The sequence below is a fragment of the Pseudonaja textilis genome, chromosome 3, assembly GCF_049901715.1.
Source record: "Pseudonaja textilis isolate UNSWEBS1 chromosome 3, rPseTex1.2, whole genome shotgun sequence".
In the NCBI taxonomy this organism is placed as follows: domain Eukaryota; kingdom Metazoa; phylum Chordata; class Lepidosauria; order Squamata; family Elapidae; genus Pseudonaja; species Pseudonaja textilis.
This window is the reverse complement of record NC_141992.1, coordinates 161,748,094-161,865,097: the sequence shown is the minus strand read 5'-3', so window position 1 is coordinate 161,865,097 and position 117,004 is coordinate 161,748,094. Positions and strand designations below refer to the sequence as shown.

The 117,004-nt window shown below is 35.8% G+C and overlaps 2 protein-coding genes across 6 annotated transcripts; one reads left to right on the top strand and one right to left on the bottom strand.

Moving 5' to 3' along the window:
- The first annotated feature begins 10,791 nt into the window (after positions 1-10,791).
- LOC113435627 (DGAT1/2-independent enzyme synthesizing storage lipids-like) lies at positions 10,792-25,501 on the top strand. 5 transcript variants are annotated; one of them, XM_087931256.1, is made up of 7 exons: positions 10,792-10,882; positions 12,571-12,894; positions 16,086-16,250; positions 18,442-18,635; positions 19,285-19,348; positions 21,382-21,521; positions 23,653-25,501. In XM_087931256.1, exons 2-7 carry the CDS (start codon positions 12,576-12,578, stop codon positions 23,758-23,760), a joined length of 990 nt encoding a protein of 329 aa, XP_087787382.1. In that variant the 5' UTR covers positions 10,792-10,882; positions 12,571-12,575; the 3' UTR covers positions 23,761-25,501. The 5 variants fall into 5 exon arrangements, with proteins under 5 accessions (XP_087787382.1, XP_087787384.1, XP_087787383.1 ...); XM_087931258.1 differs by having other exon boundaries at positions 10,792-11,105; positions 12,571-12,729; XM_087931257.1 differs by having other exon boundaries at positions 10,792-11,105; positions 21,448-21,521.
- A 1,650-nt stretch (positions 25,502-27,151) lies between these two features.
- XKR4 (XK related 4) lies at positions 27,152-115,877 on the bottom strand. Its single transcript, XM_026699189.2, has 3 exons — positions 114,900-115,877; positions 60,748-60,947; positions 27,152-36,128 (listed from the first exon to the last, which is right to left on the bottom strand). The coding sequence occupies exons 1-3, from the start codon at positions 115,772-115,774 to the stop codon at positions 35,182-35,184; spliced, it is 2,022 nt and encodes a 673-aa protein (XP_026554974.1). The 5' UTR covers positions 115,775-115,877; the 3' UTR covers positions 27,152-35,181.
- Positions 115,878-117,004: the final 1,127 nt, after the last annotated feature.

Below are 117,004 nucleotides of genomic sequence, written 5' to 3'. Positions count from 1 at the left end.
TAACTAAATATGCAAAAATTTATCTCATTCCATAAGGCCTAGCAGATTGTGAAGCCTTTAAAATATTATCCCTAGAAGCGAAGGCTGAGGCCTGGTGCAAGTGCTGCTAAGTGTGCGTATGTGTTTATCTTATAACTTAGTGCCCATGTGATTGGGCAGGGAGACTTACACCACAGAGTTAAGGGGAGTATGTGGGGGTCAGAGGTGATTCCAACCAGTTCTGGAGAACCGGTAGCGGGAATTTTGAGTAGTTTGGAGAACCGGCAAATACCACCTCTAACTGGTCCCACCCCCATTGATACTCTGCTTCCTGAGTCCAAGCTGATTGGCTGGGTCTTCTTTTGTTGCCTTGCATAGGAGAACAGAGCTGGAAAAGAGGTTAGTGGGGTGGGGAGGGAATGGGATTTTGCAGTAACCTTCACTTGCCACACCCACCAAACCACACCCACCAAGCCATGCCCACAAAACCAGTAGTAAAAAATTTTGAATCCCACCACAGGTAGGGGTGCTCTGGGAGGAATATTCAGGGATCTTATACTCTGTAATAGGGTACAATTTCTTGATAGAGAAAAAAATTGATAGCATAAATAATTTATAGAAGCAATTTGTAACAGATTCTTAAAATGTTTAGGATACATCATCATCTCCCTTCAAACCTCAACTCATGCTTTCCATCTTTTTACCACATTTCTCCACATCAACAGCCTTCCAGTTTCTTCCCTTGCTTTCTTTTTCAACTTTTTCACTTCCATACATATGTCACAATAATTGCTGGTCTCTACTGACATCTTGGTTCTCCATTTTTCTTCACTTAACAGATGGTAATTAGCGCAGTTTCCTGCTTTTCCATATGATCTCAGTTATATAATATTTAATATATATTTAATATATAATATTTAATATATAATAGCTATATAATATTGTCTAATCTAATTGTCAGTTTTTTGAGGAACACCTGCAAAATTGTGGTCCACCCTCTTCTTAAGAAGCTATCACTGGATTCCACCCAGTTGGAAAATTTCCGACCTGTCTCCAATCTTCCTTTTTGGGGAAGGCTGCGCAAGCAGCTCCAAAGGTTTCCAGATGAAACGGATTATCTCAACCCCTATCAGTCAGGATTCAGGCCTGGATTTGGGACAGAAATGGCATTAGTCGCACTTTTGGATGATCTTTGGCTGGAGCGGGATGGGAGTACTGCATCCATCCTTGCTCTACTTGATCTCTCACGGCTTTTGATACCAATGACCATGGGATTTTCCTGGGGCGGCTTCAGGGGATTGGAGTGGAAGGCCTTGTGCTGTCTTAGTTCACTTCCTTCCTCTGCGGCCGCTCTCAGTCAGTGTTGATAGGAGGGGAGAGATCCAGCCCTCACCCACTGCTTTACGGGATTCTGTAGGGCTCAGTACTCTCTCTGCTCCTGTTCAACATTTATATGAAGCTGCTGAGAGAGATCATCCATCACCATGGACTGAGGTATCACCAATACGCTGATGATACTCAGCCTGTGGTAAGTTAAGTGTTGCTGTGTTGTTCTTCCTCTTACAGTGCCTGGAGGCTGTTAGGGGCTGGATGGAGAGCAATGAGTTGAAACTAATCCCTTGCAAGACTGAGTGGCTCTGGGTTTGGGGTTTGTTGGCTCAGGGAGAATTGCCACCTTTGGTCTTGGATGGAGTGGCACTACCCAAACAGACCCTGTGCGTAATCTAGGGGTTTTCTTGGACTCACGACTCCGGCTCGAAGAGCAGGTGGCAGTCGTGGCCAGGAGGGCCTTTGCACAACTGCGGTTGTGCACCAGTTACGCCCTTTCCTGGACCAACAGTCCCTACTCACTGTCACTCATGCCCTGGTCACTTCCTCTCTTGATTATTGCAACATGCTCTGCATGGGGCTGTCCTTGAAGAGCATCCGGAAGCTCCAGTTGGTGCAAAATGCAGCAGCCCACAGGGTTTTGTGCAGACCCCAATGTGCACATGTGTCACCTCTCCTGCAGGAGCTGCATTGGGTGCCAATTTTCTTCTGGCTGCAATTCAAGGTGCTGGTTGTCACCTTTAAAGCCCTTCATGGCTTGGGACTGGGTTATCTGAGGCAACGTCTCTTGCCGGTCACATCTACCCGACCCATTAGAATGGGGAGGCAGGGAATGTTGCAGGTCCCATCCCTGAGAGAGAGACACTTGGTGGGACCCAGAAGAAGGGCCTTCTCCATGGTGGCTTCCTCTTTCTGGAATATCATTCCGCCAGAGATTGGAATGGCCCCTACTCTAGCACTCTTTCGAAAGACACCTAAGACCTGGTTTTGCCAGCGGGCCTGGGGAACCCAGAGTGGGATAGAGCTCATCAAATGGCTAGTGTGATTTGCTGTCATTGGGGCAGGGGGTGGGAGTTGGGGGGTGATTTTTTTTCCAGATTTTGTTCTATTGTACTTTATTAATTTGATTCTTTTTGTTAAAGTTTTTATTTTTTTATTTTTTTGTTTTAAATAAGGTTTTACATTGTGTAAGCTGCCTTGAGTCACCATGGGTGAATAGGCGGCAATATAAATTAAATAAATAAATAAATAAATAAATAAATAAATAAAAAAAAAAAAAACCCAGGTTTTATGGTAGGGTGGGATTAATGGTAGGGTGTGCAATGATTTTAATTGAAGAGTTGAGCAGAAATGTCTCTGAAATTTCTGAAAAATGATTGGCAAAGAAACCACAATTACACATTCCCTAAATAAATTGCAGAATTTTTCTTATATTTTTTCACAGAAAAGAAATTCTGTAGCAGTTTCTCAAAAGCAGACCTCCCCTTTAACGTGGATAAGAGAATCATGTTAAAGTCTTTTCTTGTAATTTAACTGAAGAATGGAAAGCAGAGAAACTGTGGACCAATTGAGATTTTATTTATTTATGAAATATAGAAATTGTCCATCTCCCTCAGAGGGAGTTTGAGCAATGCACAAATAAAATATTAAAACATAAATCTATAAAAATACAGACATGCACACACGTTATGATAGAATTATATATATATATATATATATATATATATATATATATATATATATATATATATATATATATATATACACACACACATACATACATACATACATACACATAAAATTTTAATTACCAGACAAGGATAGTTAAAATCCAACATTAAGTGTTAATTAAAAGGTGGGAGGAGAGCTTTCACAGTGCTAACCATCCCCACAGCTGTGTGCTCCCCCTATGCCCCCAGAGCAAGATAATAGTGTCATTTCCCAAAAACTATGGGCCCTATGAGTCTATGGGCCCATCCCATCCCTCACGTCACCCAAAGGAGAGGTACAAGAGTAGAGAAGGCTTTCTTTCTGGACTCCACAAATCAGTATTCTTTAACTTCCGCGATATACATTCCTGGCATTGACCAGGTGGGAGGTGCATATATAATGAAGTGAAGACACTTCTGTAGGTAATCTGGTTCCATGCCATGTAGGGCTTTAAAGGTCTTGCCAATACCTTGAATTGGATGCAGAAGCAAACCCCACCCAATGCAGGTTGCACAGCAGAGGTGTTACATGTGTTCTTTGGGTGCACAAGATTGCTCACATGGCCACATTCTATACCAACTGAAGCATCCAGATACTTTTCAAGGGTAGCCCTGATACAGCATATTGCAATAATAGAACTCCTCCTAATCCTTTTCCCAACAGCCAACGTATCCAGTTGTGCAAAAGCTCTTCTGAATTAATGCTATTGATTGGCATTCTCTCTGGGAAGTTTTTGTTTTGTGATTGAGTAATAACTTTCAAAATAACACTATATCACATAATCAGATGTGATAATTTAGGGCTAGGTAATTATAATTTAAGGTAGACAATTTAAGATAGATAATTATATTATAAACAAACATGGTAATAACACACTGCTACATCTACACTGCAATAAGGCTTCTTTGTTCAAAGGTACAAAGTTTATTTCTTTGTTTTTTAAGAGTAAGAACATTTGGAACAAAATTGTTTAGTGATGTTTCTGTTTTTGAATATTTTGTTTATCATGGGTAAAAATAAATATATGAACTGATTAAATATGCACCAATACACAGTATGTTTATAGATACAGAGAGAGAGAGAGAAAGACTGATTGGTTACTTTCATATATCACTATAATCAAAAAGGACACCCAGTAGTAGTTAATATCAAGAATGATATTAAAATATCATTTTAATACATAGTACCACAATTTATTAAACCCTAATGATGCCTTTTGAATGTTCTCTGAAAGATTCCCCTTTTAGTTCTTAAAGTGGTCAGGTTAACTATCAACCAGGATTTGAAGTGGAGGCTAAATATAAAGCAGGGTCCACATTATTTACCATCCCTTCCAACCGCCCCAATGAGGACCACACATAATTTCTCCTAGCATAAATCACCTTACATGTGTGTTGGATGGCATAAAAAAATTAATATAAATAAATAAATCTTCAAATAGATCAATTCCTCTGACAGTCCTGAGGATAAGTGGGAGTAAAGTCACATCGGAGGGTTTTTTTAATTGTTGTTGAAACCAGCAGTTGTATAAACAGAGACATAGAATCAAAATCAAGTGAAGTACTAGTATCACTCTATAAAACCCTAGTAAGACTACACCTGGAATACTGCATCCAGTTTTAGTTACCACACCACAAAAAGGATATTGAAACTTTGGAAAAAGTGCAGAGAAGAGCAACTAAGATGATTAAAGGCCTGGAGGCTAAAACATATGAAGAACAGTTGCAGCATGTGAGTTTGACTAGTCTAGAGAAAAGTTGGATTGGGGGTGACATGAAAGCAATATTCCAGTATTTGAGGGACTGCCACAAAGAAGAGGGGGTCAAATTATTTTCCAAAGCACCAGAGGGCAGGACAAAAAACAATGGATGGAAACTAATGAAGGAGACATGCAACCTGGAATTAAGGAAAAACTTCCTTACCGTGAGGAAAATTAACCAGTAGAATAGCTTCTCTTCTCTTCTCTTCTCTTCTCTTCTCTTCTCTTCTCTTCTCTTCTCTTCTCTCCTCTCCTCTCTTCTCTTCTCTTCTCTTCTCCTCTCCTCTCCTCTCCTCTCCTCTCCTCTCGATTGCATTCCATTCCATTTATCAGTGTGTTGCACATTCCCTAGATTTCCATCCCCATCTCAGTTTTAACCTTAATACTTACAATGATGAAAAGTATAGGTTTTGTCTGGAGCAACGTTATAAAACTCAGCAATTTTGGAAAGCCATTCATTACAAAGTTCTTGTTTTTCTTTTCCACCATTGTTCTCTGAATACTAAACATCATATTCCCACTAGTATGTCAAACGGGCTAACTTACAGAACGTTTCCAAAATGTGGGATCCTTGATTCCTGAAAAGAAATTTTCAAGGCAGATTATCTCCAAATATTTCCCTGAATTTTTAAGAACTTTTCAAACACATTAGAAGTTCTGTCAATATTAAAGGCATTGAGGAAAATAGTAAAGAAATATCTCTGAAATGATTACACCACATATACTCATATAAAAAGAGAGCTGCTGAACAGAACACATCCCAAAATTTACCAATCATATTCAAGCACCCCTTCTTCACCCCATATTCCAACGTATATTTAACAAGGAATGCATGAATCTCATGGAATGCACATGATGAGGCCATCTCAGCATGTGACATATATGTATTTATCTCATTATTTATTCCATTGTATCCTGTCAAAAAATACAAAATGCAAAAACTTATAATGAAAAAAAATACAAAAATTTCCATCTCAGAGAACATTTGGTATTAGCCCTCAAACCACTTACATCTTCAGCTTCTTCTGGGAGGTAGAGTTGGAGGTCCATATTTATGGGTCAGTTTGAATTGTGTTACATGGAAACTACCCGATACCTATAGAAGGCACTAACTTAGTTACATCTTCTAAAGTGTATCTTGTCACACTATAGAATACCATGATTCCCATTTATTTGGCTCTGGTTATATTTTCAGATTCTGTTACACCTTAGATTACATGCTTGGTTTGATGTAAAAATCAAACTGATAATTTTTGAATTTCATTTTTTTTACAATAAATATATTCCATTCTATATTTATTCAGATTTACTCTATTTTTATTACATATTCAAGAGTTTCTTATGCAAATACTAATATGTAAAAAAATTGCAATGTGCACCTGACAATCTTCCTATTCTTAGAATTAGATGTGGTGATATCCATTTATTACAATGGTTAAATGGTGATATTATGAAAACTATTTTTTTACTCTTCCTGTGTTGAACAGAATCTTGAATAATTGTAATTAGATCAAGTCACATATTAACATATATCAGATAAAACTGATTTTAAATGCTAAGTGTGATATACGTGCTGTACTAAAACTTTAGCACTTTATAACTTTGTAACTAGCAGCTGATCCACATGGTAAGATTTCTGTGTTTTAAATAGGCCTAATTAATGTGTCCATAAGAGTCATAAATCATTGCTCTGCAGAATATCTACTGGAAAAACTCTAGAAATAATAAAAGATAATATTTCTATGCTGGATATCTGGTTAATTCTCAGATATTATCTAGGTATCTAGATTTCTTACAATGACAGTTGGTTAGGAAATCTCAAGGTACTTAATTCAATAAGTGATTATTCAAAATCACTGAAGGAAGCCTATGTCAGCAAGCAAGTCATATTAAGAAACCATGATATAAAATTTAAAAGTTATATTGGTGAATTATAAAGAATACTTTAAAAAGAAACATAAAGCATGTCTCATTGAAGCCAGTCTATTTGCCTCTGCAACTCATATTACAATTTTAGAAGTTCTTGAAATATATTAAATCATATATAATCCATGTAATTAGCTTCTAAAAATCAAATTTAGCAGCAATAATTTTATATAATACCCTCCCTTTGCTCCCAGCCTTGTGGTACACAGAATAAAAGAATGGGCCTAGATCAGGGGTGGGCAAACTTTTTGGCTTGGGGGCCTCTTGACTTTTAAAATTTGACAGACGGGCTGCCACCTGGTGTCGAAATGCCTGTCATTACAAGTCAAAATCAAATGAATGCAATCATTCAATCATTCACATCAAACCTTAATTCTGTACCAATCTTTGGCGGGCCGGATTAAAAAGACCAACGGGCTGGAGGTGGCCCGCGGGCCGTAGTTTGCCCACCCCTGGCCTAGATATTAGTTGAATTTGAAAATACAAGGATGTCATTTTTATTAAACGTATCATTTGTTCTACCAATAAACTCTTCATTGCCAACATTGTGATGTTGTTGTTATTATTGTTGTTGTTGTTGTTGTGATGTCTTCCTTTTTTTAACTTTTATTTTCAGACCAAAATTGCACTCCAATAAATAATTAGAAAGTATCAGCAAATTCCTGGAAGCATCTATTATGCTTTTATAGAAAGATTTCAGAAGAAAAGAAAAAGGAGTAAATAGGTCAAATGTTATGATTAGGTCAAGTGAGGTAGCACATTGTTACTTATGATTTTTGGAATCAAAAAAGGACATCAAAATTAATTTCTAATTTAGTATTATACTTTTTCTGGCTATGAAAGAATAAAGTATTATGCAATTTTTCATTTGCATGCAAAAAAGTATTTAAGTGGCTTTTCACAAGGCTTTTAAGACATGGTGTATTCCCAGATTGGAATGTTAGTCAGAGACTTTGATGTAGTCACAGGTAGGTCATGACTAGTGAGCATCTGAATGCTAAAATGTTCAACTTAGTGTGAATTGTAATTTGATATGAGGTTGCATTATATATATAGGTCAGTTAATGAGAGGCTTCGGGTATGCAGCTGTGATTGTGGTTTTAGACACTGCTCATCTTCAAGTATACAAAATGGAGATAAGATAGATTCTATCACAGGAAGTTTAATTACAAATAAATTATAAATTATAAAATAAAAGTTTAATTAAAGTAAATATTTGATGTAGGTGAACAAAATGAACCCAAGTCATAGCAATGCTAAAATAGGATGAGGTGATTGAATATCCAAATTTAAGGAAGGGTTTTTTTTGTGTTGTTTTTATTTTGCTTTCTACAGCTTCTCTATGATTTTATTAAACATATGAATTTGAATAATGAAACCATTACATTGGGTTCATTAATCACACTAATCAAACCTACATATAATAGCTGTTTTAGACTGGTTTGATTCTTTAGCTGATGTTTATATTGTACACTGCGTTATTGTATTGTTTGTAAACATCATAAGCCATACAGAGTCACTATTGTGAGATGGGCAGCTATATAAATCATATTTGTACAAAAATATTAAAAGACATATTGAATAAGGTGACACTTGTGTTGTGCCTCACTGCAATATGTAGTGGAGTGGGTCTGCCAGCACAAGAAGGATTTTATAAAACAATAAATCCTTAATTTACAGTCATTCAGTGACTGTTCAAAATTATGAAGGTGTTGAACAAAGGGACATGATCGTGCATGAACCTACAGACGTTACACTTCCATGGTCATGTGATTGTGATCTGGTCGCAATCCATTCATATTTACAATGGGGTTGCCAAGCCCTCCACAATCATGTGATCATTATTTTCAATCTTCTCTGCTGCTTCCTCAGAAAGTCAACAGGGAAGCTGACTGGGCATGTGGCAAGCTGCTGTTGTAGTTCTCCCTCTGGTTCCTAGGAATTTCCTGAAAAAAGATCCACCAGGAGACATTTTGGAAAGGACCTTATTCAGCCAGCCTTTTTTGAATGCAGAAGGGTTGCCTGCCTAATTGATTTTGCCCTGTAAAACAGCACAGCTGCCTTCAAAGATGCCCGTTGAAAAGTCCATAGTAAAAGCCAAGAGAGTTAGTCTGGGTTTCTTGCAGCATAGAATTTTGAAATTAGGCTGGGTTCAAAAATCCCATCCTTCAAGAGTCTCATGCTAAAATCCTGCTTAGCTTTTATTATGGACTTTTCCATCATGTAGTTGAGAGCAACAGGGCTACCTACCAAATGGATTTTACTCCATGCAAGGTAGCAGTAATCCTGAAGCAATCCTGTTGGCTTTCAAAGAAGCTGGCTGGAACAAGCCCTTTCCCCCTTTCTAAAAGATCACATTTGCTGACTTTTTAGCCAAAAAACTGGTGAATGCAGAATAGAATAGAAGCTGAAAGTGACCTTGGAGGTCTTCTAATCCAACTCTCCTGCTCAGGGGGGAGAACCTATACCATTTCAGATAAGCAGCTGTCCACTCTTTTCTTAAAAATCTCCAGTGATGAAGCACCCACGATTTCTGAAGACAAGCCGTTCCACTGGTTAATTGTCCTCATTTTTGGAAGTTTCTCCTTAACTCCAGGTTGCTTCTCTCTTTGATTAGTTTGATTAGTTTCCAGCCATTGTTTCTTGTCCTGCCCTCTAATGCTTTGAAAAAACTATTGGGGTTTTGTGAAGCAGGGAATCTTTGACTATCTTGAAGCAATATTTTACCAAAAATTAAATTTTTATGGTGCTGTAAAGAAGTGGAAAGAAATTTTAGAAATTCAAAATGATGATCTGTCTGGATAAGCATGTAGAGCATGAGATATGGCCTTAATTCATCCATGTGTGGCCTCTGTTTTTCTTTAATAATAAAAAATAAATTCATCACCAGGAAGGATCTGCCACCATTACCACAAAATCACACTGCCTCCAACACCTCTAGGCCTCACTAATTCTGCTATTTCCACCTGATTGGCAGGTCATCTATTTCTTTGCAGACAACCTATATTTTTTAATTTATTAATGTGGCCCCTTTCCATCTACAACTTGCAGAGTCTCCATGTAGCAGACTGCGCAAATAGTCTTCAGATTAAATTTAAGCAGACATTTTGAATAATAAATGAACAAAGGTAAAATAAATACAAGATAATTGTGTGAAAAGAGGTGGTTCAATGTTTCAATGAAAATTAAAGTTGGACTTTGTAAGAGAATATATATTTTATCCTGTCTTTTGGTTCACTTGCTGAATATAAAGACAGATAGATAACTCTACAAATTCTTCCATACAAAGTTTCTTTTATTGGATTATATTAGGTATCCTCAAGGTAACTCACAGTTATGTCGAGATGCATCTAATGTCGAATTCTTTGCATAGTTGAAATTGTAGTGTAAATTATAGTAATCTTTCTATCCCATATTTCATCCCATAGTCGTAGAGGCAGTGGGTAGAGCTGCTACCACGAGGCTTATATGTTCAGGCAAGAGTGAAACAAACCTCCCCCAACCCACCAAGGGTCAATTCAGTGACCAATCAGGGTTACAGATGTCACCACATGACATGTACTACATTTCCCAGGATATCTTAACTACATTTACCATGATGCATTCCCTTAAGGGACAGCTCTCAATTCCTAACTATCCCAAATCCCATTAACTCTAAACTGTCTGGACAGCACATATTTTACGGATGCTTCTTTTTTCCCCCCTGCAAGCTTCCAACAAGCTAAGTCAGTGGGGGAACAGGTAGGAAGTAGAAAATACCTCTCTACTTATTTTGCTCTCCCACGTTATTCTATAGACCCGTTTAGAGTAAAAACGTCTTAAACGATGACCCAACGAAACTGAAATTAGGATGGCAACGTGATTTGATTATGGAATTACAGTTAACACATTGGCTGAGTGAGGCTGCGATCGCACAACTCTTTTAGCTAAAATAGGCCGGCTGATTCAAAGTCTTGTGCACAAGGCGATTACAGATCAGGCAAAATACTTAATTCGTTAATCGCAGTTCGAGTTCACGGATTGGCGGGTTCAGGCAACACGATTTGGCATGCTGTCATTTCATCTGTGAACTAACGGGGCGGCGCCAACAACTTTGCAGAAACAAACAACCAGAATGAGGAAAACCGGTATGCTGCTGGAGAAAGGCGAGATATCAGGGTTATTCGTTCATTTAATTAGGTCAGACTTAAGGCTGCTTTCACTCCGCCCCCGCCCCGCTTTGTAGAAAAACAATAAGTTTCTTACGTTCTGCTTATGGTGGTGAAGCGAAGCCTTGGAGGCGCTATAGGGTAAGAGGCGTGAGGAAGAGAAGCTCGGGTCTTTCGGAGGGCGAAACGTTTGCGGCCTTTGAAAGAGAGCGAGGGACTCGGACGGGCCAGTCTTCCTGGATGGACTGGACCAGGTTAGTGAATGCCGGCCGGTGTGGGGGACAGCACTGGCGTTGGGTTGTTTTCGGCTGACCGGCGGCGGCTCTGTGACCAAAGCCTTTTCCACACCCTCTTGATTCCCGCGGAGCTCCGGACCTTTCCCTGTCCGTCTGTCCTGAAGCTCTTCTCTGTGGTTCCCTACTCCCCGGTCAGAAGAAAATCCTGCCGATACAACCTGACGGGAGGCGGCTCTGCTTCTTGAAGGCTCCCAGGAAAATTCGTTGTAAAGGCGAGAGTCCCGGGGGTGTTCTTCCCCTGCCTCTGGCAGAGTAATCCTTCGGATGCCGGTGTGAAGAAACGGTCATTTTCAAAGCTTTCCAGGCCTTACTTTTGGTAGGATCAAAGGAAAAACAATAGAAGCCCCTTCTCCTTTTCAGCTCATCCCGGCTTTAATATTAAAATGTGAATCTACTCCTTTTCAGGACAGATAAAGCTGGGGAAAAATTAGTACCGGATAGGTTTTTGAAGGAGAAGCTACACCTGATCATCTTTCTTTCTCGAAATTAAGCATATTCATAAACCAGCTGTTACCCTCCTGATATGTTGCCAGATTACTTTTTCCCAGTGAGCAGGACCAGCCAGTAATCTCAGATGTTCTGGTGGACCTTTGAATCAGTCATGACTCCTCCTAATTGCATCTATCAGAAGGAATCTTATAGCTTCCTGCTCCATGCAAAAATTCCTCAAAGAATTCCTGACAGGTAGCAATCCAGCCTCTGTCCAAACACATGCCAACCATAAACAAAGGTGTTATTTATAGTTTTCTGCAGATCATAACCGACCTTGTCTGATGTTGCCTCTGATAGACTGTAGCCCACAAAAAATTATATGGTAATTGGAAATTAAGGTGCCTCAGGTTTTTTTGTGGTTTTGCTGCAAAGCGGCAACCTTAACAATATATCACCAATTCAGTCTCCTTTTGAGTGGTTTACAGCTTTGCCTTGCGTGAATTGAAGTTTTGCATGCATACATGCATTTTTTTAAAAGCGATGTTCTTACCTTTGTAGGGGTATGGAGTTTACTTTTTATATAGTATTCTGGATGTTACAAGAAAGCTTTACACAAAATATTTTAGAAAACTTTGTACTCTACTCAGTAGCACATGAAATTAGAATCAAGAGCTAAGCAAATATGTCAAAATCCCAAATTAATTTTTTTCTCAGGTAAGAATAGCTTGGCAATGACTGCAATTAATATTGCAGTTGTTTACAATGGAAGACAGCAATTCTATATTCACTTGCCTGGAATTTTTTTTATTAAATTGTATTATATTTAATCTAGCTCAGTTTTCAAGCTATGTACATAGGTTTGCCCTATTGTGTTCTCACTCGTGAAAAATGTCTGACGGTTCAAATGAAGAGTTGAAAATGAAATTAACAGAGCAAGTATATGGCAGTCAAAAATTTTAAATTTCTTTATGTTTTTATTTTCTTTTTAAAGAGAACATGATAATCCAAAAAGAATTCCGTGATGCAGAGCAGATATCAACATCCTATTTAGGATGCCTGCTTTATTTATTAGAAGAATGGACTGGAGTAGAACGATTGGAAGAATACCTGAATTACCTGATCACATGCCTCCTTGTACTACTACTTATAGGTTTTCTACTTCCATTGGTTATTTTCCTTTTCTTTTTTATTGGTGCTATTTTAGTCTATATTTACAAAATAAAGACATACCTAAATGAAGGTTTGAATGATTTCCCAAATGATATAAGACAATTGTTGGCAACTGCATGGTATGTTCATGCAAGAATATGGAATGGTAAGCATCCTACCATTCTTCTTATGCATGAGAGTTGTGAACTAAATTATCCTCACACTTAAGGGCAAATATTAAGTCAATGGGTAATTTAATTGTGCTTATTTCCATTTTCCTGGAATTTTGAAAGTATTGCTTTTAGTGTCATATTATTTTATATTGTTCTGAATTTTAATGTTTGGGGAATGCTTACTTTGTATATAATATAGACTTACCGTTTCTCAATATTATCCTTCAGTTAATTGGTTCTACAGTTCTCATCAGTGTAATTAGCTGGGATGAATAGGAATTCTTAAACATGATATATTCTTAAACATGATTATATTCTTAAACCTTCCTTTTTTTTATTTTCACCACTTGTACATTATTCAATTAACAATGTTCCATAAGGTTAATAATGCAAAGTTAAAAATGTGCTTTATCTCTATGTTGATTAATGGATGATATTTCTGAATTCCAAGTTTCCAGGGATTCTGTGGTGTTTTTGTATTTGGCTTCTTCTGGCATGGTCATAATTTTCCAGTTGAAATTATGGTTGAGCCTGCCCATGTGTTATGGGATTAAGGAATTTTCATCACAACTTCTGATTGCTGGTTGTTCGTGGATATGCTCTGTGAGTTTCCTGCCTTCTGTCTTACATAGTGGCTGTTACAATCTTCCTACTGTATGTTGCGGGTTCCTGATTTTTCTTCTTGGGTACTGGGTCTTTGATTTGCCTGAGATGTTTTCAGAGCTTTAGTTTAGTTTAGTTTACTTTATTGTCATTGCACATCGTACAATGAAACCAAACACCATCTTCAGTGTACATCATGACCATGAAAATAAACACAAACACACATCCTTCACCCTTCACACATTGAACCAGAAACCCCCAACACTGCACTATACGGCATAATTCAAAAGAGCTACTGCCCTGGGATAGAAGCTGTTTTTCAGCCTATTTATCCTTCTTTTTATTATTGTGTACCGTCTGCCAGATGGTAATAGTTCAAAAAAAGGGTTCCCAGTATGAGATGGATCTTTGAGAATGTTTTGAACTTTCTTAAGGCAGCGGGAGCTATAAAGCTCTTCCAAAGAGGGGAGAGGTCAACCAATGATCTTCTGGGCAATGACATTAACCCTCTGGAGTGCTGTCCTATCTGCCACTGTGCAATTGGCAAACCATACAGAGGTACAGTAAGTTAAAATGCTCTCTGTGGTGCAGCGGTAGAAGGTCACCGGCAGTTTCTCATTCAGTTGTTTTCTGAGAAGTCTCAGGTAGTATAATCTCTTCCGGGCCCTTTTGACCAGGGCTGCAATGTGGGCACCCCAGGTCAGGTCCTCTTTTAGGGTAACACCCAGAAACTTAAAACTGACCACTTGCTCCACTCAGTTTCCATTGATAAGCAAGGCCTGGATGTATGATCTGTTCCTTCTATAATCCACTATAAGCTCCTTGGTCTTATTAGTGTTGAGGACCAAGTTATTGTCTCCACACCACAAAAGCAACTGGTCCACCTCATCTTGGTAGGCAGACTCATCCCCCCTGGAGATAAGTCCCACCACTGTTGTATCATCTGCAAATTTAGCAATAGTTTTACTAGCATGAGTGGGAATGCAGTCATGCAAATAAAGGCTATAGAGTAAGGGACTCAACATGCAACCCTGTGGTGTACTAGTGTTAAGAATAAGGGCTGATTTAGTTGGCTTGTATGCTATAGTGATACCATTTTGTACAATAATCGGTTGGCTGTGTATCAGATAGTTATCTATATGGTAGATTTATCCTTTTGATAGTTTGTGCTAATTGTGCTGCAAAAGTTTGAGTGGCCAGGCAGTTTTTGATGAAGTTATGTGGGTATCCATTTTGTTGCAAAACACTGTATAGGTGGTCTGCTTTCTTTTTTGGGGGGTCTTCTGAGTTGCTGCAATGCATTTACACTCATGTGAATAATGTTTTTATGAAGCTTAGCTTGTGGGAAGTTGAGTTGTTTAATAATGGAACACTTGTTGAGTGCAGGTTGTTTCTAGGTTGATTTTTATTTCTAATTTGCCTCTGCTGTTGAGGATATGCAGAAAGGATAGTACGGTTGTTTTTTGTGAATTGTATTCCTTTAAAAGTGTGGTTGATTGTTTCACGTGACTTCCCTAATTGTTACTTTTTTATTATGACAAAGGTGTCATACTGTTCTTCTTTTGTGATTTGACCTTTCTTATTTAAGTATCTGGGAAGATACTGGAAAAGATAATTAAAAAACAATCTGCCAACCTCTAGAAACAAGTAAAGTAATAACTAGCAGTCAGCACGGGTTTATTAAAAACAGATCATGCCAAACCAATCTTATTTCATTCTTCAACACAGTTACTAAATTACTAGACCAGCAAAATACTGTGGACATTATATATTTAGATTTCAGCAAGGCATTCGACAAAGTAGACCACAACCTACTTCTTAGTAAGCTAGAAAAAAGTGGAATAGATAGCACCACCACTAGATGGACTCACAACTGGCTGATAAACCATACTCAACAAGTAGTCCTTAATGGGTCTAGGTCTACATGGAGGGAAGTAAGCAGTGGGGTGCCACAAGGTTCTGTCTTAGGCCCAGCACTCTTCAATATCTTCATTAACGACTTAGATGAGGGAATAGAAGGGGAACTTACCAAATTTGCAGATGATACTAAGCTGGCAGGAATAGCTAACACCCAAGAAGATCGGCTGAAGATCCAGATGGATCTTGACAGACTAGAACACTGGACTAAATGACCTACAAGGTCCCTTCCAACTCTGATTATCTGCTATCTGTTAAGTCATTGATTATTCTCTTGACTGCATTGTCTAGTTTCTGTATTGGGTTGGTGCTTACTAAAATGTAGGGTTTTTTTTTTGTCCTCCACTAATTCCTTGGCTCTTTGTATATATTGTGTTCTGTCCACAATAACCATGATTCAGCATTTGTGTGCTGTGAGAATGGTAATGGTTTGGTCCTGCTTTAGTTTTTTAATTTTTAGGGCTGCCTTCTGCTTTCAGTTGGTTCTGATTCTGGATTCTTTGTTTTCTGGTCTATGGTATGATTGTATGTTTTATATTTTCTTGGGTCTCTGTGGCAATTCCTAGAGTTTTAAATGTACCTGTAATCATGTGATTCATAATTTTAATATCTGAATAATTTTTGTTATTCAAATACTAGTCTTAAATGTTTCTGTCCATAATAGGTTATGAGATGCATGGCCTGGAAAAATTACCAGATGGACCAGCACTGATTATTCATTATCATGGACCAACTTTCTTAGACATCTTGTACTTGTCGGTCTTTATTTTTATCAGGAAGAAAAAACTCATCCACATAGTTGCTGATCATTCTATCTTTTCAATCCCAGGTAATTGTTTTGAAAAAATGAACATAATTATTTGTACATCTTATTTAATGTGTAGGTAAGGATGAATAGATAGGTATTGAGATATATATTGAAAAACTCCAGTAAACTAAATTGTTTTCTTCTTTTCAATAACAATGCATTCTGCTATTAATTAGTCAAGTATTCTGGTACATTAAACTTAATTTCTTATCTTGAAGCCTTATTTAGCTGCACTATATTAAAAAGAAAAGTGGATTTCTGTGTAACTTAATGTATACCATTGTACTGGCTTTTTGACTGTCACAATATAAAAAATGGTGTTGAGACAAAGAAAAGTGTAAAGGATAAAAAGATGACTAGGGGACTGAAGGGTAAAACATACAAAGAACAATTGCAGGAATAAGATATGTCTGAAAAAAAGGACTAAGAGGTGACAAGATTTGAGGGCTGTCACAAGGGGATCAATCTATTCTCCAGAGTACCTGAAGACATGACAAAAAGCAATATAAGGGAACTAATCAAGGATAGAAACAACTTAGAACTAAGAAGAAATTTCCTGACAATTAGAACAATTAATCAGTGTAACGACTTGCTTTCAGTAGTTGTGAGTATTCTAACACTGGAGGTTTTTAAGAAGAGATTGGACAACCATTTGTCTGAAACTGTATAGGTTTTCCTGCTTGAGTGAGAGTTTGGACTAGAAGACCTGCAACTTCCCTTCCAACTCTGTTATTCTGTTATTGTATTTCAACTTATGTGGTGGTCTCTCATGGAAAAGATGAGACACAAGCGAGTGTTCTCGGGATGAGAGCCCAGAGCAAATTCTCCCAAAAGTGCTCCCTTTTATTGAGATTTTTAGCATAGCAAGTATAGTCACAATGTGGATTACAATAATTAGATATAGTACAGACTTGTTTACAGTTGTCTGAGCTGCTTGATTGTTTATAGTGTTTGTTCTTAATTTCCTTATACTATCTCAGTGACCTTTAAGCAAGCATGTATGTATAAGGTCTTAGACTAATCATTACCCAATTCCCAAGTCAAAGTTTATTTCCACAAACTTACTTATCACACAGTCTTTTGCAGCTACAGTCTAGTTAAATTTTTTCCAATGTAGTAAAGCAGTTGTAAAGAACAACGTCTCTTGACCACATCACTTAGCAAGAGCAATCCAGTCAGTCATGATTATTGTTCTAACCCCAAGGTATGAACATCATTAAGTGGGAAATGGGGGGAGTTGAAACTAAGCAGCACAGGGCTCTTGCAGGAGTGATATAAGATGGGAGTGGGTGCAGTGCTATGCCAGCATAGGCCATGCAAGATTTGGGGGAGGGGGACAGACTGCAGTGTGATTGAGCTCTGGTCTGCCAGGGAGAGGGCATGAAATGTATGTGTACGAGTCCAGGAAGGTTGAGAAAAGATGTGGGATATGTGTTCCATGTGTTCAACTGCAGGAAAGCTAAGAAAAGAGCACATGATTGTGTTTATGCAAGCGCCAGACTAAGAAAAGAGCACATGATGTGTTTATGCAAACGCCAGGAGTTGTAAGAAAGAGGGGTGTATAGGAAAGAGAGTGTGGGGTACATGTCAATGCACACTGGCCAGAGAAAAGGTGTTTTGTGTGTGTGTGTGTGTGAGTGTGTGTGAGCACGGGGGTGGGGCTGGAACGGAGGACATTGGAGATTGCAAGTGACAAAAGGAAAAGTAAGGTGTGGTCCGTGCAACTTTCGCTGCCAGCTTTCCATTGACTTTGCTCCTGGGAAGTCATGAAAATGTTGGACATCACATAAGCCAGGGATGTCTGTGTAAATTCTCAGTCATCTAGGTTCCACATAACCATGGGATAAACTTGGGATGGTGCAACTGGTCATCAGTGCTAGCTAGCTGCCAAGTGCCTGAATTTTATTTTGGTGACACTGCAACAGCCAGAAATTTGAAGACCTATTGTACATTAATTCTTTTGGTGCCATCATAACTTCAAATAACTACTGAACAAATGGTGTAGCTCAAGGTATACTGTAATGGAAAGTATAAGTATAGAATTGATAATTTGCTACAAATATGGGAAAATGTAGTTTTCTTGTGGGTTTCTCATTATTTACATCTACTTTGTTATTCACTGTTTGCTCCATGTTTCTCTGGCTATAATGACTATGGAGAGATCATAATTTTATACCAATGTAATCTTACAATGGTTTCTAATGAATTTCAGGTGTAAAATTAATATCTGATGTATTACAATTTATGCCTGGATCTCAAGAAGAATGTAGAAAAGTATTAGAGAATGGAGAATTGTTGATGATTTCACCAGGGGGAGTACGGGAAGCACTATTCAGTGATGAAAATTACACTATTATATGGAGAAATCGTAAAGGATTTGCTCAAGTGGCCATTGATGCGAAAGTGGTAAATATTGTATTGGTATAATAGGATAATGTTATAACTATTTTTGTGTGCTATGCTTAGAAATATAGTCTATGACTAATGGAGCCTGCCCATCATGGTCATAAATCCTGATGGCCGTAAAATAAGTCAGCCACATGACCCACCTGATTTTGTTACCTTTTTTGAGGCAATTTTAAGTTACCTGTAAAGTGACTGCCACAGCTATTAAGTGAACACAATGGCTGTTAAGTGAACCAGTAGTTCACTATTGGTGTAGAGGAGAAAAATATGCAAGTCTCAGACTATAGTCTTTTTCTGCTTTAAAAAATCTGGGATATCAGGTTTCACTTTTATTCTTTTTAAAAACAATTCCCATGAATTTTCAGAAACTGCAATGAAACATGTTTCTTGAACACATTAATTTCTTTCTTGATTTGGCATGCTTTTTTACCTAAACAATTTTAATTTACATTTTAATCACTTAATGCATGATTTAAAAAAGAAACAAAAACAGTTCATGTCATTTTTCAAAAGTTTTTCTGAAATGTTCTCCAACTTTTATGTATGATACTTCTGCAGGCCACAAAAAGCAGATACTTCTGAGGGAAGTAAATTAAGGGAAATACCGTAAATTCTTAATGTATATTTTGATCACTCTTGTTTTTTTCAGCCCATCATTCCTATATTCACACAGAATATTCGGGAAAATATTAGAATAATTGGAGGACAAATAAGTAAGCAACTTCATATTAAATCATCTTTGATTACATTTTGTTCCTTCTGATCAGAGCTTGTTTTGGCTACATTTCTTGCCGGTACTGGTGGACATGATTTTTATTAACATATTCTAATATATAAATAAATTGGTCTGTTCTATAAAAGAAACCATTATTTCTTTTATATTTTATCTTTGTCTCACAGCTCAAAGCAACATACCTGGATTTCCTCTGTTTTTATTTCCAGATTAATAGTATTGTGGAATATAAGAATCTATCTCAATCCAGAGTTGCCAGCAATCTACATGAAAGACAGACCTAAATTTAAGTACTCCAGATGAATTAAATTCATCTCATTAACCTGCACTACATTACAGTGTGGGCATGTAGAATTTTTAACATTTTTTTTGAGGTTTGATATTTCTCCTTTGAGAGATTATTGTTTGAAAAAAAAACATTGAAAACTCAAAGCCAGGTTAGTATAGTAAAGGTGCTTAACTAGAATCTGGGACATTATGAGATGTAGTATTCTCTTCTTTTCATCCTTACAACTGATTATGGGGATGCTGCAGTGTCCCCCCTTTCTCCCCCTCTAGAATGTGTTCTAGAGATACCAAGAGAGGAACAGCTTGCTCTCAATCTATGGAGCTTCCACAAGTGGCTTATGGTAAAAGGTAATAGCAATGAATGTGGGAAGAACATGTGGAATCCCAAGGGGTGACTCAGGGTTGGAGAAGGCCTTGGGGATGCCCAAAGTAGGTGGGCCTGTACCTGCATTGTACCTTCAATCTCTCCCAACCCTGATGCACCCCAGTCTCCACTTCAAAACCCATACATTCATTTAAGGAATGACATACATTCATTTAATTCATTTAAGGGATGACTTGTCATTTACTTGAGGCAGTTCATTTAACATTTATATTGATATCTGGCCCTAATTGTCAAACTCCATTGCATTCATAACTCAAGAATTAGTTGACTTATCTTTACATTATTCCATTTCTTTAGCTTCATTTGTGACTTTTGCTTCCTTATTTGTTCAGTATCATGAACCAGTCCTTTTAGGTTAAACTAGAGATGATGTCTTCCATGAAGACCACTTTCAAAATTGTTTCAGACCATTCCACATCAATATAATAATTAATTACAAGCACTGCTTCTCATTGCAGTTACTTCTGTTCTGATCTCTACCCATTTCACTAGTTTTTTAGCTTATTATCTTTTAGCTTGGCATCTGTTCTGACCCAAACCTTGTTCCAAGGAAACAAACATGAAACAGAGGTAACAGACAAACCTTTTAATGATTCTTTATGAATTCCATTCCTTCACGGTTAAAAGGCTGTTTCAAATTATCTCTGATAAGAACGAGCCTTGCCAAGGATATGCAAGGCTGCCAAGAATATTAGATAAAGTTACTAAAAAATATTTCAAACACAAAGGCAAACACAAACACCAACCAAGATCTTCTGAACGTCCACAAGGCTTGAGTGCAAAAACTTTTTTTCTTCCTGCAAATAACTCTGGTTTCTCAGCTGGCTTTTATCTCTTAAGGGAGGGGCCATTACCTTGCAGCTTTACTCCCGAGTCGCCCGTGCTGCTGCAGCTGTAGCTGCTCTTTCCTGTGAGCAGCCCTGTGTGTATGCACACTGGGCACAGGCTCCTCGGGGACCTCTTCATCACTGCTGCCAGCCTCCGCAATCTCCGAAGGCAGCATTCCACTCCCTGATGGTCCTGGCTCCATCCCTGCATCACATGCAGGCCCCTAATCTGAGTCCTCACTCTCTGAGACCTCAGTCATCCACACCTGCTGCTGGTGAACCACAACAGGATCCTTTAACAGTTTTTCTAATCTGCCATGCAACTTTAAATTCCTAATGCAGAACTGAAGATGACACTGGAAGCACGCAAATAATTCCGAGGTGTTCAGATTTGTGTCAGGAAATAACTTTATACAAATTTGTGAATGCTCAGATTGTTTAAAATGAATAAGTGAGTTAAAATACATAATTGTACTTGCTATCCTATTAACCCCTCTTTTTTCAATTAATCAGAATTATTAAGACTGATATATGAGTATCTTCGTTTTCCAATATTTCCTTTGTATGGAAACTTTCCAGTTAAACTGCAGGCATATTTTGGAGATCCTATTCCATATGATCCAAACATAACAGCAGAAGAATTGGCCAAAAAAGTAAGATTTTCCTTTCAAAGTATTAATAGATTGATCTATTAATTGGGCTAAGATAAAGACTCCTGGATGAATTGCTGAGATACTTTCAGTGGTATATTATATCAATGGATGTTCAGAGAACATTTTTGTGACTTAAATTATGGATCAAAACATGCAAATTGTGATTGGCATAAACAGTACCAAAATGATGGAATTGATTGAAAATGAAGCTGAATGAAAGATTAGAGAATTTCTGTCAATATCAACTGATTGGTTTTCTGGGTAAAGTTCCCAAATTACAAGACATTCTTGTGTTTTATTCACTATTTATGTTGCAGCAGTATTTTCCAGTCCTTTTTAATTTCCGCATGCAGTTGTTTTTTAAATGCTTGATACACATCTCTTTTTAGTATAAATATTTAGATACTGAGTTTAAACATTCTTTAATGAATTGATTCTGAACTATTTGGAATTATTTTTGTTTTGGAAGGTAGCATACAAATTAAAAAGTACAAAACAAACATATAGTATATTTTACAGTTCAGTCATATAAAAACCAAAGATACACTAAGATGGTTTACATAGCAGAAAAAATCTTTCTATAGGCCAAAGAATAAAGTATCAGTTATCAACAGCATGATAATGAAACTCAGCAGTTAAGTGTCATTCAAAAGATATAGAATATAGAAGATAGAATAAAAGGATTGGAAGTGAATTTGCAGGTCTTCTAGTCCAGAGGTCTCCAACCTTGGCAACTTTAAGACTTGTGGACTTCAACTCCTAGCTGGCTGAGGAATTCTGGGAGTTGAAGTCCACAAGTCTTAAAGTTGCCAAAGTTGGAGACTCCTGTTCTAGTCCAACCTCCTGCTGAACAGGAAAATCTTTGCCATTTTGGACAAATGGCTGTACAGTCTCTTTCTGAAAACTTCCAGTGATGGAGCACACGTAATTGCCAAAGGTAAGCCATTCCATTGATTAATTTTTCTCACAGTCAGGAAATTTGACCTTGGTTCTAAGTTTGTTCTTTCTTCAATCATATTATATGTTTCTGCAAACTGTTTTTAAAAAATACAAGTGACACAGAGAGCTGCACATCATTAGGGAAACAATTCAGTGATATTGGAACCATTACAAAAAAGATTCTGTCCCTAATTAATATGACCCTATGGTCATATTAATCTGAAAGTCTCAGAAACTTTCTGATGGACTAGAAGTGAAAGGTCCCACCCTGCTTATAGTTTACTTTTATTGATTTTTTTTTTTGCTAGATTATTGTGTGTCTTTGGTCATTAACACTTTTTTCAGTGAAAATGTGGGAGAGAGTATGAAACTATATGAAGTCTTCTAAAATTAACTGGTTATCTTTCATAGATAAATAACTTGTTATTTTTATCAAGCATGTAAGGTTTAATAGAGAATCATGGGCTAAGAATAGTTTGATCCTAAAGATTTTGCATTGCTCAGTGGAGCTTGGAGTTTCAGAATTCCTTGCCGTTCAGCAAAGGGCAGAGATTCCTTTTTAACAAGCACAAAATCAGACCAGTCCAGGATCAGCATGGCTGAAGCATAGTCCTTCTGTTATTTGATTTTGATTTTGTACTTGATTTATTATTTGATTTTTATATTGACTGTTTCCTAGTATGATTTGATTGTTGATTGTACCCTATGACTATCATTAAGTGTTGTACATTATGATTCTTGATTCTTAATGAATGTATCTTTTCTTTATACTGAGAGTATTTACACCAAGACAAATTCCTTGTGTGTCCAATCACACTTGGCCAATACAGCTCTTCTCTTCTCTTCTCTTCTCTTCTCTTCTCTTCTCTTCTCTTCTCTTCTCTTCTCTTCTCTTCTCTCCTCTCCTCTCCTCTCCTCTCCTCTTTTCTATTCTCTTTTCTCTTCTCTTCTCTTCTCTTCTAGTGCTTAAAGAATTGGTTGTAGGATGAAAACTAATTTTCATACACAGAGTTCTGTATATTTTGAATTTGTGTGGATTTGGTAATTTCAGGGTTAAATTATTGAATGTCTGGTTAATATTATACTGTAGTTTGAAAATAATTCATTATTGCTTTTGATTTTAAATGTAATTTACCATTGGATGATGGAATCATAATGGATTTTTATTTCTTACCCCTTGTTCTCGTCACAGACGAAGAATGCACTACAGTGTTTAATAGATAAGCATCAGAAAATACCAGGAAATGTATGGAGAGCTTTAATGGAACGAGTTGCAACAGAGAAACAAGACAATGAATAACTTTGGCAAATCATTGTGAAGAATTTTTGAATGATATTTTAATTGTAATGTATTATTTATGAATTGCTATAATACTTTTTTATTTCCTGTACAAATGTATAATTTTATTAAAAGGTAGGCTTTAAAAACCATTGTTACATGTATGACTCAGGAAAGTACAAGTAGTCCTTGACTTATAACAATTGTGCTCAAAATTTCCATTGCTAATCAAGGGAGTTATTAAGTGAGTTTTGCTCTATTTTAGTATCTTTTTGCCAGATTTGTTAACTCAATCACTGCAGTTGTTAAGTAAATCACATGATCCTGTTGACTTTCCTTGTTGGAACCTGGCTGGAAAGGTTACAATAGTGATCACATGATTCCAGGGCACTGCAATTTTCATAAATTTCATGCCAGTTGCTATGCAACCAAATTTTGATCACGTGACTATGATCATAAGTGTGAAAAATGGTCATGTTACTTTTTATGTGCTTCTATAACTTTGAACATTCACTAAAAGAATTATTGCAAGCTATGGATTACCTGTAAATCTTTTAATATAGGTACAACTGTTTTTTACAAACATAAAACTATAGTTTAAAAAGCACAATCCTGATTTGGAATAAGATATAAAATTTATTTTTTAGGATTTTTGAAAGTGTATGAAATTTATAGCTTATTTCTAGTATGTAAGCTTTAACTGTTTCATACTAAATTTGATATTTTTCTTAAAATTTGGATTTCTTTTCTGTTCCATGCATTCTCCAATGTAGTAGAGGTTGTCTTTGATTTCTCTATCAAATCAAGCTTATATTATTTTTTTTATGAAAAGTACTTAAATTGGATTAATTGGATTGTACTTAGAAGGAAGTTTGGGTAGACTTATCATTTTAATTCACGATATACCTGGACTCTGTAATCCCTTGGTTTGGCGTAGGGTTAAGGCAACTGAATCAAGCTGAGCATTTATTGCCCAGATGCCCTTTGTAATGCCTACATGGAGTATGCAGCATATATTTTCTCTTTGAGCCCTGATAGAGAAACATCTGTCACTGCCTAGAATTGAACTCCCAACCTTCCAGGTGGCAGACGAGGGTCCTCACTTTTAGGCGATCACATAGCCCTTTTTAAATATCTTTTTAATGTGTTTAATTGCCCTTTAAGACATTAAAAGGAAATTGTACAAAGCAAATTGGTATTGTGATCTTTTGATAATTATCATGGCAAACTGTACCCAGGAAATAGTCACTATTGTAATGATTTGTGCAAAGTGTTAAAAAGATAGAGCAGAAATCCAACAGGTAAAGAAGAGACCAATACTTACATTTAGGAAAACAGTTTCTGTTCATTTAAATTAATAGCTTTTTTAACGTTATGTTATTGCAAAATGTATGGCTTTACATTAAAGTTATTTTTAATTTCATTTGTTGTTTATTTTCCTTCATGATGATTAGTCAATGTTTAGATTATTAAAAAGTAAAGTATTTGTAAGGCACTTCCAGGAGTGAACTAGGAAACTGACAAATATCTTGAGATCAGGGTTATGGTTACTGCTGGATATTTTTTTCTGAGTAACACTTTTAAATCACTTAAATTATAGTAACACTGAAATGTTGTTTTATTTTTTGTTTTATTTACAAATATATTTTAATTGCATTATTTCATATTGTTTTCTTTAGTTCTATATCATGTGATGTAAAATATCTATTGAATAAAACTGAAGTAACAACTAGAAAATATCTCCTACATATTAAATTAGTAATTAAATTACTTTGTGCTTTCTATTGTTCTTAGTGGTTTTTTTTCTTGAATACCATGTTCATTGAAGAAAAAGACCATACAGATAAAACTATCAAATGGAAGCAAGCAAGAGTCACTTGAAACAAGATAGACGATAAATGAAATAAATAAACAGAAACAATAATATACAGAATTTATATGTTTTCAGTAGTATTAAATACTAGGACTTGAGCCTCCAAAAGACACTTTAGCAATAGTGAGATGTCACTTCTAAATGTAAAGACATTAAAAAGTCACATTTTCTGAAAACTTCAAATGGCTGCTTTAAAAGCTTTTTCCAATTGTCTCTGTGTGCCAGAGGAAGTTTTTTTGGGGGTGGATAAAAGTTTGAAAGATTCGCACCATATCTTCTGGAAGACATTGCTCCTTCAGTGCTTTAATGGATAGAACAATAATACTTTAGTAGAAACTATGACTATCTAAACCTTGCCAGAACTTATAAAAGTGATGGGAAATGTCAGAGCTATCAGAGCCATCACACAGAACAAAGTACCATGCTTCCCACTTTGATTCTAGCCAGGCCAGGTATATTTTGAGTGGGGTCTGAGTGAATGTGTGAGAGAGACTGTAAAGCCTCTCTCACACTGAATGTTGAACACTGAATGTTGTAATCTGCATTTGCTTTGTATTCTGAATTTCTAGATAATAAGAACAAAAAGAACTAATAGCACAGAGGCTTTAAGAACCTTCTTCATCTTTTTTTCCATGTGGCACATGGACAGCAGGGATAGACTAAACCTGCTGCAAACCTTATAAGAACATTACTTTGTTATTTGGTCATGGACACAAGAACAGGCAGCATCATTTATTAGTTTAGTCACTGCCGTGTCTATGGTATAAGTGTAAGCACAGTTTGGGCAGACTGACACCTCAAAGAACAATGTATCTCGCCAACAAAATAGCAGTAAAATGTATGTTATTGGAATGTTACAGCTTAAAAGTGGAATTACCAAATAGTATTTCAGGATGTAATTAAGTCTGCCATACTTTCTTATCCAGATATTCTTTCACAGATTGTAACAATGGGAAAGATGCATTTCATCATCTCTATTTTGAAGAATTCCTTTGGCAGAAAATGTGTCCCTAAGCCAATAAAAAATGAGCGCCAGGTGCAGCCAGAACTTTGCTTGAAAGAGTCTCATGTATCCCAAAGAGAACAAAGTTATGAGGACTCCCCTAGTGTGGAGTGACCTAAAGATCAAAATACAATATGCACATTGTTGTAAATATTGCACTCATATACAGGTCCTTGGTTATCAAATATATATATATATATATATATATATTTGTTTTCTGAGGTTCTCGCGGGTATTTGTATGTGGATCTTTGGTTGTTCGGGTTTTTCTTACGCGGGAGAAAACCCGAACAACCAAAGATAGATAGATAGATGGATATATATATATATATACACACACACACACACACACACACACACACACACACATACATATACATACATACACATACACACACACACACACACACTGTATTTATTATTGCATATTTAACTAAAATGAGGCATTTGTCATGGTACCACAAGAGGTGGTTGGAAGTTCCTAGAACGAAAAAAGTTATCTAGTTGTCCCCGTTAGGAGCTAGGAAAATCTGCCTACCAAGAGCTAAAGTGTGTGGTGAGGTAAATATATTCACGCAATCAAAACTGCTGATGCAATCAATTATGTATAAATAAATGTGAGGGGACACAGCGAGTGCTTGTTTTGAGACTTTAACCTCAGAGCTGATTTCTTTACTTCTGCACAGAAATAAACATTTTTATATGTTCCCATCCACCTTTGTGTGATTATTGGCTAACTCGTACCAGGTGAAATGAACCAACCAGCTTTGGGCTGGGCCAACGTTGTGGTAAAAAGACTCCATAGTGTCAGTAAAATGACCACAGTGTACTTTATTTAATGATTTGGTACTTCTTGTTGCAATAAAATAAAAAAAATCTACAAAATCCAAATATATAAAATTTTTCAAGTTTTCTTTTAAAGTTTTACAAGAAAAATCAAGTTGTATTCAAAGAAATGTTTAAGTATGAATTTCATTTCATCACAAATTGTAACTTACTTAACAGACCAAAAGAACTATGGTACTGTAGTACACCAAATACTTCACACACTGTGTTCTTTACTATAGCACATTTAACCACTGTCAGTGAAAGGCAATGGTCTCTAGCCAATCAAGACACTCTTCACAATCAGGACTCAAAAGGAATGTTTGTATACATGGAGTCTTGAATATAGGTATTTACAGGAAGGATTTCTGTTCCATTATCTATTTGAGTCTTCATTTCAAACGAAATACCAAGTACATTTGTACAATGTTTACAGGTCATAGCACAAGCACTGTCATGAATATCATTCAACTCAAGTCACTGTGCTTGAGGGAAATATATCTACATGGTTCCCATAAACATAAAGATGATCTGATAATGGTAACTATTGAGTAAAAGCACAGTTACAATTAGCACAATCTGCTTAAAATGCAACAGTTTACAACAGGAGCTGAGAAATTATTGGTCATTTTCTACTCTGCAAAGGGTAACTTTTCATTACTTTTTCCTGGTATTTCTTATAAATAGATTACTGATACGGGATAAACAAAGTGAGGGGAAAACCTTAATTTATAAATAGGAAAAATACAACTCTTAAGACAAAGTAAGCATATACAAGCAGCTTATATGAGTTGGTTCCTTGATATTTCAACTGCATGTCATAGACTCACACTCCTAAATCAGCTATATGGATACTGAGCTGGACATCAAAATCTAGTAATCCAGATGGAGGACACAGTGAATTCTGATACCAGCATATTCCTGTTATTTTTTAAAAAGGGAGAAAAGCTGTATGCTTCTGCCACCAAGTGGATGAAAGGTGGTATGATTTTGGGTTTTGCTCAAGTTTTCACTTCAGACCCAGCAATTAGATGCAACCAGTATTTTCTTTCTTATAAAAGATATAAAATAAATACAGAAACTGGTCTGCCTGCAAACATCATCATAAATGCTTCATGGTGAGGAAGAGTATTCCATATTCCTTAATGATCTAGGGTAGGTATTTTCCCTCCTCCAGATTATTCTTTCTAAATACTAATTGGCATAATTTTGAAAAAACATTTTGTTTTCCAAATGTCATAAATTGTAAAAAGAATGAAAATTAAAGCTTACTGAGGTAGTCTACTGTAAAAAAATGCAGATTTTAAACATAGCCAGACAAATAGTGGTATAAGTTTCCAACTCTTGGAAATGTAATTATAAAATGGCTTTGCATTATTAGAACTTCACAAGTAAGCAAAATTAATATATTAAGCCCTGTCTGTTTTCTGCATCTCAAATGTTTTTAACATTTCATAAGAGCCCATCAAGGTCTTGTCGATTTTTCACGTTTCTTGGATGATGCCCTATGCAAACATTTACTATAGATATATTATATTGTTATGGTCCCAAAAGATGTTGTGGTACATGATGCATGTTTTTACAGATATTTTATATCAGTAAAATGCATTATGCCTTTTCAGGTTCTGCCTTGGTTACAGAATCCATAGTTAATGGGAACAGTGACCATACAGATTGAAATTCTAAAGTCTGAAGTTCAATCTATCTAGAAGGCATCATGCCAAACATTGAAATACAAGGTAACAAAAACACAGTACTAGAATAGTGGTTAACATATCAAAATGACACTTCCATTTGAACCAGCAATTGCAAGATAATGCCCATTAAGTAGAGTTTTGGCAGAAATTCCTACACATTTTCCAGAAAAAAAAATATGTGTATGTAATTTACATAGACTTTTACAAGATTACTAATTTTCAGAACAACTCTGTTTCAAAGTGTATTTTGCATTTTTTTCTATCCCTTTCACTCATTAGAATCACTAGGACAAATATTGGGGAGCACTGCATAGGGAGGATGAAGTTTTTTTTTTTCTTTTCAGAAAAAAATAAATTCAGTTTTTCTTGTTGAAACAAAACAAAACAAAACAAACTTTCAGTTCATTTTCCATCTTACTGCATTTTCCTTAATTTCTTCCATTCTATATTCTGGACTTGGTAGTGGTCAGCTTCAGCTCTTGTCTTTGAGGATTCTGCTATGTCTCCCCTCATATTAGCCCTTGACTGTTAGGAACGCCAACATAGATAAGCCATTAAGCAGCAATAGCAGTGCCATGCATCCCATCAACTCTGAGTAGCAAAGATACTGTCCTTACAAGTTCACACTGCAAAATCATAGCTTCTACCAACTGAAAGCAGCTCTATCACCATGGCCATGCAAAGAACAAGTATGATAATAATGGGCCTATTTGTACTAGAGGATCCAGGAGGGTAATGTAAGCAGTCCTACAAAGTTTATTTATTCATTTATTTTGTTTTAGTTTTTATTATACGTATATACTACTTTTGCTTTAGGAACCTCAAGCCCTTTAGTTTTATTGTCACAATAACTGAGCCCCAAAATCATGAAGAAAGCACAACTAGGTTATGATTCTTATTGTATTTTAACTGGAAGCTTGGGATAAGGGGAACTAATGTCTAAGCAACTTCATGGAAAGCTGCAGTCTATGGTAAACAAACAAACAAAAAACACTTTTGACTTTTGCATACTCTGAAACCTGCTGTAAAAATCCTGGAAACAGAGGCCACCATCACTGTTGGAGAGCAAATGTGGCTTGTTGGTCCTCCATGTGTCTCTGTATATGTTGCATGTAGCAAACTTCAGGTGAGGGACACAGAGGTAGTTCTTGCCAGTGTTTAGTGACAATGCAAAGGGCTGGAGATTAAAGGTCTTAAAGGTTTGCCACTGCCTGCTATCCTTTCACATAGCAGCCAAATAGTGGAAAAGAGCAAACAAATTTCCAAAGATAGCAGAGCAGTCAGATAATGCAACTACTTCTTTGTCAGAGTATTTCAGGAGATAATGCTACCTTCAGGACTAGGACTGAGGTTTTTATGTGTCAATGGAGCCAGAGGTAGATGTGTTAAAGAAAAGAAATGGAGCTGAGGAAGCAAACTGGATGTTGAACCGGCTTGATTTGGAAGGAGCATTTCTGACAAAACCACATTGATGTAGTGATTTGTCTGTAAGAAACGGTACAATTGTACAACTGGATATATACTAAGTAATACAAATAACAGATAGCAGGAAGGCATTGGTCAAATAATGACTGGTTTCCTATCTTCTGCAAACATAGTAAGAAGCCTTTAATTTTATTATTACTTTTAAAAAAAATAATTAAGAAAAATAACCAAAACAAAAATAATTGGTGAAGTGAGATCAGAACTATTGCTGATGCAGGGGGGAATTTAGACAACTTGCCCTTTCATGTAGTTACTGTACCACATGTAAATAGTAGAATGAATGAAAAGATGATATTTTTCTGAAGCTCTAATTAGATAATACCATTTAATGACTACCTTTCTAAGACAGAAAGAAAGAATTACATTTCTATTCATCCCTTTATACTTGTTCATATGATGTAGCAAACTGGGGAAAGTTAAGTTCGCCCCAAACCATTTTAGCATTGGCAGAACAAAAAAGCACCCCAAGGTTGACTCCATGCAAGATGTTAACATCCCTGTCCCAGTCTAGTTAAACAGATTATACAAACAGGACCACTGTATGTCAACATGGTGGCAGCCCAGGAAGGCATATTAGAGTTATGAAACATCCTTTGGCTTGTGGGTCTGCTATTGAGAGCTACTCTCCAAAAGTGGGTGAGGCCAGGATGCAAAATGAACCTTCCTTAGAGGAAGGGGTGGAAGCAAGTAGTCATTTTGCCTCTTTAAAACCCACTAGCCCAAAGTTTAGTCCACTTTGGGAATGGGAAAAAAATGGTAGCAAATTGCATTCTAAGGATAAGGTAATAGGAAAAGTTTGGTCATTTTTCTTTTCTTACTTGTCGGTGGAAAAGAAGGAGGTGCAGGAAGCAGTAAGCCATTGGCTGAGCCTTACATGTTAAAAGATTGCTTAGAATGCACCAGAATTAGTTTTGTGAAAGTTTATATTGCCATTGGTTCCCTTGAAATGAAATAGGAAACATGAAAACGGTAGAATAATAACATTATTCCTGTAAAATTACACCAATTAAATAAGTTCAAGGACATCATGTAAAATAATTATACATCATCATAACACTGAAGCAGAAAAACTGAATCCTGTTTTCAAGAGAGAAGAGTATGTCATGGACTGTATTGTCTACTGTACTGACTCTGCACAGTATTACAACAGAATTATGTATATTAGAATCAAAAAATCAGGTAGGCAACTCCAGCCATATCAAGATAGAATTAATTAAACATTGTGGTATATCAAGAAGGGCCATTCTGTGAATATAAAGGCTCCTTCCTAGCTAAAGAAGAGAAGAGATTGTCTTCATGGAACTCTGAAAATTGTCCATAATGGGGGTAAATTACATTGTAATGAATTATACCTCTGAATTGAAAAATTGTCTTTTACTGTATAAGATAGCTATGACTAAAACATGCAAATATATCTTATGCAGGATCCATTCGTTCAATCTTAAGACATGGAAGACCTCACAAATAAAAACAAAATGTTCATATTCTTTACTATAAAAAACCCAATGAGAAACAAGCATCCTGCTTTTCTATCCAAACATGATGTTCATTACTTTTGAACAAACTTTGCAAAACTCAAACCTCCTCTTCTCTTATACTGTATCTTGTTTCACACATTATAATGGCAGATGCAAAAGACATGCTATGAAAAGAATCACAAATGCAAGACTGTTGATGGAGAGGAGCTTTGCTGAGATTCATGCAGCACATACAGATGAGGTGATCTTTGTGCTGTTAAAGGCTGTCCTCCTTTCACAAAAATATCTTGGAGAACTTTGGTAAAGCTGAAACAATGGATGTCAGGGGCAGGCAAGAGTGTGAGATGACACATTTCATCTTTTCCCCTCCTCTCGCTGTTTTGCACATGCTGCCTCTCCTTTACCCCTAAGCAGCAAGTTTTCAGGAAAAGGATGGACCATTCTTGTCAGATGTTTTCATTTTTGAAACCAGACTGAGGGCCACTTGAAATTAGTAATGGACCAGTATTGCCCAGCCATACGTGTTGAATTTGTATTGAAAGCTTATTGATCCCACAATTTCAACTCGTATGACTATTGAAATAACGAGATGAGTTTTGCCAATATAATTGCATCATGGCTTGAAACAGTGCAAATTCAACATGCCATAATATTAAATAGTTAATTAAATTGAAGTAGGAAATTTTCAATTGGAAGGGAGTACAGGCATATTTACGTAGAGTTATTTTTTGGAGGGAAAGTTGTTTTCAGTCAATACAACTGTACAAAAATCTGTTTCACTATCCGCTTGTTGAAGCTGCTTATATTCATAAACAACTTGCTGACATTTGCAATAGGCGATTATACCGCTGCCTAAGAATAACACAATGAACCATCTCACTTTTTGAAGTTTCTAATATACTGCAGAAACATTATGAAAATAGAGCCTGCCACTATCCAGAGATTAACTGAAGTAAAACGAACAAACTATAATCTCACTAATGAATCTACAAAATTGCACGCTAAACCTAATTATAAATTGGCTTGTTCCAATCTGCAATTCTCCACTGCTGTGGCTTCACCTTCTGAAGTTGTGTTCCCAACAACATTGGAGAATTCCAGATTGGAAAATGCTGATTCATTGTTTAGAGTTCAGCAGAATTCATTATAAAGCATCCACTGTACACACTGCATTAAATCTGAAGCGCTTAACTGAAGTTTTTCATTGTTTTGAAATATTCTGAAGGTAGCAATGGATATTTTCATATTGCATGATATTGTGAAACAAACTAATACAGCATCAAGACTATGCAGTTATATTAATTTACAAAGGACTAGCAGATATAATTATGGACTAATTTTGAAATTTTAAGTTAATAAAGAGAATTACAGGTGAAAAGATTCTGCCTATAAAAGTAACAACTTGCGTACTGAGTTTTTGCTTTACAAAAATATTGACATAATCCATGAGTTATTCCAGTTTGCACCAATTTTTGTTAAAAAAAATACTATCAAATTTTGACTTGCACCTTTAATGCAACCAAAAGCACCATAAGGATACTTTTAACATAAGAAAAGATATTTCTTGGAATCATACCCAGATACCTATTTGCAAAACTAATTTTTGACAGTTAGCTGGTTTGGATATAAGGCTAAAGTGTAGTTTAGCTGTACAAAAGTGAGCCACAGTAAACCTTGGATTTATGTATTTTCCTTCTTTTAATTTACCTATGATGGGAGTACTGAACTTTTAGATTATTTCTGAGTGCATTTTTTATGCATCTTTTGCTTTTCTTTGCTTTTGGTTTATTTTCTTCCTTACTTTTTATTAGCTTGTGTTAACTTTTAACTTGTTTTACAAAATACTAAAATGAAATTTATGTTAATTTTAGTTTTTCTAGCTAATCAAAGACTAGTTTAATGTTATTAATCAGAAATATGTGTAGTTGGAAAAACATTGAACATTAAGCTACACATGAAAATCATTTGTTTTAACTAACCTTAACATGGCAAGTGAAATAGCGCTTCAGCTAGAATAGAAATGGACACTTTTGATCTTATTAGATGTCGTGTCAGTTGACAAGATGGTGGAGTCGCATTAAATCCAAGGCTCACTGAAACACAATTTTGTGAAACTGAAACACATTGTTGTATTATGTCCAAGTACAATGAAAGTGGTTTTATCTCCTTCAAGAAAAACTTGTGCATAAGGTACATTACTGTAGATTACAGTATTTATAAAGTATATACTGTAGTTTATATGCTTACAAACCAGGGAATATTTTTTTGCTTAAACACCATTGACTGTATTTATAGAAAGTACAATGTATTATTTCCTACTTCTTTAGGACATGTCACACATTATCGCTTCTTCAAACCATAATATTATATTAATTTTGTAATTACATGATATTTGGCACTAAAAAGTTATAGCATTCTGTGATGTTTTACTCATATGTAGTAGATTAAAACACCTATTCTCTTTTACTGCTGTTTTGAATGTAATCTTCACAGAAAATTATTAATGCCTTGTTCAGTGTCTCTCATTTGAAAATGTTTCATGATTTACCTATGCAAGATAATTACATTAATTTCTTACATAGAAACTAGAATTCATATAACAGTAACATTGCCTTGTATGAATTTAGTTATTCTGACAATTTTTTCTAAACTGCTGCTTTATTTTGTAAATAAGTATGCAAACATACTCAGCTTAAAATATATGTAGGGATTTATCTAAAAAGGAAAAAAGAAAAGAAAACCCCACTCACTAGTGTTTTGGATGTCACTCATTCAACCCTTCCTGCCTTATTTTTAAATTCTGTATAATGCACTTTAAAATCAGAATAATCAGACTAAGTCTATTTCTCAGTCAAAAATAATGATTCTTTGAGGTTTTTGCATGCTGCTTCTTTTAGGCTTACTGAGATAGACTGTGGTACAGTGGATCAAATGATAATCATGATGGTAGTCAGACTAAGGACACTGCTATAGCTTCCTGATCTGCTGTAGAATGAAATTAAGTTATTGCCACGGCCCTATTATTACCCTTTTATTTGGATGCATCAGAGCCGTTGCACTGAGTTTTCTTTATTCGTTGTATTTATAGTGTTGTTTCATATTCCAATCGCTCCTGTATAAGGGCGTCATCTTTATACTGTAGTCGTGGGGGAGCAGGAGAACATTCAAAAGCTAAAATGGCCTTTCTGAGGCTCCTGTCCAATACATGTCTTTCCCATGCTGGATACCTATTCCTGAACAAATCAATTTTAATGACGGATTCTTCAATCCTTGGTGGTCGGGATGAAGGGGTTGAAGGTGCAGTTGGCCTCACTTGAAAGACAGGTACACACCCATCTCTCTCAGCAAATTTTTGATCCCGGTCACTTGTGACACTCCGATTATTAGAAATAGACCTTAAAGTACTTGATGCTACTTCAGCAGGAAGAGTGAAGGCAGCTACAGTATCCTCACAAGCACAGCTTGGTGACTGCCCAAAGCGTGGTCCATTAGGATGAAAGAAGGCATAGTACATCAGCATAAAAACAATGCCAGTTAAAAAGCTGCTGAACACCACACATAGTGCCGGTATGGCAAATGCATCAGAAATCATAGGAGCCTTGTAAAGATACCAAAGAGCACTCAAGGCGGTGTTTTCCAAAAGGATCACAAAATAGTAAATGAAAAGCCTACAACGTGTTCTTCCCTCCTTGACGTTGAACCAACTAAAGATGTAAATAATTCCAACAACCATGTCAAACACAATCTCTTCCCACTTTGTAATGCAGAATTCTGTTTCACAATGGACAATCCAGAAAGTCATGATACACCAATGAAGGACTATGAAGATCCCAAAGTACAGTTGAAAAACAGAGGCAAAGAGAGCAAAAGTAATCACCCTGGCTGCGATTGTGAAAAAATGCCAACAGAATTGAATAATTACAGCCATGTAGCTGATAGGCTTCTTGTCATCCCGGGAGTCACGAAGAGCTTTTTGATATGAAGCTAGTGCCCATGCCAAGGATACTAGAGATGCTGCTGCAGTAAGACCTACAGGAAAAGGAAGGACAATAAATACAGGACATGCCATTAATGAAGATGGACACTTTTGAAAAAAACATGCATAATCTCATTACACTTCTACTAGAAAGGCCCACATTATGTGCAATCCTGTGTATGTTTTCTTCCAATGGATCTATCAAACCAAGAATTATGCTAGAATATTGCAATATGATAAATAACTTTTTGTAACAGGCATCTAAAGATTCAAGGGAACTTTTAACTATTGAAAATATTTATTTAACAAACATAACTGTAATGAACTGATTAAAACTTACAAGACAAAAAATTATCCTACAGGCAGAAACTGTAGTGGTATATTAGCAGTAAGATAAGACAACAATATTATATAACAGCTTGAAATACACACACAAACACACACACACCTACCTCAATCCCCAAAGACTCAGAATTCAATTAAAGACACACTATGTGCTACCCTTCAACAGATGAATTGTGGGAGAACTAGAACATTTTATGGAAAAAATCTGAAGATTAAGATGAAAATTTGTTTAAAACATTCATATTTCAACATGGGCATAAATTTAGCTAAATTCCCAATTTTGATGGCCTTATTATGACGGTGTTATTAGATTCGATCCATATTCCTTGTTTGCCTACTTGTGCAAGTGAAAAATGCTTTATCTTATAAATTCAAATCCAGTGTCCTAGTGATTCTGGACAATATATTTAATATTTGGTTAATATTTATAAAATCAAAATAATAATGGACTGATATACATATAAAATATATACTGAACACGAACAAACACTTGGAAAGATCTAGTCCAACTTTCTGCTCAATGCAGGAATTCAAGGTAAACAGCCTAATAAATGGTATTTGCCACTTTTCAGGATTGGTGGTTCTACTATTCCTACTGTTGAAGAGTTTTTTCTAATATTCATAGTCATAATCTGCCTTCTTATAACCATTATTTCATGTTATGACTCCCCTTCGAAATTCAACAAACAAAACGGAAAGCAGTCGCTTCACAACTAAATCAAACGTGAAAAAGTCTTAATAAATAACGGCTGACAGAAACCACAGCATAAGTCTTACTCTGTCCGGCAAACCAGTCCTGGCAATAAATCCTCAACCTCAGAGCTCTTTGCTGTAACGTCCTCACTCAAATAGACATTTTGTTCCTGGCGAAAATGCGCCAGCCCAGCTGTGTCCTTTTATACCCATTAAGGCAACGTGCTAATTTACTGACTTGCTCTTCTCATTTGCTTCAGCTGATTTTGCCTTTTCAACCGTTTTCTATTTTTTACATTTAACCACAAATTTTCCAAGTTCTCATCTCCACTAGAAGACTCTCTCAAAACTTCCCTGTCAGCCATTCCCGGCTATTGATCAGATAAAGAACCAGAGGAGATCAAAGGTCCTGACAATTCTAATACATCAGGTCTGTCGTCCTTTGTCACGTCCACCTCCTCATCCTGGTTATCAGTCCAATCAGAAAGCCAGGCTGGTTCAAATTGTTCTGACATAACCTCTTCACTTGAACTCATATCAATCACAGGAGCTGAATCCAAGCCCGGAGCCACAACAATTTCATATTCTCTATTCTTCAATGTATAAGAACAGATTTTATCTTTCTTCTAGAGCATCTTTTCAGGTTTTTGAAGAAAGCATCATTTTGACACCCTCAGCGAGCTTTTTTCAAGGCTAAAACATAAAACCCTTCAGTCTCTTTTTATAGAACTTTGTTTTTAGTATTGATCATTGTTATTTACCATCTCTGAGACTGTTACAATTTCTCTCATTTCCCCTGAAAGTAAAGTACATGAAACCTAACATTACATCCCAGACCAAATCAAAGCAGAATAAGTTAGAATTGTTTGGGAATTATGTTTATCTTTATGACACCTGAATTTGCCTTTTTTTAACAGCCATGTAGTTCATTGGATCATATTCGTGATCAACTACCATTCTTGCACCTTTTTCTATGATCAGATTGATTATAACTGTGTCTTTATTAAGTCATTTTAAGGAACTCTTACTCATCTTGAGTGCCAGTGATAATTATATTTATTATTGTTTGCTTGTTTGCCTAGGTTTCCTTTAAACTCAAGATTTTCAGCTTTAACAATTACTTTTTCTCAGTGCTCTTTGCCTTGATTCTTTTCAGTATCAGGAGGATATACTAGAATTCTTTTGATACAGTCTATAATAACCAAATATTTTTATCTGTACCACTATTTGCAAGAATTATATGGAATGTTTCCCTTTTTAATGTCCTTTTGAATTAATTTTATGGTCAAACAGGCTGAATATAAGACACTTCTGTTGAAATATTGTATTATTCTGTTAAACCATATAGCAAGACAGTTCTGATTAAATACAAAGAAGAGCAAGAAAATTGGTCAGGTTGTGAGTTTCCTCAAAAATAACTGAAGGGTTTTTATTTTTCTCTTCCTTCATCCCCAATCCCACCACAATCCCAAATAATTACAATTTTCCCAGAGAAAGGAAAGTACTGTTATCCAAAAATCTTGGAAGAATGCACTAAAACGTGACATGGCAAAGCAGTTTAAATTAATGTTGCTATTGTGTTTTTTTAAAATTAAAATTCAAACAACCATGCAGATGCTGAAGTACTAAAAATATGCATGAGTATTTTGCTAATAAAAGGACTGTTTTTGCTAACGTAGGGTATATATCACTTACATGTAATTTGTTAAAATAGAAAAAACTATATTCATACAATTCACAATATATATAGTCCATTAGGTGGCACTGCAGCACAATTTAATGATTTTTTTTGGTCTGTTTTGCTTTTGGCTGTAACAGGCCTACATGAATAGGACATGATAGTAGAGATTAAGTGTCTTTGAAATTGTGAAAACAACTTGTTATGTTTTCTTAGTTAAATTCTTGTATGTAGAATGCATACATGTGGTTGAGAAAGTGGTCGCAGAGCAGGTGTGCGGGGCCTTGAAAAGAGAAGATTATCTGGATCTTTTCAGTAGGTACGAAGACTTAAATATGGGACAAAAACAGCACGGGTCACACTTTGGGATGAACTCTAGTGAGGGTGGGATTGGGCTGTGCACCATCCTTGTCCTACTTGACCTCTCTGCAGCTTTCAATATTATTGATCATGTTAGCCTTTTGGATTGACTCAGAGGATTGGGGATGGGTAGCACAGTGTTGTGTGGTTGGTATCCTTTTTCCAGTGTTTATCCAGTTATTATTGCTTTTTTGGGGGGGGGGTCCCATCTTTGGCCCCTGCTATGTTGAGTACTGCAAAGTTTGGTGCACTCTCCTATTCCACATCTAATGTGAGGTGGGTGAGCTTATTTGCCTCCATGGTGAGGTTTCATCAGTACGTTAATGATACCCAGCTATACATGGCTGCCCGTGATAACTTAAACAATGCTGTGAATATCGTATCCTGGTGTGTGGAGTCTTTGAGGGTCTGGATGGGAAACAACAGATTGAACCTGAGTGATAAGGAGGTTTTGTCTGCCACTTCTAGGCTATGCCATCTTTGGTGCTGGATGGGTTTGCAATGTCCAGACAGACCCAATGAAAAATCTGGGGAACCTTCTGAAAGAGCAGGTGGCAGTTGGACCTTTTGCATATCTTTGTATTGTGTACGATTATGTCCCTTCCCAGATCAGGGGGCTCTTTTCACAGTCACACATGTTCTAGTCACCTCCCAATTCTACCAATATAAATGTGCTTCACACAGAGTGCCCTGGCAGAGAATCTGGAAGCTTCCTCTGATGCAGAATGTAGCGGTGCAGGCAGGTATGTGTACTTCTAGAACAGAAGGTGATATACTTCTCCTACGCAAGATGCATTGGTTGCCAATTTGCTTCCAGGTCAAATTCATTGTGCTGATTTGCCCCCCAATAATTTTATTAAAGATTATATTAAACAAGTAAACTTATACAACTACACAATAAAGAAATATATTAAAAAGAGGAAAAAAAAGTTGTTAGTTTTAAGCTTTAAAGCCCTTCATGGCATTGGGCCAGGTTATCTGTTGGCCACCTCTCCTCGATTATATCTGCCCATCCCATCAGATCTGGTAGAGGAGGCATGTTGCTGGTGCTGTTTAATATGTGTATTCTACACTTTCTAATCCATGTAGAATTGCTTAAATAGGTAACATTTTAGTCAAATACAGTCAAAGCAATCAAATAATTGGAAGAAGCAGTCAATATAGTATTGGGACCTTAAAGAATAAACCTGAGGATGCAATTGAGAAATAAATGTCAACTATACAGCTTTCTAGTAATAGCTAGATATGGCCATAGAAATTAACATTTCTTTTTCATTTCACAAGAGTTTTGCAATTCTTTTATTTTCCACCACTTGTTTAAGCAAATTAAAATGGTTACCTACTTGTGATAGAGCCTTGTAACAGACCATTCAATTATTCATATTTTCTTGTTTTCATTGTAATAATTGTTCACTGCTGAAAAACTTAATTCATAAAGTATGTCAAGTATTATTGGAAAGCCATATGCAGCAAATAGACTTTACAGTTAGTCTTTTTAAAAAAAAATGGAAGGGACATTATTTAGCATTTAAAATATAAAGATATTTTTGTGCCTATTCCTAAAGTTCACCTGTGATTCTTTCTCTCAGAAATAAGGATTTATTTTAATATATTATTATATTTTTATCTCATTGAAATACCCCAAATTTATCTTGACCTGAAGATAAGATAAGCCTGAAGTAAAGCATTCTCATTTCAAAATTTCACTGAACGTAAGTCAGGATATTAACAAGGTTTTATAGTCTAAACAATAAAGGTCAAAGTACATGCAACATCAGATGTATTACTTTTTCAGTTTTATGATTCAATGCTATATAAATTTTGGAAATATCATAGCACACATTTACATGTTTGTTTGCACAAGAATATCACAGCAGATAGTGAGCAGAAAGCTTCGCTGTGCATATCCCAAGGTTGTGAATCCCAAGGCTTTCTCCTTTTGTTATGCCATATTGGGGGTCTTTTTGTGTTCATCGTCACTGTTTTCCTTTCCAGTAAAAGACAAATCTATCTTTACTATTATTCTGAAAGTTAATTCAAAGAAAATTCAAAAGAATTACTTAAAACCAATCTGAATTTATACAAGCATTTTGAAAGGTACTGGTTTAAAATTATCATTATTACTTTTAGAAATAAAATCTGGGGCAAGCAATTTTCCAAGCATTAGTATACTTCTTTGTGTTTGCTTTTCGACATCTGCTTGGAAGCAAGAGCTCAGTACCTATAAATTAATTAAGGTCAGAAATTGATTAAATAAATTATATTTGCCAGTTGTGGCAAATTTGTTTCTAGTGCATCCAAAGCATAAGAGATGATTCTAGCTGGTATTCTCATCCAAATAAATAAAAATGAGTGGTAAAATGCAATTCACATTATAAGTGGTTTAAGAAAGAGAGTGGGAAGGGAAAGAAAAAAATGATGATTGTTAAAAATGAAGATAATGACAATGAAGATGATTAGATTTTTATTCTGCTTATTTATTTGGTCAACTCATAGGTAGAGAGCACAGCCAGGGGTGGGATTCTACCAGTTCACATCTATTTGCCAGAACCAGTTGTTAACATTCTAAGTAGTTCAGAGAACCGGTTGTTAGAAGAAATTACTGGCCTAATCCTGTAAGGAAGGCAGGAAGGAAACATTCTGGTGTTGCTTACAGAAACTGCCTCTGTTAACCCTTATTACATTCTTGGCAGGACTAGACTTTCTGTCTCAGGAACTTCTCTGGAGGTTTTTTTCCCTCCTTTGCTGGTACTTTGCTTGTGTGGAGTGACCATTTAAAGTTACAATGGCACTGAAAAAAGTGACTTATGACCATTTTTCACACTTATGACTGTTGCAGCATCACCACAGTAATGAGAAGCCAGGCGAGGAGATGCATGCCTCGATGTGAGTGATATTGAGTTGGCCACACCCAGCCAATAACATGACCACCAAGCCATGTCCACCCAGTCACATGACCACCAAGCCACGCCCACCACCTAAGCCACGTCCACAGAACCGGTTGTTAAAATTTTTTGAATCCCACTCCTGAGCACAGCTAATTTTCCCTACAACAATAACCCTCTGAGGTGAGTTGGATTGAGAGAGAGTGACTGTCTCAATGTCACCCAACTGGCCTTCGTGGCGAAGGAACCTACTTCCTGCTGGTTTTTAGGCCAATGCTTTTGCACTACACCCAATGAAATGTAAGAGAATAGGATTTCTTTCCCTAATATTTACTGAAATACTTACTGAAACGTTATAAAAACATGCATCCTAGGGAGTATTTGACATCAACCCCCAAACATCTTCTATTTTCAACTTCTTCTGGAAGTGTCTAGACTTGGGATCCAAAGTTATGGATCAGTGTCAATTGCCTTACATGGAAACTTTCCAATAACTCCAGATAGCACTAATTTTGCTAAGTCTTCTAAAGCAGGGGTCTCCAACTCCCCAGGCCAAAGCCCACTACCAGGCCATGGCCTATTCAGAAATGGGTTACATGAGTGGTTGGCTGGTAAGTGTCCATGCATGCAAGCTCTACTTGCTGAAGAAGTGAGCCGGTGACCACTCGCATGTGTGCGTGCCAGCCTACTGCTCATACAGGTTGAACTGCCTGTGTGCATGCTAGCCTGCCACTTGTGCATGGGTTGCATGTGTACGCACATGCACGTACTAGCCCGCCATTTGCGTGGCCCAGTTCCCCTCTCCCCAGATGAGCCACCAAGCTGCAAAGGTTGGGGACTGCTGTTCTTAAATGTGGCCTTATCATCAGAGGTGGTATTCAGCAGGTTCTGACCAGTTCTGGAGAACCAGTAGCAGAAATTTTGAGTAGTTTGGAGAACTGGCAAATACCACCTCTGAGTGGAGATTTTACAGTATCCTTCCCCTGCCATGCCCACAGAACCAGTAGTAAAAAAAAAATGAATCACACCACTGCTTATCATCCTGTATAATTCTAAAATTTCCATTTAATTCCCCTTTGGCTTTGGAAAGATAGATTTATATATTCAAGTTCTGATGTACCTTAAAATTACACACTTGATTTGATGTAAAACTCAAGCTGACTATATTTGAACTACTTTTTGACAATAAATATAGTTAGCTGCATGTTTACTGAAATTTACTCAATATTTAAAACATACTCAAGAGCTGTTTAAAATATATTTCAGTGTGTATCTGGCAATATTTTCTATTCTTATTGTTAAATATAGAAATGACCATTTAATACATGGATAAATAGTGGTGGTTATAAAGTTTATTTCATGCTCTTCAATGTTGAATAGAATCTGGCATATAGAATGAATACAATTAGATCAAGTCATTTTAACACATAGCAAATAAATCTTTTTTGGAATGCTAAATGTGATGCAGGTGCTATACTACAGCTAAAACTGATTTCTCACTTTGTAACATTACCAGGAGCTAATTCACATAGGAACATAGTTTTTGGTGCTAATGAGAATATATATAAGTCATAGTGACTAATGACTCAGTATTAAATAGTCAATTCTCACCATATGTTAGAATGAAGTGTCATAACGTGTAAAGGTAAAGTTACAAAAATTCTGACTTCTGGCAACCAGACACTAAGATAATGTATTATGTTAATAAGAACAGTTAAAAAAGAAGTGAAAAGTTGTCCTTTAAAAAAATTGAACATTTCACATTATTTTTAACATTTAACATAGATTTTAAAGTGATTTTAATCTCATAATAAAATAGCTTGCCATATATGGCACAAATTAAAAGATTCATTTTGATTAACATAAAGACACCATGATAATGATCTTGTGTATTAATATTTAATACAGTTTATCTCCTGAAATAGCCATTGGGATGGTGGGATGGTTGTGCAAAATATAATCTGCCTAAAATAATCCAGTCTAATTCCAAAAATATGTAATGTAACATTTTTCATTTTGTGCATAATTCTTACTTGAACCATTTCATTACCTTAGAACAGCTAAGTATAGATGTTAGTTGTTCAGAAAATGATGAATGATAGCTAGCAGATATGCCAACTTACTGTAAAATGACATACAATCATTTTCTAAAGTCCTCCCCTTCTTAAATTCCATTTCTACCCTATTGGAATTTTAAAATTTATATCTAGTGAGTCACTTGGCTTCTTTTCCTAGTAGGCTGTAATGCATAATGTCAACTACTACATCACACATGTCTCATATTTAAACATCATTTAGTGCCAGCTTTTACATATAGACAGAGACATGAAGAATTCACCAAATATGGTTATTTACAATGTAATAAAAATAAAGACAGTATTTTGATTTGCTACATTATTTATGGAATAAATAATATTCTGGATAAGAAGCCAAGTTTTAACTTGAATTCTACTTGCTTGTCTGATTCAATATACCACCACCATAACCACAATTAGTGTTTCAAGTCAGTTTTGACATGTGGCAGCTGCTCTCTGAAGCTTTTGTGACAGAAATTTTTGGAAGTGGCTTCTAGTCTTCCTGAGACAGAAAGAGGGTGATGGGCCCAAAGTCACCCAGCTGGCTTCATGGCTAAGGCAAGACTAAAACTCAGTCTCTGGATTTCCAACCTGATGTCTTAACTAGAACAACAATTGGCCTCTGTAATATATATGTAAATCAGATTAAATCAAGGAAAACTAGAAGGGCTTCTATCATAGCGCAAGTACCCCAAAATATAATTACTCCTATTCCTAATATGAATGAGCAATTCTTTAGGGCAACAAAGATTGCTGCTGTTAAATGTTTTATTTGAAGAGTTATTTGCAATTGATGGGTATTGCTTCATGGCCAGATATTTAATGGTGACATTTGAGGCTGATAAAGATTTCGCTCAGAAGTTGGAATTGCCCTCATTTCTCTGTAACAAACTATGAATCATAAAAAGACAAAACAGGAACTCAAAGCAGAAATCAGAAGCCTGGAAAGTTTTCCATTTGGATGAAGCCACGGTAGGGGAATGTCTTCTAAATTTGACCTTATCTCACCAGCTATATTACTTAAGTTTCCTTCCAAAAAGCTGTATCTCATAACATGCCATTTAACTCATTTCACTGACACATCAGAAGCAATCTGATCTTCTGGCCTGTCTTGGAACATTTTTTCAGATTACAAATATATTCTCATGTGCAATGACTAAGTGAGGATCTCTGAAATTTTAGGATGAATAATGAAATTAACTAAGCAAAGATCAAGTGGATAAAACTGGCAGATGTCTTTTTCAGACTTTTATGAAAAATAGCTAGAAATACAATACAGGATAGAGAACAAATTACATCAGCATATGTTGAAAGAGCGTACAAATAATACTTCTTCTCCACAACACATAAACACACACAGAGAGAGACAGACAGACAGTCTTGCAGGTTTAATATATTCAGAAATATCTGTCATTTATTGATATTATGTACAACTAGTCCTATTTGAAAGCCAATCCAACCAGCCTCAGCTGGTACAGAATGTGGCTGCACAAACCATATTAGATGTCCAAAGAAAGGCACATATAACACCTTTGTTCTTCAAACTGCACTGGGTGCCAGTTTGGTTCTGGATGAAGTTTAATGTATTGGTCATAATCTATAAATCCCTACATGGCATAGGGTCAGTTACCTATAGAACCAGCTTCACCCCATATTATCAGCCCATCCTATTTATTCAGGCAAAATATGCTGCAGACCCTGTTGGTCAAAGAATATCAACTGGTGGGGTCTAGGAAGAGGGCCTTCTCTGCTGCTAGCTCTGTCCTTAGAGATGAGGAAAGCCCCCAATCTCTTGGTCTTTCACAAAGGGATCAGAACTTGGCTGTGCAGCTTTGCCTGAGCAACACACTGGCCCACACAACTGTGGGGCTAGCCAGCCCCTATGAGAACCTGCACTGGTATTAACAACTGCTAATCCCCCATCTCGAAATTTTTCACCTTTTGAATTTTTATAATGTTATTTTTATAATTGTAAAACTTTTAAATATTAAATTAATACTAATTTTAATATTAATTTTATTGATTAAATACATGTATTTGCTTTACATCTTAGAACTGCTTTTGTTCATTTTTGTGTAATGAAATATATCCCTCTTTTTTTACATGCACAAAAGGGAAAATATGTCAGTTTTGCTCTTGAAGAACATATTTGTCATTTCTGTAGACATTATTTCTTATTGATTTATTGCATATCATAAGTATAATATCAAGTTTCTTCATGGGATTTGCTTAACTATTTTAGCTTTCCTCTTTGAATGACACGATTTTAGTATAAATGATATACAGCCTGGTGGTTGGGAAAAATGATGTAGGAACAATAGTTTTAATTTCCTCCTTCCTTTTCTTTTCAATGTATGAAATTAAAATATAGAAGTCTAAGCTTCAGACCCTCTGTTTCCTTTATCTCTATTAAGAAGACATTTCTAAACATCCCAAACAAACAGATGCTAGATGTGACTGAACACTAACTAGGAATTAAAATGCTGACAAACCCATACTTTTGGCAGCACTTAGCAGAGCTTGTTGTCTGCAATCAGCTTTGCATTGTAAGGTTCTGGCTGTCATTTCTTTGATTTTTAAGCTAACAAATGTTTTGATATCAGTTCAGTTCTTTCCATTATATGTCCTCTGAACTCCCATCTGGAATCAATGAATGGAAAGCCAATAAAGATTTTTCTCCATTCACTTACATAATAGAAATCTGAAGCAATGCCACTCTGTTAAAGACATCATCTTCAGCAGGTGCACAGAGATGTAAAGAATATGGCTACACATGGCTCAAAATCTTTATTGACATTTTCTTCCATAGCTTTCCTTACGGTGCAAGATTCTGGTGAAAATAAAATTAAAACCACATTTTCAAAGAAAGGACCAAGCTCTTTCTTTAGTTCTGCTGGATCTTTGTTACAGAGACAGATCTCTGTAAAAATAGAATGTAAATGGAAAACAAAATTGTTTCTTACAGAACAGAAAAAAGGATAGTGTTTTTTTTTTTAAAGTAAGAAATTAAGCATTGTTAGTTTAAACAAAACATTGATGACTAAAAGATTTGGAATCTGATTCTGAATGTAACTTAAAGAGGCTTATCTTAAATGGTATCAATCTTATGTCTTATTATTATTATCTTGTGTACCAACTACTGCAGTTTGCTCTATATAGGACTGCTCTTTAAAACCACTTGGAAGCTTCATCTGGTCCAATATGCAATAACTAACAGTTGGCAAAATTTGCTCATGTAAATTAAGGTGGCTCTTATGGCTACCAGTTAGCTTCCAGCTTCATTTCAAGGGAGAAAGTGGTTAAAGTCATATGTATTGTAGATCAGGATCTAGATAGCTCTGCTATTTGAAAGAGAAGCGATAGACAGTTTATTGTATCTGTTTTACATGTATATTCCTTGGCCAGCAAAAATTACAGACATTAGTAACACAAAAGTTAATCACATCAGAAATCAAAATCTGCTCACAGCTAAGTAGTTTTTCTGCTTTTGTATTGCACTGAAGGAATCTTCAATTTCTCAACGTATTGATTTTTGAATCTGAAATAAAACTGCATGGATTCCCCTTACTATATAACTGGAACCCCTTTTTATCAGGTCTATAGTACCTGAAAATTAATCCAAAGAAAACTAGATGGTTCTTTTATACTTGCACTTCATGTAATATATACTCTCTTGTTGACAATATATACTTGTCCCAGAAGACAATAATGTTTTTGAAGGTGGATCTCATTAATAGAGAGAGATATGGCATTCAGAAATGTATGCATATTTTAAGCCAAGCAACTTCTAAAATCAGTTATTAAATTAAAAAAAAAAAACAGTTCCAATTTACCACCCTTACAAATATAACTGACAAATATTTCCTAATTGTCTTTTGGAACAGGCTTTCCAGGACTTCGAAGACTAAAGTGGCATCTTGAAGACAATACCTTGAAGATGTTTAGGGATTTCTGGATAAAAAAATAGCTGGTACAGATGCAGGTGACCAAGGAAGAAGATTTTATTTCAAAGAGTCCTCCTGGAAAGGAAAGGATTCCTGCCTTTGCATTGAAGAAGCAGTGATGGGTGATGCTGATCAGAGACCACCCTGAGAGGAATTCAAATAGCAATTCTTAATCCACACAGCCTTTCTAGAGAAGCCTTTCTGGGGAACACATTTTTTAAAGTGATGGAGAGAGATTCCAATGATAGTTTAAGCCTATTGGCAGATATCCCTTTCTGTTCATCCATGTGGAAATGAATGCTCCAAGCATACATAGTCTGGAAAATACTGCAAGGGACTATAAAGAATTGGGCAGGGGTGAAAGCACTGACAGTACCTGTAGAACATTTAGCACATGTTCTCTTTTTTCTGTTGAAAGCTGCACTCCATGAAGAAAGAAGAAAAATAATAAAAATAATAAAATAACGGCATTGGACAACAGATTACACAGATGGTGCAGTTTAGATGCAACAAATGCCAAAAATAATTTTAAAAAGTTTTTAACATATTAAGAAGCAAAGAAAAAAAAAATCAGGCAAATGATCAGTCCACTAATGGGATGAGTTGATGGGTAGAAGGGGGAAAGTGGAACTGCTTGATTCATTGTTTGCATCTATCTTTATACAAAAGGAAAAAAAACTGTTCAATCTATCAATACCGTACTACTAGGCGTACAAGTCAAAATAGGCAATCAATCAATCAATCAATAAATAAGAGAACACCTATCAACTCTAGGCCAAGATCTGAGATCAGGGACTACTGGAAAGAGATAGACTGCCTCTCATGACAACTAGAAAAATATATTCATGTAGTTCTGGACCTTGTATGGAAGGAAGAAAAGAATGTAGAAATGATATGGTACCAAATATAAAGATTTGGGTGAGAAGGAGTGTACAGAATGTGGAGATCCAACCACTGGAATGTAAATACAGGAAAGATAGATCATATTATGAGATCCAAGAATTCAATCTCTTTGTACAAATACATATACTATGGGGATAAACAGGAGAAAGAACAAGACTGAATGAAGGATATCAACTCTGATTTAGCAAAAACTACTAGTATATTGGGATAAAACTAATGAATGTTGCAATTGAAAAACATAATTTATTCCAATGAAAACATACAAGGAATAATATGTGAACAAAGGGTACACTAGTATGGAGATTCAAAAATCTAAGTATGAAGGTTCACTCAAGAATATGTGGATATAAATACAAGGAATATTATTGTGAAGATGTTCTATAAATTGATAAGGTTATCCTAAGATTTGGATAATGCCTTCTTGGGCATTACAAGTTATTGGAAAAGAGACAAAAGTAATAATAGAATAGATTAACTACTTAAGACATTGGTTGAAAAACCAATGTATCCGGAATCTTCATTGCATTGTTGAGTGTTCCATTTGCAGAAGAGACAAGGGGGTCTAGCTAGGCTCACCTAGGCTTTCAAGGAAGACCAACAATAATCAAAAGAGCTTCTTTGGCTAGCTCAAAAGAAAAAGAAGGATAAAGAAAGGAAAGTATGAGCCAATGGCAGGGGTTTTTGGGAAGAAGACAGAGATTGTTAATTCCTACTTTGCTTTGTCTCCTCTCTCACAGGAGAATGCGTTTGGATGAACCTACGATTAATACACTGAAAAAAGAAAAAGTGGAATCCAAAGTTAGGGAATCAGGTATCAAGTATTATTTGCCTATCATGCATTAAGACTCTGATCCAGCATCCAAGAGTTATGAAAGAACTTATGCTTATTCTCTTGGAGCCTCTTTTTATGATCTTTGAGAAATCAAGTAGAATGGGCATAATACCAGAACTTGGGAGAAAAATAAATGTTATTCCTATAGTCAATAAGGAAAACAAGAAGACCAAGTTATTACAGATTACGAGCTTGGCTTCAATACCATGCAAAACTCTGAAGAAGATTAACAAATAGTAAGTATGGGTATAAAAGAGTGACAAGAGCCACTATGGGCTTATGAAAAATAAACCACGTTGAACCAATTTGATCTTTTGCATAGAAAGACCAACTGATCTTGCTATGGGAAAATGATGAACATGGTGTACCTCACGTTCAGCAAAGCATTCAACAAATTATTCCATGGGATTCTATTAGAGAAGATGACAAATTATGGATTGGCCTATGCTGCCATTAGATGGATACAAAGCTCTGCCATTCCCAGCAGTGGTGGAATTCAAATTTTTTTACTACCAGTTCTGTGGCCGTGGCTTATTTGGGGGGGCGTGGCTTGGTGGTCATGTGACTGGGTGGGCATGGCTTGGTAGTCATGTGACTGGGTGGGCATGGCCAATTCAATGTCACTCACACCAAGGGGTGCCTCACCTGGCCCCTCCCCTCCCAGCCATTCCTTGTCACCCAGCCTCAATTTATGTTCTGTAAAAATTCAAGTTCTGCAAAAATGTTGTTCACCTTTTTTGACTTTATTATCTGCATACTATAGATGTACTTTCATGGACCACTGAAAGGAGGAAATGGCTCACATGCTTTGCCCAAGGGTGTGATAGGCAACAGGCTTTTAAGGGGCTGCCACAAAGAAAGGGGGACAATGTATTTTCCAAAGAAGCAGAATGCAAACAAGAAGCAATGGATAGAAACTGAACAGAGAGAAGCAACCTAAAAACTTCCTGACAGTGAGATCAATTAACCAGTGGAACTGCCTGTCTCCAGAAGTTCTGGGTGCTCAATCACTGGAAGTTTTTAAGAAAAGACTGGACAGCCATTTCTCTGAAATGGTATAGGGTTCACCCCAAGGTCCCTTCTAAGTATTATTTTGACATCTTTCCCAGGATTTCTACTCAGACTTTGGCATCCTCAGTTTTCTTGCCTGAGCCGGGGGTTGGACTAGGAGACCTCCAAGGTCTCTTTCAACTCTTGTTAAACACATGTGTATTTTATGCTCTGGACTATTGACATTGAATGCATGTAAACCCTGAAAAATATGTGGTAGCCCCAGGCAAAAGAAAGGCAGAAAAATCACTCTAGGTCTAGGGACAGTGTAATATATTAACACACGATAAATAATGGAGCAATTAAAAATCTCTCTCTCTCTTCCTCTTTTTTTCTTTTTTTCTCTCCCTTCCCCTTCCTTCCTCCCTCCCTCCCTCCCTCCCTCCCTCTCATACACACACACACACACACACACACACACACACCACTTAACAGACAAGCATTTTGGAAGCAGCTCCTTTAAATTTCTCCAAGGCTGGAGTGGATTCCCCCACCTCCTCTGTCAGACTGCACTCCTTCTCACTCCAGACTTGCAGCGTCCATGGGGAATCCTTGGAGAAGTTTTTAAAGGACCTGCTTCCAAAATGCATTTCTTTTACGTTGTAAAAGTGCTCCAAGGCTCGATTCAGCCCACCCCCTCTGTCAGACCGCACTCTTTCTCACTCCAGGCACTTTACTCACATACTTGCAGCATCCATGCCTTTCTTACTTTCCCCCAGGGAGAAAGAGGACGTGGGGAATGAAAAGCTGGGAGAGCAATTGCAAGTGAGTGACCAGGCGACCGGGTTGGGGGCATGGCCAGCCAGGGTTCGCCACTGGTTCGGTGACCCATGCCAAATAACCACTACCGGTTCGCCTGATTAGGTGTGAACTAGTGGAGTACCACCTCTGATTCCCAGTAAATGTACATCACTCAACATCAAGCTATATGAAATTTTATGTGGCGCACTGTGGCGTACTGTGAAATTGATTTACACCTGTGCTGTTCAATGAGAAATTATACAATATGATTAACAAATTTTCAGATGACACAAAAGATAGTCATTCTATCAAAAAATTAAGAAGAAAATATCAACATGAGCCAGAAAATTGGTAAAAAACCAAGATAAAATTCAAAGGGGACAAATACAATATCCTGCATCTGAATAGTAGAAATAATAGGAATGAATGAAGATTAGTGAAAAAATTATCTGAGACTCTTGATTACAAGATGAAATGAGCCAGCAGTATAATGCAACTTTTGAGAGATAGTTGGAGGCACTGAATAATTTCAGCTTGAAGAATGAAAGACAGTGAAGAGAAATGATAGAAGTCTTCTAATATTCAAATGGCTCACATAGAAAAAAAATGAAGAAAGATTGCTCTGAATTCTTCCAGGGGAAAGAGATTTTGACTGAGTGCTAGGAAACTTTTTGTCAGAGTAATAGCTGTTTAACAATGAAAACACTATGGCAGTAGATGTTAGAGTCAATGTGTGTGAATTGGGTCACCATATAAATATATTAAATAAATAAATAAGAGTGTCCTTTGTTGAATATTTTTACGTAGAGACTGAAGGAGAGATTCTTGGAGATTTAGTGGTAATGAATTTCCTGCACTGGGTAAGTTCAATGGATTGCACTTGTGCCAGATCAAACCAGAGATAGAAAAACTCACTATTTAATGAGAAAGATATTCAGTATTATAAAAGATGTTATTTACTGCACTAAATATAAATCGATGTCACTCAATTTCCAAAGGCTATGAGCAACTTATATTCACAAATAATACATTAAAATAAAAAGACAATGAATTTCAGCAACAAAAGAAAAAGTAATAAAAAGCATAATATATGTCCAAATATTCTTCTGAAGAACCATGTATTTATAGTCTTTCAGAAGTGCAATAATAAGAGTGAGATTTGGATAATTGGAGCAAGCTTCTGCAAAAAGGGGTGCTATTGTAGGAAGGATCAACCTTAGCTACTCAATCCTTTGTAGATGGCAGTAATTCAAGAAAACCATCTCTTCTAGATCTCACCAGATTACATGGTTGGAAAAAGCAGTAAATATGTAGAAATTTACTACATAAAAGAAATTATTTGATTTTAGAAATTATTTCAAAAAAAAAAAAAAGGCTTGAATGAGATTAATAAAATGTACAATATTCAGAAGCATGATTTATTTGACATCTCCTGGGTAGAAGATATCACCAATATTTTTGTGTGGTTTGGTTTTTCCAAATTGCACTGGTGACCCCGTGAAAAGCCAGTCTTCACGCCTATAATACTACTTCTGAAGAGGAATGGAAATATTGCAGACAATAGCACTGTGTGTGAGGAAATGGCTCTTCGTTGGCATCTTCAGATAGTAGATCTGAATGGAGAAAGAACTCTTGAATATTGAATTGTATCCATTATTCTGCCTAGTAAAATCTAACAGATAGTGTTCTCTTCATTGTAAAGGATCTAACTGATGTTCATTGTTTCATAAATACATTTATGTAAGATAAATTAGGTTCTGGGGCTCTGACACAGATTATCTTTTTGATGACTAGTCTTCTCAACAGAAGAAAACAACTTGCTGAATAATAATTCTAATGCCACAATCCTCTGAAAACATTGAAAAGGATGTGTATTGATCATTGAACAATTGGCACAGCAATTGGCCTTTTCTTCTGAGGCTGCATTTAGCAAAAAAGAGAATGAAAAGGCATTGCTTTTGTATTTAAAAATAAAATCTGCTGCAACAGGGCACAGCTGTGAAAAATTAAGCTTCATTTATAAAGTTGTATAGTGTTTCAGTCTCTTAAAATATTACATTATCTGAAGATCTACAGTAAATTGTTATGTTCAATTCTTGAGTAAAAGATTGCCCTTTCTAAAGGATAAAATAAAATCACAACACTTGTTAGTTAAAAGTTAGTTTAAAAATGTCTAGAGATGACAAAATTAAAGATCAAACTCAATCCAGAGATCTTTTTATTGGGAATATCAGAACTGTCATGGAGTAAAAAAACAACAGCATCTAATACTACACTTCATCACAGCAGCAAGAATAGCCTTTGCCCAAAATTGGAAATTAACAATGGTACCCACAGATCTAGCAGTAATCAACAAAATTTACCAATGCAGAGAAATGATTAGATTAACTATAATATTAAAAAACAAGGAAGAGGGAGAATTTTTTACAACATGGAATACATGGTACAAATGGTTAAATGAAAAGGAAATAAAGATGTATATTGAAAATGATTAAAGAGATATTATGGAACAACAGAAATAAGGATAAATGTATAGCTATGTATATATGTATAGTATAGCTATGTATATAGGTGTAGTAGTGTAGTAACATAGAAAACAATGAACAATGTATCACGACGTATTAATAACATAGATAAGTAAGAAATTAGGAATTAGATTTAAGATACTATTGTAGTAAATTATTTCAATTAAATCTAAATCTAAATCGAGATGTACACTGTTATGAAAACACTGTAAAATGTGAGAAAGTGATTCTCTTTTTAAAATATTTTTTTCTTGAATAAAAACTTAATTAAAAAAAAAATAAAGTCTAGTGCTTAACTTCCCTAGAAATGTGAATTCTTTTTTCCTCTATTTATATATTAATATGTCAGGATATTATTATTCATCTTTACCAACCTATTTTTTACCTTCATATCCTATTTGTTTGTTTTTGGGGTGCATTCAGGGTTGCATTTATTCCATAATTTTTCCTCCCTCAAAAAAACTCTGGGTTGAGGGAAAGTGTTGTCTATCACTCAATTAGTTTCTATCGCTTAACAGGACTCAAATGTGAGTTTTTAGTATTAGAGGTTATTAGTATTAGAAGGTTTTGATCTCCAACTTGGCTGGCACGCCTTCATGTGGGATGGAAAGTCTAAACAACATTTATATTTCCAAAGGCACCATGTAAGAAATGTGTTGTTCAATATCTGGGGAAAGATTAAAAAAAAACACTACCCAAAGGTTCCACTGTGGCTATCTACATTGGAAGCAGTCACATATCCAAATCTATTGGATTATGAAAATACTGTCAGGTATAAAGATTTACTATATGATACTGGAGAGCTTAAAAATAGGAACCAAATACAAATTCAAGGAAAGGAGATCGCATGGTGGCCCTTTGCACAAATACAAACCCATTATTAAAAAGATAGAGAACTATTTGGCTTTAATATGATCCCACAAAAATTAGATAAAATATGGCTAGGAGAGGAAAAGAAAACAATTAGTAAAACATATAAATATCTTTTGGATTACAAATTAAAAGAAGAAACAGTCACAGAATCTATGATAATTTGGGCTAAAAATGTAGGTCATAGTATTGAATTAGATAAGTGGGAACACATCTGGCAAACAAATTACAAATTAACCATGTCAGTCTCATATAAAGAAAACCTATATAAAATGGTTCATCGCTGGCACCTACCTCCTGTGAGACTGGCTAACCTACCACCCAACTGTTGGAAATGTAACTATGCACAAGGAACATATTTTCACATGTGGTGGACTTGCCCATGTGCTCAGAAGTTTTGGAGAAATATTAGAAATTGGATTTTAAATATAACAAAACAAAATTTAAAACTTTAAAACGAAACCTTTCTGCTAAGTATGATAGATTTAAACATGGAGAAAAAATATCAATATTTAATTTTGCACATCATAACTACGGCCAGAATAACCTACGCACAAAACAGAAAAAAAATTTAACCATTGCTCAATATACGCTGTAAATGTGTATGTGTGTGTGTGTGTGTGTGTGTATTGATTTGTCTGTTTAAATGTATGTCAAATAAATGTTTAATAAAAAAAAAAGAACTCTGGGTTGAGGGATAGTGTTGTCTATCACTCAATTAGTTTCTATGGCTTAACAGGACTTGAATGTGAGTTTTCCCAGTCTTACTTCAATGGCTAAAGCATTAAACAATGCTAGCAACTTTGAGAAAATCACTTAAGTATGTTTCTAAAATTTTAAGTAATTTGTTAACAATAGCTACTATGCTAAGTTAAATGTTATGCAGTTGTGAATTATCCAAAATGGATTTATACAGCTTTATATTCTAACACGAGAAGTTCCACTGCATGTTAATCTAATCTATTGTTCTGAGGAAATGTCAGCTCTTTCATCCCTTAAAATTGATTTGATATGGTAGAAAGATAGTATGCAACCCAAAGCAACTTCCTGAGTTGTGAGTGTTTAACACAAAACACTGCATCTAAGGGGAGCAAGAGACTATCAAAATAGTGGACTATTATCATTCCCAGGTTGGTTTATGAGGAAAGAAAGTGAAACCAGGAGTTTAGCAGACATTTCAGCCCTGCAGTTCTTTATTATTAAGAATTTTCCATCCTATTTAAGTCAGTAGGGGAGATATTATATTGGTTATGCAGGCCCTAATTAGATATAGTAAAAGACCATTACTGTGAACCATCAGGAGAAGAATGAGCTTTCGCTTCAAAGATTCATTCTACATCAATTCTGCAACTCCCAGTTTTGGGGGGCAACCACCAGAAACTTCTGACAAAGATGTTCCTCTCCACTACTTAATGGAATCCCTCTTTGCCATTGAGTAATGTGGTAGCTGTCCAATTGTAACTATTATTTTTTATTCTCAGTGTAATAAAAATATCCGTTTTAATTTGATAATTAATAGGGAAGAAAAGAGTTGCTTCATTATTATCTATAGAAAATCACCTGTGTAAGATTTGCCTGCCATTTATTGCAAATCTGCAGGTAGGGTAGTGTCTAAAAATTGACATTAAGTGTCTAAATGACATTAAAAACTTTGAGAAAAATGTCAATAGACACGACATGATTCCTCTACCCACCCTCTCCAAAATGAAATAGAATATAGCTAGTTTGATGAAGTGGTTAAGGTATCAGTCTAGAAACAAGAGACCTGGCTATGTTCCTTCTGGCTTCTATTGCTCTGCTATCAGCCCAGTGCCAAAGAAACCTTCCATAAAGGAACTGAATGTCTTCAGGCTGGTTGTTCTAACATCTGTAGTTATGAAAACCTTTGAAAGGCTAGTGCTGTCCCACCTGAAAACCATCACGGATCCGCTGCTAGACCCCCTGCAATTTACCTATCAAGCAAATTGATTTGACAGATGATGCTGTTAACATGGCTCTGCATTACATCCTACAACACCTTGAATCTCCAAATACCTACGCAAGAATCCTCTTTGTAGACTTTAGTTCAGCATTCAATACCATCATTCCAGATATTCTTATAACTAAACTAAACCAGCTAGCTGTACCTGATCACACTTGTAAATGGATCATAAACTTCCTAACAGACAGAAAGCAACAGGTGAAACTAGGCAAAATCACATCAGATACCTGTACAATTAGCACAGAAGCCCCCCAGGGCTGTGTGCTCTCTCCACTTCTGTTCTCACTATATACCAATGACTGCATCTCAAAAGATCTCTCTGTTAAAGTGCTGGAGTTTGCAGATGATACACAGTGATTGGTCTCATTTGAGACAATGATGAATCTGCATACAGATGGAAGGTTGAACAACTAACCTTCTGGTGCAACCAGAACAATCTTGAACTAAATACACTCAAAACCGTAGAAATGGTGGTAGATTTTAGGAGAAACCCTCCTATACCACCACTTCTTACAATAATAGATAACACAGTATCTATCAACAGTAGAGACCTTCAAGTTTCTAGGTTCTATCATATCTCAAGACTTAAAGTGAACATTTAACATAAAAAACATCATTAAACAAGCACAACAAAGAATGATTTTTCTGCACCAACTCAGAAAGTTCAAACTGCCCAAAGAGCTGCTGATACAGTTCTACAGAGGAATTATTGAGTCTGAAATTTGCACCTCTATAACTGCCTGGTTTGGCTCTGCAACAACAACAACAACAACAAAGACAAACACAAACTTCAAGTGATAATTAGAACTGCAGAAAAAACAATTGCTACCAAACTGCCTTCTATTGAGGACATGTATACAGCACAAGTTAAAAAGAGGGCTGTGAAAATATCTACAGACCCCTCACATCCTGGATACAAATTGTTTTGACTTCTACCCTCAAAACAATGCTATAGGGCACTGCACACCAGAACAACTAGACACAAAGACAGTTTTTCCCCGAATGCCACCACTCTGCTAAACAACTAATTCTCACAACACTGTCAAACTACTTAGTAAGACTATATTACTATTGTTCTTCTTATACTTCCTATTACTTATCTCTTCCCATTTATAACTATAACCATGCTGCTTGTATCTTTACAATTTATATTGTTTTATTTGTTTCCTAGTATGTTTTGATTGCTTATTAGTAACCTATGACTATCACTAAGTGTTACCTTATGATTCTTGATGAATGTATTTTATTTTTTTTCTTATGTACACTGAGAGCATATGCACCAAAGACAAATTCCTTGTGGGTCCAATCACACTTGGCCAATAAAGAACTCTATTCTATTCCATTGCCACCTTAAGCATAAAGGCTGACCTTCAGCAAGTCACTCCCTCTCAGCCCCAGAAGGGAGGCAATGACAAACCATTTATTTAAAAAATCTTGTTAAGAAAACTGCAGGGACTTAACCAGGCAGCCTTGAAGAATTGAACATGATTGAACAGAAGACAAAGTATGGAAAACATGCACCCATTTTTTAAAATACTTTTCAATCCGTTTATCAATCTTAAGAGCCATGGATACCTGAACAGATGACAAATGAAATGTGTGTTGTTAAATCAGACTTAAACCACGAGATTCAAATATTTGTGTACAATATCAGGGCAGAAACAAGAAAGGCTATAGAATATGCATGTGGCATTTTAATATACATGTCATTACCCTTTGATCATTACATTTCACATTGGATTCCTATGATAGAAGGGTCAGAATTTTCATCTTGATTTGTATGTACCTTGTCACCATAAACTAATCAGGTGTTTGCACATTTGTTGCCTGTGTGTCTATGCTGCTGTATGGATATAACATTTTTAGATGTGCTTTTGCTTACCCCTATTGGAGCATCTGAATGAGTTTGAGTGTACGCATGCACAGGGTAGTGCAGGTGGGCTGCATATGCTCTGTTCCTAATCTGGGTCATGTGGTTGAGAGGGAGGGCAGTTGGAATGGAACAATGAGCAACTTTCTGGACAACTATCTAACTATTCCTCCATAGAGATGCAGTGGGGAATTTTTTCCTGGTTATGTCTTTTCTGTAGCCCTTGAGCTGATCTAGCCATTTTTCAAACTCAACCTTTGTTTTCTTCTCCAATCACATCAAATTTGGTCCCATCTTGTTTTCAGAGAACCATTCTGGTAGTAAATAGACAGACAGTGTCCTGAGCCTCATTGCATAAATTCTGTTAGTTAGAAAAAATTAAAGTGTTCCAACCTAGTGTGCCAGAATAACAAAAGAAGAGATCAATATTTAAGAATAACTTGGTCTTAAAAATAGTATACTATCTCACATATTAGTATTTTATTTTACAAAGGTATAATTTGCAGCACCAGCATATATGTAACTATATCCATTTGAAAAAAGATAACACAGATTTTAAAGGTAACAAGGTAAAAAATAACATTAAAGCAAAGGAACTGAATTTTGATAGAACTATCATGACTATAAAAACATATTTTTTATTGTAATGATATCTGCTGGAACATTTGAAAATGCTAGAATAAATGTCCATTCTTAATTGATCCAACAGCAGAATAGATGATTTAAGAAACGGTATTCCATTTATTTATGCTTTCTTATTTGCATGCAAAGTATTATATATAGAGAAAAATAATTGACATTACCAGATTAATCATTAAAGGCAAGATTTAGCAATAGAATACAAACTTATATACCAGCAGACATGCACACATGTAAAACTGTCTACTTATTCCAATCAAAGGCCACCCTCTCAAGATACAGTTCTTAAAATCAGAACATTTCAAATGTCAAGTCTGATTTCAGACACTATTCTATGCAAATGGGAGGTGGGTGGAATGTCTTCATTCAATTTATGCACATGTATTAGATAGAATGTTCCTGTGTATTATGTACATAAAAATGTGAATGGAGCCTTTGTGATCAGTTGTCTTGCTTTTCTGAAGAAGATTTATCATTCAAAGAGTAACTTGGAAGGGAAAATAATCATCACTTTATCAAAAAGCTGATTTTCCCCAAAATTTATTATAAATCCTTGCTCTTATCGAATTACAAGGGTTCTATGTTACTGCAATTTACTTAATGTTCATTGTTACTGCATGGCTATGGTGTTTCTGTACAAATTTCAACTTGATGTTTGTGTCATTATCCTAGATCTTAGTTGTTTGTATTTTGAGGAGCTTAAGGGAGCATATGGATTAATAGAATATAAAGGTGAATATATATTTTAGATACCTGCCTCCTTGGAAAGCAAGGGCTTGGGGTTTGAAATATTTAATTAATTTAGAATACTTGTAATAGAATACAGCAGCTGTAGTTCATACCAGTTCATTTGTTTGATAATGGCATTAGCAGGCATTGTTGTGAGAAATCTGTTTGCAGAACTCTGTTTATGTTTATAGAGAGAAAAGGAGGGTAAGAGAAAGCGGGAAGTGGAGGGAGGGAGAGAGAAACTTGACATGCCAACTTTGCTCTTTCAAGAATTTTATGGGGTTGCACATGGCTTATGAACTTAAGATTGTTCATTTATGTTTTAGACTTTGTACAGAAGATAATTAGATCTGTAAATAGGTTAAACTCACCTATATTCTGTCTTTTAGAAAACTGATATAACCGTATCTTTAGAAAATATTCTAAAGATCTTTAATTTGACTGCAATCTGTTAAAGCAGTGTTATTCTCCGTGAAATTGAACTGTGAATCTAACCCAGGTTCTTTTATACATAGATATAAATCTAGAAAAAAGGAATAGGGAAATCCTTACCTTGAAGGGCCTGAAGGGTGCGCGTCTGTACAACAATGCAGAGTTGGAGGACCAATTGTGGGGCACTTTCCAAAAATGTAGCAAGCAAATGCAGCATACTCACATCTGCATACTCATGGACCATTTTCCAATAAAAGCGCCACCTGTCATTCTCTCCACTCTGTCTACTCCGAATGCCCAAATATATAGTATGGAAATATCTAAAAAGAAAGTTTGAGAATAAGTCTAAAATTGTAATATAGTGTAAATATTGTTAAGTTTAATACTCTACTTTTCTACAGATATGATAAATGGAAATGATTAAAAATATATTAATTAAACAGAATACATTAACTACATCTATAATGATGGGTATTTACTGTTCAGCAAATGGATAGTTAGCAAATACTCTGACTACATAAATCAAGAAGTTCCACAAAAGGAAACAGAGGTGACTTCTGAAAGGAGTTTAAAAAGTTGAGATGGTAGTCCTACCTCTTTTTTCACATGGCATGATCTATGTGAAAAAAGGACATGGTGGTGGCCTTGACTTTTTTGTTCCAAACCAGTTTTTGTGGGCAGCCAGAAGGAAGCACTGAGCACTGACTGATGTAGGTAAAAAGTCACCTAAATAGATTGATTAAACAAATGTGCAATTAAACAGTGTCTATCAAGAAGCAGCAAGGGAAGTAGAAAACAACAACACATTAACATTCTTGAAGATCAACAGAGACTGCAATAGCAAACTAGAAACACAAATCTATTGAAAAATCAGCCACCCCAACCAAGAGCTACACTAGAAAACTAGCAATCCATCATCCCATAATAGAAGCTGTATAAGAACACTGTTCAGACAAGCACAAACACAATGCAGCGATTTTGAACATCCAAAAAAGTAAAGAAGTCATCTATACAACATCTTCCAACACAATGGATATCCATGCAACTTCATCAAAAAGTGTTTGACCACTGAACTCAATATAGCACCAACAACACAAGCTGTGAAAAGGGTAACACTGCCATATACCAAAAACATTACAGAAACCACCAACAGACTATTGCAAGCACATGGCATCAACATACCACCCACACTAATTAAAGGCCTCCAAAACATTCTAAGTAAACCAAAAGACACAGCAACTTCAGAAGAAAAAAAACAGGAGTCATCTACAATGTCCAGTATAAGAATTACACTGCAATTAGACAAGACAAACAGGCAGAAGACTAGCAGAAAAAGTCATGATGAAAATATTCTTAATTTCACAACAAATGAACAGACTTAACCATAGTTTCAACTTGGAAACTGTAACAATTCTAGACCATGGCAAGCCTAGAAAATTCTTGGAAGCTGGCAGTCTGACAAATTGGTTATCTAAAGAAACATGGAGATAAACAACATATTGTGCAAAAGAAAGTATTAACTAACCAAAAAGAGAACAAAAAGATCAAATATATACTCACAAACAATCAACACCCAGATGAGCAGAGATTAATTCCAATATTGACATTAGACACAACAGTCAAGATGCAAACAATGCCCCAATCAAGAAATGGCCAAATAAGCTAACCCTAAACAGGCCAACCAAAGAATCACCAAGACAACTCCCACCAACACTGACAGAGCAAGCCACTAGATAGAATATAAAATAAGAGCAAACCCCATTCCTCACTAACACTGATGATGTTTCCCAGTTTGAGTAATGAAACATCTGCAAGAAAACAACCAAATTCAGAGAGCACCTCAGAAGCAATATATTAGAACTGGTTGGATATTTATTGTATTTATTATTATATTTTTATGCTGCTTGCTTATCTCCCTTATAAGGTGGCTCTAGATGGCATGATTTGATTTGTAGCCAATGATATAACATCAAATGATGTTGAATTCACAAATGAACATTTTAAAAGTTTTTTTTTTTTTAGGGAACACGTGTTATAAAAGTATAGATTTTAATTTAAACTGAGAAAAAAAGAACAGTTTGGCAGGGGATACAGTTGATCACTGCATTTATTTAAGCAGAGCCTAGATACTCATATGTCTCAGGTGCTATAATTTGGATTTCTGCATTGAGCAGGGGATTGACCCTACCTAAATAATGCCTTTCAACTCTGTTTTATATCTATAAAACTTGGGAGAATTTTTTAAAATAAGATTCATGATTTCAAGTAAGAATGCCATTCAGAATCACATGCAAGTCAGACAGGTAACAAAATAAATCCAATAAACAAACCCTACTATGGAAGTAATTTTCATTCCAATTCTAAATTCTAATTCTAAAATTACCACTATTACTATTTCTTTAACAGCAGTTCCACATAGAAAGTTCTAGGGGCATGCTGAAAATCTTCCAATTTAGTGAGGATTGACAGACATTACTTTAAATTAATATTGTAACTTTTACCGTAATGAGTGGTCTTGTCAGCAAGCATGACTGCAGCCTTAATCATTCTATATATACAAAGAAAATTTCTATCACCAGTCAAGACTGAAATATTTATATAACTATTGACAGAGTATATTAGATTGGGGGTTATTCAAACTGTGCCTTGAGGAATCTTTAGGTTTTGTGGCATTCCATGAAAAAGAGGGATAACCCCCCCCCTTTAAATGAACCAATCTTCTACAACTAGAGCTTTGATCAGAAATTTCAGAATTTTGCTTTTTTATTTACAGCTAGCAAATTCTGCTTCCTGAAAAAATTTGAGATTTCTCTAGAAGATGAAACATGTCCCACTTTTCAAATCAAGATTCACAACTGTCTTCTGAATTATTTGCTGGGAATATTCCAAAAGTCAATGAGGAGGGAAAAAAAAGAAATGGATGGGAATGAGATGAAAACATTAGAAGTTAATTGAATATAGCAGGTATCTTATCATTTTCCATTGTTCCATTGTCATATCAAATTATACATAGCGAAGGCAGAAAAAGTCTACCTTGTCTTTTAGTTAAGTAAAATAAGCAGCACATAAGAATAAAATATATATTCTATGAAGATAAATAAGATAGGAGCAATATTTGAATTGCTTAGCATAAACGAAAAATGCTGATTTCATGCCTTTTACATTTTGATACATATGCAAGTTACCTAAGTGTGCCATTTGGTATATTATATTTAAACATTTATAAAAAGTTAAGGGATAAAAAGCTAATGACTGATTACAGATAAAGGAGAGATTGTCTGATCTGCTTTCTGTATCAAATAATACATTAAGCAATTTAGCTAAACAATAAACAGACACTCTTTGTGTCATCTTTAAAGAACAGAGAATAAAAATCTGTATAGTTAGGATTTAGAAATAACATAAAACAAACTGCAATTCAGGTAAGTGACTTTTTTCTTGTTGCCTAGTTACCAGAAAAATTCACTATATTTTTAGCTCAACAGAAGTTATTGTTTATACAAACATTTATGGAACTATTTTTTCTCTGAAATGTTTGCTTATCAGTTTTAACCATATATAAAAGTGTGGGTGAACATTATTTTTTTTATGAACATTAGTTTGTTTTTCTATTAGGAATATATGACATTTTGTTCCAAACTTGGATATCCATTAAAATATTTTTATTAGATACCCAAATTTCATGAGCATATCAGGTTTGCTATTATAAAGTTTAATCTAAATTGATTTTATTATAAAATTGCAATTTTAAAGCTCAGTTCTTTCAAATATGTTGGAGTTTGATGATTTTTAAAATAAATGGGACACTGAATATGTTCTGAAACAAAGAATAATATAAAATTTGAGTATCTAGAAAGCAAACAGCAAAGTGTCTAACTAAATTATCATATATACTGATGTGTAACCCAAATTACCATGTATACTCATGGATAAACTGACCTTTGAATTTTTAAACCAAATACTATGGGCCCATTTGTTGGTCCTGAGAAGGCAATGCGTGCTGCCCCCCCATGCCCCTGCACATGTGTGCGCGAAACCCCCGTGCAACATGCATCTCTGCACATGCATGACCCCTCCCCCGCATGCAGAACCCTGATAATCAGCTGTCGGGTGGTGGCGTGCATGCGCATGCACAGTGGGGCTCTTCTGGGTGACTTCTCACATGCCGGCAGAAGTGGCTCTGGGTGCCACTTCCGGCACACATACCATAGGTCCACCAACATGTGTATAGGATTTCCTGCAGGGGGTTGGACTAGAAGACCTAGAAGGTCCCTTCCAATTCTGTTTTGTTATTCTTTGTGAAAATGGATATCTTTGATGGCTAATTTATGACATGGAATCCTATGTAAAATAAAAGGAAGCATACTTTATAAGTAGCTGAGATTTTGCTTACGCATGTGCAATCAAGATAGAAAACCTTGAATTACGCCGTCTTCAATCTGATCTAAGTATGGTATATAAAATCATACATTGCAATGACTTACCTGTCAATGAATACTTCAGCTTCAACCATAACAACACAAGAGCACACAATAGATACAAACTCAAGGTTAACCGCACCAAACTTGATTGCAGGAAATACGACTTCAGCAACAGAGTGGTCAATGTCTGGAATACTCTACCTGACTCTGTGGTTTCTTCCCCAAACCCCCAAAACTTTAACCTTAGACTGTCTACTATTGACCTCACGCCTTCCCTAAGAGGTCTCTGTAAGGGGCGTGCATAAGCGCACCAACGTGCCTACAGTCCCTGTCCTATTGTTTCTTTTATTTTTCTTATATGTACCCATTTCATGTATTCATAACTATGTATATACGTATACCTATTATCTTGTAAGCGATTGACAAATCAAACAAATGAATAAAATAAAATAAATAAATAAAATAATATTAATATAGGAACAAAAGATCAGTTCCTAATTTAAAAGATGATTGTGGAAAATTGCAAGAGAAAGAAAACTAACTTGAATGTACTTGGATTGATTGCAAGAACACATTCAACTTCCTGTTACATGATTGGATAATTAAGTACCTAGAAGTAACAGGAATCAGTAGAAATATCACCTTTGTGCAAAGATCAATAGCACAATGGATGACGTGGTTGCTGGTCAATAGTGACAGACTGGGAGAGTGAAATAACAAAAGAGGAGTTTTTCTAGGAAATTCACTACTATAACTGCGGTTTGTCATTGTATTGATTCCTTTGCCAACAAAAATAAAATAAACAAAAATAAACAAAAATAAACCAGTCAGGCCATGGCTATCAAACATAAAAAACATCTGTCAGGCTATCTCACTTCCTTTACATGCATGATCTGATGTTGTATAGAAAAACACATTTGAAATAGAATCGCTGCTCAACACTGTCCACATATTCACCCAAAATATTGCAATGGAGTTTGAATTAGACAAATGTGCCACCCCGTCCTCCAGAGGAAAAATAATGAAAAGGGCCCTATAGAAATAACATTGAGGGTCTAGATGAAGACAATACCTACAAATACCTATGCATTCTTTAAGCTGGCAACATCAAGTACATGTGAAGTCAAGAAGAAACTTAGAAGTGAATACATCACAAGAGTGAAGAAGGTTTTAAAGGCCAAGTTCAGTAGAAGAAATACCAACAACTGGACAATTTCAGTATTATATATACAGATGGAATAGTGGACTGGACTGAAACAGAACTAAAAGACCTGAATAAAAAGATAAAAAAATAATGAAAATTAATCATGTCCTTCATCCATGTAGTGACATTGATAGATACTTATCAAGGAGCATGAAATATTACAAATACATCGGATGGTTGGGGAAGAAAAAGGGCATTGGAAGAATATCCGAAGGGCAGTGAAACTAATATACCATGAAGGCTTACTGAATACCAGCAAGACAAAACTGACCTGTAAAGAAAAACCAAATAAAGAATAGAAAAGAGACATGGCAAGGCAAAGAATTACATGGCCAATGCAAAGTAAACTTCCTTGCAAATGTTTTGTAGTATCTTCTAAAAATTAATCCAATAAACTTTCTACTTTATTTCCCATTCAATGATCCATAAATTTTCTATAAAAGTAATCAAGTCTGTGAAAAATAAATAAATATTGCACAAATGAATATTATAATAAAAGGAAGTAAAATCCAGTAGACTAAGGTTCTGTGTATTTATACATTCCTCAGAGAATAATAGGAGTCAGTAATCCAAGCAGGAAATTACCTGGAGATTGAAAATCATGTCATCGTCTATATAATCAGCCTACATGTATTTGTTTATTTTTTAAAAATTCATATTTTACCTTCTGTCATGAAGAACAGTATGGAGCCAGAGACTATTTCACATCAAGTCTTGTATAAAATATGCATCTTCTGTAACGGTTTAAAAGAATCCCACCTAACAAGTTCAGATGAATGGGTTGTTGAACAGCAAATCCTCCTTCTAGGGAATTTACATTTATTGCATTCACTCAGGGGACTGTTCCTATTAAGAGAACATTCAAACATCTCTCAATACTATTTAGTGAAAGATTTGTCTGCTAGGCAGAGGGTTTAGTACTTAGCTCTTAAAAGTCTGGATTTACAAGCAAATATCTCCTCCTCCCCCTCGACAGAGACTTGCATTTTAAGAACTACATGGCAGAGAGACCTAGCCTTAACTTTAACTTGCAGGGAAGAATTTGGCCATCTGAATTTGTGAAGTACTTAATTGTTAATATTATATTTTAGCTTAATTTAATCTACCTTCTTAAAAAGATAAAGTCTGCCAATTTATTTATAAATAAGACAAGAAAGTATAATGTTAACAATAAATCAAATATGGGTGAACACATGTTTATTCAGAAGATGTGCAATAGCCTTCCCAAACATTTGCAATTAATTCACAATAATTTAATATGTAATATAAACAGTACTTTAGTTTTTTGTGGGGCTCTTTTGAAATAGTCTAGTCCAGTGGTTCTTAACCTGTCATCCACCAATGGCTGGGGGGACACAATATTTTCACAGGGCGTCTGCAAAGGCTTGAAGAAATGTTAAATCTTGAGTTAAATCTTGGTGGTCCATGGCACAAAAGGTATTTAAAGGGGGGACATGGTGAAGAAAAGGTTGAGAACTACTGTTCTAAGCAATATGGTCTAGTGGTTAAGACACAAGGCTAGAAATTGGAAAACAGAGTTAGGCAATGAAACCTGGCAGTCACAATCTCTTAGCCCAACTCTCTTCAAATGGCTGTGATGCAAGAATGAAGCAGTATTAGGGATTGTTACAATTTTATATTGCCTCAGTCTAGCACTTCCAGTGCTAGAAGAATAAATAATTTAATAAGAATTGAAACATCCACAGCACAATTTGAAACAAATAACAAAGACAAGATACACACAATAACAAACATTTTAAAAAGAAAAAAGTGATGCAATACTTAATTTAAGAGAAAGCCCTTTGAAATAATCCCCTTTTTAATAGTTTCTTGAAAATCAACAAAGAGGGAAGGGGAGAAAGAGTTTGATCTTAAAGAAAGGCCACTCCAAACCATCAGTGTTGCCACAAAGAAAATAAACAAAAGTAAACAAGTGTCTTCAAGCCATGACTCTCCTCATTTTTTAAGAAGTGTGGGAGTAAAAGCAATTGTTCCCTAAAAGTTCTAATGGGTTGGACCAATTACGATTGAAGCAAACAGTCCTGCAAGTACGAAGGTGCCAAGCCATGAATGTTTTCATAGATCAATACTATCACCTTGTACCTAGAAACCAATAGACTATTAGCACAGGACTCAGAAAATTAATTTTATGTGCTCTCATTGCCAGCTCTTAAATATGTTGACTGTTGCATCCTAGATCAGCTGCAGTTTTTTTAATTGTTCTCCTTTAAGAGACCTTTTATAAATTGATTGCAGCAATCCATTGTGGTCTATGAGAACTTATAGCCATTTCATTATATATCATTACAGTTGTGATTGTTGCAGTAGATGAAGGTGGGTAACCCCAAACCATGAACAAAATTCTTCATATGTATTCACTGGACTAGCTAGTCCAGTGACCAGCCACTGCCTCCAGTACTTTTCCAACAGCAGCCATGTGTAGAGAACCCAAATCATGAACTAGTATTGCCTGTCCTCAGAGGCAGGCATTGGCACTGAGAGACAACACCTATATAGAAACAGGAACTGTGTTCTACTTGGGTTTACCCTGTTCTCTTCCATCCAAATCCTGCCACCTACCAGGCAATGGGAATGGACATCAGCAATATTCTTCAGGGTAGTGATGAAAAAGTGGGTATCATCAGCATAGTGATGATACTGCACACAAATTATTGTATGACCTTACCCAAGGGCTTCATATATATTGTAAAGAGCAAGGGACAGATAAAAGACTTCTGCAGTATTTCACATATCAGAGTCTATCAGGCTAATTTATTATCTCCCTCTACTCACTGACAGAAATTGCCTGCTAAGGAAGGAGCAGAACCACTTCAAACCATGTCTCTAATTTCCAGTCCATGTAGATAGCAGTTGGTTGACATAATACAAAAATGCAAAAAGTCCAGAAGAATGAGGAGGAATACACTATTATCATTTAGCTCCCAATGAGAGAGTAACCAATGCTATCTCTGTGCTATATCTGAGATGGAAACCTGACTAAAAGGAGTCCAAATAATCCAGTTCAACTAGGGCACTATGAAATTGTTCAACCACCACTGTCACAAGTGCATAGACTAAAAGGGAGAGATTGGGGATCAAATTAAAATTAATCAAATCCTTGGATCCAGGTATGGCGTCATCAGCAATGGACACATCGTGGTCTGTTTTAACATTGCTGGGAACTCTCCGTCCGACAAGAAGACATTGCCAAACTCCTGAATCTGATTATTTATCAACCCTAATGTGTAGTCAGATCAGGAAATTAACTCCTTAGAAGACTAAAGCTATATTTATTGAGGTTGGCTGTAATAACATAATCTTACAAATTTGATTGTGCTGTATGTCCTTTCTCTTCTTATACTCCAGTGAATCAGGGAGTCATCTGCCTGAGCCAATTTTGAGTAACATCTTGTTTCTCAAATCTTTTTCTCTAGGTAAAGTTCTTGCATATTTTGTCCAAGTCATCTTTCTTACTCTTTATATTACTTCTCCACCAATTCTGTGAAGCATCATGAAGATGATAACCTAAACACCAATTTATCTTCTTCCTCACAAGTCACAATGTTGGTGCTCCAGTACCTATCAAGGACTCGGCAAAGTCAAGGCTTCAGCAAATCAGAGCAGCTTTATTATTGAAATACTATGTAAATTGATCCTTGGAATCACTGGGTGATCTCCATGTGGCCTGCTGACACAATAAGGGAGAAGTAAGTATGTTTTTCCGGCTTTATCATACTCAGTCTGATTTGCTTCTTCTCTTCTTTTTTTTTGAAGGGTCTCAGAAGACCAAGTATTAATTAGAATTGGCACCAAGAAAAAGCTGCTCAAGAACAGTACTGTCCATTGTTCAATACATTTCCTGTTCCAGTTGTGCACCAGGCACCAGATAGCAGTGTTTCTAGGTGGTGCCTGATTGAGACTGTAAATTTCACAAGGATCCTTTGGATGCTAGTTACATTTACTAGGTGTCCAGATAAACTATCCAGAAGGATGTTGCTACCTTAAGGAGGTCACAAGTAGTTCTCAATCATAACTGGTTCAGGAGATGATCTGACAATGACAGCAGTGTGATAAAAATGATCTCCATCTCCAGATCACCAACCATCTGTTCAAAAGCAAAGATAGTCCAAGGTAAGGTAAAGACAAAATGGTCCATGTTCTCCATGAAGAGCATTAATTTCCTAGTAAAATAATATATGTTTATTTCAGAAGCAAATATTCTGATCCAGAAGTTTATTGCTATCGTGAATAGGAGCTATAAACAGAAGAATTCTGGATGATTTGGACACCCGAGTTATTGTATTACTTTAGGCAGAATGTCCCGATGCTCCATGTATTTCATGCCAACTGAACTGGCACTTATCACTGATACGATGTGACAATCTCTGTAACACTTGAGGGAGTAAGGTGGTTAATTGATTACAACATAACTATATTCTTTGATAATGCTGAGTTGTTGCTTTCAAACATTTGCTGCCTAACAGTTACCCCAGTTGCCTAATGACAAAGAACCATCAGTTTCCCAAAAGTCACACACCTGTAAGTTATTGTAATTTTATTCATGTACATTTCCTTGTACATTTTTAAGATAAACACTCTAGTTTTATTATTTATATCCTCACCTTTTTATTAGTAAGTTCATCTTTGAAGCATTATGCTACTTTCTAAGCATATGTAATGAGACAAAATTATAAAATCTGTTATCTCCCTCCCCAATATAAGGTTGTGCTGCATCAGGATCCCAGAAAAAAGATGCAGCTGCTTTAAAGAGTTGCAAACAAGTATTACAGCTGAATTTTGGGAACAAAATCTAAAATGTTCTTTGCTCATCTTTTTAAGGGAAGTACTGTAAGACAGGTCATGTTGAAATCAATGGTTTTGATGCAGCAGCAGTGTTTGACCTCAGTCTGCTATACTGTGTAGTGTAGATGCTTAAGAATCTTCTTTTCTCCCATGCAGAATCATTATAATATAATGCAGTGGGCCCAGAATGATCAGCTTACTACCATGATCCTGGGAATATACTACATGAGCCAGAAAGGGGGCTGTGAAAATATATACAGACATTGCATCCTAGACATAAACTGTTTCAATTTCTACCCTCAAAATGACACTATAGGATACTGCACATAAGAACAACTAGACTCAAGGACACATTTTGGAATATAAGTCACCTAACAGGTATTTGGGTTAGAAATATATAAATCAGGATAAACATTTTAATACTATGTCTTTAAGAGATTGCAAAAACTGCAATTGGGTGTGGTTTTTGAAACGGCCATAAGATGGAGCCAGAAACCTGGTTAGTCTGAGTCTCAGAAGAGAGTGTATCTCTGTTTCCTTCTGTTGGAAAATATTGCCGTTGATCCATTTCTTCTAATTGACTGATATTACTGGATTTAATGTAAGTCTGATACTGAACTGTTTTTGACACTGGACTTTGATATTTGGATTATCCCTGGATGAAAACTGACTGATTTTACCCGTGAATGACTTTGGACTGCCTATTTTGGACTTTGCTTAAACCTTTCTGGAAGTAAAAACCTACATTTACTGTACAGTGTATCTGTGTGCTCTGTGTGTATTATTCCAACGCTACTCTCAAATACGTCTCCCTGTATGCGCTCATTCTCCTAACGGGGAATTACCTCAACAACACCCATGTCGTCATTCTGCTAAATAACTAATTCCCACAACACTAGAAATTACCATCATTATTCTCATCTTCCCTGTTACTTATCTCCTTATCTTCTCATGACTATAACTTTGTTGCTTGTATCTTATGATTTATTTTGTTTACTTAGTATCCTAGTATGATTTATGTTGATTGCTTATTTAGTATCCATGACTATCACTGTGTTGCATCTAATGTTTTATGATGAATGTATTTTTATAATGACTATGATAACGATCTATCATTATTGTATGTACACTGAGAGCTTGTGCACTGGAAACAAATTTCTTGTGTGTCTAATCACACTTGGCCAATAAATAATTGTATATTGAGGCTAGGAAAATATCAGGATTTTTCTCAATTATGATATGCATGCTTATTCTTTATTTTACTAATCTATTTTTTCAAATAATTTCCACATATTTATACTCTGCTTTTCAGATAAATGTTTAAAGGAGAAATAACTAAGGCAATGTTAGCCTCCATCCTACTCCCAAAGCAGTATTTGTTTCCAGAGATGTACATGATACTCACTGAATTCAAAATTTGCCATCAGAAATTTTATTTTCTTAGACTAAAAGGTCAGCATTATTTTATCAGCTTTTTATTTTCTGTGTTTAAAATGTCATCCAACATAGCTAGCCTCAACATTTGTGCTTGCAACATTCTCTTTTCTGTTTCTTATTTTTGATAAGGTCTTTTATGCATAAAGAATTCGAATAAAGCTTTACTTCCCTATGTAAATATATAGCCCAGATGCTGTATTGCTACCTGGAATAGATTTGAAAAGTGCATAATTGAACATCGAAATACTGTACATACCAAATACATACATTTAAGGGTAAGTTTGACTTAAAACTGTTTATTACCCAACATTTTCAGATACAGGAGCCCTGTAATTTTCCTTTTGTATTTATCCCAAGTCCTTTCCCTTCTCCTTGCTCTTGCTATCTGCTGCCCTATCTCCTGAGCTCTAGTTATGGTACAGTATACTAGAATGATGGTGGCTTAGTGGCTAAGACACTGAGCTTGTTGATTAGAAAGGTTGGCAGTTTGGCGGCTCGAATCCCTAGCCCCGCATAACAGTGTGAGTTCCCATTACTTGTCCCAGCTTCTGCCAACCTAGCAGTTCGAAAGCATGTAAAAAATGCAAGTAAAAAAATAGGGACCACTTTGGTGGGAAGGTCGCAGCATTCTGTGCGCCTTCGGCATTCAGTCACACTGGTTACATGACCATGGAGACGTCTTCATACAACGCTGGCTCTTCAGCCTTGTAACGGAGATGAGCACTGCCCCCTAGAGCCAGAAACAACTAGCATGTATGTGCGAGAGGAACCTTTACCTTTATACTGGATTTCCAAGAATATTGTCCAAAACCGATGGAAATAAGCTAATAAATATTAAGAAATAATAAGTTAGGAAAAGTCATAAAGCAAAGCAGCTTAAGGAAAACTAAATGAAACACATACTGTAGGTATCTGCATAGTTATAAAATACAGATTTATAAACTGAGACTTAAAATATAATAATTTGATCTGAGGCATGGAAGATTTCTGTTAATATCTATTTATAAATTTTGCCTCTGAGGCCTTGGATATGTGAAGGGATATTCAACTAGAAAAATGTGTCAATTGATTAATCAAGCCAGTTAAATCTATTGGAATTCCATTTATCCTCAAAATGTCCTAGGTTTGTTGAAGCTAAAGTAATTATCTCCAATCAGTTGTATCATTCCAAATTATTGACTGAGAGTTCACTACCTTCCATGATAAGTACAAAATTGTGGAAACCTTTGAAGCAAGATTTCTCTTGATTGAAACAATATTTTTCTCGCCATTTCAGTTTTCAAGTACCAAGACCATACTGATGAGTGAAAAAGGATTAGCAAATCTGGATGGATTTGAGTGTCACCCCAACCTTATCTGCAGTGATACCATCCAGACTGTGCCATTGATGAATTGAAGTATGATAGAATAGCCTAGAATAGAATTCTTTATTGGCCAAGTGTGATTGGACACACAAGGAATTTGTCTTGGTGCACCACTACTATTTTATCAACAGTGGAAGTTGGCCAGTGAGCTTGATGAATGGCTATGAATTTGAATATAAATATATCAATCTGAAATTACCTTTTACAGCAATCTACTGATGTTCTACCTTAATAATGCTATGGTCCACAATATATTTGATATTTTAAACAACTTTGCCCATCAAGTCCAAGTGTTTGAAAATAGGAATGGGTTGTTCCCTGCTGTAGAATTATTAGGCCCTTGCAGGTAAAGATGGTCCCCAATCTTATGAAACTTCAAAAAAACAAAACAAAACAAACAAAAAACATAAGATTGGTGTGGACATTGAATCAATCATTTTGGAAGCCAACATTTTTGTAAAAAAAAAAATTATGCAAGGTAACAAGGGTAAATATCCTGTGACTTTTAAGGTAAATGTGAATATAAATTATTATATCTGCGCTGCAACAGATGGAACCAAAAATACATATCTATTTTCTTGCAGAAATTATTTTTTCTATATTCTTTGCAAACATCTAGGATTATTTTTATATAATTCCTTATATATTTTATAAGGAATTTCTTCAAGATTTTCATTGCATCTATTACAATTGTTTGCTGGAAAGTTGTGTTTAATTTTTCTTTTAACATTATTACTGGGTGTTTATTCAAACAGTATTTTAGTAATGACTTAGAAGATGTAGAGAGAATGTTTATCAAACTAATATTTCAAAAAAAGATCCTTGTTTTTTCAAATATCAATTATAATTCCTTCACTTAAATCCATTATTTAGTGAAATTAGATATTTCATAACATTATTGTTTTTTTTACTATCTTAAGCTTGTGATCTTTAAAGTTAGAAAAACAAGGGACTGAGGTTTGTGCCCCAAAGTGAGCAAGATGTGAAAGTTTATGATCAGGACAGGAACCAAAATTTGTAACGCAGACTTTAAAAGCAGTATTGTCTTTTCTCTTGAGAGTTAAGGATTCTCTTCCTTAACCCACAACAACTATCTATGAAATATACCTCCATGGAAGAGAATGATGAGCCCAAATTCATCAAGAGAATACTGCAGTTCAATAGGGACTTGAACTGAGTCTTCCCCATCAAGGTACAACAATTAAAACATTTTGACTGCATGAGTCAAAAAGAGGGCTGTGAAATATTTAGACCTCTCATATTCTGGACATAAACTATTTCAACTCCTACCTCAAAATGATGCTATAGAGCACTGCACACCAGAACAACTAGATACAAGAACAGTTTTTTCCCCGAATGCCATCGCTCTGCTAAACAAATAGTTCTTTCAAATACTGTCCAGCTATTTACTAAGTCTGCATTACTATTACTATTAATTTCATTGTTCCTATCATCCATCCCCTCCTACTTGTGATTGCTATGACTGTAATTTTGTTGCTTGTATCCTTATGATCTATATTGACTGTTTCCTAGTATGATTCGATTGCTTATTGTACCCTATATTATTAAGTGCTGTACCTGATGATTCTTAACTCATGATGAATATATCTTTTCTTTTATGTACACTGAGAACTTTTGCACCAAGACAAATTCCTTGTGTGTCCAATCAAACTTGGCCTATAAAGAATTCTACTATGCTATATTACACAACCCATAAGAGTCATTGTAAAATTAGTATAGCCTATGTGTGTGTGAGAGAAAGAGAGGACAGAAATAAAAGCATTTGAACTTTTTCTTTGTGTTTGGATAAATATTGTGCAAATATATTTTTGTCTGTTATATTTTAATAGAGAGAAAGTTTGTTTTCCTATTAAACCTGGATGCTGTTTTAACAAACTGGTCCCCAGGATTTTCCTATGCACAGTGACTATTAATCTTTTCAAGATAGACAGCTGAGCTTAGAGAGAAAGTCAGGTATCAGTCCATTCCTAGCCAGACCTCCAACTTTCTCCTAAAAAGTTAAGTCTTTGGCGGTGGCATATGGCTCATGCAGTCAGAATTCAGTAACCACATAGCTAGCATTAAAAGGCATGTGTTCTTGAAGCTTTCAGGCAGGCAGGCAGCAAAAGTGTGCAGGGAAAGTAGGTGATGAGAGGGCCTAACAGAAATTTCAAAAATACTGAAAAAGTAGCAATGGTTGCCAGATAATAAGTTACTGGTGGAAGGAAATCCCAGGCTACGCTTTTTGTAATCTGAAAGTAATCAGAAAGTTGTGTTTCAATTGTCAGTGACAGAGAGAGAAACAAGAAATTTGACAATTATGTTCCTCTTGGCTTCTAGGTGCTCACTAAGAAAGGATTTTTCGAAATGACCATCAGAGCATTAGTATTTCGTATATTATTATTAACACACACTGATGCTAAGGAGTTCTACTTCCCCTCCACACTTGAAAAGAAATATGTTCCAAATTCAAAACACAAGCAGAGGAGGGGAGTTTCAGTTTTAGTTTCACAGCACCAAGCAGATTTAGTACAGAACAGTTGAGCTAAACCATGCCCAGGCTCCTTGCTGTCTCCTTGTTCACGCAGCAAATACTGCTTCAGTTTCCCTCACAGACCTCAACTCTCTCACACACTGACAGGATGCTAGCCAGATGAATACCGATGGATTCTGGTAGGCAGAGACAGAATTTCCCCCTTATTTGCCTCCCCAAAAACTAAGCCCGATCACATAGTTTCATAGAGAAGCACAGATATAGAGCTAGTATTTATATAACCTGTTTCTATTTTTTATTTAAAAATATACTTAAAAAACTAAATTTCTCATTGTTCCACATAGCTCTCTTCCAATCAGCCCAAAACACTCTTATTTTTAATCTGTTTTAATCTGTTTTGCAAATTTCATATCTACAATTTGCATTGTTCATATGGACATTTTTGTATTAGTAAATACTTAAATGAAAAAGGTATTTCAGCAAGTTATATAATACTCTCTTTTTCAGTCTGTATTTCTTTTTACAAAAATCACTTCAAATAAATCCTCTTATGTCCAATAGAGACAATCAAGTACTTGTCTCAATAATGAGAAGATACTTAAAACCTTCTTACTGATGTAAAGGAATCAGCACCTGCAACAAAATGGATGTTTTGTGGAAAAACTGAGAGGAATGTCATTGATATCTTCTAAAATTCATATGGGAAGATATCTTAAATGACAGATGAAATTAATTCAGCTGAACAAAGAATGTCTTGTACCAGGTGCTCTGGACAGAAATAACTGACACAAAAATAGAATAATATTTCAAGCTGAAAAACCAAGATACAACAATGACATTCTTGGAACAGGCAAGCTTCATTTTCCTGGTACAATTTAATTAGACTTTAAAAGCCTTTGTGTTTTTTGAGATGAAATGAAAACTAGCATGCATGTGACTACAGGTATATATGGTAGATGATGTTCATTATTGCTTGACTTTATACATATTCAAAGGGAAAACTGTGGTAGAATTCTATAGTCTTCTGAGTCTTCCTTATTATTTAATTCTATACACTAAAAAAAATTCCGGATTATTAAACAATCTGTTGGTATAGTGGCCATTTTCCAAGATTGTACTAGCGCAATTCTTGCTGCTGTGATAATATATATAATCAAATATTTAATCTTTTGGGGTTACTTTCCAGCAACTAGTGTTTAAGTTAGGATACATTTTTGCAAGTCTTGTTGATGCTAAATGCCAACAGTAAAGAAATCTTGTATTGGTTTTCTTTATATGCAGCAAATTTTGTTAAAGTATAGTTTTTTTCCACATTTTTCTAACTCAATATTGTCTTCTAACTCAATATTGTATCCAAAATTTTTGGCCCAAGCTATCATTGGCCCTTTTACTATTTCCTCTTCTAAGTCAAAATTTAATAAATAGTTGTATATTTTTGATAGTAACTTCTCTTCCGGGCCTATCAATAATTTATCTAATTGTGTTAAATCCAATTCAAATCCATATTCCTCTAAATCTTTTTTGTATTGCGATTGTAGTTGGAGGTATGGCCACCAGTCTATGATTATTCCCTGTACTTTTAATTCTTGGTTGGTTTTTAATATTCCTCGGTTGTCCAAAATGTTGTTATATCTGGCCATTTTACCAATATCTAATGTGTTGGTGGATCACTACCTCCACAGTGGATAGCCAGCCTGGGATTTTAATATAATGCTTTTTTCTAATTTCCTCCCAGATCTGTATCAGCGAGTCTCACAGCATATGTCTATAGAAATACAAGTGTTTCTTATTGCTAAAATTTCATATGAAGGCATGCCACCACATCTGAAGATCATGTCCTTCCAAGGTCAACATTTTCCTATTTTTTAAATTTATTCATTCCCTGAACCAAACCAAAATTGCTGATTATAATAAGTCTCCCACGCTGGGAGTCCAAAGCCACCTCTACTTCTACTAACCTGTAGATATTTTAATTTTATCCGCGCCTTTTTTCCTGACCATACAAATTTGTGGTTATTTTATTTAAATCTTTAAAGAAATTTTTATCTAATTGTTTGAAATTGATAGAACAATTTAGGTAAGATAGTCATTTTAATTGTTGCGATTTTCCCTAGTAATGAAAGGTGTAGTTTCCCCCATCTATCCAAGCCTTTCCCAATTTGTTGTAATAATTTTGTATAGTTATCCTTTTTTAATGCTGAACACCTTGCCCTTAACCAAACACCTAAATATTTCACCTTGACTAACGTTTTGGTTTTTTCTTTCTTAATTTTGAGGTCCTCCCCATATTTCTCTATTTCTTGCAATAATATGGGTCCAGATTCTAATGGGTCCTCTATAAAAAAATACCATGTCGTCTTCATTTGCAGCATTTTAAACAATTCTGGGCAAGAAAAACAAAGAGGATAAAATGTATAGCTATGTTCTGGTTGAATGATTTGGTTAAATAAAAAAGTAAGACACTATATTTGTACAGTAGGCAACTGAAATAGCTTCAGAGCACAAACCATAATAATTGGTGTCAACAAGACCGGAACTGTTCTTTTTTGACTGACTCATTTTAACAGGGGAAAAAAAGAACCCTCACAACACAGTTGTGGGAAGTGTAATCATCATCACAGCTTCTGTAAGTTCAGTTTTAATTTAAATTATATTGTATGGAGGGATGAAATAATTATTTTTTAAAATAAAAGTCATAATGAGCTATCTTACACTGAATTAGAAAATACAAGTATTCAGCACATTTATTTTAGGTGATGAGATATTTTCACAGTAATTTCTCTAGTGTGATGTTTCTTTGCAAGCCTAGGAATAGTATCTGCATTAAATTATGTTGCATGGTTTAATGCATATCCTTTAATAAAGCAGATTGTGTTGCAACTGTTTGTTTTATATACAGCAATATTATTTATACCTAGAATAAAACTGAAAATTTTATATGTATGTCTAAATTTTCAGGATTAGTTTCCGTATTTGATGGATGGGCACTTTAAAAAAAAACTAAATAAATGGAAATTTAAAAGTTATGTTGTTCCCCACTCCCATCATGGTGAGCTGAATGGATAGGAGATTCTTTTTCTCCTGCTGACAAACAACTGATTTTGCTACCAAAGCTGGTTATTTGTTGGCTTCACTCCCTAGGAAGGACCTGAAATGAATTTCAGATGATCATGCACAGATGGAGAAGAGAATGGCTGGATTCCCACAATTCTTGATAAGAAGTGATTGGGAGCTCTTGTCTCCTGACACCTTTCCCCTTCAACTATTCATCTTTCTTAAGCATGCCAGAGTTTTAATCGCACTTTTTGAAGCTTTGCAACCTCTAGATTTATGACTAGTTTACTTCTGACCTATTTTATAACCCTTTGCTGGATTTTTACAACTCTTTTTTCTGCTCTTTCATTATTTACCAGTACATTCAAAATTATTATTTTTAACCATAAGGAAGTTGTGGTGGGTTTACAGAAGATTATACAATAAATCTTTCTAGTTTTTTTCTTTTTCTTTTTAAAAGACCCCTTATATTTAACTCTTAATTTTGGATAGGAAATGTGCCCCCTTTTTAATGCTTTCTCCATGGAAGCTGTTACTTACTGCTTTTCTTTTCCTTGAAGAGATAGCAAAATATATTTTTCATGCCATGGAAAGGAGATAAACTATTTTGGAAGGCAGTGGAAAAAAGAATGCTCTTCAAATTACAGACTTTATTTGAAAATAGAAACAAAAAACTTGATGGGTTACTGATGGTTCTTGCAAACCCAAGAAAGTATACAAAACAGGAAATAACAGCTGGACATGAGTTGCAATTTGAGGAATTGACCTTGATTTGTTGCAGCCAGGTGTGAAAAGAGAGTGTTTGGTTTGCCAGAAAAAAATGGAAAAGAATGCAAATATAAGAATTTCTGAGTTAATAGATATGATGAAGGTTGGACTGACTTTTTGGCAAGGGAAATGTGGTATTTTCAAGGAGAATTATTCAATTTTTCAACTTAAACTTTGGAAATGAGATGCAGATGTTGGTAAAAATATTTGTGATAAATAAAAAAAACCATGTAATCTTTCTATGAGTAAATTGTAACAATGAACTGTTAACAGGGTGCTTTGAATTTTAACATTCTTATTGTTTAACCTGTTAGCTGAAGTTTTTTTGTAATGTATGACAGGTCAATTAAGTTGCAAATAGATATATAAGTTTATAAATGTAGGACCTGCAATGAATTTATCAGTATTCAGCTTGGAGATACATGTTTTTTCTTCTTTTTTCATTCACATTTTTCTCAGTGTTTTCACTTAGCTTTGTTCGTCTCTGCTCATTTTTTTTTCTTTCGGATTTTGGATTTTAATCTTTTGAGTAAATAAAAATAAAATGGGGTAAAGAAGAAATTTAACAATATGCCTTTATCCACTTTACATCATTTTTGAGCTTGAAACACAAACAAGAGGACAATACATAAATAGTAATAATAATAATAATAATAAAAATGACATATTTCATGAAAACTATCACATTTCCATTTTGAATTTTTGTTATTTTATAAACATTACAGTTTTTTTATACCACTAAAATAGCAAATAAGAAGAAAAATTGCAAGAAAATATTTGGTTCATGAAACTCAATATTAAATTATTCCAGATAATTAATACAAATAAGAAATTGGTGTTTTAATTCCTCTGATTATTATTCCAACATTTGGAAAATTATTTTTTTTATTTTACAAAATAAAAATGGCTTAACAACATACACAAATATTTCTTAGTTTTCTACACAGAATAATTATGATTCTCAAGAAGAAGAGACAAAAGGTGATTACAAGACCAAGTTTTATTTGACTAGAGGGGCCATTCCACTATTAGAGTGAGAGCCTCCTTCCATTGACCTTACTTTATTATAAGCTGCCTTGATAGATCCATCTTACTTCTCCTACCAGCTTGTTTAAGCTAGAGAGCCAGAGGTGAAGTGAGTAGACTGGCAGGCACCCCATTTATTCTTACAGAAATCAGATTAAAACAAGAGACCAATGTCTTGCTCACTCAGGAGGAAAAGGTAAGCTTTCTGGCCCTGAGAATTAGTCCCAGAGAACTGCAAAGTAGCAGGAAAACAAAGTAGTATTGAAAACATTCCAATTTTGATATATTTAATTATTTTTATGCATTACCATATTTTTGTAACATATATTATAAATTAATCTTTACAAATTATTTCCAACACATCTTTTAAATTTTAAGAATCAGATGTTACATGTAATGTACTATATCGAATGATTTCATGAACAAATAAGATTATGCTTAATACATTTTTGCTCCTAAAATATATGCAGAAGAATAACGCAAATTCCCTCAAGAAATGTTAGTAAAACTCAGATTATTCTTGACTTCAGAATGTCCCCCATTCCAAATTACAAATCTACTGAAGGCTCAATCAATGAAACTTAAAGATATCACTTTATATTAGTAATTTTTAAAAAATAAAATGAGTTAACTGTTCCCGTGCCATAATTCTCCTACTGAATATTTCTTTCTCCCTCTAATACTATTAAATTATATAAACTATTCCCTATTGTTATGAATTTGGATTATATAAGGGATAGTTCAGTAGAGTGGTTAAAGGCACTTGTAAAAAGTAGTCCTATCTTAGTCACGAAGCCATGAATCATTTATTCCTTCTTAGTCCTAGGCAGGAGGCACTGGCAAACTACTTATAAAAATCATGCCCAGAAAGCATCATGGATTGGTGCATGTAATTTCAAGGCTGACTTCAAGGCACAGGACTGACAAATAGACAGGTGATAGAAAGAAAGGCAGATACATAGATACATGTCTTTTTCAACAAAGATTAAGACAAGGCGAAACATGATAGCAATCGTCCAATATTTGAAGGGCTATCACTGAGAAGAGGGGATTCTCTATTTTATAAAACAGGCGTGTCAAATTCAATTTCATTGGGGACCACACCAGGGCTGTGGTTGATCTTGGGGGCCAGATGGGCAAGGCCAACTGGGTAGGTATAGCCAACTGGCTGGGTGTGGCTAGCTTGATGCCACTATCCAAACTACTGGCATGTTTCCTCTTCACCCTGGGTAGACTGGGCCAAAGCCATGCAGGCCGGCCCCTTACATTTTCCAGGATGGCCATGTGGCCTGGATCTGACCATACCATAGGCCAAGTCTGGCCTGCAGGCCTTGTATTTGACACCCCTGATCTAGAGCACCTAAGGGCAAGACAAAAAGCAACAAATGGAAGCTTGTCAATAAGAGATACAACCTAAAATTAAGGAAGAATTTCCTGAAAGAACAATTAAACATGACACTGAAGTTGTGTATCACTGGTGGTTTTAAAGAAGATATTTGTCCAGAATGGTATGGTATAGGGTCTCCTGCTTGAACAAGGGGTTGGACTAGAAGACCTCCAACTCTGTTATTCTGTAATCTATATTCTGTATGACAGTCAGTGAGGGCATTACATTATAGCTATCCATTGCAAATGGAAGAATAAAATTTAAACATTAAATAGCTGAAACAAACTGATGAATGTCACAGAAAGCACACAAAACAGTTGAAAACAACAACATCAACAATAAGGTTTGATCAATAAATAGGAATACAGAAAGTACCAGAGCTTGACAAGAAATGTCAATAAATCTGATGGAGCTGGAAAAGTAACTGAGTGGAATGTCAATATATTATTATCTCAAACAACTGTGAAAACTGGATAAATTTTCAGTGTCAACCGTGAACAAACTTGACATGTTGTGAAAAAAAGACAACATGCCTTCACATAATAGAGTCTCACTGGGAACCAATGCACAAGAAGCTTTACGTTCAAGTTTATGGAAACACATTACGTGATTTTGGGTGCATCACTCAACCACCCAGGATTATTATGTTGAAAATGGAAGGCGAGAATACTAGGTATGAGCTCCTGAACAAAAATATATATATATATATAAATCTAATACACACACACACACACACATACAATAAGTAAATTTCCACAAGGAGTCTTTCTAGACTATAAGGAAAAATTTAAACCAAGGAACCCAAGGAACAACTCTGTCCATGACTATGGGACAGCTCTTCAACCTTGAATTTTACTTCCTTTTATTAGCCATTTTAAAATGTGGTTACATAAATATATACAATGAATCAAATCGAGAAAAATGACATTTTGGTAATAAGAAAACAGAAAATAATCAAAAATTAAACTTTTTAATCAAATTTCATACCATTTGATTCATTTATGCTTCTATATACAATAAGGTTTAAAGTTTGTGACCCTTTTGAATTTTAAATATATCTGTATAAATATGATATAAAATTTGATCTATTCTCCACACAAGTACTAGACAAAGAGAACCCAATTAAGCAAATGAGTAAAAAAAAAATACACTTCTTCATTTATTCATTGAAGCAAATGATCAAGGGTGTGCTTGAAGAAGACACAGATGTTTCAGTGGATTCAAAATACTTTCATGTGAATCCTAATAGGCTCTGGGAGGAAGACCATCATTTAACTTACTTTGGGCAAATTATGTTAGTCAGCTTTTTTCTTATGAGTTAAATTCAAAGTGTTAGTGTTTCAAACTTTAAAAACTACTAGTAGTATGTTTTGTCCTCACCCATAAGATCTCTGTCATTTGTTGAAATGTAATTAGTAGATCTGAATGTTTGTCCAAAATGCAGTATGTTGACGTAAAACTTTACAAAGTCAAACTATTTTTGCTGTGTGCCTCTTTACTAGATCAGACACAATTTTGATTAAAACTGCAGTAATCAGGACATACCGTGTTTCTTATATAATAAGGCCAGGTCTTATTTTTTTTTGAGCCCCGAAAAAATGGCTAGGTTGTCTTTCCGGGGGTGACTTAATTCCCCCCCCTTGCATCTTTGGGCGGGGGGACAGTGACAGCTTGGATGTTGACCTCGGCGTTGGTGGGGCACTTCGTATCGGGATCAATGCAGGCAGCACCATATCCGGGTATGCAACAAAAGTACTTCCTAATGGCAAGCCCCCCCACCATTCCCCCCCATTTTGTATGTTTTAATTTGGGGGGAGGGGCTTAATTTCATTTCATGCCTATAAAACATGCTGGGACTTCCTATTGTGGGGGGCTGTATTGTTGGAGAAACAGGGTATTAATTTATGAAAATACGTACGTTTTTTTAATTAAGTTCAAGCAAGCGGTCAGAAAACTTTCCTGACCCAAATGTAAGAAATATCTACATTCAAAGTAAAATTTAAGGAATTTTAAGCAAACTTTCCAGAAGAAGAATAAGGTTGTCCACAAAGAAAAAGTAGGCAAATTGGCCAAAAATATTTTTGCTATTTTTTCTTCTAGGTCTGATCTAGTGACTCAATGACCCTTTATTTCTGAGTTAATTTGCTTTATTTCGCTCTCATATTTCAGATGAATAATTTGTAGTGAATATTTTTGTGAGGGGGCAGAGTTTGTTCAGAAAACAAGTGTAATGAGATTGTAATTATTTTTATTTTATTTTGAGTATGTATTTATTTTGTTAATTCTTTGTATTCGTCATAATTATACCAATTCCAGTCTTTAAGATGAAAATGAATACTGAAATTTGTTGGAGCAGAAAAAAGAATGAAGCAAAATTAATTCTCTAGATCTTTTGATATAAATATCTGTATATATTTAAACTCAAATGAAACACAGGAATTTATTCTTTGGTTTCTATTTTATTCTTTTGGTTTCAACCTCTTTTTCCTTTATTTCCATAATTATTGTTTCTTTTCTGACTCAACTTGAAAGTACTCAAGAAGATAGCTTAGAAGGGCATTAATTTCTTGTAAGGAGTCTGCTTGACAGAGTTTAATTAATCTGACATCTATTGGGAGACAAATAAGTACCACTTCAGGCTTTTCTGAAAGATTTCCATTTGCTTTTGAGAAGCTTCATCTGTAAATTTTCTTTGCTTGGATGGGAATTTTTTTTCACATATTTTAATGATATTGCTTTTATTAATCAATTTTATTTCAGTTTTAGATCTGCTTATAATTAATAACATAACAATTACTCTCAAATAGAATTAAAAATTAAAATCATATTGGTAGAATAAAGGTGAAGGTAATATTATTAATGTAAAACCATACACAGGAATTAAAACATGAAAGAATCCTACAAAATTGCAATTAATTTTACAATGAATGCTACTTACAGCTTGTTACTTACAGCTGATTTGGATGCTGTAAGTAACAAGGTGAGATAACTATAGAAGAATATGAGCAATACTAGAATTTTTAAAACACTACAAGAATATAAAGCTATGCTAACTTATGTTAAGTCTAACACATGCTGAAGCCCTGCTAGGTTTTTTGGGATTAAGACAATTATGGTCCAGGCAATAAACAAAAAAATAGCAAAATAGTATGTGCATATTTAACAGGAAAAAAAGGAGGAAAAGATGAAGAGAAAATATATTTAGTAATAGAAGTTTAGCTAAGGTTCAGCATCACCTCACTTGGAGGTGTTGTTCACATTTAATCATAGATCTGATGCAGAACCAGCCTACAATGAAATGCCTGTTGCCTGGTCAGCTAGCAAGAGATTAGGCAATTAGCTTCCTACCTACCTGGTATCGTACTATACATCCTAGATTTCTATTAAAAAGACAACATAGCAACAAATGTTTCAATTTCCTCAACAGCACAAGGTCAGAGCCCTAGTTCTGTTGACATGTTATAGAACCTTCTTCCAAAAAGGCAAAGGAGTGGACATTACAGCAAGCAAGAGTAATTGATATTTGGGGGAGACAATACTTGGAGCTAATATGTGGGACTAACACTTTCAGCTGCATTCACAACAAAATTAATATATAGTGGAGTTCGGCTAAGATCATTTTGCAAGGTCACATCTCTGGTAGACTGCTTGAAAGATCATTGGCCCAGAATTAACACATCTTGCATTTTAACCAGAGTGATCTAGCAGCCCTAGTTCTCTTCCCTCCTTCAGATCCCTGCTTTCAGATTCTTAATAAAGGCACTGCATTCTGTGAGTCTGATGTTATTAGGTCCAGCACTAGTTTACTCAATAAAATTCCTCCATTATTTCATTTCTTTTGCAAACAAAATAAAAAGAGAAGAGTAGTTGATATATAGTTGACATATATCTGATCTGATTGTTCCTAAGACCTGATTGTTCCAAACAGCTTTAAGACTTGTAGACTTCAACTCCCAGAATTCTTCCTCCAGTCATGTTAGCTCAGGAATTCTGGGAGTTGAAGTCCACATCTTAACCTTGTCAAGTTTGAAGACCCTTGCTATAGTTGATAAGGAATGACCAGACTGGCTGTCTAATCTTTTCCTAGGTCTCCATGATGAAAAAGAAATGTTTGATATCACAGCATAGCTAGTGAAAGAACCACTCAGGAAAAAGAAGCCAAAGCAGAGTCTTCTTTATTTTGTTGTACCTACTTTTGATACTTTTATCATAAGTGCAACACATATTAATACTGGCTGATAAATGAAGGAAAAAAAATTAAAGTAGGAAGACTTGATTCTAACTGATTCTTTGATGGAAAACTGCTTGGGAGTCCTGGAGCTTCAGGCTAGATTGAAAGAAGTGGAAAAAATAAACCCTATTTTGAGAAGGCAAATTATGTACTCTTGTCAAGAAAACCTATACAGATATATCCATGTAGTCATAAAGAATCAAGCTCAAAGGAGACATTAGCTTTCCTCTTAATCCAGAAAAGGCAGCTGCAAATGATTCTCCCCGTTTGCCTTTATTTTTTTAATGTGATTCTTCAATACAGCTTCCTGCTCCAGTTTTTACAGGGACCAAGCAAACTGGTACGATATCTAACTTTCATGGAATATATCTAAAAACATTATGGGTAAATAAAGAATGTTTATTGAGTGGGGTAAATCAGATCTCCATCATAGCCCTGGTTATTCAGGCCCAGCAGAGATGAGGGGAAGGCATGCAATCCTGGCTGGGCTTGGGCAGCCAGAGTGCAGATGCAGATCAAGCTTTCCCCCCTTGCAGTGGCTGCCTTTTGCCTGTTGGGAATGGGTGTGCTTTTACCATTTATACTCAGCCTTTCTAGCTGGCCACTTCACCCAGTGGTGGGATTCAGCCAGTTTGCACCACTTCAGGGGAACCCGTTGTTAACTTTCTGAGCAGTTTGGTGAACTGGTTGTCGGAAGAAATCATTAGGGCAGAGAACCGGTTGTTCAATTATTTGAATCCCACCACTGGCTTCGCCTCCTTTGAGCTGGATGGGTCTGCCAAGCGATGGTGGACTTGCCATCCAGGATCTGTCAGGAGTAGAGACCCCCGGTGATGCGCCTCCTTCATGGAGGCTGCTCGGTAAGGAAAGCTGATCTGCAGCAGCTCCAGAGCACTTTCAGGACACTGCCTGATCAATGCAGCACCGTCAGACAGAGCTCCCCAGGCAGCAGTCCCTTCCCTGGATTCAATGCAGCCTTTTATCTTGCAGGGGCGGCGGCGGGGGGGGGGGCTGCATCTCCATTCTGAGCTGAGGATTGCAGCCAAATTCCTCGTTTGGCTGGCATTCCCAGAAGATGCGGCTCAGGCATAGCAGGGCTTCCCTCCGCACGAGCAGGCAAGTTGACAGGGTGGCAAGCAACAGCCTTGGGACAGGTGCCGCTTCCTATCCCATCCCACGCTCTGCTTCTGTAAGCCCAGCCTGTTAGCAGACAGGGAAATGCTGCACCCTGCCCTGCTTCCTGCAGGGACTGCCAGTGGAGCACCCCTCTCTGCACCTGCTGCTGCAGTTGGGTGCATAAGGAGAACATGCTCTATGTACATTCTATATAAAGATATACATTCTATATAAATGACCTTTACGACCACCTTATAAGCAACTGTGTCCTCTTTGCGGATGATGTAAAACTATTCAACACCACCGATAATGCTACTGTTCTTCAATGTGACCTTGATTATGTGTCTGAATGGTCAAACATTTGGTAACTCCAAATCTCGAACAACAAATGCTCTACACATTGGTGAAAAAAATCAGTACACTAAATACAAACTAGGCGATATGACCTCGTTGATGACCCTCACTCTGTCAAGGACCTGGGAGTACTCATATCTAATGATCTAAGCGCCAGAGCTAACTGTAGCAGCATTGCCAAAAAGGCATTAAGAGTTGTAAATCTAATCTTATGAAGCTTCTCCTCTGGAAATATTGAATTGCTAACTAGGGCATACACAACTTTTGCTAGACCAATACTCAAATACAGCTCATCCGTCTGGAATCCGCACTGCATATCGGACATTAATACAATTGACCAAGTCCAGAAGTATTTCACAAGAAGAGTACTCACAACAGAATACCCTATAGCACCAGGCTTGAAGTTTTGGGCTTGGACAATCTTGAACTACGCTGGTTGGACTTAAGCGAGTACACAAAATTATCTGCTATAATGTCCTACCAGTCGATGACTACTTCAGCTTCAACTGCAACAATACAAGAGCACACAACAGATACAAACTCAATGTTAACAGCTCTAAACTTGATTGCAGAAAGTACGACTTCAGCAACAGACTGGTCAATGCCTGGAATGCACTACCTGACACTGTAGTTATTTCCTCAACCCCCCACTCCTTTAACTTCAAACTATCCACTATTGACCTCACTCCATTCCTAAGAGGTCTGTAAGGGGCATACATAAGCGCACCATTGTGCCTCCCGTCCCTGTCCTAATGTCCCCATTTAATCGTACCTATTTTCTGTATTCTTACTCATGTTTATACTTACACCTATTATCTTGTAAGCGATTGACAAATAAAATAAAATAAATAAATAAATAAATGCACAGGCCAAGGGCAAGACCTGTGAGAGGGCTGAGAAGATGACCACTGGCAACCTGCTCTCCAACTGTAAGCTAAAACAGGTAGTGGGACAAATTAAGCACATCCAACAGTCCGCATCATGTTTCTTCCCATGGCCATCCTTCCCACTTGCTGCTTGGATGGCCAGCCTGGTGCTGGCAGTGGGCTCTGGAGCAACAGCATACACCAGCTGAGGGGCTGGTAGGCTGTGTCTATAGCCAGAAACCATTATCCCCACCACACACAAGGGTGGCAAGCAACACGTTTTTGACTGTAGCTTCCCTTCCCCCTGTCTCACCTCACCTCATCTTGTGAGACGAGCCTCCCACCCATCACCCGACCTATCAGAAACCTCTGGATTCGACCCCAATCCTGCCCAAACTCACAGGCACCACCCCCACGAGCTACGTCAAGCAGGCCACACCCCATCAGTCATAACCACTCTGGCTATGTCCTTTCCCCTGGCCATGCCCCCTGGCCCACGGAGGACAATCACAACGCTGATCTGTTCCTCAATAAAATTGAGTTTGACATGCCTGGTCTATTGGCAACAAAAACAGGAGTTTTATAAACACCTTTACAAACATTTATAACCAAATGCCCCAGCATTGGCAACAGTATCCAATGCCAGCTGCAGCTTCTGAACAAAGTGCAAAAATTCAGCCACATATCATGTTATAATAATCTAAAATGATAAACAGAACAGCTTCTTCAAGTTCCGTTTTTAATTTAAATAATATACAGTGATGAAATAATTATTATTATTTAAATAAAAAGGCATAATGAACTATTTAACACTTTTCAACTGAATTTAGAAAATACAAGTATTCAGCACATTTATTGTAGGTGATGAGGTATTTTCACAGTAATTTCACTAGTGTGATGCTTCTTTGCAATGCTAGGAATAGTATCTGCATCAAATTATGTTGCATGGCTGAATGGATATCCTTTAATAAAGCAGATTGTGTTGCAACTGTTTGTTTTATATACAGTAATAGTACTTATACCTAGAATAAAACTGAAAATTTTATATGTATGTCTAAATTTTCAGGATTAGTTTCCATATTCGATGGATAGGAACTTTTCTTTGAAAACTAAATAAATGGAAATTTAAAAGTATGCAGTTTTCCCCACTCCCATCATGGTGAGCTGAATGGATAGGAGATTCTTTTTCTCTTGCTGACAAACAGCTGATTTTGCTACCAAAGCTAGTTATTTGGTGGCTTTGCTCCCTAGGAAGGATCTTAAATGAATTTCGGACAATCATGCACAGATGGATTCCCACAATTCTCGATAAGAAGTGATTGGGAGCTCTTGTCTCCTGACACCTTTCCCCTTCAACTATTCATCTTTCTTAAGCATGCCAGAGTTTTAATTGCACGTTTTGAAACTTTGCAACCTTTGATTTATGACTACTTGACTTCTGACCTATTTTGTAACCTTTTGCTGGATTTTTACAACTCTTTTTTTCTGCTCTTTCATTATTTACCAGTACATTCAAAATTATTATTTTTAACCATAAGGAAGTTGTGGTGGGTTTACAGAAGATTATACAATAAATCTTTCTAGTGTTTTTCTTTTTCTTTTTAAAAGACCCCTTATATTTAACTCTTAATTTTGGATAGGAAATGTGCCCCCTTTTTAATGCTTTCCCCAAGGAAGCTGTTACTTACTGCTTTTCTTTTCCTTGAAGAGATAGCAAAAAATATTTTTCATGCCATGGAAAGGAGATAAACTATTTTGGAAGGCAGTGGAAAAAAGAATGCTCTTCAAATTGCAGACTTTATTTGAAAATAGAAACAAAAAACTTGATGGGTTACTGATGGTTCTTGCAAACCCAAGAAAGTATACAAAACAGGAAATAACAGCTGGACATGATTTGCAATTTGAGGAATTGGACCTTGATTTGTTGCAGCCAGATGTAAAAAGAGAGTTTGGTTTGCCAGAAAAAAAGGGAAAAGAATGCAAATATAATAATTTCTGAGTTAATAGATACGACAAAGGTTGGACTGGACTTCTTGGCAAATCTTGGTGTTGTCAAGGAGAATTATTCAACTTTTGAACATTGACGTTTAAATTTTGTAAATGGGATGCACTTGTTGGTAAAGATATTTGCGATAAATAAGAAACCATGTACAGTAACCTTTCTATGAGTAAATTACAGTAACAGACTGTTAACAAAGTTCTTTGAATATTAATTTTCTTATTGTTTAACCTGTTAGCTAATTTTTCTTTCACATATATAATGTATGACAGGCCAATTAAGTTGCAAATAGATATACAAGTTTATAAATGTTGGACCTGCTTTGCAAAAGTGGTAGCCAATAATGTTGCAATGAAGTTATCGGTATTCAGCTCGGAGGAAATATGTTTTTTTCTTTTTTCATTCACATTTTTTCTCAATGTTTCCACTTAGCTTTGTTCTGTCTCTGTTCCAATTTTTTTCCTTTTGGATTTTAATCTTTTGAATAAATAAAAATAAAATAGAGTTTAAAAAGAATTTTAACAATATGCCTTTATCCACTTTAGATAATTTTTCAGCTTCCTATACTATACAGGACATGAACAAAAAAGAAGACAATAAATAAATAGTAATAATAATAATAAAACTGACATATTTCATGAAAACTATCACACCTTTCCATTTTGAATTTTTGTTATTTTATAAACATTACAGTTTTTGTACCACTAAAATAAAAACAGGCAGAAAAATGGCAAGAAAACATTTCATTGTAATGAGCAAAGTATATAGCAAGTTGTACAAGTTGAACAGTTGGAATACCTTCTGAATATATCTCCATCCAGTCATCAGTATCTGCAGGAAGCAGTAATAATGCCAAAATTAAAACAGATGACTTAATGGCATCATCAGATAAATGGCAGGATTATATACTTAAGTTCCACATCTAATGCAAGTATATAAGTCATGGCATGGTATCAGTAAGAAAAATGCAAATTTCATTTCTTTTCCAACCTCTTTTGCTTTTTCCAGTATCCATGCAACCAATAAGGGCTTGTCTCCAAAAAGGCTTAAAATAAAAATTGTAAATTAAAATGATATCAATTGATGATTTTTTCCAGTGATGCCATTCTGCTACCAGAATAGCATCTGCCAGTAGTTCTTTCTTCAACTGTAAATCTTCAGAATCTTTTCACCCCTAGCAAGGAAAATTCCATTACACAAGCAGAACTCTTGCATAATATTACATGTAGCCCAGTTTTTTGCAGCTATACTTATCCAAATGATATTTAAATGTTGACTGTTTTCTTATTTAAAAGCAAAAAATAAAAAGAGATAAATAATAGCTTTATATCCTCTAAACTCCACAACTGTGATACATCTTGATTTCTCTGATACGCTTTCTATACATAAACAGTTTTATATGTTTGGGTCAATCTGCAGATTGAACCAATCAGAATTCTTTCAACAGAAGATGCCATTTTCAAAGTAGTATTCTGCAATCTGCAATATTAAGATCTTTGTGTATGTTCATTCATATATTAATAAATAGTGCTAACAAACATTTCCTTTTAATGTTTAACATAATGTATCTTTGCATTATGGATATTGTTACATTATACAAGACAAAGAAAAATAGTATCTGCTGAAATAAATACCATCTTGCCTTTCTCTACCGTTATTCATTCTATTGTCCAGTAAACCTGAGTACCTTCTGTGCTACTGACTGAATCATCTCTAATATTCTTGTTCTGTTAATGTTTCAAAATGAAAACATGTGTTTATTTAAACAACTATAAAAATTCAATGTTGAGATAAAAATAAAAATAGAAATACTGGATATTCATATGTTGAAAAGTATGAAAGTTTCACCTGAGCTCATTTTTTAAAAAATATATCAAAAGATAGTACCTAATTCCAAAGGGCTTTCTTTTCCCAAATGAGGGAAAACTTTCTCCAATCTTTCTAATTTATTATCAGCACGGTGAATATGGGGTAGCCTTCTTTAGCAACCCAATTGGGATGGCAACTCAATTACTAATCATAGCAGTTGCTAACTGAAACTGTGATTTAATTCAGTTTTTCTTCAACTTAGAGACCTGCAAAGATTGGTTGAAAAATTACTTTTTCATCACTTGTCATGTAGAATTATTAACATAAAGAAGGATCCAAATGTAGTTCACAGAATAATAAGTTCATATGTTTTTCTGACTATGATGTTCCTTATACAAATTTTTACAACAATTGTCAGTACACAATGTATGGTCAAGTACCTGTTCACTGGGAACAACGCTATGTAAGATATAATATCAATAGAAGGGAATATAGCAGTTCAGGATTGTGAAAACCTTGATGCTCTCTGAGCTTAGTTGATTAGTTGCAGATATTTCATTATCCAACTAGGAAATACCAACTGTGCATCAGTATCTTGATACATCAATACAGAGACACAAACCCTCTTTTGTCCAGGGTGGGTGGATAGAGAATTGTAATTTAGCTGTCTACTTTAGTGATACTTAAATCCTATTAAAATAAATATCAGCTAGCATGTCATATTGATGTACCTAGTTTATGCATGGCAAACCAGTTGAATTGAGATATTTATATTCCAAAAATAATGCCTCTTTTCAGGACAATATGTAATTGTCCCTTGTATAGGAAGAAGTTTCAAATAACCTTTACACAATTCCAAGTGATAACTGTTCATTTCTCACTATGTAATCAGCGTATGATGAAGTTGGTGATCACTCAAGCTGTGGGTGATGATGATAATTCTTAATGGGATACAAATCACCTGGCAGTTAGAAAAAACTTGATTAGTTTAATTTCCTGTTAAAGTTTTCTGACAAATGAAATGTGTCTGCTTGTTTGTTTTTCAATTCTGTTAGATAATTTTCTCTGGAAAAATGTTCTGATACTGTAGACATTGTCAGAAAATTATCTAATCTGTTTTAGACTATCTGTTCTCAAGAGCTTTTGCAGTGAAAATTTTCTGCTCCAGATAAAGAACCTGAGAAATCCTAAGGACTCCTTAAAACTTGCTTTATCTGTTGGTGAAGATATTGAAATTTTGACTGTAGTGTATCGTAAAATAACCAGGTTTTGATCAAAGGCTTAAACACTTTCTTTATTTACACAAATAAGACAATGAAAATAAGCTAGTGTTATTTTCCTTAAGATGTGGTATCTTTTTCACTGTGTTATGAGGGAGGAGCCATGGCAACTGCTGGCTTTTAAAAGTAATGTTCATCATTATGCTAAAAGAGGTCACTCTCAGATCCATTTTTGAGAATCAAACTGAAGTAAGGGAGTGTTAGAAAGAGTATTTTAAAGATATCCATGGGAAATCTCTCTTGATACCTGAAGTGAGAGAAGAAGGAAGAAGGAGGAAGGAAGGAGGAAGGAGGAGAAAGAAGAGGAGGAAGAAAAGAAGAAGAAGAAGAAGAAGAAAAAGAAGGAAGAGGAGGAGGAGGAGGAGGAAGAGGAAATGGGGAATATAGTTTTATGTTGATTTAAATGAATGCTGTAAATGTTATTTTCTGAAGAAAAACAGATTAAAAAGAAATACTAAATCTTGTGACAATGCTGAAAAAGATAACACTGTAGGACTAGACAAGTAATTGGAAAAATGTTAAGTTATGGATGGGCTTGCTTACGCAGTTTCTGTCCAACTTGTTTAATGTGTGTGTGAACTGTCAATGCATCTGTGCCTGGCATTTGGAAAAATGCCATTATTGGTTCCCTCTACAAAGAAAAAATATGTTTAATTTTGCAAAATATACCAGAAACAAGTTTATTTTAGTATGTTTGGGAAAGCATTTGGTAGAATTTGATGAAAGGAATTCAAGAGATGATGATAACCAAAACTGGAAAGTCAAGCACAGTTTTATTCCCCAAGTGATTGGAAAATGTATGAATATGAATAAGGTACTTTGTTGTATGTCTGCTGATTTTGAGAAATCATATTATGAGATGGTCAGTTAGTAGGGAATCAGTATGAAATTGAAGATTATGAATTAATTATGTATTAATTATGCAAAATATGTATTAATTTGCTAATCTGCTAAAATTAAATGGCATACTTAGCAAATGTTTCCACATCAAATAGGAGACAAGAAAGGTATATGATATGCGCTCTTGGTTGCTTAATATTGTCTGCATAACTGAATAAGAAATGCTTGTGGTGATTTTGTGGTATGCTGGTTATGAATGTACATATTCTTTGAACTGAATATTTCTTAGAATGAGTCATTATGTGAATGTATTTTAACAGCTATCTAGTGACTCACCAAGTATGCATATATTCAGAAAAGTATGGGAAAGAAGCCTAGAGTTTAACTTGTGGATAATTTGCCAAAAGCAACACCAACCATAAGAACCTCCATTCTCACCCTCACCTAACCTTACAGCAACTCGTACGATCCCGTGAACTATGCTCTGAGCTCAAAAGACTCCATGAACAAGGAAATACTAACCTATACATTGATTACCGCAAAGAATGTATCAAAAGCAAGACCTTCAACGTACATCCCAATAACCATCACCCCAACATCCAACAATAGGCATGCATGCCCCTTACTACCTCCAGACCCACTACTACATATCTAAAATGCAAACTACTCAACACAAGAAGCCTCACAAACAAAATGCATTAATTCCTCATCTTATTAGACACGACCACATTCAACATTATATTTGTCTGTGAGACATGGTTAAATGCATCTTTTCCAGACTCCATTACCACATACAGCGAATATCACATTTATCGGTCAGATCGCGAAATCCGTAGAGGACGTGGAGTTGCTATCTTCTACAAAAAAATCCCTAAATCTAAAAAAGATTCAAAGTACACAGGGAACTTGCTCTTCCAGAGACCATCATCTGTGAACTGTCCTTAAATACCACATTTTGCTTCTTACTATGCTACAGAGCCCTTGATTATGACATAGTTCGTGCAAACAAGCTAATTTCATTGCTAATGTGGGCTGCCTCTTGCCCTCACCCTCTTATTTTCCTTGGTGACCTCAATCTACCTCTTATTAATTGGACCCTAAATGAATGTACATCTGAACCCATACATGCAACCCTGTACAATGCTGTTACTACACTGAGACTGGATCAATTAGTAACTAATAACACTAGACTCAATAACTGCCTCGATCTTATCTTCTGCAACAGCTCAAACTCAATATATGGCCTATAAATACAAGAGTCCTTTTCAAACAGTGACCACAGTATGATCAACTTTTGTCTCAATTTACGCCCTCACAAAGAGGATCATAATGGATCCCCAAAATACAACTTTAAAAAAGCCAACTATGAACTATATGCTGACCGATCATCTCTTAATTGGCACATTCTGTTCTCTAGCTGTAATACTACAGAAGACCATTATAATGCATTCTTGTTTGAACTTGAAAGGGTCATTAAATTATATGTACCATTAGTAATCCCCAAAATTAAAAAAAACAAATTACCCATAACAATAAAGAAACTTCAATTAAAAAAAAGATCACTATGGCATAAAAACAAAACTAGCTATGTAGCAAACTTTAAAAACCAATACACCCTATGCCGACAGATAAAGGCAGAATGTACAAATTACCAATGCAAGCAAAAGGAAAACCTCCTACGTACAAAATTCACCCGCGCCTTCTACAATTTTTGTTAACACCACACTTAAAGACTCAAGAACCATCCCACCCCTAAAAGGACCAAATGGGAAAGACTGCAATGATGAAGCTGTTAAGGCCAATCTCTTTATCACATTCTTCAGTTCAGTCTTTGTAAACAGCAATGGTTCATGCCCCACATTTCCTAGTCGTACCACAACTAACTGTAATCACCTACTACATATTGACTTTATAGAAGATAATGTAGAAAGAGCACTACATAACCTAAAACCATCCCTATCTATTGGCCCTGATGGATTATGTGCATACTTCTTAAAAAAGCTCTCCTCTGCCATAGCGGAACCCCTAAGCATTATATATGAAATATCATTCAGAACCAGCTCCTTACCAAACTATGGTCCTTAGCTACGGTCATCCCTATCTTCAAAAAAGGTGACCCCAAACTGGTTGAAAACTACAGACCAATCTCACTGTGTTGTGTCACATGCGAAGTCATGGAATCAATCATTAACAAATTCATCACTCTCCACTTAGAGTCAAACAACCTACTCTCCAAAAAACAATTTGGTTTCAGGAAAAAATTGCCCTGCAATCTTCAACTCCTACACTGCAAAAACATGGATTACTCTACTTGACCAGGGTAAAGCGATAGATGTCATGGAATCAATCATTAACCAATTCATCATGCTCCACTTCAAGTCAAACAACCTACTCTCCAAAAAACAATTTGGTTTCAGGAAAAAATAGTTCTGCAATCTTCAACTCCTACACTGCAAAAATATATGGATTACTCTACTTGACCAGGGTAAAGCTATAGACGCAATTTACATAGACTTCTGCAAAGCCTTTGATTCAGTGGTCCATGACAAACTACTGTTAAAACTAAACTCTTACGGCATTTCCGGATCCCTTCATAAGTGGATTTCTGCGTTCCTGTTAAACAGACAACAAATACTAAAAATAGGGAGTGCTATATCAAACTCTGCTCCAATTAACAGCGGTGTCCCCCAAGGCAGCATTCTAGGACCCACACTCTTTATACTCTATATAAATGACCTTTGTGATCACCTTATAAGCAACTGTGTCCTCTTTGCGGATGATGTAAAACTATTCAACATTACCGACAACGCTACTATCCTTCAAAGCAACCTTGATTATGTGTCAGAATGGTCAAACATCTGACAACTCCAAATCTCGACCAACAAATGCTCTGTCCTACATTGGTTAAAAAAAAATCAGTACACTTTTTTTACATTGGTAAAAAAAATCAGTACACCAACTACAAACTAGGTGGATATGACCTCGTTGATGATCCTTACTCTGTCAAGGACCTGGGAGTTCTCATATCAAATGACCTCACTGTAACAGCCTTGCCAAAAAGTCATTAAGAGTTGTAAATCTAATCTTACGAAACTTCTCATCCGGAAGTATCGAATTGCTAACTAGAGCATACAAAACTTTTGCCAGACCAATACTCAAATACAGCCCATCAGTCTGGAATCGACACTGCATATCAGACATTTATACAATCGAGCGAGTCCAGAACTACACTCCAAATATATCACCAGGCTTGAGATTTTAGGCTTGGACAACCTTGAATTACACTGCCTATGGTTAGACTTAAGCGTAGCACAGAAAATTATCTGCTACAATGTCCTACCAGTCAATGACTACTTCAGCTTCAACTACAACAATACAAGAGCACACAACAGATACAAACTCAATGTAAACTTCTTCAAACTTGATTGCAGAAAGTACGACTTCAGCAACAGAGTGGTCAATGCCTGGAATGCACTACCTGACTCTGTTGTTACATCTTCTAACCGCTGCTCCTTTAACCTCAAACTATCCACTATTGACCACACCCCATTCCTAAGAGGTCTGTAAGGGGCGTGCATAAGTGCACCATCGTGCCTACTGTACCTGTCCTATTGTCCCCATTTATTCGTACCTATTTCCTGTATTCTTACTCATGTTTATACTTATACCTATTATCTTGTAAGCGATTGTCAAATCAAATAAATAAATAAAATAAACAGATATTAAAAAGCTGTGATGTCTTTGCAGTACAACAACTAATCAGGTTATTGTATGACTTTTTTTCAGGCCCAAGTTTGAGGTCTGATATTTACTGTAAATTTAAATTCTATAATTTGAACTTTAAGATCCCTGATTTTGTATTTTATGACTTAGTTCTGTAAAATAAAATAAAAATGTAGAAAGTCTGAATTTGCTTTGATTGTATTGGTACCAGCAACTTTAAACAATTTTTAAAAATTGCTTAGAAAAATGCTTAGAATTTTTTTTTTAAATTAGTATATTGTAAGCATTCAAGTACATATTTCTGAGGTTTCCTGTATCAACTCTGGATACAGGATTTTCTCTGGAAGCACCAGCAAAACAGCTTTTGTTTTCAAAGAACTTGATACTACTATAAGGATTCTAAGCTTTTAAGTTATTTTTTTTAATGACAGAAAGACTTCTCAACCAACACGTAACTTTTAAAAAATAATGTATTCTGCAGTTGGGTTTGGTATGGTAATAAATATGTTGCTTGATTGTTCTCATAAGTGGAAAATTGAATGAAGGTGACTTACCCCTATATATACCTAATAAGTTCATGTCATGGTTCAGACAAATTCTTAGTCCTTAATCTGCACCTAGTCCAGCTTGAACAAGTCAAGAATCTGCATCAGATGCAGACTAATGACAGATTATAATTACTGTCAGCAACCATTTGCTCTAGATTAATTAGAAATATATGATAACTGATTATACTGATCACTGAATTAAGGGCTATTCTATGTTTATGTATGACATGTCCTTTTCTTATCTAATAAGTTATACAATGTATATTTTGAAAATAAACATACCATAGAAACATATACTACTAAAACTGTGATTCCTGTAAACTTTAAACAGTGGGTAAAACAGTAGGTAAAACAGTGCTCTATAAGGCAAACTTTTTTGAACCAAGGTACCTCAAATGGGCTAACTTACAAATTGTGTCCAAAATCTAGGACCTATGACTTCCGTGGAACTGAAAATTGGCAAACATTATAAAACATTTTGTGATACAAATATTATCTTAAAGCAGTTTATGACATAATACAAAATATTAAAAATATTTCCTGAGGTCAACTTGATCACCTCCTGATGTTTGATTCTTTTATATAGTTTAACTCTGAAGGCAGATGCATCTCTGAATTTGAATCTCTACCATTGTTGGAAGCATTGAGGAATTTAGTAAGGAAATATCTTTGAAACTATGATAGGATAAGTCATAGGTTGTTTAATACCTCACTAAATAGATAAGAAATAGCTTTTTCTGGTGTATGTTTACATTTACGTCTAAATTAAGTTATCAGGATTCTGAAGAAAAAGAAAAATAAGAGTTTTAGTAGCATATAGATGTGTTTATCAATGTATCTGTTGTATAACTAAACAGATAAGAAAAGGATATGTTATATTTAAAAATCATAGTATAGTCCTTAATTTAGTAATCAGTATAATCAGTTATCACGTTTCTAATTATCCCAGAGCAAATGGTTGCTGACAGTAATTATAATATGTCCTACTGACACACACATTCACACACTATTGTTTGGAGTTCTAAGTAGTTATTATTGAGTTGTATCAGCCTCATTAATTATCTTCTACTGAATTTTGCTTCACTCTGGTAAATCTCTGCTAATTGCTTTGTTTACAATAGGATTTCCCCTCCCCCCAACTTAATATGCTGAGTACAAAACTATCTCTTTAATGTAATTTTAGTATGCTAAATTAATTAAGTTTAAGAGGAATGCCAAAATTCTAATAATAATAACAATAATAATAAAGTAAAAATAATTACAGGGCTCATTAAACCACTTCCCAGATCCTTTCTAGCTCTATTCTGATTAGTGAGAAAATAGTAAGAATGCATCCTATTTCCCCTCGTCTCTGAAAATGCCCTATACCACCCTACATTACTGCCCTCCTTACCTTCCAGCAGGTTGGCATACTGTAATCAATGTTTTGCAGAATATACTATTTTTATTTTCTAAGAATTGGCCTATGTGAGAAAGATTAGAATAGAATAGAATGAATTGGAAGGGACCTTGGAGATCTTCTAGTCCCACCCTCTGCTGAAGCAGGAGAACCTATACTATTTCAGATAAGTTTGACTCTTTCACATAGTTTATATAGTTGACGATCCTCACTCTGTCAAGAACCTTGGAGTACTCATATCAAATGACCTAAGCGCCAGAGCTCACTGCAATAGCATTGCCAAAAAGGCATTAAGAGTTATACATCTAATCTTACGAAGCTTCTCCTCCATTAATACTGAATTGCTAACTAGGACATACAAAACCTTTGCTAGACCAATATTCAAACACAGTTCATCTGTCTGGAATCCGCACTGTATATCACACATTAATACAATTGACCAAGTCCAGAAGTATTTCACAAGAAGAGTACTCACAACAGAATACCCTATACCATACCAGGCTTGAAATTTGGGGCTTGGACAACCTAGAAATATGCCACCTATGGTTGGACTTAAGTGTAGTACACAAAACTATCTGCTACAATGCCCTACCAGTCAATAAATACTTCAGCTTCAACCACAACAATAGAAGAGCACACAACAGATACAAACTCAATGTAAACCGCTCCAAACTTGATTGCAGAAAGTATGACTTCAGCAACAGAGTGGACAATGCCTGGAATGCACTACCTGACTCTGTTGTTACATCCTTAAACTCCACTCCTTTACCCTTAAACTATCCACTACTGGCCTCACCCCATTCCTAAGAGGTCTGTAAGGGGCGTACATAACTGCACAATCGTCATGACACCCCTGGTTTAGCAAGGGGGGAAAAGGTGCAATACATCATGTGATGACGTGCTGTCACGAGTTTGACTCTTCTTTAAAAAAAGAGGCATGCTATAGTCTGGAGCCTTACTTTGCAGGAAGTCACCTTCCCATTTCATCTTTTGCATTAACAATTAAGAGAAAAATAATTAAAATAGAATGTGACTTGTTGGACATAAATGTGTTCCCAGCACACTGATATTCATGCTACCTGATTACTTCTGATATAAGCCTATATAAATATCAGGGTGGTTTTAAATTTATAAGAATGTATTTAATTTGATATATTGCTTTTTTAATAGAAGGCCAATATTTTTTAAAGAGTAGCTGAAGCACAGCAAAAATGAAGCAGAATTTCCATTTCATCCTCATATTACTAGTGTTAGATGATTTTTTTAAATTAATGTTTTCTAAGAGCCAGTTTCATCTACTAATTAAGGCATCAGACTAGAAACCAGGAGAATGTGATTTCTGGGTCCCACTTTAGGCCTGAAAGCCAGCCGATTTTGAGTCAATCTCTCTCTTTCAACCCATTTCATAGGCTTCCGGTTGTGGAGAAAATAGAAAAAGGAGTATTAAGTATGTTTGCCACATTGATTTATTTATAAAAATAATAAAGGTGGGATAAATAAATGAAAATCAATTAATAAATAAATGTACAACTGAATGAACTTAGAAAACAAATACCTTAAATGGGTGAAGAATGGTAGAGCTACTATTTATATAAATATACGAAGCCTTGGTATCTATGTACTAGTCATATAATGATATTCTAAAAATGTTTATAAACTTTAGTCATCAGGTTATTTTTATTGTCTGTTTTTGTCCTAGTCATATTAATTGATTTCTTTTCACAGATTTCTGCTGTGTTGTTCTTCAGGTTCAGATGCTCAAGACAAAGGTATAGTTAATCATTCATAATATTTCTGACAGTACATATATTTAACTAGTAATTACTTATAGAAAACTCATATGATACTCTGCATCAATGTTTATTGATTTACTAAGCTCCACTGATCTATCAATATGGTTATCCTTTTTATGGAAGATTGAGAGCATCTTATACAAAGAATTGCTTTGTGGATTACTTTGTAATACATCTTTAAAAAAATTCTGAATCTTTTACTGCAAAAATATTTTCTCTTGAAATTTTACAATGTGATATTAAAATTATGTAAATGATTTTGCTATCACATTAGATGTGACCCACATATATTCTGTTAAGTTGCTTTTTCACATAACATAGCAACACTTCATTTGCCACAAAGATGGAATGGCACAATACTCTGACAGATATAAATTATTTTGTTCTGAAAAAAAAAGCCCACTTTCAAAACTAAAATTCACATTGATCTATCCTAACAACTACTATGACTGTTTTTTTAAAGATGAAATAATTATATCTAATTACATTGGGCTTTGAGTAGCCCACATTCAATTTCTGAAATCCATCTTTGAAGCTGCCTGGAATGCTAGGATTTCACTTCCCAAATTCAGCAGAAGTTTTTATAATGTTGAAACTAATATCTCATGGAAACATAAAAACCCAAGAAGTAGTACACGTCCAAATAGGCTTAGTATATATTAAACTTCAATATTAATAATACCAGCAAAATATTTGTGAAAGTATTCCATAGCATTCTATGTTAAATATGGATTACAAACCATGACAACACAGTAGATACATAGTTGATTTGAAAATAATATTCAAAGAATCTTTATTTTTTATTTATTTATTTATTTAATTTGACAAAAGCTTACAATATAACAGAAACAAGAATAAACATAAGTTTAAATACAAGAAATATGAACTAATAATTGGGCACGATAGGACAGGGATGGTAGGCACGATTGTGCGTTTATGCAGTGGTTTATCAGTGGTTTATCAGTAGTTCCTCACCAGCTGGAGCGAGAACTCAAGTGAGGTGTATCAAGATTTAGTGCTAATCATATATTTTTCAACATTTTTATTAATGACTTGGAAGAAAAGATGGAAAGAAGGATTATAGAATTTTCCAATGACAAACATTGGTCTAATAAAATTGGACTAATAGGGCTGTGAAGTGTTTCAGATTTGATTTAAAGGATTTGGTTTAATTTGAAGTATTTTAGCAGTTGAATAATCCTGAAACAAATGTAGGCCATTTAATAAGTCATAGAAGTTAAAGTGTTGTGTTCACATCTCTGCGTGTTCCAGAAGCTTCTCTTCCAAATCAAAATTAAAGCACTGCACAGCTCTTTGCTAAATGGGTATCAGTGTGGCCAACACATGACCCATCCAGCCCATGGGCTGGGAGTTTGGCAACTCTGCTCTAGGAGATCATTCAGAATATTAACTACTCACAGCAATGGGATGACAATAGCAAAATAAAATTTAACAGAGACAAAAGTTTCTTTACATGCTCTTTTCCATTTCTTGTTTTTTGAATACAAACATTTTTCTTTTACCAGGTAATAAATTGTAATACTTCATTATAGCAGTGTCAATATACAGGTGAAACTCGAAAAATTAAAATATCGTGCAAAAGTTCATTTATTTCAGTAATGCAACTTAAAAGGTAAAACTAATATATGTATCACTCACAAACGGATACTGGACATGGGCTTCAAATGTCATATTCCGCTTGTCAAGCTGCTCCTGAACAACAAACAATGTCAGAAGCATCTTACCTGGGCTAAAGAAAAACAGGCCTAATCTGTTGCTCAGTGGTCCAAAGTCCTCTTTTCTGATGAGAGCAACTTTTGCATCTCATTTGGAAACCAAGGACCCCGAGTCTGGAGGAAGAATGGAGAGGCACACACTGCAAGATGCTTGAAGTCCAGTGTGAAGTTTCCACAGTCTGTGTTGATTTGGGGAGTCATGTCATCTGCTGGTGTCAGTTCACTGTGCTTCATTAACTTAGGATCAACGCAGCCATCTACCAGGAGGTATTGGAGCACTTCATGCTTCCTTCTGCAGATGAGCTTTATGGGGATACTGACTTCATTTTCTAGCAGGACTTGGCATCTGCCCACACTGCCAAAAGCACCAAAACCTGGTTCAATGATCATGGGATTACTGTGCTTGATTGGCCAGCAAACTCATCTGACCTGAACCCCATAGAGAATCTATGGGGCATTGCCAAAAGAAAGATGAGAGACACGAGACCGAACAATGCAGAAGAGCTGAAGGCCGCTATTGAGGCATCCTGGTCTTCCATAACACCTCAGCAGTGCCACAGGCTGATAGCTTCCATGCCACGCCGCATTGAGGCAGTAATTGCTGCAAAAGGGGCCCAAACCAAGTACTGAGTACCTATGCATGCTTATACTTTTCAGAGGTCCGATATTGTTCTATGTACAATCCTTGTTTTATTGATTGCATGTAATATTCTAATTTTCTGAGATTGTGGATTTGGGGTTTTCATGAGCTGTAAGCCATAATCATCACAATTATGACAAATCACAGCTTGAACTATCTTGCTTTGCATGTAATGAGTCTATCTCATATATTCGTTTCACCTTTTAAGTTGCATAACTGAAATAAACGAACTTCTGCACGATATTTTAATTTTTCGAGTTTCACCTGTATATTATTGATATGTATGGTGCATCAGGAACATATGTCATTTCTGAATTAGAGTAGGTTCACAGTTGGCCTACCGTAAAAAGCTACAAATTATGGCTGTATTCTTGTGGTCATATTACTCAACTTAGAATTGAGAAGGATAAAGACAAAAGCAAATGCTGACTGATCCTGTGGTTAATACATTATGAGATGGAAATATTGCTTAATATAAAAAAGAAGATTGTATAGAAAACGTTTCTGCCCTAAACTCTGAATATCCCATGGTGACATAAAAATATTCCTAGAGTAGCACAGAATATTTTTTTGGAAAAGTCACATGATCATAGTCTGGTCTCCAATTTAATACTGAGAGAAATGTCAAGAAATAATCTCAGTAACTTTACTTCACCACTAAAATATTTGCTAAGAATGATATCTGCATAAGAAGACCTTGCATGGTGAAAAAGAAAGTCCCTTATATAAAGGTTTTCCTATTGGTATTTGAAATATCATATCAATCAATCTCTTAAACATTAAATTAAGACTAAATAATTATTGCTATTACAGTAGTTACATATTTAGCATTTACTATATAGCAGGCTCAGCTAAGCCCATGTACTTTCTAATAACTGTACCTCAGTATTCCTAGTCAAAAAGGACAGAAGTCACAATGGTTCAAAATACAAGCATAAAAATATAAAATTACCCATCAAAATTAAGTTTTTAAAGTTGTCGAATGTAAAATCAGCTAATAAAATAAATTATGATGTTATTCTAATTAATACCAAATAAAACCTACCCTTAAGGCAAAAATGTATTCAGGATTGTCCAGCAAAGATTTAAAAGATGTAGTTATCATAGTGACATCATAGATACATCCTTGATAAAATTGTTAATTTTGCATAGATAAAATAAAACTCTTCATACAGTAATGATTCTGTAGGCAAAGAATCAACCTGTAGTGATATACTCAATGAATACGTTTCTAATTTATATTGACCTAATTTTTATTATTCTAAATTTTATTTAACCAGAAATTCAACAGTCCCAGAATCTATCTACAGTAACTTTCAAGAAATATGCTTGTTGAGTAATGACTGCAAGCATACTGAAAACAACGTGAATCTGGTCTTTTATGTCTAGTATTTGTCAGTCTATTATTAAAAGAACAGATTCAAGAAAAGTAGATGAAGTATTCTTCTACGGTTAATATAGATTTTATCATTAAAGATTAATTTATTCATTCATTTATGGTGGTTTCATTGCAAAATGTCTTTTAAAAATCCTTGGGAATTCACTGTTTCAGTGATCACCCCCCGCCCCCAAAATCCCCCACACCTATTTCTATTTTCCAGATCTTTTATTTGTGGAAAGTTATGCACAATTTGGTTTTTTTTGCCATACAAAAAAGACCTATTTTTTACTGCTTACCAGTTTTCTAAGATGTTATACCTTCTCACAACTTCATTATATGGTTCATTAAACTTAATGCTTTTATAATTCCCAAATTCCTTCAGTTCTACTGTGTTTTTGAAAACTAGTACTAAAGTACTAACTGTGCTTGACACACGTTCAACCTTTACACAATATGAATTACATTCTTGATAATTTTATAATGCAAGTAGGCAATTTGATATAATTTGGCAATTATATCATGGTATGTATGAAGACCTTTTTATTGACTATGGAATGTCATTGACCTTTGTTATGTTAGTCTTTTCTTTTTACAAAATTATTTTTATTTTAAGCACCATTAACATGTATATGATACATGTGTTTTGGTATAATAATTTACAGTACTCAAGAGAAAAAGGATGGATTTTTCCATAAGTGCAGAATCCTCTTTTTCTCCCATTGATTGTTACAGGAATTGACCAACTGGTTCATCAATTGAGCCCAAATTTGTGGTCTGAGAAAGTGTCTGGCCCAAAATAATTGAAGATGGGTTTCATGTCTAAGGTGGAATTAGAATTTAGAGCTTCCTGGTTTCCACCCTAGTGCCTTAACCACTAGAACAAATTGGCTTTCTATCACACTGAACATATAGGGAAGGCTATATGTTTCTTAGTCAGACAGTGTATTAGTTGTATACGTATGCTTTCTTAGATAAATTCCGACATTTACCATAATCCATGAGTCCTTGTGCATTTATAGACACAACTGAATACTTCGTCAAATAGGGTGATCTTTTTCCCTAAAACAAATGGTGGAAATATGTGAGTGTAATAATATTCTATGGCTACTTCTGATAAAATACAAAAATGTGGCCTTGGGAATGGGAAAGGATGAATGAACCATTAAGAGTCAGGGCAGAAGTTGAGAAAAGATTACTTGGGCCTGTAGCAGAGACAAACTGACAAGCTTTCAAGATCCTGTTGTTATGCACCACAACAAACATGACTCCTCAAATCCCTGCTACTTTTTTTCCCCTGATTTCTTCTTCCTCAAAAAAAATTATACTACTAGGACCTGTTTTAGGGATAAGGTAGTCCCAGCTGCCAAAATCAATTGGCTTACTACAAACTGCTATTCTGAAAATAAAACTTGGCTAAAGTGAAGTAGGACAAGGTTTACAATATAATCAACTTTCCTTTCAGTTCCTTTCTCCTCAGCTGAGCTCCACTTTCAAAATAACAGCCTGCAGGAGGTGCTGTGTTGCCAATCTCTCTGCAAACATCTGTGCTTCACAGATGGATTTTAAAGTGTTATTTTCCTCTTTCAGCAAAATGCATTAGACCAAAGTTTAATATAGAAGAACAGATTTAGTCAGAGGAAAAGGAAGGTAACATTCTTTTAATAATAATCTTTTAATAATCTTGAACTATGCCGCCTACAGTTGGACTTAGGCGTCATACACAAAATTACCTGCTACAATGTCCTACCAGTCAAAGACTACTTCAGCTTCAACCACAACAATACAAAAGCACACAACAGATACAAGCTGAATGTTAACAGCTCCAAACTTGATTGCAGAAAGTATGACTTCAGAACAGAGTGGTCAATGCCTGGAATGCACTACCTGACACCGTAGTTACATCCTCAAAACCCCACTCCTTTAACCTTGAACTATCCACTATTGACCTCACCCCATTCCTAAGAGGTCTGTAAGGGGCGTGCATAAGTGCACCATCGTGCCTCCCATCCCTTTCCTATTGTCCCCATTTAAGCATACCTATTTTCTGTATTCTTACTCCTGTTTATACTTATACCTATTATTTTGTAAGCGATTGACAAATCAAATAAATAAATAAATAACTTCTTTTGTCATCATCCAAAGAACCAAGTCCCCAAATCAGCATCTAGAAAGACCAGAATATAGAACCATTAAATATTCATGCTTGTAAAATTAGTGTTGTTCTGAGGCAAAGAGATTGGTTTGTGTTTTCTCTACAATTAAATTGCTTTGTTAAAAATGAGTTATTATATTATTACTATCCTGCATTTAAAAAAATATTTTGGCCAGCTCAAGGCACTGAACATAACTAATACTCCTGCCTCATCTTTTCCCTGTGAGTTGGTTTGGACTGAGATAGTAAGTGGCCTAAAGTCAACTTAAGAAAGGCTCTCCTGGTTTCTAGGTCAGCACCTTTACCAGTACCCCAAACTGGATCTAAAGATGAATACAAGGTGGTTGAACATCTTATAGCACTCCAATATTTACTAATATTAATTCATTAGTCATTGTGACTTTAATTTCCCCTTCCATTTTACCCAGGCAGAAGGATATAAATTATTGCTGTAAAGTGGAAGTCAAAATATCCATGCAATGTATATTGGCTTACCACAATTAAGCCAATATCCTTAAGTATGACATACTTCAAGATATACCATGTGTTTCAATAATCTAGTTAGTCCAGTGATTAATATTATTCAGGGTATATCCTGCAGTGCAGTAAACTAGTAAACTCCTGAAATATAATTTATACTACAATATACCAATTACTAAAATCTATATTAAAGTTTATATTTAATATATGAACTTGAAGAACTTAGTAAGATGAAGCATCATATACAGGAGCAATAGAAAACTTAATAAAATTCCTGTGATTTGATTTGGGCAACTTACAGCATTGTAGATTTATACTGCAGTTGCTGTTATGCTGCATGAAATCATGCACAACAATTTTAAAACTAAATAATCATTGTGTGTTGGTATAAATTGAAACTTCTGCTACTTTTTCTCATATAACTTTGAAGTGACTTAATAATATAATTTGTTGCTGCCAAACTTGCCAAAATTATACTAGATAATTAACCCTTTGGTTATTTCTCACTAATAATTTATAGCACAGTATGGTATCATCCAATCTTCATGATGGTGATATAGTTTATCTTCATTACTGATATATTGACATAATGGTTGGATGATGACATAGATGCCAGAAATCATCACTGAAGAAATGATATTTGCTGGCTGAATTGCAGTCACTGTCTTGCTTTTTCATTTTGGTCTTCTCCCAACATGTATTGTCTGTGTCAATCAGCTAAGGTACTGTTTCAGTGATCAGAAACCATTTTCACCAGGAAGTTAGACCACCCTCAGTTTAAATCACACTTTGTTTAGTAATGTACGGCAAATGCAATCTCCTCAAAGAATTATTATAAAACAGACCTGGGATAAATTATTGGAAAGCATGAATCATTTGAATCAAGAGAGAAATAGAGTAACAATTACATAAAGCCCTTCCCTGCAGAAAAGGAAACTTTCTAAATTCCCCCCTTCCTTCTTTGTTATCAGAAATGCTGATATAGCAATATTTCACCCATTAAGCATTCTTAGACATCCTTGCACCCCTGAAGCTACAGTAATTGCAATTCATGTTTTGAGAGAATGGAGAAAATCGGGGTGGAAAGGAACAGGAACATGGAAATGAAAAGAAACAAAAGACAAAAATCCCAACAGGAAGGAAGATTTTATGATATAGCAGCAGAAATAACCAGGAGAACTCAGACAAATTAGAATTCAGACAAACTTAGATGCTGGGGCGAAAGGGGTTTAGGTGAGGCAACTTGTCTATCTTAAGGTAGAGCAATACTACAACTAGAATGCTCACAAATTACGACCTGAATTCAGCCCCTCTGATTTTAACCTTGCCCAGGAATACCAACCAAACTACAATGAGATCCTACTAGATTGGAACATGGACTTGTCTTTACAGTTAATTTAGACATTACTAAATGTCTAAATTAATAATTGTCCAAAAATTATTTCCATTATGAAAATTATGCTGCTTCCAATTAATTTACAAACATATAAAGGCTTTTTTAAAAAGCAAAGATGCCAAAGGAAGCAATTATTTTATAAAGATTCTAGGATGCATAGTGTGAGTGAATATGCCATTTGGAAATATAAAAAAGTGTTACAAATACTTGGAATTAATGACTGACTTCTAAACCCCAAGCAACATTAGTGGTTTATTTCTTTGAACTAGACATTCTAGTAATTCAGAAATATCCAGAGGTCTGAGTCAGAGGCAGTTGTTTGGATCCCATTATCATTAGGAATAAGTTGATAAACTAAGATAGAACTTCTAAAGTTAAGTTCCCCTTAGAATTTCCCAGAAGTGCTTATTTATTCTCTTTTTAATATGAACTGAAACCCATTTTAAAAGAAGATTCTCAGGCATTTAATGTTTTTATTTTAATTTTGCTATATTTTATAATATTATTTTATTTAAAATTTTATTGAATTGTTTAATTATCTTGAAAATATTTTATTTTTAAATTTTTAATTAATTTATTTTATTTTTACATGGAATCATTTTAAGAATATATATTGGATAATAGGAGATAATCAAATTCCAAGTGACTTTGACAAACATCCAGGTTTGATTGCCACAGTATAAAAAAGATGTTGAAACTCTAGAAAGAGTGCAGAAAACATCAACAAAGATGATTAGAGAACTGTAGGCTAAAACATATGAAGAAAGTTTGCAGGAATTGTGTATGTCTAGATTAATGAAGAAAAGGACTAGGGGTGACAGTGTTCAAATATAGCAGTGTTCAAACATCTAATAGGCTGAGAAGATGGCTCAACCTATTTTCCAAAGCACCTGAAAGCAGGACAAGAAGCAGAATAATTAATCAATGGAACAACTTGCCTCCAGAAGTTATTCTGTTATACTCACTATCTTCATATGCATAAATATTAACCACATAGCTATATTATATATGGCAAAAATGTTCATCCTTGTATTCTTTCTAAAACACACAAACTGGAATGCTGTAAGAAAGTACTGCTCACACAATACAAGATCTTTCGACTCTGGTTGAATTCTTTTCCTATAACTATAATTCATGCTGTAAGTTGGCTGGTTTCTGTAAAAATACTTTTCTTCTCACATCAGAAGTTTATAAATGTAATTGTGAATAATATAATGCTTGATACAGTATTATATTGTAATTGAAATAATTGAAATAATAATGACAATGAATTGAAAAAATAATGACAATAAATTATTATCATTATTTACAGATATTATTCATTAATAAGACCTGTAAATAGAAGTAGAATGACTATGGATGAAGAAAGCAAAGATAATACCAGTAGTAAAAGGTGCCTTGTGTGCAGTCCCAAAATATCTGGAGCACCACCTGGACACCATAAGTATCAGCAAAATTAATTTCCACTCAATTGTAAAAGGCAGCTTTACTTGAATAGCTTACATCTTGTAATGATATTTTAACATCATTAAATAACATTTGCTTATCCCAGGTCTTTGATAAGGACTGCAAAGGTGGATAAAAATGTTAAATCCAGTCTCAACTTCTGTCTGGTTGTGCAATCAACCATAATAATGTATTTATTATTTAAACATTTATTTAAATATTTTCAGCAATGGCATTTTTATTTAAGAAAAATGAATGTAGCTGATTCAAGAAAAAATAATCAAATGACTTAAAAACTAACAAAATTAAAACCAATTACATATTTTATGTGGGAAGTTTATAAAGTTCTCCCAAATTGTAATTTTCAATGGAAGAAAAGAGGAAGAAGAAATATGTGATGTAGCCTTATTTCCCCTTTCATTCCTTTCATCCTGTGTTTTTAGTTGTAAGAGTTGCAAGGTGGCTTCTGCAGAGATGACTAGATTACTAGATAGTTATTCTTCTGGTGATTTTCCTGTGTAAAGTATTTCCTGCTTTCGCTTGATGACTTACCGATTATAACAGAGTATTCTTGTAGATTTTCTACCTTGGTAGTGATTGGGCACTTTTTTCCATTTTCTTACCAACTTCTAAACTCAAAAAGAAATGTTAATAAATGGGACAGTTGAGTGAAAACACTTCAGAGAAATTGTAGTTTTCATTTGCTATTCCTATTAATGTTCACCCTTCCCCAATTTGTTTTAGTGTTTCCACTTATTTTTTCATCCTATTACTAAAGCCAACAAGCCTTGTGGAAAATTCATCTTAAAGAGCTCTTAAAGAACACATAATCCCAATTCCATTTTAGTGACAGATAGAAAGATATTAGATGATAGATAGATGATAAATGGATGGATGGATGGATGGATGGATGGATGGATGGACGGACAGACAAACAGATAGACAGACAGAATTTCACCATCAAAATTTAAACATTTGTACTGCAATAATAAATTATTTCCTAAATTAAAGCTATAACACTGCAAAGTTACTTGGAAGTAAATTTTTTAAAAGTTCAATTTTACTGAAATTATATTTGCAAAAGAATTATCAGCAAGATTAAATTTTCCATATAACTGACTGTCCATCATTTTCTCCAGTATAAATTGTCTTAATAAGAATACTTGTCTATAACAATGTATATATGCTTTTTGAAACTTAGTCACACATTACAATTTTGTTTCATCACACAACAGTTATGATGCTTGCCATTTTTACCAACACAATCATTTATAACCATCTCTGTGGGGGGAAAATTGTTATTTTACAATTAACATAATTCCTGCACATACAAAATTCTTCTCATTTTCCACACATTAAATATTCACTGAGTGCCTGTTAATATTTCTGGCTGAAGAGTAAGAAATAATGAAATCCTTACTTATAATAAAAATAAATAGTGCTGGCAGGCCTCAAAATTTGACCCAGATAACGTATTTCTTACCTTAATATAAAACCAATAATTCTATCTTCTAATTTTTTAATATAGCATAGATATTGTATCTTAGTTTAAGTGCTTCCTTTTTCACACAATTTTGTCTGAAAGCCCTAGTCTTATATTATAATATACACTTAACAATCCTACTTGGTACATCATTGACCTGTTTAATGCATTCAAACCTTATATGACTCCCTAGTTCCCACCCCAACCCAAGGCCAGGACACAACAACAGCCCGGATAATGGCCATGCTTCCTTCCTGTGAGTGAATACAAGGGTGTGACCAACTTAATAAAATATATATTTTATTAAGATAGGTAGGAATAATACAAATAAAGGTAGGTCTATTTTTAGAATAGGAATATTTAGAATTATATTCAGCATATAATGATAGCATTTTAGCTATTATAGTTATTCAGAAATATTATTTTAAATATACCAGAATGAAAGTTTAGTTGAATATTTGGTAACTAAATCAACAACATTAAAGCAATCTTTTGTTATCTTTAATGTAGTTTTTTATGTGGGTTTATAAATTACCAATATATTTGATGAAATAACCCTATTCTATTCCGTTTTAAAATATAGAAGGATTAAGGTTTTCAATGTCATTAACAATTGTTCAGAAATGTGTTTCCTACTCTTATCAAATAAGCATAAAATATTTACAGAATGTGCTATGTGAATTATATTAACAGGAGGCATGCTGAATACAAAATAAAGATTTGAGACTTATCTTAGGTCATAATGCTCTAAACACACCCACACTCACACCCACTACTGTTTCTATGTAAAGAATAAAAATAACTAATAACTAATAATCTATCCATGTGCAGGATTTTTAGGATGCAATATACACTCAGGTTTTGGAGACTTTATAATGCTTCAAATTTTAGTTCTTCCTTATTCTAAGTATTTTGTATACACTTTTACAGAAGACAGGAGTTCAAAATCATCTGCCTTTAATCTATTTGTTTTATCATTTTCAATGTTACTTTTAACCACACATAAATGTTCAGGAATAACAACTGTATCTTAAAACTCTGCTTCAGAGCACTACTTCACTATGAGCTGGTATCTGGTAAAGATGTTGCAGTTTTCTATGTGTTCTTCCTAAAACAAACATCAAGTTTTGCATTTTCTCTTAAGACACTGGGGTGATATCTATGCCTCTTTAAGCTAAGGTAAAACTGAAACCAACCAATCTCAGAAAGCAAGGAGATGCATCGCACACAATGCAATTCTCCATTGTGTGTTTCAGCTGTAAGTGACTCCATTGATAGTGCATTCTATCTGACTGCACACATAACCATTCACAGGGAATAGCTGCCTTGGCAAGTCAGTTCATTCAAACGTGTCAATTAAAAACTACAGGCTGATACACACGGTTGCAACTTATGCACTATTGCATGAGCTCATAACAGTAAAGTGAGATTTGCTGTGCCACATGACCCTCTCCCTCCACACTCCAATCTCTCAAGTCATCAATTATTTTAGGCCTTGATCCTGTAGGTGGCCAGAAGATAGTAAGTTTTGAGTCACCTGGAACACTTCTCCCCCATCAGAAGCCCCCCTCCCGAGTGTGTCTTCGCTGAAGCCTAGGTGTAGGGACTTCGTAAAAGCTAGTTTGAGGAACTTCTGTCTTACCTCCAAATCTGGCCAAGCTGCAGGATGTGGATGAGAGACTGCATCAGCCAGATGCAGAAGGCGCAGGAGGCAGATCTGGTCTTGGGGCTTCGGATGCCGCTGCAGCCGTCACCTCCCCCTCCTCCACTGGTAGTGCTGGTCGCATTGGTGGTGCTGCTGTTACTGCTGTTAGTTGCGTTGCCCTTGCTGGCATTGGAGGCTTGCCTTTGTGGCGTGGCCGGCCGGGCCCCGGCATCCATCTCCCCCGCGGCCGAGCCGCTGCTCACCAGCAGTTTGCTTTCGCCGTGTCCGGCCGAGGAGGAGGAGGCAGGAGCCACCGAGGCGCTATCCTCGTTGCTGAAGTCGTGGACAAACCAGCGGAAGCTGAAGACCTGCACCGAGAGGGAACCCAGCAGCACGAAGAAAAGTGTGAGCCCAAACCACCAACGCTGGCCTCGAAGATAGTAGTCGACCGCCAGCCAGAGGTCCGTGCCCACGTCGGCGAAATACACGGCCACGGCGGCCAGAATCCAGAGTCCGTCCCATAAGGAATAGCGGCGCTGCTCCCTGCCTAGCCGCAGGCACAGCGACGACGAGCCCCCGCCTGAGCCCCGCGAGTCCCCGGCCGCCCTGCCTCCGCGGCGGCCGCAGCAGCAGCAGCAGCGGCACCCGCCGTTTCCACCGCCGTCCCCTCGACTCCCGCCGCCGGACTTGCAGCAGCCGCCGCCGCCAGGTGACTCGTCATCCTCGGCGCTGCCGGGGCCCTCCGCGCCGGAGGAAAAGCCCGAGGCCAGCGCCTGCACCGAACCGGAATGCTCCGAATTCTGCAGTGGCGTGAACGCCACCTCGCTGCCCTTCTTCATCTTCAGCCGCCCCCCGTCCGACTTCGCGGCCATGATGCGGATGGAAAGCGGCGGCGGCGGCGGCGGCAGCGGCAGCGAAAGGGACCCAGTCCGGGAGCACCCTTTAGCCCGCCCGCCCCCTCCCTCCCTCAGCGGACAATTCGCTCTCCTCCTTAGGTTTCCCAAAGAGCTGCTGGGGCTGGGCCACGGGCTCCTGCAGGCGCTGCTGGAGCGCCGTCTGCCTGCAGGGAGCCCCGCTCACCCACCCAGCCCCGGACAGAAGCGGCTTGCGGAGCAGTCCTTACACCGGCACATCTTTTTCTCCGCCTGGCCCGCCCCTCTGCTTCAGCTCTGCTGCTGCCGCCGCTGCCGCTGCCGCCGCCACCCAGCTGACTGACGCCAGGAAAGAGGATGACCTCATCTCTCTCCCCCATACATACAGACACGCGCGCGCACACATACACGCGGAGTAGCCGTGGCGCCCGGAAAGGTGGGGGGGCGTGTGTGTATGAAAGAGAAAGAGAGGAATCGGGAAGAGCGACGGTACTTCGGAGACGGGGAAATCACCCATGCAACAGGAAGTGGGGAATCTGAGGGGGCATCGAGGAACCTGCCGATCGCCTATTAGCTTGCGGAGAGGCGTGGTGTGTGCGTATGTGTGTGGAGGGGAGCGATGTCTGTCCTGGAAGGAAAGGGGATTTTGCTCCTTCGCGGATAGAGAAAAGGATTCACTCGCGGTCAGGAATATGTGAGCAGTTATGGCTGGTATCTCAACAGATCTTCCCAGGAGCATTGGTTGAGAGGCTGCCTGGAACGAGAAAGACAGGGAGGAGGAGGAGGAGTATGAGCAGAGCTCTCTTAAACGGAGGAGGCCAAAAGCAACTAGGGACACCTTCGCATCTGAAGGCACAAGCGCTTCCACTCCTTGCCTGGAGAAGCGAGCGCCTAGTCTTCCTGCGGCCGCTCCCCTTTTCTCCGCGCTCTTCCACTCCGAAATCGATCGCAGAGGAGCGGTGCTGGTCGGGGGGCGTGTACCGAGGACCCGTTGAGAGCTCAGGGGGTGGGCAGGGGGCGGGTGGGAAAGCTCAGACGAAGCCGGGCAGCTCCTGAGGTGAGCTGGCAACGCAGGGCGCTCTGGAAGTTGGCGCTCCCCGGGGGCCACCCCATGGACGCAAAGGATGACGATCCCAGAGAACAGGTGCAGAGAAGAGGGATAAACGAGGCCTCTAGTGCGGGAATCGCTGGCGGCTTCCCGCCTTTGCCTCATTAGCACGGCCTGCTTTG

What these genes read in the sequence shown, in the direction of transcription:
- XKR4 (XM_026699189.2), bottom strand. Translation starts at nt 115,774, where the DNA reads ATGGCCGCGAAGTCGGACGGGGGGCGGCTGAAGATGAAGAAGGGCAGC. An exon ending in CAGCTTGGCCAGATTTGGAG is followed by an intron (nt 60,948 to 114,899) that starts GTAAGACAGAAG and finishes CTTTCTTTTTAG; the next exon opens with ATATTTCCATACTATATATT. An exon ending in CACCCTTCAGGCCCTTCAAG is followed by an intron (nt 36,129 to 60,747) that starts GTAAGGATTTCC and finishes CTTTTCCTGTAG; the next exon opens with GTCTTACTGCAGCAGCATCT.
- LOC113435627 (XM_087931256.1), top strand. Translation starts at nt 12,576, where the DNA reads ATGATAATCCAAAAAGAATTCCGTGATGCAGAGCAGATATCAACATCC. An exon ending in TTCTATCTTTTCAATCCCAG is followed by an intron (nt 16,251 to 18,441) that starts GTAATTGTTTTG and finishes AATGAATTTCAG; the next exon opens with GTGTAAAATTAATATCTGAT. An exon ending in AATAATTGGAGGACAAATAA is followed by an intron (nt 19,349 to 21,381) that starts GTAAGCAACTTC and finishes TCAATTAATCAG; the next exon opens with AATTATTAAGACTGATATAT.